General features: G+C 38.1%; 1 protein-coding gene across 1 annotated transcript; it reads right to left on the reverse strand.

Annotated features, from left to right (window-relative positions):
- Positions 1-1,650: 1,650 nt before the first annotated feature.
- SLC1A3 (solute carrier family 1 member 3) lies at positions 1,651-67,263 on the reverse strand. Its single transcript, XM_056514283.1, has 10 exons — positions 67,160-67,263; positions 65,080-65,354; positions 47,882-48,019; positions 21,250-21,454; positions 19,803-19,845; positions 11,298-11,593; positions 9,067-9,300; positions 6,934-7,128; positions 5,407-5,541; positions 1,651-4,191 (listed from the first exon to the last, which is right to left on the reverse strand). Exons 2-10 carry the CDS (start codon positions 65,258-65,260, stop codon positions 3,987-3,989), a joined length of 1,632 nt encoding a protein of 543 aa, XP_056370258.1. The 5' UTR covers positions 65,261-65,354; positions 67,160-67,263; the 3' UTR covers positions 1,651-3,986.
- Between the last annotated feature and the right edge of the window lie 76,876 nt (positions 67,264-144,139).

The following is a 144,139-nucleotide window of genomic DNA, read 5'->3' on the forward strand; positions in this document are numbered from 1 at the left end:
GGATTAGGTGAAAAAAATGCCTTAAATTTCTTGTCAGTTGTGCCTGCATTGAAACACAAATATCATTTGTGTGAATTCAGACCTTCAGAAGAAATACTCTCCTGTGCCAGTAGTTGATTTTCCACATGCATAATCACTTTGCTTTTTACTGGCCACACACTGTTACAGAGACTGAAATTCTTGCCTAAGAATGGCAGTGCTGTTTTTTCCACAACTTCTTAATGAAAATACTTCTGAAAAATTATGAAATGCCAGAGATCTCACTTCTACATGAGGGCACAGAGGAAAAAGCCAGGCCACTGTGCCACTAATATCTCCAAGTGAGATGCTGGAGCATGTCCAGAGAAGGGCAGTGGAACTGGGGAAGGGTCTGGAGTGCAAGTCATGTAATGAGTGTTTGAGGGAGCTGGGGGTGTTTATTCAGAGAAGAGGAGGCTTAAGAGGAGTCTTATCACTCTTTACAACACCCTGAAAGGTGAGTGTAGCCAGACAGGCTTTCATCTCTCCTCCCAAGTGACAAGTGACAGGATGAGAGGAAATGGCCTCAAACTAAGCCAGGGAAAGTTCAGGTTGGACATCAGGAAGAATTTCTTCACAGATAAGGTTGTCAAGTATTGGAATACGCTGTCCTGGGAGATGTTGGAGTCATCATCCCTGGAGGTGTTCAGCAAAAGAACAGACATGGCAGTCAGTGCCATGGTCTAGTTTACAAAATGTTGATCAGATAAAGGCTGGACTCAATGATCCTGGAGGTATTTTCGAACCTAAATGATTCTGTGATACTCTAGTCCACTTTCTTTACACTCTTCCCATCATGACAGTTGTTCCAAAGATACAAAGATACTTACTGGATTGGTTGAATGAACATGTGGATAACTAGAAATAAAATTATGAAAAGTTATTCTCATGTGCTCTGTAAAACCACACTTTCTCTGAACTTTTTTCTACTCTGATTTTTCTAAAAAAATTTGTTTATACTTAAAACACCACAGACATCTTCATAGAGGTCATTGTTTGGTGTTTTCCTGATATATATTCAGGAAGGTAGGGCTTCTCCCTGCTGTCTCCATTTGCTCCAAACCACACAACTTTCCAGATCCAAGTGATTCAGCTTGTATCTTTTATACCTTTCCAGTACCTCTGATGAGATACTCACTTCCGTTAGATGATAACTGCTAGCTTAAATTTTTGTCAAATGAACCCAGCACCATAAACTGCTTTCAAGGGCATAACAATGGATTGTCTAGGAAGGTTGTTATGTTACAAAGCTGAATTTGGGGTTTGAATCATCTAATTATGCATCCAAAATCAACTGGCAACTTTGCAGTAGCTGAATCACTGAAAATGTTTCTTTTTTCCCCCTTCAGATTTTGCAGATATTAATATATATTTATACACTTGAATTTGAATAAACTTTGGTGGGGTAAACGCTGATTCCTTTAATTCTTGATGCTTCTGCCTCCCACCCTTCTTTATTTTTGATAATGGAACTAAACAAGTATTTGTAGTGAGGAAGCCCTATTCAAAGCCCTGCTGTACAAAATGGACTGTAATTCCTAAAATCCCATATTTTGAGGTCCTCATCTCTGAGTTTGTGCTAAGCTTGTATTACAGAGCCTTTGAAAGAAATCTATATCACAATAAGAGCAGTAATGTAAAACTATTTTTATTGAAAATACATCTACAAAGTAATGTTTCTCAATCCACCCTGGGTGCATACCAATGCAGAACCAGTGAGGGATGGGAAAGGAATCTTTCTATAATACCCGATTTCCATAAGAAACAAAGTTAGTATAAAAAAGATCACATTCTTTGTGACACAATTCATTTTTCTCAGCTGATGTCATAGAAAGACAGCCTTTTACATTGTCTTTGCAATGTATTTCCAAACAAAATCTTAACAAAATTTTAAAATGTTATGCCATAAATTCTACAGTTAATGTTTATACACACATTCTGAATACAGTATCTATATAAAAATATCTCTAATTATATATAAGAAAATGCCTGTCTGTACCCTAGGTTTGCATTCTGTTAGCAAAAAAAAAGACAAACCAAAAACATAAAAACAACCCATATTTTCTTTCAGTTGTTCATTTCAAAGTCATTTAGAGCTTTCTTGGTTTGACGCTCAGTAACCTATATTAAACCCTGCTCACTTCATTCACTTGAGAGTTCTTGCTCATATTTTCTGAATTACTCAACTGGAGAAGATTGACAGGAATTTTCAGTCCCAAAAAACCAATCTTGCCTGGGAAAAGGTTTGTCTTTGACCAGCATGCTGTTTTCACAAAAGTTACTTTTACACTCTTTTTATGGACTTTAAGTGACAGATGCGACATATTGAATGTTTTTTGAAAGGCAGCTGGGACAATACAAAGGGCTCCTTCATTTCTGTCATCAGAATTTTTTTGGCAAGGGGAGGAATAAAGGATAAAACTGAATATTTCAATTAAACAGAACATTGAACATTATTGTGCCTGTCCATTAATATTTTTACTTTCTCCCAACTGCATCTGCATTACAAAACTTTCTGGTTTAACCTCTCCAATAATACAAGACAAAGAGGAAAAAGTACATAATTAATATTTCTAGAAAAGGGCTTCTTCAGGGAAAAATTTTTAACAAAAAAACCAATGTATTACAAGTGCATTGTTTTTCTTTTTTTCATTCTTTCCTTATCTATTCCCTGAAAATTGGTTACAATACCTCATTTTACAATCCTTTCTAATTAAAACTTCAACATATATTATAGTTTTACTATTTTTCAATTGGCATATCTTTTCCTAATAAAAATGCAAAACACCTATTAATTTTATTTTCTAAAGGCTTTTATCTTCTTTTTCAGGTGCTACTGGTAAACTATCTAGGAATTAAAAATTTCACATTAAGATAGGGAGCCTTCTCCAGATGGCAAAATGTAAATCCAGTTTATACCTTTATAATTTATCAGTGGATCAAGAATTTGGGAGGTTTCCAATCAGAAAACCTTTGCTGGTCTCAGGAATTCAGATTCAGAATGCCACCCATTTAGGATCTGAACATCTCACCCTCTGCACCTTCTGTAGAAGGCTGGCATCGCCTGCTTATAATTGCTTATTTAGTAGCTCATTAGTGCATCCAGAGCGTGCAAATTTTTTTATCCAAACAGAGATGAAGACACATTTTCTGTCTCAGACCAGGGCTTTGCTCCTACAAACACATACACAGATTAACTGGGTTGTGATGTTGAAATTAAGGGAGCAAATCCAGATTGGAAGTACATACATGCATATGTAAATGTTTGGAGTCAGTAGGAGCCAACTAGGCTAAATTTTTATAAAGGTCAACTGAATCTAATTTGAAAAACTGTCTAGATAAAATAACTTTCTCAGAAATATTTCATCTCAGCTGGTAAAAGTGCTGATTTGGGGGTATATTCTTTTCTTTATTTATATATCTTCCCCCTTTTATCCCCTCAATTAATCTCCTGCTTTTTATTGTCTTGCTAGTATTTGAACAATAATATAACACTAGAGAAAAAAAAAATCAGATAAAATAGCAAAAGTCCTGTTAATTTACTTAGCTGGATGCAGTTATCAAGTTAGAAGTGTTGATTGTGTGTTTATAGATGTTAGGAATTTCTCAGCAGGTATTTAAAAAAATAAAACCATTTTCTCAGGCTCTGTTATCTGTTTTTACTTTCCAGTTCATAAAAAAAAAGATTCACAGGACTGAGTAACATATACACAATCTCTTTTTTTTATCCCCAGTTAGCATATGTCTAGCAGGACCAGTGTTGTTGCCTGTTAATTTTTTTTTAGGTGGGAAGCCAACATATACCATGATCGCTGCTAGTTTGGAATATATTTTCATTAATTCTTTCCAGTGCGAGCATAAAGGGAGAAATCAAGGAGTAGATGAAGTTGGTGAATTCAAGATATAAATCGCCGGAAAAAGTGTGTGTTTTCCCACACTTGCAGTGTTGAACTCACGCTTTCTCTAGCCTACATCTTGGTTTCACTATCTATTGGTTTCTCATTCTCATTTTCTTGTGAGATCAGTTGGTATGGTTTCTTCATTTCATTCTCCTCTATCACAGAATTGCCCATCTCAGCATCCCTGTTCTTCAGCTCATGCCGTGATAAATGTTCAACAATTCCTGCTCCGATGGAGTCTCCCAAGACGTTGGTAGTGGTACGGAGACGATCCCTAGGGAAAAAATAGTGAGTGATTTCATCCCTTGCTCAGGGAAGCAAGCTGACTAACTGCTAAAACAGCCCTCAAATAGCTGCTAGATGAGTTGTCTGCTTTATATACATTTGCTTATCTGAACTGCTAATGCCATGTTCTCTTCTACAGAAATTAACAAATATAATGGGATATGGAGTCTCAAAATGTGTTAATACTCTTAGCAACTTCACAGCAAGAAATGATCATGTGATGAGGATGGCAAAGGGAGCACATGGCTTCTTGGAGGCATTTTGATATTCCTGGGTATCAAGAGTTTGGGTTTATATCTCTAAATGTGTAAGCAAGAATTTACCTTATTGGGTTTGTTTGTCTCCTGACCATAAGATACATTTTGTAATTTAGGGTGGAACTGTGCAGGAATGACTCAAATTGAACTACAAAAATTCATCCCTCTCAGAGGGCTCTGCCCTGCAGATGCAGAAGGCAGCTTGACAAGGAGTGACTGAGAGTGTCAGGTAAGCATCCACCTACATCGGTGGTTAAATAATCTTTTGAAGACTTTATGTTCTAATAACAACACAGGCAACTAATTTCAGGGATCACTTGAGAAGATTGAAGGGTAAAGGCCCCTGGAAAAGCTAAATAATAGATGTTAGTTGAAATAGAGATTGAAAAAAACTTCCTCTCATTTATATCCTGGACTAGGGGAATATATATCTAAAGGTGTCTATCATCTTCTACAGATACATGAACAGAAAAACTGAGGAGGAATACTTTTTGGTGGGAGTTACAAAATTATTTTTCATTTCTGTGTTCATGGGGTGGACAGATGAACATTTCCTAGATTAGATAGTCAGCAAGGCTACAATGAATTTGTTGGATCTTATCCAGTTCCGAGTCTGATTGACTGAAAAGTTTTCATTGTCATTCTACAAAAAATAAAACACTGAAGAAATTCTTTTCTTATTTAATTACAGTGTATCTGAGTTTTCCTAGTATCTTAACAATGCAGGTTTCTATGTAATCTTTTGCATGCAAAAGGAACCATAATTAAGGAACACCCCTCACCATCTGCTCTAAGAAAATACCTTACTGGCAAGAAATAGTGATTCTTTTTAACACTTGTTTCCAGCTGCCTTCCAGAGCAAAACGTTGTAGTACAGCCCCAATGTCCCTGGCTATATCCCTTCTAAATATGGTCTAAGCCTTTAACAACTCCATAAAAATACTTACAAGAACCAGTCCACTGCAATGATAAGAGTGATATCATCTGTGGGCAAACCTACTGATGTGAGCACAATGACCATGGTGACCAGCCCAGCCTGAGGAATGCCTGCAGCCCCAATACTGGCAGCTGTAGCAGTGATGCTGTGCAAAGAGATGGCAAGAGCAATTAATTGATTTCTTTAATTAAATTGTAATAAAAACTCTCCTTATGTGTCAAACTTTAAAACCAGATATAAAGCAAAAAGGCATTTGGTCAGCAGTAAATAAAAAGATGAGCCTAGTCCCTTATCTGAGCATCCTATAGCTGCAGGGGACTATGACCCTTGATCCAAAGTGTCTCACTAAACCTCTATCCAGAAACCTTGAAACATGATTTTGTTAGGTGATAAATTCCCTGCTAGATGCCAAGGGTCAGAAAAAAACATTATAATTACATGTCCCCACCCATTGAAAAAAGCTCTCTCCACAAGCTCAAACACGTTAAAAGAAAAGCTGAGACAGTTCTGTCCTGGCAGATCTAACACAAGAACTTTTGCTCTCTGTCCACCTCACTACAGCTCTGTGCCAGGTGAAGTCTCTGTCCTCCAGCAGTTGGTGTTCTGCCATCAGAAAACTGAAAGCTGCCAGAAACCCTGAGTCATGCAGTCTAGTGACTTTGCAGAAATACATTTGTTCACACCTGGCTTGGGGAGAATTTGTTTTCTCAGGTGGTTTTCCAGGGGGCAGCTCTAATACTAATGAATGTGAAACAGTTGCCTTGGAGGGTGAAGGCAGAGTTTTGCCTTAGGTTAATATTGAATATTGAAATAAACTGGTGGGTTTTTTGGAGCACTATATCTGAACTTCCAGCGTTCCTGTGGGATAAATATGTGTCTTTGTCCCATAGTGCCCACCTATCCCCTTGCTGACATTCCTTTCTTCTGCACAAGTACCCATCACCCTTTTTCCTCAAACTGTGGTAAACATAATGAAATTAAAGCAGATTAGTTATCGTTGAATGTTAACTAGTGGGTTGTTTGCTGCTGTATTTCAAACAAGAAAGGTTGTGCGCTTGAAAACATAACCTGTGTGCTCCACTTCTGTCACCTGATGTAATAAAATTGTATTACTACTCCTTACACAGCTAGCCCGGATTGTATCCTGAAATCAGGAAAACGCTACCTCTTCTGGAAATAACATTGTGATGACTTTATTCTTCAGCTTTGTACATGCAGTATCAACTACCTGGTACTCATTATAAATCTGTAGGTCCCAACAGCTGCATGAGTTCTTAAGAAAGAAAAATTTGAAACTAATTAAATCTTGTCCTTGTCTTTATTAAGTGCAGTAATGAGTGTGTCTTGTTACAGTTCTGTTAAAAGTTTATCTAAATGAGAATATGGGCTGGGGATCCTTTTGTGAGAAGAAGATATATATTACAGATAATCTGATGCTGTAGCAGTTCTTGTTTTTAGCTCTAGGTGCTTTTGTTTTATTCCACTTAGTCATCACAAAGGTGCTTTTATTAAATGTAGGTAACTGTGGTTTTCATACCTGATTGTGATAATCTGCCCAAAGTTCAGATCAAAGTTGTTGACCTGTGCAATGAAAATTGCAGCCAAAGCCTCATACAAAGCAGTTCCATCCATATTAATTGTAGCACCAACTGGCAGTACAAATCTTGTAACTCTTTTGTCCACTCCATTTATTTCTTCTAGACACTTAAATGTAACAGGTAGTGTTGCAGAACTGAAACAAAAAGAAAAAAGGTAATATATTATATGAATTCTGCAAAGAGGAAAAGAGTGTCACCTTATAATGACAAGAGAGATGATTCTATCTTAGTTTTTATGTGATCTACCAGAATAGTTTTGGGCTTTTTTATGCAAATGCTGAATTTAAGCATTTCTAACGGTGAAGGTTCTCCTAATGCTCTTGGAAACTTTTCCCAACCATTAATTACTGCCATTCTCTATGTAATCCTTAGTCTATAAGTGTTTAAGTTCAGTGTTTTGTCACAAGGTTCTTCTGCCAGGCACAGGAATTATTCAAAATTCCTGCTTCTCAGTTTGAAGCCATGGAGCTGTGATTGAATCATCCCTAAGCATTGTTTTCTTGAAGGCAAACCAGTTGGACTATTCAAACCTTCAGTAAAAGCTTGTTTTCTCTGATTTTTTGTGCACTCCCCTGCAAAGGGCATTTTGATTGATGGTTGCATTATTTTCCCACCTATGGGCTAACGCCAGTAGGCAGCTGAGCATCACACAGCCACTCATTGCCTCCACACCTCGAAGGGACAGGCAAAACTGAAAGAAGCAGTAACAAGAAAATGGAGGGGCTGAGAAAAAAAATGTTTGACAAACGTGGGAGAAGTTTGAAAGAAGAGCAGAAGAAAACACAACAACACAGGTGATGCTTAGGCACCACCCTGCAGATGGACCAGTGCCCAGCAAGTCCTGGAGTAATGCAAGGCCAGCCTTCCTAAAGTCCTTTTTCCCCTTTTGTTGCTGAGCATGATGTATGTGGCATGGAATATCTCTTCACTTACTTTGGTTCATCTGTCTGACTGTGTGCCCTCCCAACCCACTGTGAACCCCTCATCTCACTGTGGTGAGAGTCAGAAAAGGCCTTGATGCCGTGCAAATACTTAACAACAGCTAAAAGATCAGAACGTGGTCATTGCTGTTTGGCAAAAATCTAAAATATGGCGCTGTATGAGCTGCTATGAAGAAAGTTAACTCTGTCCAAGCCAGGCCTATACATCTACATCTGATCACACCCAAGTAATGAGGTTTTCCAAGACACAGCAATTCAGGTTACTTGATCCCAGCGAAATCTTCATTGCTAAATACTTAAGAGGCTTTCCAGTCTTTGAAAACTTTATCAATGTTGACAAAATACTGACCAAAAATAAAGAGGAGCTGTGGAAGATTTTGTTAAAAAAACATCTTTGCTGACAGCCATCTTACAGTTGAATTTTAAATGTTTTTTAAATCCACTTCCAGTACAGTATGCTGTCTTGCATCAGACTAGGTTTTTACTTCAAAATAATCTCAAACACCAAGGACTTGAATTTAGCATCCCAGAATATCTGACTGAAACCTCCTGTCTTTAGGACACATTTTTAAAATCTATTAAAATGGCAGCTGTTTTATGGAAGGTCAAATGGATAGAAAAGTACATTTTATTGTAATGTTTCCTTCTGTCATGCATGCGAACAGTTTTTTTAAACTCACATGGCATAACTGTGACCACCTGCAAAGAGCAGAAATGGCTTCTGTTGCACGTTCTGTATCCATAACTGGCTATCATGACTTTGGGCACAAAATATCAGCTGCCAAAAGGAATCCTCTCAGGGCTTTTCTGTTTGCTGCTCCATTTTGCAATGCATATTCTTTGCTAGCTCTATCCTTCATTATCAAACCATCACAAACTACTTAGAATAGCGAACTTCAAGACTAACCCAACTAACAAGGGTCCTGGCCATAGAGTCTGTGTCACCAAACAGATTAATTTCATCTTAGTTCAGGATTTCTTATAGCAAACAGAATTCAAATCAGTATTGGAGAGCAGCAGGACTGAAATGCAATGCCCAAGTGAATATGGAGTTCAACAAATATTAAGCAAAATTGTTTCTTAAACCAATAATACTAAAAGAAGATATGGCTTCAAAATACTGTGTTATACCTGGAAGATGTTCCCAAAGCTGTGACTAATGCCTGGATTAAGCCTCCAATAAATACCCATGGGTTCTTACGAGTGATCACGAAGTAGAGAAGAGGTAGGACAATGACAGCATGAATTAGCAAACCAATGATAACTGTTACGGTGTACATGGCAAGCTGACCACCAATCACACCCATATCTTCCATCTCAACAATTTTCCCAGCAATCAAGAAGAGAATTCCAAGTGGAGCGTACCTGCCAATAAGAAATGAAAACAGCATCACAAAACAAAGCAGAGATTCAGCTCTAAATGCAGAATTTCACTGTTAGGATGCTCCTATTCAGGAGTAGTTCAAAAATTTAACTCTTCAACTCTTAACAATTCAAGCTGGATTGAATCACAGCAGTGAATGTTTTTGTGGGATTCAGTGGATTCAGCATCTGGTAAGGATTTCAAGATGTGTAGCATGCCTTTTGGACAGGTAGGGAAATGAATTCTCCTTGGAATTCAAGTGTAATTTAAATGCTGGTTTAGCCAATCCTGTTATAATTCTGCCTGTGTGAATGAAGGCTGAACCAACATATGTGTACACTATGCCAAGTTTCATTCCAGTGCTGTTTCCCATGTTGTCGGGGAAGAAACCCACACAGAAGTCAGATAACTTCTGAAGATTTCAAGATGCTTCTGATGTCAAAGATTTTTGGCTTTTTATATTTTTCATGTATTTGTAGCTTTGTAACTTTGCTATAGCTTCTAGTATTTTTCCTGTCTTCCCTACACTTAGGAACAATGAGCTAACCTTATAAACGCATTCCTAAATATTGTTTAGCTTTTTTCCAAGAAGAGTACCAGCTACAAGGATGTTCTGTTTTCTAACCAGAATCTGGACCAGACATATCAGAAATGGGGCAAAAGAAACCTCTGGACTGTTTACAGTGGGCCAGAACCCCAGGAATTATTACCTAACCAACTAACCTTTTAATTGGACAGTGTGTGATAAGTATAATAATAGAATAACCATATAAAACCTGTAGAATTAATAACCCACATGTGATTTTTGTTGTATTTTGCACCTGAAATGTTTCAAGTATAGCTTTGCTTTCATATTCACTTTAATGTTTTTGGGAAGATCTGCTCCACTTTCCAGGCATCACTTCTGGCTATGTTTCATTTCATCCAATGGAGAACTGAATAAAAATATTCACCAGCATGAAGGAATCTGTATGACAGAAGTTGGCTGCATTGTGGAGCAGCAGCACAGCTAGAGGTGAGGGAAGAGCTGGTTCTGAGCATAAAACTCGAACATAATTCTGCTGCAACAGTTCTTTAGCTACAGCCCTACTCCTATAAATGTCCACTTGTCTTCTCACAGTAAGATACCACAGAACAGAATCTATCCATTCTATCTCAACTGCCCTTTATGCCATCAAGTCCATGTGGAAATTTATCTGAATCCTCTGGTTTAACATTTTAAATGTGCTTGTGAAGGAGGAAATATTTTAGTTATTGGAGCAAATATACTTATTTTTGAGTTTGTATCTAGTATGGCAATATAAACCTGTGCTCCTGGATAGAATTTTGGAGTTGATTCAGTTTTTTCCTATAGTAAAGCTTAAAGAAGGGAACAAGATATAATTTCTTTTAACAGTTAACCTTCTACCTGAAAAATAATGAATCTTAACTTTTGAAAAGATTTTATACCTTGAGGGAGAAGGTATTTCTTTTATTTACCTAATGAACATGATAAAGAAAGCAGGAAAATTATGTGTATGTGTGAGCAGTGCAGCTACAATGCAAGGACATACATATAAACCCCACAACTACAGGAACCAGCTGTGTTGGAAAATTATGATAACAAGGTCTTTCTGTGTAGAAGTAAGATTATGGGAGAGGTTTGTCGGTTTCCTTTAATGAATTCAGATTAGGATGTAAGGCAACTTCCATAGCTTACTGCTGTTATTGCTATTTTTATGGAGACATAGAATGGCTCCGTATAACGGCAACAACTTCTGCCACAGACCCTGATTATTCCCATGTCAAAAGTGAAACCCACTGAGAGAGTTTGTAAATTTGGGCAGGTTATTGTCACAGAGAGTTACAGCTCTTGAGTTCACTCATGAAAAACATTCCAAGGTAGATACAATCTCATTGTCTGACTTTCTGCCAAATAGATTCTTGCTACTCAGTGCTTGACTATGATGAAAAAATATTGTTAGTAGCTTAAAAAGGAATTTATCGAAGAGGCACTTACCACATGATTAGAGCTACCAATCTCATGATAGCCTCATTAAGGCTATCAAAGAAGTCTTTCAATGCCTGACCTTGCTCCCTCATGCTCCCAATCACCAGGCCAAAGCTTATTGAGAACACCACCAAACCAAGGGCATTCACTCCATTCACAGAGCCTGGAACAGGAACTATTTCCTCTCTCATTCGGGTGAGAGCTTCCATAGCTTCTGACACGTTGCTTATTATGGAAGTCACAGTGGATGTGCCATTGGATGGAATAGCTACTTTAAACTTTCTCTTTTCATAGTTGGTTTTGAACTGTTAAGACGAAAATAAAAGAAAGAGAGAAATTTGGTGAATCATAGCAAATGAAGGCTAAATTCACAAGTTAAATTGTTATTTACTATTGAATTTTTTTATTTACTACTGAATTTTTTGCTTAATATTTCTAGGTAAAATACACTGTGATGAAAACTTGGTTTTCCTGAAAGCACCAAAAATGCATATTAATTTCAAAAGCTAAATCTTCAGGCTTTAACTTCTAGGAATCATTTTTCCATAGATAGGCTGAAGTCAAAGATGGAGATTTGTCATATTCCTATATTCTGTAACAGATCGATTCTTAGTTTGCATTTTATATAAATTGCTATTTTTCCTAAAAACACAGTTTCAAATATCTACAGCCTTTTTTTGGGGGTGGTGAGGATATTTTCTCATGCTCTGGGCTTTCTTTGTTTCTTTTTGTAGTAAAAAAATAAGTCTGAACCTAACTTAAATTAACATACCTCTTTTTTCTTTGGTTATGGCAAAACTTTAGTTTACTCTGTAGTACAAGTCACCACATATCTTAATTAAGGAAAGTGTTATACTTTAAATGGTTCCTTTATGGAATGGACAAATAAATTTTTTAATCTAAATATGGTCCTAAATGTTTGCTTTGAAAGCCAGTCCTTCACCCCCTAATGTTTTTCCAAAGGGAAATTTACACCCTGAATATTTCTATCTGGGCTCAAAAAGCCTGCAGCTCAGTCTTGGTTAAATTCTGTTGAAATAGTGTCATTAGGATAATGTTTCTTATGTATGTAAGGATGTTAATTAGTCCATTAGAGCAGTAGAATGCTTGTGTCAAGGTTATTCAGCAACTTTGGACTTTTATTCTTTTGGAGCTACCAGGAAAAGTTTTAGTATCCTTACTGGTATCTGGAGACCTGTTGAACATTTCAGAAGTACTTGAGCCAAATGAAGGAATTTTGACCAAGATGGAAAACCCAAGTATCATCGTCTATCAATACCAGCCTGATTTATTGTTACTTTCTGTACCAGAATAGCTTTATGCTTTCCCTCTCCCTTTGAGATATCCCTCTAAAGAATGTCAAATAAAGCCTGCTTGCTGGACATTTATGGAAGATTTCTGAATAATATGTAGCAGAACCAAGATCCATGAAGGTCAGATACTCCTGAGTTTTGAATACCATTTGCTAAAATCTTTTCAGATTTGGGCTGTACAGAAGTCAGCTGGAAGCTGCATGAGCGGTTGACTGACGTGAGCCCAGTTCCACTGCCTCACCCACTCACATCCAACCTGTGATAATTCTTGTTTGATTTCTTAGTGAGACAATTTTACTTTTTAAAATGGCAGAAATCTCACCAAGCAAAAAATGTCACCATTTTTTTTGGTAAAGTCTGGGCAAGTAAATCAGGTCTCACTGACTGTTGAAATGTCAGGGAGGGAAGAAAACAGAGACTGGAACTGCACAAACAGGGAAAAAGGGATGGGGTTGTCTCTAGGTAACAGAGTGGTTTAAAGTGTAAATGGAGAAGTAATATAAGTGCTCATTGACGTGTTTTTTATTCTGTCAGGAATGCTAAAAGACTACCTAACACTTCACATCAAACGATCTTTTTCTTTTTCTTTTTCTTTTTCTTTTTCTTTTTCTTTTTCTTTTTCTTTTTCTTTTTCTTTTTCTTTTTCTTTTTCTTTTTCTTTTTCTTTTTCTTTTTCTTTTTCTTTTTCTTTTTCTTTTTCTTTTTCTTTTTCTTTTTCTTTTTCTTTTTCTTTTTCTTTTTCTTTTTCTTTTTCTTTTTCTTTTTCTTTTTCTTTTTCTTTTTCTTTTTTTCTTTTTCTTTTTTCTTTTTTCCTATTCCTCTTCCTCTTCCTCTTCCCTATCCTTTTCTCCATCTTTTTCCCTTTCCTTGTCTCCAGATGTGGTCATTGTGTTACATTTATATTTTTATTGCTGTTTTTCAATAGGAAAAAACCTTCGGTGCAAATTCTTTATTGCAAATGTCTGAAGGATGTAACTATATTGCATTTGCAGGCACACAGAGTAGATGAAAATAGAAAAGAAAGCAGTTTAGTGAGTTCTGAAACAATGAGATCTGGAATTAAAGCCTTATCTCTTATCAAGTTTCCTATTCACTTCCCACTTTCTCTAGCACGTCATAACTTACCTGGTTCTGAATGTCCTCCGTTACCTCAGGCTCTTCTCTCATTCCTACCTGACTAGCTCCAAAGTGTGATACAACTGCTGGACAGATCTGGATGTGTGCTGCCTGCCTGTTGGAACAGGCCATGAACTAAGTCACAGATCACTTTTCCATCAGACACAGCATGATCTTTATTTCTCTGAGAATTTTCCCCATGTCAGATTAGATCAGAGTTGCCCATGCAGCTACAAAATTATGATGGTGGACTGACAATCACACAAAGGTTCTTGCCTCCAAAATCTTGTGTTAGAAAGAATTTTAGATGGTAATAAGAATATCCCTTCAATATACGCTCCTTCTGGAGGTCAGTTGTAGAAGGAACAGGCTTTTAATTCGTTAGTTAAGTGTCTTTAGAAGTGTAATATGATTTCTAGGAACTCAGCAAAGTCTTTTTCCATTTCAGCTACTAGACTGGCCCACAGAGATGTAGTCTTATCTGTTTGTTTACCTTATTAATCAGACTTAAGAATTCAGAAATATTACTGGGGAGAATAACCTCTCCCGAAGGAGAAACAGCATAGAATGAGATTCAAAATGTTAATCTAAGCAACAGAAACCAGAGCAACTTTATTTCCACTGGAATATTTACTTGAGCTTCTCCTTCTTTCATTATAGCTGACTGAGCCCCAGGAGATCCCTGTGGATATGCCTTCTCTGGATCTGTCTTATGCCCAAAGTTGTCTATCAAAATTCATGAGAAGTTTCTTGGTAAAGCAAAAGAAATCAAGGGAAACCAGATGCAGGCAACACAATGGATATAGCTACTGAGGAAAAAAAAAATTGCAGGGTGTTAGTTGAAGTTTTATTCTTACTATTGCTTCTTCAAATGACATTAAAGGCAAAACAAAAGATTTCTTGACCTCCACAAAACATATTTTCTGTGTATGAAGTGGTGAAAAAGCCAACTGCTTATAGAAAGTGGCTGGATGAAGGACAATCTTCAAAATGTTAGAAGCTGTTTTGAAGCAAATTAATTAATAGCAGGGCTAACTATTACTGCTTTGCAGAGTAATTGGTGGTAAGAGATAATTTTTGAGCTTTTATGACATTCCTATTTTCAGCAGATTTCTATCTCAGTGGCAATCACAGTTATCAACTTTCAATGTAGCTCAAACTGGCAGTTTTATTTCACATTGTGATTCTGCTGGTTCCTTTGCAACTTTCAGAAATAGAAGGAATTAGGCAAAATAAAACCACTCATTGTAGGCTTAAGAAGAGAAACCAGAGGTCCATGAACAAGCACATCTGCAAGTAAAATGCAAAAAATAATTCATTTGTGGACATTTTTCACAAGACATAGTGGTAGTGAGCAACTGGAAAATTATTTTTAATTAACTTAGCTCACTATGAAAAAGACAACATAGGTTTTGTATTGAATAATGCAATGAATCAGTTGTTTACACTTTATTATTTTGGTTTTATTAGTGATACAAGATATCCAGTCATCTGACTTGGATATATTGAAGTACTTCTGAAGAGGCAACATTATAACCTGGCAACTGCACATCCCAGTGGTTTAACTTGCAGAAAAGGTAATTGCAATGGTAACTACTCTGAAAATTCATAATTCACTGTCATAATTTACTCTGAGATAGTCATTAGTACTGTCTGTGCTAAGTCTGTAGGATGATGCAGCATTTGGTGAATAATGATTTTAAAAGCAAGAAGCTTGCTTAAATGAAATTCTGAAAGATTAAAAGAAGACAGAGATGTTCCATCTTCTTAGTGTTTTTTTCTTTGCTTTCCTTATGGGTATGTGTGAAAGCATTCTAAATTTTCTGTGTAAGAGTTGATGACACAAGTCATAATATATCTTTACTAGGCCAAATTCTCATGAGGAATAGGCACCATAGATAGTATTCATTTCTGGATGTGTGATTAACACTTACAATTCCCTTGATAATGACAAGCTCAGGAAAAAATATGTAATTAAAAGTATCTCAGAAGAAATGCAGTTATCAGATGCAGTTCTTTAAGCTTCAGCTGGCATCAAATTCTACCTATTCACAAGAGAATGACCCTCCCAAAATTTTTAGATTGATTCTGTTTCTCTTGATTTTTTGAATTTGCTTGTGTTGCTTCTACCCTTTGATAGACCTCCAGATCACAGCAGGAAGGACAAGCAGCTAAGAAGCAGTATCTGCTTAACAAGCAGATTACTCACTACTATTCAGTCCCAGGCTAGACAGAATTTTTTAATTTAGCAATGAAAGAGAAATAAAGAGATAGCGGCCAGAGCTGAAAGATAAACCAAAATATTTCTTCAGATGTCCCTAAACTGGGTGTGTATGCAGGGACATAGAGAAAATTTTGAACAAAGTAATCTAATTTTAGGTAAGTGTGAAATATTTACCTGCAGTCAATCTTTTCAGATTCTTTTTACTCATAAAAATAACAAAAGCCTCATGTGATCTGTGCACAGTGAATGTCTTGACATGTTTTATGAAAACAACCATCATCAGAAAAGATGTTATTTAGATTAATAACCTGCTGTTTAGCAATCACCCAGAAAAGGCTGAGGTACTCATTGAGTTCTTTGTCTCAGTTCCCATTGTCTGGCTTATCTCTCAAATCCCTGAATCTCCAGGTGGAATTTGGAGGAGCATAGTCCCTCCCACTTTAAGCAAAAGTTTGGAATCACCTAATGAACCTGAATGGAGGTCTATGAGACATGTAAAAATGCATCCCAGGATCCTGAGGGATCCAAACCACTCTCCATCATCTTTGAAAATTCATGTCAGTCAAGTGGAAAAGGGAAATATCTGGGAAAGCAAACTTGCAAAGAAGGAGGATGATGGGAAGTAAAAGAAAGGGGAGGCAGTTTTGCCTCACAGTCTTGTTGAGAAGAAAAAGGAAAGGGAATCCAAAGGCCCAAACAACTGAAAGAACAGTAGAAAATTTAGGAAGATACTTTCTAGATAAGTCCTAAGGCTCTAGTCTGCCTCCAGGATTCTGTCTCCCAGCAGCAACCATATAAAAGCATTGCCAACTCCACTTGAAATCTCTCCCACGTTGGCTAATCTCTCTATTTCATTTCACACCTTCCAATAGTTTCCATACAAACTAGGAAAGAAACCTGCCTAAGGATGCTGTAAGACATGATGTGCACATCTGATCTACCCAAAGAAGTAATTTAAATGTGCAGTGCATATTCCAGTGATGACTTCCAGGTGTGTAAAGCTGTGGGTTGGTGTTACACAGTTGATTGTGGACAGCCATGAGAAATTTCTGTGTTTTGTATTTAGACCATCAAACATGGTGTTACAGAAACAGATTTGTGCCAGATGGATCATTCCTCTTCATAAATCTTCTGAGAAACATACAAATTAATGGATGGAAACTTTTGCAAAGAAAATTGTGGGTTCAGATGTACAAAACCATCTGGATACCTAAGAATACTACACATACTTGTAAGCGAAGACCTTTTTTTAACTAATCCGCTACACTAAAATAAATTGATGTAAAAATCTAAGGTTTGGTACCAGGTTCAAGAAGTAATGATATGACAAATTTAAAATCCTGTTACTTCAGTAAATTCTGGTATTTTCATTTACTGCTGAAAGTCAGTAAAAACTTTCACTAAATATGTCCTTTTTTTCTAGGTTGTTTTTTAGAAATCCCCTTAAGCTTAAAAGCACATGAGAAATACAAGATGCTTAAAGGCTAACATGATCTACAGGACATCTTTAATTAAGAACATAGGTTTAGAATTACTAGTTACTGAGCCAAGTTTTCTTTTTTTTGCAGTAGAATACTATCAAAATAATTTATTAAACCATGTTGGAAAACTCCTGAAGTGTTGCTATAACTCCTAAATGAAGACATTTTTAGGAATTCAACTTTTAAGTATTGTAGGGTTAAAAATATTACTAATTTCCAATTTAAATTCAGTAATAGTGATTTCCATTTCCTTTTGTATGTTTTTATGTTATTTAGCTCTGTTCCCCCTTTTTGGGGTTGAATAGTTTCTCAGTCAGTATTTTATTGCTTTACATGTTGTGTTCTTTTGATAATTCCAACAACTCCTCTCTTCACTGTGTTTATTTTTCATGAATCTATGAATGAAGAAAACTGAATATGCTCACATATTCTCTGGCTTTAGTTCATGTCTTGGTGTTCTGTCACTTAATATATATCCTAGAGGTGAATTGAACATTTTTGATCTTTTTGACCATAATTTGCTATGTCAAAGCAGAAATTACTGTTAACTCGTAAATGTTTACTTCACATATGTCGAAGAGCTGCAGGAAGGTAAACAAACATGCAAATATGTGCAGAGATGAGTCGTTTTTTTGCTGTGACTTTACAGAATTGTGTTGTGCCAGGTCTTATCAACTTCCTAAGCATTTTGTTTTGATATCTCAACACAAAGTGCTTGGACTTTCTTGTCATCTGTAAATTTAACTGCGTGCATCTTTATGGCATGTCATTCATAAAAATATCAACTGAGGTACTCCCAGTCCTTCAGCAGCTTCCATTGCTATCTCCACAAATTTTAAAATTCTTACAGTCCCCTGCTCAACTATTTCACTTTTGCCATCTTAAAAACTCTATTCTTTCTCGGAAATCAACCTCTTCCCCAAGAAACCAAAGTAAAAAACCCCAAACAAAACAAACAAACAACAACAAGAAATTTTAAAAAAGAAAGAGGAAATGAGCAATATTATGGAAGAAAAATGGTACAACTTATGTTTCAGAAGCCTTTGTGTTTTTCTAGTTTGTTTCTTTTATATATTTTTCATTTTTGTTTATTATGGAGTCTCTACTTTTTCCTTTAAGGCATTTATATCCTTCACTATAACTGAGAACAAACTAATGGCCTGCAATCTGCTTAAATAATTTCCCAAATGTTTTTGAAACTGCAATCTGGAAGACACTTTGATTGCTTTCAAGAGCTCTAGATAATAACTTCCAAACTCGAGAGATTTATGAAAAATACTTGCTGCTACATCCATAACTTTATGCCCTAATTATTTCAGTATTTTGAGATAAAGATCATATCATTCCTGTACTTTATTACATTACATTCTTTGAATTTATTTCTGGTTTAGATATAGAACATTTTAATTTCTATACTGTTCTTTTGCATCACTGTACTGAGTTCATCCTCGCTGCAGAGAGAGGCATGGCATTTGGATGAGGGTCTAGTTGGCTTTTTAGTCTTTAATGTAGAAAGTGACTCCTTTTTATTGGTATCTGTTTATACAACTAAAGATAGTGTTACAATTTCCTTTCAATTCTTCTGCAAGATGTAACTCAGCTGGATTTTGGAAAGTTTATACTTTATGCTCTTCTTGACCTCCACATTTCAGCTTTCTTTTATTGCTACAGCAGTAAATGGTAAATGATATCAGTTCAAGATTGTCTTTGAGGTCAATATGAAGCAATTAGATTGTGGCAAAACACATTCTGGGTTTCACTGAATCACTAATGTCCTCCTTTTAAAAAAACCAATGTAAATAGTAATTATGATTTTCTCCAAAGAACAGCTAAGATTAAGACCAAGTTAATGACAGAAGATTTTGAGAAGCAACGTAAAAAAAAAGCACTCCTAAGGACTTCTACTGCAGGTGACAGGAAGTTCTTAATTTGCTTTTTTTGTTAAAGTCCACAGATTTTTCCCCATGTTTCAAATGTATGCAATTTGTCACGACTTCCTTGAAAATCATTCAGTCTTTGCACAGATGGTATCTCCCACTTTAACATAACACTGTTGTAGAAAAGCAGATCCTGAGTTCACCTTAATGAACCCTGTTGTCAACTTATGAATTTGACATCTTGAAAAGAGTAATTTTTTGATTTTCCAGGCTGTGTGAGTTTTCTTCACTTCTTATAGCAAATACTGCTGTCTCAGTGTGATTGAAAACAAAGCATAGATTTGGTTTGTTTAATTCAGGGGTTTTTTTTTGAAATCTGGCAGGAAATGTAAGTTATGTTTTTGCTATAAGTACAAGAACATGATATACTTCAGGCAAATGTGGTTACATTCAGTTTCTTACTTCTTCATGCTTTATTTGGAATTTTAAAAAATAATTTTTACCTGTTTAAAGCAAGCTTCCACCAGATTTGGAGGGAACATATTTCTGTGAAAGAGAAAGAAAAAAACATGAGCAGTAATATGCTAATAATTCCTTTAGTAAGGACACAACCCAAAAAAGAATTGAACAGCTAATTTTTGAGGAATCCTAAGATTAATATGTGGTTACATATACCGTGAGTAGAGCTTTACATGTAGCATTGGCCTGGTTAGCTTTACCAGGGTGAAATGTAGGGTTGGATAGTTCCTTACTGTTGGAATCTCTGTATTCAGTATTGTATAGTAGGTCTGGTTATGGAGAAGTATATTAGATAAATTACTAAATGAACAAAGCTCTATGGGCTTACTTTTAATTTTGTACTTATTAATGCCTTATGAATGCAGACTAATAAATAATTTAATAATATTTAATGTATTTTGAGTTCTCAAAGAAATCTTTGCATGTTTGTGGCCTAGTTTTCAGTGATATTTATAATTTGATTTAGTCCTGCTGCGGTTACACCCCAAATCTTTCTGAAGTTTGAATATTCTATAATAATACATACATGTGTGTGTACATTTGTTGCAGATGGGGGGTTGTTTATTCCTTCCTTTTTTTCTGCATTTCTGAGGGATTTAGAAGCAGCCTAACTGAATAAATCTTGAGGAATCTGAGTGCAAACCTCTTCATGGAGGTTTCTGTAGTCCCCCTTTCTGGCAGCGTGATCCTTGGAAGCCTTTCTCCATGTCTCCGGATTCTTCAAATGGGTTAGTGGAACACAAAATTTTGGTGGTTTTACCTGTGGAAAAGCTCCTGAGTTCAAAACCTCAGCTTCCCTACTTCCTGGAATATATCTGTGACATATTAGCTCTGTAAAAGAGGTACTGCAGAGTCTCTGAGCAAGGAAAAAAACAAGATTTTATGTCTGCACCTTCTGTTTCAAGCATTTTACCTGCCTGTTCCTGGAAGTTATTTCCTATTCATGTAATTGAATAAATTGAGTAAATGAACCCATATTGGTGGCTACAATTCAAAATTAAAACCTATAACTAAATCAGGTATTCAAGTGAAGTGAGAAAACTGTTGCAATTTCGAAGGAAAGGGGAGGAAGGAAGGAAGGAAGGAAGGAAGGAAGGAAGGAAGGAAGGAAGGAAGGAAGGAAGGAAGGAAGGAAGGAAGGAAGGAAGGAAGGAAGGAAGGAAGGAAGGAAGGAAGGAAGGAAGGAAGGAAGGAAGAATCTTCCTTTTAGCACTAAAAGCAGTTTCTTCCTCTGCAACAGCTTGATTTGGAAACAAATCCATGCATCCTTTTTTAGCTTTGTAAGGGTTAGAGACATTGATATCACACAGTTGAAAGAAATTTGGCAACTTTATGAGGTCACTCTTTGAAATTCTCTACTTTTGTTCTCTGTGAATCTAAGATTACTCTCATAGCTATTGGTACAGAAAATGTGCAATATCATAGCCATACCTGATTAAATCAAGGAAGGCATCTGCTGCTGTCACTTGCACAATTTTGCCTTCTCTGTGCATGTTTTCCTTCGTACCTTTCCCGGGATGGATGATGACCACAATGATTATGCCAATCAGTACAGCAATGATTGTAGTGCTCATGTAGTAGACTACAGCTCGGACTCCCATCTTCCCTGAGGCTTTACTATCCAGGGCAGCAATTCCTAGTAAATTTAAGCACAGTGACATTCATACAGTTTTGAATAAAGAGGATGAACTAAGCATGATGAAAATAGTTCTTTGGGAACAGTTTTGATGACCATACTTAGAGCTACCAAAGGCAAGACATCCCTCTTTTGAAGCTCACACTGCTGGTGTCTTTCTATCCCACCCCTAGCTATATAATTTTCTACTAAAAGAGTTACAGCTTTCTGTGCATTCTTAACACTTCACTAAAAGTAAAGATCATTGGTCTGATGCAGCATGGCACTCCCTATATTCCAGTGAGACATGGTTTCTGATTAATGTAGTTACTATAATCTGAAAATGTGCTGCACATAATTCGTAATTGTAAGATAGAAAAAGAGAGTACTCTGAAGTAATGTTGATAATGTTTGCAACAATTAATGTGTATGAAGAATTTTCTTTAATCCCCAATAGGAAACACCATGAGAGTTTAAAACAGATTAAATACTGCTAGCCTGCTCCAGAAAACCCTTACTATTGCATGAATAAGCCTTTATAGCCTTTCTTAAACTTTGCAGAACTTGCAACATTAATCCTAATTCCTGGCTCTGTTTGGATCCACTGTGAACATAAGGGTGCTCCCTATGGCATTTTCTATAGTGTTTTTTTTCATCCGATTGCACTGATGAATGGCTGCTATGTGTTTTTTTAATAGAAGGTGCAGTTCTGCCAGGGAGAGTTCTGAATCTCTGAGAAGGAATGTCTCATGAGGGCTGTCAGAAATGGAAATGTTCTTTCTCTTTCCAGCAGATGCAGCAAAGTCTGATAATTCTCCTTAAAATGACCCGCTGCTCCTTCTCCTTGATATTTGCCCATGTTCCACCTGGAAGGCTGTGCCATCTGCCTCAAAGCAGTGCTCATGCTTCTCATTGCAATCAAATTTTCAAAGTGCAGAATGAAAAAAGGGGTTAGAAAAGGATCTCTTAGCTGTATTATCTCCTCCTACATGAAATTGCCTAATCCATACTTCCAAAGACTGCCTACACATTTATATGAATGCTACTTTTGAACATATAAAATGTAAAAAAAGTTGACCAACTTCTACTCACAGGAGAAAGTATTTAAAATAAGGCAAGAGGATTACAAGAATATAAATAATATGGAAATATGAATAATGACCTGGAAAAAATTATGTTTTTTAAATTACTGTATTATATATAAGGCTTCTGTCTGTCTTCTAAAGGAGGAGATACATATTTTTGGAGCTACAGTGAAAGCACTCTAGTCCCTGATGTAGCTGAGATCAAGAATGTGTCCCAGGCTCTGATCAAATCTTCAAAGTATAAAACCAATCACATGTTTCATACCTGCCCTTTCAGTTCAGCTTTTTTCATTTTCTGCCCTTTTGGCCGAAACCATTAGAGCCAGGAAGATTTGAACCCACAAAAGGAATTGCAAAGGGACATCACTGGATTCACACACTAAATTGCTTGGTTTATGTGTGTGACATTGTAGAAGAAGAGCAAAGTGTTAATGGTACAGCAAGAAACTGAACATGGAAATCCAACATTTGAAGCATTTGATCCTTCATTTCTCTACTCCGCTTTTCCATCTACAAACTGGATTATGTTAAGTTGGTAAATTTACATTTATGACTTAAAATGCTGCGAGGAAAATGGTTAACACTAGCAACTTATAAAATAACTTATAAAATAGCTTTTTTAGCTTTACAAATGGGAAGTCCTGTAACCCTCTTATTTGTGGATGGAAGATAAGATTATTTTTTTTAGAGTCCTAGAGTAATGTAAATACGAAATAATGCAAATACTGTTAGCCAATAAAAGAAATAAAGTTAATAATTTTTTGAGAATTTCAGATTTGCTATTGAACTACACAGCATTTATATCAGACAACATTTGTTACAAATTTTGTTTTTAAAGTATTAGTATGAAACTTAAAGCATAACTTACAAAGTGAAAAATGAATGTTTACATACTAGTCCAGTCAATTTCATTTAAAAAATATTTTAATTGGGTTTTTTTCTGTTCTTACTTTTTCATTCCAAAAAAGCAACACTGGTTTATCTATTTTTCATTTCGGACAAGACCATTTTTAAACTTGTTTTACAACCTAAACACAAAAAGTTAACCTGTGCAGTTTAATAGGAGTGTTTGGAAATGCAGAGATTTCGGATCAGTCAATTCCCAGTATTCTGCCCTTTACAGACAATAGATTTAGAAACAGAGGCTGAGCACTGTCATTCTTAGAGGATCTGCAGGCACACCTACCTGTGCTTTAACCAAGCCTTATTTTTCTTTTTTTGGAACTTAACCCTTTATAGTAGGTTGAGCCTCCTACACACCAAAAATCACTAGGAATCAGTGTAAGGCATACCTCACCAGTAAAGATTGCTGTTTTCAAGGATTAGATCTTTGATCCTACTTTTTACTTGGGCTGATTCTGGGATAGAGTGGTGAGCCATGTGAAAGAGTGGTGAAAGTGTATCAGGGAGCAAGAGCCACACTCTTGTCTTTGTGAGCTGCTTTCCAGCCTGGTTTCCTGGGGTGCACTCTGGCTGGGATTATTGGGCTCCTTATTTTAGGTTGCTTAGTCTCATTCCTGCTCTTGCTATCACATAATTTATTTCTCAGCTCGGATATAGGGAACAGCAATTCCTCTCTTGCTGGGCTGTAACTGCTGGTGGCAGGTATAGCAGAAAGCATTCAAGGCAGAGGGGTGACAGGCCTGAGTATGAACTTTATGAGGAGGAAGCAAGTGCTCACCTCTGAGAGCCCTTTTTGAGGACCCACTGGGCAGCCTCCCCTCCCGCTGCAATTAATGGGAACTCAGCAAACTGCAGAAGTTTCCAGCATACCAACAACAATTGTCTAAAATAATATTTAAAATCTGTTTTTTAAAACACAAAGAAAATGAAAGGGGTTGTTTTCTTTGCATTTTAAGATGTTGACAAGGGTTCTTGGAGCTGAGTGGGGCTCTGGAAAGGTCCCCAGAGCTTTCATGTGTCACAAAGCATTGTGTCCTCAGTGTGTCTTTTCACAGGCAGCCAGCAAAGCCCCCATTGTCCCGCGGGAGATGTATGTGCCCCTTTCATCCCGCTGCTGCTCCCTGCTCCACACGCTGCTGGCTCCAGCACCTCTGCCTCCTCTCTTCCTCTCCCTTCCTTCCCCAGGGGGCCTGGGAAACTCTGCCGTGCCACCAGTCCCCAGCGCAGGGATGCCTTGGGGTTGTCAAGGCAATCTGGAGCAGAGCCCCTGTAATTTCTCCCAGCGTGTGCGCTCACACAACATGAATGGGAATGGTTTTTTAAGTACTGATGGGGAGGGAGAGAAGGAGGCTGGGGAGAAGGAAGGGAAGAAAAGAAAGAAGGGGGTCAGCATAAGCCTGTAAAGCTGAAAAAACCCCCAGCATTTACGCCTGTCTTCTTCCTTCACCTACCCCTTCCCTCTCTTGAGAAGTAACTCTGTGTATGAAATAAAGACACGAGAAGGAATTCTCCAGAGTGTCACAAAGCAAGGCACTGTTTTGTTCTTTAACAAAGATGTTTGAGAAGAAATGAGAATATTCTAGAATATAGGAAAGGCAAGGAGAACATTGATAAATAATTACAAGAAGAGAAAGAGAGAGGAAAGATGCAGGGAAAAGTAAAAAAGATCTACTTAGGATGACTTTAACAATTCTGAATTGTTAATCTGATAGCTCTGATTGTTCACCTGACTTGATCACTGTTCTGTAAATTCGCATAAGCTATTGATTCTATGAGTCATCATGAATAGCTACTATATTATGAATAGTTACAATATTATGAACATTTGTTTATATTGTATTCATGATTTTATATGATAAAGAATTCTAGAATTTACCAAATCCAGAGTTGCTGCTATTTTTAGTTTTCTAGATATTGAAAGCATGCTGAACATAATGTATGTGTAATCTTGGATTATAGCAAGGTACATTAATGCAGAGGGATGGTACTGTACTCCTGGAAGATCAAGCATAAAATACACTGAGCATGTTTTCTTTAGATAATTTTTAAACCTAATAGCTTTGAATCTGCTTTTTCAAGAATAAATTCCAATGAATTGTTTTAAAAGCTGAAATGCAGAACCTATGCTAAAAGTCCTTCAGCTTCAGTGTACTTTCTCCCTTTAATTAGCACAATAGAATCAATGGAATAAACTGATTTTTGAAGAATAGTCCAATGTCCTCAATGAGCTATTTCAGTCTGAGATTTGAGTTTATGCCTAATTTTCCCTATTAAGCTACTTGAAAGTTTCTACCTGTAGTGGGTATAGTTTTTTTTTCTGTTTTGCTTTCATTTTGTTTTTGTTTTTGTTTTGGTTTTGGGTTTTGTTTTTGTGCGTGTATTTTTTGTTTATTTTTTAAGAAAGAAGAAATGTACTCTTTAAACAATTAGGTGCAAAATGCTTTTTTCCCACAACAGTAGCTGGTCAGCAGCTGGTATGCCTGAAGCCCTGTTTCTGTGTGTAAACTCCTAGTCAGCAAAGCATCCTTGGGTTTATATTTGGCTCCAGAATTAATCACTAACTAACAAACAAGAGCCCATAAATAGTAGCTTTTAAACAGGATCTCTTTTCTTACACTCCAAAGTAACTAGCAACCCTCTGAGGAAAAATAGTCATTATGTAGGATTGATTCTAGTACCTTGGGTGATTTTATCTTTCCTCAGAGCAAGCAAGACTGCCACTGGGAGTAGAAGTGTGCATGTGAGCATATACATTTATGCATGCCTATTGTTTCAGATTGAAAACAGTTAAAATGCTCAGCCACTGCTTATCATATTGAAAGTCCCCATTTCTCAATATTTTTGCTGCCCTTTAAAAACTTCTGAAAAAACCAAATGGTTTATGTTTGCTTTCCTACACTAAAATTCTTGTGGTTTTAAGTTTTTCCTCCAGTGTTTTAAATTTTTTGTTTCTTTAAAATCCCTTTTGATGCAAAATGGCAAGTATCTCATTTATAGCACATTTCAGCTGGGGTTGAAATAACCATCTAGGCCAAATAGACCTCAGGACTGACCAAAAATTAAAGTTATTAGTGGCATTGATTTCTTCAACACTGACAGGTAGGGGTTATTGGCCACCACCCTGGGAAGCTTGATTCAGTGTGCTACCTCCCTCTCTGGAAAGAAATGTTTCTGAAGGTCCAGTCTGAACATCCCCTGGTGCAGTTTGAGCGTTTCCCGTTAATCCAGGGAGCGATCGGCTTTACCCTCTCCCCTTCCCCTCTCAGGAAGCTGCAGAGAGCAGAGAGGTCACTCCTCAGCCTCCTTTTCTCCAAAGTGGACAAGCCCAAAGCCCTCAGTGGCTCCTCACAGGACAGAGGTCACTCTGCTCAGCAGGGCAGAGACTCTGTGCTCAGGTGTGAGCTCTTGGCTGAGCAGCCACTGCCACGAGGCTCCCATCTCTGGGCACAGGACTGAACACCTCCAGGTCAGGATTCTGACAACATGCAGCAGTATGCTGATGAAAGTGCACAAAATAATGAAGCAGTTCTGAATGAGTATGCAGAACAAACTATCCATTCTGATACTTACACATACTGACTTCTTGAAAAAAAAAAAAAAAAAAAAAAAAAAAAGATTTCAATGACTGTGATTAATTCTTTCCTTATTCTGCATATCAGATCTGAATTGATGGCACTTCCTTGCCAATGGGAGATTTTTATATAAATTCCCTTTAGATGTTTTGAGCTAAGTATTTATGCACAAAACATTATGAACAGAGCATCTTTTTATTCTTAATTATTTTCCTGTTTACTTTTTATGGTCTCTTCATTAGGAAACTGCAGTTGCTTGTTAAGGACTCCTATGGTGGAGCAGCAATAATGGCAACTGTTGACTCAGGAGTGTTGCCCTAATTTTGTTTCTTTAAGGTTGTCTTTCACTCTCCTAATGAAGCAGTCTCAAATGGGCTACTCCCACCCCCTACATCCACTAAGTACTGTGTGATGAGTAAACTCTCAGTGTGAGACCATGAGAACAATCCCTTTTGTGTATGTTGATGAGGATTTGTGGAAATGAATAGCACTGTGCAAGGTCACGGTAAAATATGCTGACAGAAAATTTGTAAGGAAAAGCAATAGTTAGGTAAAGACAGTGGAGGTAGTGACCAAGTTTAATTAACATGATTAAGCACTAGAGCTTTATTGTAAAAGCAGCTGAACATGTCCTCCATGGTGCTGAACATTCCCAGAAAACAAAAGCTAAATTGAGGCTTTGACAGTTGGGCCATTCACAAGATCAGGTACAAATTTGACCAGTCTCTAGATTACAGTTTTAAATAATAGTAACACTAAAATAATAATATTGCCAAGAAAAAAGACAATAACATTTTCAAAGAACTGTATGTATATGAAGTTAACTGATATTAAATCAATACAGCTAATGAAGCCACTTAAAACATGTCTGAAATATAGCTCTGTATGCCTTTTTACATGAGCTGATGAGACAAGCTGCTCCCAAATGGTGATTTAACTTATCTTTGTTTAGATAAGAATTTTAGATAATGAAATTAGATATTGTATTTTTTCCAGCTCTTTTAAGAGCAGTGGGCAAATAGAGGAAAATTAGCAGTTGTATTTGATCCAAAATTATGTGATTGTGATTAAGCCAAGCTGACTAATGAAACCCATGGCTGGGATATAGTAATGCAATTCAAAGAGCCAATTAAATGGCTAAGAGAGGTTCTTAAATTACTAGCCTTGCCCCACATCTTTGCAGTCCTGCCTCATCCTTGGTAGAAAACTATCAACTTTGTGTTTTGCAGGGTTAGTTTTTTCTGCCAGTTTGTCATTTTGAATCACCCCAGATTGTGTCATGTGCACACCAGAATTTTTACAAGGTAAGCAGAAGGAAGGAGTGTCTGGGTCAGACAAACTAGCAAACACCTGCTCTTTCAGCCACAATTTGTTCCTTACAAGGAAAATGTTTGTGAAACCATGGCACAATATTGTCTGAACATCATTGGGTGATGCAAGTAGAAGAGGCCCAAATAATACAAGTGGGTTTTACCTTTCAGTTAACCACCAATAATAAAAGACTGTTTTGTTGTGGTTCATCACTGACTAACTCTCTTTTGGTAATATAGCTTCACTTTATGAAACTTACTCTTTGGTGTCACTGCATTTTAATTGTTATAAAACATATGACAGTAATCCATGATTGAAAGCATTTCTTGGACTGTCAAGTTTAGCCTTCTGATACAGCAGGAAAGCATGTTCTACAGTACTGGTTAAAAACTTACTGAGCTTGAGGTTCAAACCAATAGTGATTCTTATCCCAACAATTTCCATGTTTGTGTATTGCACAGCCTTACTCTCTCTTTGGTTTTCTTATTTCAGGGTAAAAACAATTTGATGGGTCAATGGTTCAATGTTCATATGGACACCCATGATGATGGTGTCCTTCAGGAGTCTGTGCTGTATCAACACTGGTTGATATTTTCACCAAGACACAGATGGTGGGATTGAGTGCAACCTCAGTAGGATTGCAGATGACACCAAAGAAAGAAGTGTTTGACACTTCTGAGGAGCAACATGTCATCCAGAGGGACCTGGACAAGCTCAAGAAGTGGGCCCAGATGAAAGTCATGAGGTTTAAAAAGACCATGTGCAAGGTGCTGCACCTGCGTCAGACCAGCCCCTGGTATCAGCAGGGCAAGGACAGACCCAGAGCAGCCCTGCCCAGAAGGACTTGGGGGTGAGAGGCTACACATGAGCCAGCAAAAGAAGTGTAACCAGCAGGTGAAAAGAGGTGATTCTTCCATCTCTACTCTGCCCTCATGAGACTCCACCTGCATGGAGGGTTGAGCACTGCATCCACCTCTCAGATCCTCAGCACAAGAAAGATGTGGACCTGTCAGAGCAGTTCAGGGGCCACAAAGATATCAGAGGGATAGAGCACCTCTTATTTGAGGACAAGCTGAGAGAGCTGGGGTTGAGCAGAAGAGTAGAAGGCTCTGGGGAGACCTTTCAGCACCTTCTAGTGCTTTAAGGAAGCCTGTGAGAAAGATGGGGTCAGATTTTTTAGTGAAGTCTGTTATTACAGGAAAAGGGGTCGCAGTTTTAAAAAGGATAGATTGAGGTAGGACATAAAGAACAACTACTTTACAACAAGGGAGTTGAAACACTCTCAGCCAGAGATATGGTATCTCTCCCATCCATGGAAACTGTCAGGGTCAGGCTGGAGAGGGCTTTGAGTACCCTGACCTAGCTGAAGCTGTCACAGCTAATTGCAAGGGGTTGGACTAGATGACCTTAAAGGCCCCTTCCAACACAAACTGTTCTATGTTTCTTCCCTTAAACTTCTTCTGTCTGTCAGTATGAGTCACTGAGGACAGGGAAGAATTTCATAAACTTCTCCAGACTCTACTTGTTGTTGCTAAAATATTTATAAACAACAAAGTATAACACCTCCTGGTAAAATGAAATGTTAATATGGAGCACTTGGATGCATCTGCTAAGTGTCAATGATGCTTACATTACTACATGAAAACTCCTGCAGGATTATGCTCTTCTGTTCTGAAAAGTGTAGCTGGCTTGCTTTTCAGGCTTGCAATATAACAGGATACATTTGAGGAACCAGTAGGAAAGTACATTTCCTGAAACACATCTGCCTGAGAAGGACCCTGCTGTGGGGCTGTTGAGATACTCATTTAACTCTTCGCATTATTCCGTCTTTTGCTCACAGTATTGGAATGTGACAAACAATATGCTTTTTGAAGGGAAACTAGGGAGTAATTTATCTTCTTTATGTGTGCTAAGCAGAGCAGGAGGGAGATGCAAGCAGGGATTCACAGCAAGCCATGGAGCAGTGATTAGTAACAGCTGACAGTCTCAAACCAAGACTCTCTTTCTTTGGCTACCTCATTGTAATAACAGAGTACAAAGAACTGACTGTCTTCAAGCCAAGAATCAGAGACCCAGGAACACAGAAAATAGCAGCTCAAAATTTTTTTTGGTAACAAAACACTATTGCTACCTGCACAGTGCGATTCTAAAAAGACATCCTTTTATGTCCAGACACTTGGACTAAGCTTTCCTGGAAAAGGGACTCTTATGTTGGACATAAAGCTGATTATTTTCTGTGTAAGGAGTGAAAAAAAAGATATATTTGTTTATGAAAAAGCATAATGTAACATGGCAAATTATTTCAGTTTAATCAAGAAACAAGTTTATTTTGGTAGCTAATAAGCCAAAGCACATTAAATTAGTTTAAATCCTAAAGTGCATGTTGTTATAAGACTGAAATAAATATGATAGTAGTTGTAAGACTTTCATCCTATTCCCACAGGATGCAATATTGGTTTTCATTTATTCTAAATGTACTGCCAGAAATACCTGCTTAAAGCATGAAATGCCTGCATCCATTGAACTGATACAAGTGATAAAATTACCTTTGCCTCTGGATGGTATTGAGCACACTACTCAGTGCTCCATAAAGATCCATAATCTAATTTCTCAAAATACATGCGCAAACTATTAATTTGCTAAAATGCTGGTCTTAGTTTTGGTAAACTGTGCCAGGGGTTCTTCACAGAATGTTTCTATATGTGCAGCACTTACTAAACAACATTTCAAAAATGTACAGTGCTTCTTGTATCTGCCTGGCTCTGTACAGTGTGATGAAGCTGCAAACTATTTCTTATACCAAATCACTCCTGATGTACTTTAGTTGCCACTGAAAAAATAATGAGAGATTAGAGGTGTCCATAACGGAGCAGTAGCTAATGGTGCAGTCTAGTGTAAAGAATAATTTGCTTTTACATCTTGGGTATATAATAAGTGCCTGAAGAGACACTTATATGAATTGCTAGAAAAATAATTCTAATCTGGGTGGTGTAAGATTGACAGAATGGGAAATTAAGGTTCCCCCCCAAAAAAAGAGAGATTGAGGTCTCCATCTGTGTGTAAAACTTAATAGGTTTTGGGGTGTGGGATTGTTCTGATCTGCAGCTTGTCAGAGCTCTACGCAGAAGATGTCAACTTCTCACTCAAAATATGATTCACTACTGTGGGCGAACCTGCTCCTGGCTTCTTCAATGAAAATTCCAAAAATAGACTCTACTGGAATCCTAGTGTCTTATTTGGATGTTTGTCCACTGGGATCTGATATTAGTTAAGTTAATTTTATAGAGTTCAGCCACCATTTGGAAGGAAGCTTTGCCCATTTGGATGTGACTTGATGAAGATTTGAATCAATGGTAGTATGTGACATGCATCAGGTAACAACCTGGCCTTTGGACTTCTGCTTGGATTTTTGATTTTAGCACAATTTTAAAAACATGCAGAGCATGGTTTGTTAATGCTAATCTTACTAAAATAATTTGGAAACAAATCGTTGATGTTGCCTTTAGGTATGTGTGTAACTTGGCTTTTTTGAATAATCTGAAGATCCACTAGTAATTGTTCACTCACTAAAGAACCTTTCACAGATTTTGTTATTGCAGTACTGACTATCTATTCTTGCAACAGTTTATTATTAATAAAAGTAGCTCTGCTTTGTTGTTTTGCTTTTTTAAAAATAACTCTTGTCAGTGATACAACACTTCTTTGTGCATCTGTGTACAGCCTAAAAGTTCTAAGTGTTCATCATTTTGCTTTCAAGCTAGCAGTTCATTCATCTGCTGCTGTTTTACCCACTGATATTCCATGAGCTGCTCATGGAGCTAGTGCTTTCCTTTCGTCTGTGTTGCACACACTCTGCTAGTGTTTACATCTCCTTGTAATTCTTTCAGTTTATTTCATTCCTCCCCATGTGCCCTGCATTTTTCCAGTCTGTACTATTGTGCAGCACTGTGTGCTTCCATGGACTGTTCTTGATGGATTCACAGTTTGCTGACGTTTCTCCCTACATGCTCCAAGTACACTTTTAACTCCCACCAAGTTTGGTTGCTGTCTGCACTGTGGCAACATAAATCCCTTCCAGTGAAACTCCATGGTACCACTGCTATTCTGCTCCCCATAATGGTAAAAGTTAGTTCAGTTATCTCTCCATGACAGTGATCTTGGCAGAGCAGCTTCTCAGTCTGGGGAGGTTTATTCTGAAAGACATTATGCCAAGCCTGTGCTGACATTTGTGCAGGACATGATGTAGTGATGTCTCAGTTTCTCTGAGAGTTCAGGCACCAAGAAGATGCACAACTACACAATATCTATCCATGTCAAAAGGAAATACACTGACCTCTAAGTCATTATTTGAACTAGAAACTGCAGAGCAATAACTAATTAAACAATACAGACAAATTTAGGGTTCTTATTTTTAAAGAACTGTAAGAACTTGCATTTAACAAAATACATAATGCACATGAAGTTTTTTATAAAAAAATTAGTCTCATGATGTTAAAGAATCTAGAAACAATCTGAGACTTCCTTTATAATATACAATCAAATCTATTTAAAGAGAATGGGATCTGATACAGAATTTATTTGAAAAAAATTGTATAGACATTATTATGTTTATGAACTTGTAGCATTTAAAACCCCCACTTATAATCCATTAGTTAATATGTTAATAAATGAGAACATCCTAATGCATACCATGATAGCATTTTTCCTTTTTTTTATAGGAGTAAATCAGAACCTAATTACATTTGAAGTTCCCCCCAGGAATTTAATTAATAACACTCAAATCAAGTTTAAGAAGAAAATAGTTTCTATGTGTGAATTTAAGGTCCTCTGGTAATATGCCATATGAATACTAAGGAGTCATTACTTTTGCTGCAATTAGTCTCTTATGTTTTAAATTGTCATTATAATTTGGAGGGTTTTTTCACAATTCAGTAATGATGTTAAGGCTCTTCTGAGAACTCATTAAGAAAGTGTGGAATTGGAGTTTCATGTGAACAGGCTTTTGTTTTCCTTCTTTTCTCTCTTTTGTTTCAATGACCTCTTGAACTTTGGGTCACTGATTCAGTTACAGCCTTGCAACATCAAAGACGTACATTTTTTTCTTTGTATTTCTTCATCTTGCAGACTTGTAGGAGGGAATGGAAAGAAGTTAATACTTACTCTGGAATGCCTGACAGTAGCAATCAGTACTTTTTAATAATATTATTACGCTCTTTTCAGGATGTTAGAGCACTAAGTACAGATGAAAAAGAGGGATTGGCACCCACAATTCAAGGGCTATACAGTTGCCATCTGGGCATTATCTGCTTGGCAGGATTCAGAATATGAATCTCTATGACAGGACAGGGAAAGAAAATATCAGCTGATTTCAAACTAAATGCATAAAAGAGAAGAGAGGTTTTTTTTGGTTACTCTTATTACTGGACTATGATGTTCTGCAGAACAAAAAACTAGCCTATTTTTTTTTTCTTAACAAATTAGTAATCATCCTATCTTGAATCTGAAAGATTTATTTTCTTAATGGATGGTGGTCCTATGCACAGACTCATTGCCCATGAGACAGACACTTGCCAGGCTTGGTAAGGATATGTTCTGTATCTTGGTTTTTAGAGTTTGGGGAATTAAGACACACTGAAATTGTAAAATCTGGACAAAGCTGATTTTCAGTGCAAGAATGAATTAGTGCATTAATGAAATAGCCATTCATTAGGTGAACTCTTGACCAAAACCTACTTACCCTCTAGCTCTGAAAAGAAACTATATTCACTGGAGAAGTTCTGATATTATCTAAGTATTCAGAAGTAAGTTAGAAGTGGGTGGTGAAACATCAGAATAAAGCATGTGAGTAAAGAGAAAATGAGAAAGCTGTTTATGGAGGAAAGAATCAGAACCATTATGTTAACTGTGGTGCAAATAGTGTATTTCTAGTGTTAGGCTGTACTTTTGTTCTTCTTATCTACCACCAGTAAGGAGCTACTTGTAACATTTTCTGAAGATGAAAAAATTCATTTATCTGAAAAAGAGTTAATCCTATTTAAGTATTCAATTATAACAAATCAAGGTCTGAAAATGTGATGAATTGAGGCATGTAAAAAATATTTGTGTTAATGTACATAGTCCAAAAACCTCTTCACAAAGCACTTCAAGATCTTCAGTGAAGTAGAGAAGGTGAATATTGCTGGAAGATTAATGCCAGATCTGATAAATCAGAAACTTGAAGTCATATTCTCCCAATACTGGAATACTGGTTTTGGGTAAATCCCAAGATTTTTTCAAACAAGTCCTCTCTATTATGTGACTCTTGAGTTTTCAGAATATATTCAGGATCTATTTGTGAGCTTCTTTTTACAACCAGAGGCCCAGAATTTACTTTGCTTTGATTTTTGACTTCCGGAGATGATGGTTCTTTAAGAATAGCATTAAGATCTGAAAGCTTCTGTTGGCACAAATGTTGAGTTTCCTTTATTTGCATGTTAATTCCTCAGTCTTAGAATTGAATTGCTATTCAACTGTGTGAAGCTGTAAAGAATTTTGTCTTTTCCTTTCTACATGATAATACTTTTTTCTTTTTTCTTTTTTGCACAAGTCTCTCTGTAGTTTTTACTTGTCTTTGTAGATCATCATTAGTATATCTTCCTTTGATAGACTCCTACAGAGAATAGGGTCTTTTCAAAATGCTATTAATAGAAGGAATACAGAGAGCTTCTGTATCTGGTAACCCAATAAGCCAAAATTTTAGAACTTGTCATTCCAGATGCCTTTCTTGCTAGTCTGCTATAGATATAAATATATGGATATATGGATATATAGATATATAGGTATATAGATATATAGATATATAGATATATAGATATATAGGTATATAGATATATAAGTGTGCCCACACTAGCAAGAACTGAAAGTTTGGGGTTTACTAAACTGCCTTTTTTTTACTGAGTGTGCAAGCCTCTGAGGAATTAGTGTTTGTATTGATTGGACATGTCCCTCTTTCCTTTGGAAATGGTATGTTTTGCAATGATGTACAGCTGTCCAAAATCAAAACCACTAAAAATACAAGCTCTGTTGATCTGAAGAACACTCAGACAATTCAAGAAAGGACTACCTTGAGTACAGGTTGAGGCCTGTAAATTTCTTTTTGGCCTTTTCTGGAATTCAAATGGCGCTTTCTACCTTTCTGAGGCTGATAGATGTGATTTTAGGTAAACTGGTGTAGCTTTGCTGCAGTGTGTATCCATGGCATCATTCAAAACCTGGGAAGAACAAGTCCCAGGAAGAATCAAAGGAGAAAGGCTTGTGAAATGGAGAAATGTGCCATCAGGTGCGGGAGTCTCCGGGACTCTTTGTATCGGGGTAGAAGGCATGGGACAAACCTCAAGCGCTCTGTTGAAGCTAAAGGTTACAGTTGCAGTTTATTATAAAAGACGCTGCTAGGGGCTGCCTGGCACAGCCCCAAAGCAGGACAAAAGAGATAAAAGGGGGGAGAGAGAGAGAGAGAGAAGAGGGAGGGCAAAGAGAGAGAGTAAGGAGAGGAGTAAGGGAGAGATTTCCCGTTTAGAATACAATAAATCTTCTTCCATGATGAATATTCTGATTTCCATTAACCAACGTAATACAATATACAAATTCTATAGCATTTACATACTGCCTATAGAAATCCTTATATCAGCATAGTGTGTTACATTTTAAACTCTAAGAACTAATCTTTGGGCCCTGGCAATTCTTTCTGTGACCTTTGGTCTTGCTCTCTGGCCAAGGGCATTGTTTAATCAAGAGGGGATTACCTTCAGGGCCCATCCTATTGTTTCATGGTTATTTAGTAACTAAGGCTTGGCATCTCAAATTTTGTTCATGGTTTCTATATTCCCAGAATCTGAGCATTCATATTTGCAAGATTGCTCTGTTTCATCTTTTCCAACAATCAGTGAGATCTGATGCAGTGCATGAAGTGGCAGAGTATGCCCAGACTTAGCCCAAACTGATGCTTTCTTTCTGGGATAAGCTACATCACAAAACTCCAGTCATTTCTGGGGTCACAAACTTCAGCAGTGTAACATCTGAACCCTAGACTCACCAGATCTGACTCTGTGAGTCCGAAAGTCCAAGAGACTTTCTACCCAATTAAAGAAGACTGGCAATTCTATGAAGAGATTCTAGGCTGCAGAAAATACTTTGCAATGTTCATGAGTGTCTCAAGCATTCATCTGGGGACAGCATTGCAACAAAAAAATAAGGAGAAGGTATTCTATAACTTCTCTGCAAAAAGCTAAGAACTAGGGAAAGGAACTATGATACAGCTGGAAAATGATTCCTATCAATGAGGTCAGCTCTTACATATTTGCAATTACTATCTTTTGAGATATTCACCACATCGTATACAACAGCATCACTTATATTTTGTTGCATTCATTTCTCAAGATCTGAACTGGATGATATAGAATATATTCAGAAACAGCCTGCAAGTAAAGAAAAAAATATGCACTACCAGGAGTGTCTGGATGAAAAGAATTCTAGCACATGCAGGAACTGCTTTTTCACTCCCTGACATACAACTAAAATCCAGATATTGCTGGTCCTCAGTTATATATGTAGCCTCAACAAATTATTAGAGATTTTTGTTCTATGTGTTTCTGTTTTCTCCTTCTGAGTGGGCTGTGACATGTGACTACAATACTAGGATGAGCAATTATCTGGGAAGCCTTCATCCTCTTCCAGACAACCCAACATCTTACTGGGATCCAGACCCAAGGCTTGAGTCCTGAAACTCTTGTAGTCCGCAGTGGCTCTCCTCATTTTCCATTGCTCAGAATTCAGGTGGAATTTCCACCAAGACTCTGGCTTTCAGTACGTCTGCCTCCAGTGATGGTGATGATGATGGATATACCTTATAGAAGTTCATAATCCAGCTACATGTCTGAAGGACACTATGTAGTAAATCCAACAATTAGGTTTGAGAATTAAATGGAAATAATATGTTATAGGTCAAAAACTGTCCATTATCAACAAGTGAAAAAAAACAGAGTGAAAACAAGGCTAGAGGAACTAATGAAAGTATCACAGAACTATGTTTCTGAAAGTGACAATGTTCTCCATGTTCTACAATGATCCACGTAGCTGATGCAGTTGTTCAGAAAGTACTTTGTGTCTTATTGCATTTCACAATGCTGATGAAATAATGTGTGAAATAATGTTAATGAAATATGTGTTACTTCTCCTGGTGTGCAAGTACTTCCAGTAACATTCTTGGTGTGCCCAAAATTCAGCCTCAGGAATTTTCTTCCTTGGATTCTTCCAATTTTCACATGCAGTTACAGAAAGGCAGACTGACAGAAAGGCAGGAAGGAAATACAACGAAATTGTGCTATATTCAAATGTAGGAATGATAATCATTGTGTTCAAGGAAGAGAGAAGCAGGTGAAAGGAGTAGGGAAGTGAAAGCTGACAAAGCCTAAAAGAAGTCTGTGTGTACCTAACTATGCCATGTTTTCTAGCTGTATCTTGTTATATTTTGATATTTTGATAATGGCCCTCACACTGTTGCTATTTGCAAATTTCTCAAATGTGGGGTAATTAAGAGCTACCAATACTGTTGTGCATATTTCCTTCCCCCTTCTTGACAGATGGCTTGCTTTAGCTCTTTTATTTTTAAGTCCAATTTCAGGCCAATGGAGTGAGCTATTCTCTGGTTAAGGTGAGATGATTCTTAAATCCTGGAATTGTTTTTCTCAGGTTTTGAATTGGTTCTTGAAAAGCTGAGTGTGTCATGAAGCTGAAATTGTATACAGTAGTCAATGCCTCTGAGTAATTGCTGGGTGAAATCTTTGCCAGTGAAAACAGAGGTACTTTCCTCTGTTAAGAAATTCTCTGGAGTGCAAAACCGACATAAAACTATGGGAAATAAATTAATCCAATGGTTGTCCAACCCATTTGTCTTCACATTTATCTGACAACAAGTTCTTACTGAAAGACTATGAAGAGCAGAAAAAGACAGAGTTAATTGCCCTTGTTTGCTCTCCCTGGAACAAGGGAGCAGTGGGACCTAGGGCCTTGCTACATTGCTAGTTTCACAAATTTATTAGCCAGTGGTGACTGTATCTGTGAACTCTCTTTTAATTTAATTTAATTTTAATTTTTAAACTATTTAATTAAATAAATTTAATTTTAATTTTAGACTACTGACATAATTGAAATGAATTGCGTCATGTGAAAAAGTACTTCCTTTAATATAAATGCAAGCTCTTGTTATTTCTTAGAACACCCTATTTTTCCTTTATTATGAAATATAGAGAGAGATAGTAATAAATAGCTACTCCATTTTAGCTTCTGCAAGGAATTAATGATTTCTGTGGACTTTTACAGCAACTTCTGTGGTTGTATCTTTTTCCAGCCAAAAAAAAATGAAGTGTGTTTAATTCCTGCTTGTGCTTTACTATAACTTCCTTCCAGCCCTGTCCCCCTCTCTGGACTGCACACAGTGAGTCTGAGAACTCTTGCCTGTGCTAATGCCCATTTGAGAACTCGAGATTAGGTGTAGCACATTCCCCTTTCCCAGGTGTATTACCTTGCACTTGCCACCATTCTAGTTCACCTGTCAGGTTATCACAGACTCATTCATTATTGAAAACACCATTCTTTACAGTTTCAGTCTTCAGTCTCCTGAGCAAAATGCTTGCTCTCAGTGTCCTAATTCTCAAAATGCTGAGAATTGGGTTTGCATTTTGGATATTTTAGTATACAAAATGTAAAAACAAATATTTTCCGTTTATAAACTAATGTAACTGACTTTACAGCTGATTTTTAATATTTTTGACATTTTTTAAGTTTCAGGTCTGCTGGTTTTCTGTAATCAAGATATGCTTGTATTATTTCCCTAATAAATTTTCAGCCCTTCTGCCCTTGACTGAAATGTTAAGAAAGAGACAGTGTGGTTTTACAATGGTCCACCAGTGCTCAGGCAGGATGCTTTAATTCTTATGTGTTCTTTCAAACAGCTTTTGCTTTTTGCTTTGTCAGCAAGCAAAGTATTGATGCTATGCATTTGAACTAAGACATAAAAGTAAAATGAGGTCTCTGTGGGTGGGAGGTTGCTCCCTATTGTTAATTCAGCTAGAATCTAATGCAGAATGCAAACTGAATAAGAGTATAACAACCTGTTATTTAATACTTTGGTCAGGAACTAAAGTTATATTTTGCAATGAAGTTTAAATCAGCCTTCAATTAAGGACCACTAGTAAAATTGAATTATTTTAGAGGAGCTCTTATGAGTTACTATCTTTAGACATTGTAGACTTTGTCCTTGAGCACCCCTGCTGTTTCTGTCAGAGACTAAGACTTCAAAAACCACACTGCTCTGTACTTTCTGCTTTTGGATGCTCTATATCCTGCTTAGGTTTTCTCTTTTATGGTGTAATCAAATCTTATCTTACACAGACTGTTATTTTATGCAGGAATTTAATCTCTGCTGCTATTGTATTTTAATTCTTAGTCAAATCTGACTAAGAATTCACTTAGATTCATTCTCTTAAGCTCTTGTAAAGATAGATTTCTGTGTATTCCATATTGCCAAATTGTTTCAGAAATGGCTCAGAAATAATGAATTATAATTTAATTTTATAGACCTTTCTGAAGTCCTTACTTTTAGTATTTGCATAGATTGAGATGTATGGCCGTTTTTGAGGGACCCAAAGGTGTATTTATTGTACAAATACTTATGAAATTTCATTATGATTTTCTGACTTCCTTGCCTTATAAAATGCTGGATGTATTTTATTTCTTAACTGGCTACCAGCACATTCAGAACCTGCACATCATTTTTTTTGTTTTTTCACATGAATGTTGATGTTTCTAGGTGCTGAATGCTTCCTAAGCTACATTTTTTCCTTCTTACATTTTTTTTAATGTAGCTACCTGCTATTTAAACTCAGTTTTTAAACTTCAAAAATATATTTCTCAAGATTTAGATGGCATTATTGTGAACCCTATATTGCCCACATTGCCTTAAAACTGTGTAGTGTAACAATATAAAAAGGTTCAAGTTTAAGCACCTTTGTGTGCCTATATAAATAATGATTATTAAAGAATAAATGCCAGACTAAATGGAAATCTGTTTTTTACAGAAATATGGCTACTGAAGGGAAGGTCTTGAAAATAGTTATATTTATAGATTAATTTTTGTACATTTTTTAGCTGCTGTTGCCTGAATCTACCATAAAGATGCTTGTCTGAGATGAATCTGCTTCTGAACATGGATCAATATTTCTAATGTTTCTACAACTGTTTTTTTAACCTGACAGGATATTTTGTTTACAAGATGATGGGATCTCTACTAATTTAGCAATTTATATGTCTACACTTTGAGACAGTCTCTACTTCGGACACACACAAATCAAAACATGAGTTTTCCTTTATTTTCTTAAAGTATGTGAGTGTTCAAATTAAATAACTGTGTCATCCAGTTATGTAAATTGAATATGCAAATACCTACATGAATGCATGAACTCATGTGTGAATGAAATGTACAAGTGCATAAAATTAAAGCTGCCATGTAATTCAGCTTTTACAACATTGACATGCTTATAAGGCAGAGAAGGTGGCAGAGAAAGAGGGAAGAGCTGCCTAAAAAGAAGGTAAGTTACTTTTAAAATAATATTTTTATGCATTGAAAGAAAGCCATAAATGAAAAAAAATAATACAAGCCTAGGGTGTTCATGAATTTTTTACTCATAGCAGGCTTCATACTACAGGAGATGTCTCAAGATTCCTCTGTAGACACATCCCAATACAAATACATAGGTAGCTCAATTTCACTGACAATCCAAGAAGTGCTTTACTCTGAGAGAATTTGTTCATTCTTTTCCCTATAAATCGAGTCAACTAAGATGAATGTAGAACTTTTTAGTGATTTGGTGGGTATTTATTATTCTGACTTCTATAACTCTTTCTTTAGACCTCACGAAAATTAGAATTTTTGGAAAATCAGAGAATGTGCCAAATTCTGGAATTTGGAAAATTGATCCATTGCTTTGGTGACCAGCTAAACTGAGCGAACAGTGCTTAACTGCGTCTTGGTTTCTGCATATGAACTACATGAACTGAATCAGGAAAGCTGTGCTTCTTAAACTTTTCTTAAACACAGAAGTGTAAGACTGGCTTTTATTAAGGTTTTTACCTTCCAGCTTAACTGTGAGTACTAAGATGTTTCACAGGCACTCGTTATGTCTCTGTTCTGCCAGAATGAATTAAACAGAATTACTGCTAGATCTTTTTTATTTTTTACTGGGAAAGCAGTAACTGGCTCACAGGTCTGCTCTGCCTGAATGAGAGACTTTCCATCTGTTGAAATTACCATAAATGTTGCAGCTGATATGAGACAGCACCTGGGGCCTTGTAGTAGGTGACAGCTTTTTTCCACAATACTCTTGTCAGCCAGCAGACAGGAGAGCACAGGAACTGCTTAGACACATCTTGCTTTCACATCCTCTTTTCTGAAGAGATGATACTCAGGTCCCTTTATGAGACCTCCTTATTGTGTGCTCTGATGTGAAAGGTTAAGATGAGCAACTGTGAAATTCTGGCCCTTTATGTTTTCTGCTATTAATTTGTTATGATAATAAAGGAGATTGCTATTGTTAAAAAAATAATAAATGATTAATAGAGGATAGGGGTTTGATATGATTGATATAATTTGCATCTAGTTTTTCTTCAGGGATCATTTACTCTCTCATTCTAATGTTCAAAAACGAAATAATTAAAGCATAATTTCTTAAGTTTGATAACATTAGACTATTTTCTAGAATTACGTCTGTACAGAAGGCAGTGTTGTCTGGTGTCTAGATGCCAAGCCATTCTGCCACAGTCCCCTGCCATACAAACTAATTAAAGTCCATCACTATAACTAAAAAAGCTATGTGGATCTCCTAAGCTATGACAACTTAACCTACATGCTTTCACTAAAATTTCTATCACACATAGCCATCTTCTTTTCTGCCTAGTAGCTATGAAAAGCCCAAACAACACTTCAGCCACACTTCATCTGAAGGGAGAAAGAAAGCAGAGATGCAGAAGGGAAACATGGTTTGCCTAAGGTTACACAACTTGTCACAGCACTGACTTTCCACATTTTACATCCACAAGTAGCATTGGGAAAAAATTGGCTTTTCTGCAGTAGAATATGCTCACATCCAGGTGCTGCATTTTTCCTGACTTAGGTAAGGGAGTGACTTGGAGACTATGTCAAGTTCAGTTGTTTGAACATTACCCTTGCTCATTGTAGGCAATTTTAAGCAAATGCAGCTATAACTTGTCTGTTAGTTGTGAACCCTGAGAATGCTTTGTTTTATGACTTAAATAATTGTGTGTGCTGGAGTTTTACCTCTTTGAGGGGAGAGATCTTGCTCCTTACTGGATGTTTTGAACAGGCACCACTCACTGCATTCCTTTGATGGCGAAACTCAAAGGCATCTTTTACACTTCTGAGGTTACTTAGGAAGATTCCATTCATGGAAATTCCAGCTTTCTGCTCTTTGTCAACACTTTCTATAGTTTTTGTAGCAATAACTACTATGAACATTTTCATAAAGTTTCAGGAAAAAACCCTTGTTTTTCTGAGTCTGCCCCAAACAAAATCATGTCTCCTGCAGTACTCAGTGCTGTTGACTGTAATTGAAACTCTACAGAGGCAAGGAAGTTTCTGTGTCTTCCAGAACCCACTAACAGTAGTTACATCATTATTTGAATTAGAAAAGGGGGTGAATATAAATGAAGATATTACACAAACTGCATATTAAAATGCTTTTCCTCTTTGAAGTAAATTTTCCATACTCATTCTTTTAAACTGTTTTTTCCACATGGCCTTCTTTTTTTGGCAGGAGATTCATGGTCTGTGTTTGTACAGAACCTTGCACATAAAATCCTGGAAAGTGGTTAAGACTCATTTGCACCACATTAGTGTTACTCCCATAAACAGTTTGGACAATCAGTGTTGTCTAGTGCACAGTGTACTGTACTGATATTCACAAATGGGGTCCTTGCTTGATTCTGTAGTTTCTGTATAATCTTTGGTGAGCCAGCAGACCTCTGTTTTACTATTCCTATACTCCTGTTGTCCTTTCCTATCTTGATGTATGTAATTAAATAAACAGATTTATGTTTCTGCAATGTGCAGCAAAAATTAGTGTCAGGCTTTGAATGGGCTTTTTATGCTTTGCTATGATTTACTAGACAAAGGCACTTGAAAGAATTGCACAGAATTTAATACCAGTTCACTTGCACTTAAAAGTAGTTGTTCCTGTAAAGGTAAATTCCAAGCTCTCAAAATTTTGTAGAAAGATAAGCAATCAGACTATTAAACTGTACTATGACTAGAACTGTGCAAAATATTTGCAAATTTATAAAATTTCTCTAGCTTTAATGTTTCTCACTAATATTATGTTAAAACTATGCTTTTTGTAAAAACTTGTTGTGAATCATTTTCATGGAAGGGATTTCAGGAAATAAATGTTTTTATTAAGAAAAGATAACTCATTCTGATGGCATTATATTCAGTGAGTACTGAAACATGCAGAAAAATAATTTGTGGGCCATTTTTAAGGAATGGACTTTCAATTTCATTATCTTCTTGCTGTAACAGCTCCGAAAATGTTAATGCATAGTGCTTTTATTGCTGGCAAAATTTTCTCTGGCTTTGGCTATTTTGTAATATGTTGAATTGTTATCATATGCACCTATATTGCTTTATATACCTTTTAGGGACAATGCATATTTCAGAATAATTGTGTCAAGCAATTTTCATGTCAGATGCTTCAAGCTGTAATGGAATGAGAAAGCATGCAATACTTTTTTTTCTTATAACTGCTGCAAATCCAACACAGAAACAAACCAAAACTGTCAGCCCTCTGTTTGTATAGGAATTCATATTTAAATTAATATTAAAGACTTGGCCATAATACAATCCAAATGGGAATGTATTTATTTGGTTATTTACATTTCCTCTCATATACCATTTTTAATTTTGCCTTTGACTTTATATGAAATCCCAGTTGTGAATTAGGAGCTCTCTTATTTTAAAGACTATAGGCAATAAAGCCCAACATATAGTATGCAGCTGAATTTTTGTCTAGACCACAAAAATAAATACTATAGACATGCATATAATCATATTTTCCTATAAACATGAAAAGATGGTGAATGGTATGCAACCAATCTCCATTTTCTCCCAAGCAGATGTTACTACATGCCTGGTAAAACACACGTCAGAAGATAGAATCTCATGGAGAAAGCTGCACACCTGCTTGAACCATGGGCAGTGGTGGCAAGTCATAAGGCAAATGTGATTAAAAAACTCTGAATTTGATCCTGCATTTCTTCTTTCATGAAGGGGTAAAGAAATGGGACTGGATTGACTTCATCTTGCATAGTTTATTTTCCTGAAGTCTGTGAATAGCTGTCAGAACTGTTTACCTGAATTCTACAGTTTCTCAATTTATCTTTTATTTATATAACAGAGCATTAGCTCTTAGTTGGATCTTATTGTTCTAATTTATTTGACATTCACAAATTTTCAAGGGAATGTAATTTCCCAGCGTATTTCTAATAACACAGTTTATGGTTTTGCCAAAGTTAAATCCATCACATGAGCATAAATACAAAGAGAAACCCAGAATATCATATCTAGGGGACACTGTCATTCCTGAAAACAGAAAAATATTTATTAAAATGATTAACAATTGGAAGAAAAAAAAGTATGTTATCAACATGAAGACCTGGAGGAGTCACTTTAAGATTAGGTAAGGAGCATTAATTTTGTTTGCCAAAAAAATAAGGAAATAAGAGATTTGCCTTCAATATCCTGAGTGGTATTAAGACTAACTTGAGTAGCATAAGACTTGTATTCAATGAATTATCCTATAACATGTAAAAAAATAATCCAAGCACACATAAAATTGCACAGTAGTACACCTACAAAGGTTGTATCTAATTATTATTTTGATATTCACTAATGCCTGCATGTTCATTTGTGTATGAGAGTTCTGCAGCAAATATGTAAAATATCCTTTTTACAAAAAAAATTTGTATGCTAAATGAGATATTGTTCAGTGTAGAAAGCAGAGTTTTTTCCACAATTTTTAGAATAATTCAGGAATGTATTTTATTCCCATGAAAGAGGATATAGTCCTGATGTATTGAAGGGCTTTTAAAAAGAAATTAAATCTGCCATTTGTTAATTGCATTGAGTTTTCTCTGATTATTCCCTACCCAACTAAAGAAGTTTGAAATGCTCTTATTCACCTTGAAAATTTCTGCCTCTACTTCAAAGGGAACTCAGTATAATCCACTTAATATTACAAGGCACTTGTATGATAATAGAGCAAATCTTACAAATAGAGAAGATTTCTCTTTGCCAAAAGCTTTTCTATAATAAAGGAAATGATTGTTATGGAAAAAAAAAGATAAAGGGCTTTAAAACAGAAGAAAAACAGATAAAAAAGAAGGGTGTTGATGGAATCCAGAGAAGGAAGATTCTTTTCAGAATAGAATTACTTGCAAACTCATTTTTCTGATATTTCACAAAAATCTCTACTGAGACCTGGCGACACAGCAAATGAGCTTCTTTTATCAGAAGTCCAGCTCCTTGTGATGCTTGTGACTTTCTAAGATGGATTTGCTGATCTTTACCTGAGCGAAGTTCTTCTACTTAAATTATTGAAAATCATTCAAATCCTTGTATAGGATGATCTACTTGATTTTATGATTTACCTGAGCTCTCTCAGAGAACCAGTATGATTGCAGAGTTATAAGGAATTGAGAAATAATCAGATAAATTCTCCTGAAATAATTCATCCTGCAAAATTGGGCAGCAGTGCCAGTTGACACTGAAAAATCGTAATTATCTCTCCTTTTCTATATTTAATGGTTCTTCTATCAGTGTCCTGACAACTCAGGGAGCTCTGGAGGTGAAAGGGAAAAGAAGATGGGAGAAAATTACATGTAACAGAATTATATAGGGGGTGGGAATCAAATCTACCATTATTTTTCCTACAAAACTTTTACTCCCTAGTTTCAGTGTTCATTTAACTTTCAGTATCCATATAATGTATGTGCATAGAAACAAACTTCACTTTTTTTCTTGAAATATGAGAAGGCAAACAATTTTGTAATTGAGAATACCCTAGTTTTCTGCTATTGCATTAACAGGTTATACTCATACATACTATCTTTGGTTTCTGTGAAGATGTGTCTTTGCTCATTTGCATTTTTAAGATATATTAATATTAACATATTTGACACTCAGTTAAATAGACAACAACTTATAGTCTCTGGATCTTCTGTCAATCAAGTTAGTGTATTTGTGTTTTAGATCCTAGGACTGCACAGTGGGTAATTTTAATTAAGTCCTCCAAGCTGATTTGTTGGTAGACTAAAATCCATACCTTCTTTTCTTCAGATAATTGATAGAATGAATACATCTCAAGTACATCCTAAATATTCATAACTGAGAGGTCTTCCAAGAAACTTGGGTGGAATGCCAAGGCATACATCACCAAAAGAAATAAAATATTATTTCACTAGTTAGAGGAACAACTTGGTAAAAAGCATTCAAAGCTTATTAGAGCTGCTGACCAGAAGACAACAAAACAGAACAGATGGAATTAAGTTTCTTCCAGACTTTCCATACAATCCCATCTATCCGCTATGGACATGGAAGTGTCCATATTGGAGTGGGTCCAGAGGAAGTAATGAAAATGATCAGAGGGCTGAAGTCATGAGGACAGGCTGAGAGCATTGGGTTTGCTCAGCCTGGAGAAGGGAAGGTTCCAGGGAGACCTTAGAACACCTTCCAGTACCTGAAGGGCTATAAGAGGGCTTGTAGTGATAGAGGAGGAGATGGCTTAAATTAAAAGAAGGTAGGTTTATATTCTATATCAGGAATGAATGCTTTACTGTAAGTGTGATGGAGCACTAGCACAGGTTGCCCCGAGAAGTTGTGGATGATCCATCCCTGGGAGTGCTGGAGAATATGTTGGATGGGGCAATCTGCTCTAGTGGAAGTGTCTCTGCCCATGGCAGGAGGATTGGTACCAGATTTTTAAGGTCCCTCCAACACATACAATTCTATCACAGGATTTCACTTTTTCTAATCTATTGACAGAAGACTAGGAGGTAGAAAGATATTTTGCATATCTGTAGTTACAGGTGTGTGTTATTGCCCACAATCAATAGTTTCAACTTTCTTGGGGTTTGTTGTTATCTTTGATAACAACAGGACACTGTGGAGGAAATACCTGTTCTGAAAGTAAAAGGAGAGGAGTATCGAGTCAGCTTCATAGCAACTACATAGAGTAGTTTTGTATTGTTAGATTATCTATGAATTTGGAAAAGCATCTTTCAGTTTCTCTGAATATTAATTTAAACCTCTTATTATAATGTCTCTAAAGCAGCAATAGCAATAAACTGACTTTCTGTAGTTTATAATACTTCTAGGACATAGTGTGCCCGCTTTTTTGCTTTTGGTGTGTGCATCTACAAAATTATTTAAAAGAGGGTGTGCAGAGGTGTGTTTTGTTTTGTCTGTTTTTGTTTACCTGTGACTAAACTGGATACAATTAGAGGCAGGACCAGCATCTGCAGCATTCTCATGAGTAGCTCTCCTGGAAACGAAAAGTACTTCACTTCCCGATAACTCATCTTATATGATCGAAGAGAAAATCCCAGGATTACACCTGAAGGAAGGGAAAAAAGATCATTACTCAGTCTTGTAAAGAAGTAGTAACATCTGAACATGAACAGCTATGAAGTACTTACCAGACATATCTAATTGTAACCTGCAGATTTTTTACACTGATTTACTTTCTCTGGAGTCACCTACTGCTGTGAGTAGCCTACCCGAAAATGTTAAGTGATTGTCATGATTTAGGAATTGTTCCCAATTTAGTGTTCCCAGTCAAATTCTGCAAGCCATATCTCACTTGCTCAGCCCCCTGCTCCCCTGCTCCATCCCCCTGTGGTGGGAGAACTGCAGGCACAAACATGTAGCCAACATGCATCAAAAACAAAAACAAATTGCTGAAGACAGCAATTAAGACAAAGTACAATAGTAATTTTAATAATGAAGTATACAAGAGGTGAATGATTCACACACAAGTGCTCACCATTCAGAAATCCCCAACACACTCCAAGAATCAGAAGGGGCCCCTTCCCCCGACCCCAAAAATGACACCAGGTTGTATAGAATAACCTCTGGGTCCTGGCCAAGCCCTCTCCTGGCTACAGCAAAAATCAACCCTCTCCTGACCACAATCAGGACAGTTATTCAGAAGGATTTTTGTGCTGCTATTTTAAAAAATCTGGATTACTGTCAAAGGTATATCTTGAGTGCTAATGAAAAGGAAACAATCCCTGCTACTGCAGCCAAGAGTCTTGAATTCTGGGATTTTGAGTGTAATCATATATGCAATGCATATACATACTAGCTACCAGTCTTCACAAGTCTTGTCCATGCCTGTTTACTCTGTATCCTACAGATGTGCTTCAGATTGAATGAGATAAGCAGGACAGACCTGTTAGAGAATCCCCTTGTTGTTTAGTCTTCTCACAGTCAAAAAGAAGCAAGAGGTAAGTGTCATTAGACATGCCTACCTTCAGGAATACTGACACTTGCAAAGAAGCAGATAATCAGTGTTGAAAGGCCTTACTGAGTGATTAAGTTGTGGGTTTCAATGCCTGAGGGACAGGAGCAAGGGAATGTCTGGATCCATTTATCTTGCTGGGAACAGACAAATGATCCTTGAGATACAAATGGAAGCCCTAGATGGACTCACCTGTGGAAAACTAAGCTTCCCAGCTAAAACTTTGAAGATTTTGTCCTGAATTTGCCACCAATTGCTTTGTTTGCATATTTATTTAGTTATTTGTTTAGCTGACACAACCAGTTGCAATTTGTCACTATTAAATGTCTTGGTGCCTATCTGATGTAGGATTTCTATACCCAGCCAAGTAACACATGGCTTTTTCTGGAGCACATTAACCATACAGATGGTGAAACTCAACTATTTCTCCTTTCCATTCTTGACTCCATGTTCTTCCCCACTGCCTAGTACTGGCACTTGGGTTAACTGTGTGCAGAAAGCTGGATCAGAGCATTGATCCTGCTGCAAACCACAGTGGGTTTGCAGCAAAATAATTTGTTTTACTGGGTTAATTTTCAGCCAGGTCAATTCCCTGATGGAATCATTTTGTATGGCTGCACAGGTGTTGGTTCCTTCACTGATAGATAGGTGCCTTAGAGAAGAGTGGGATTGCTCTTTGTGAAAGGTAGGCAGACTCAGGTTTCATAAAATGTTTTATGAAACTGCTCCTCAGTGATGTTAGGCAGCAGAGCATTCCAGCTCCATTCTAGATCGTTTTAGAACTTGAGTACATCCAGAAAATTCTGTAACATTGAACAATTTTGGCAACTGCTAGTTTCAATTCTTGGTCACTTTGTGGTTTTGCTTTTATTTAAAGACAGATTTTTGATTGGCACTTCATAGAGCAGATAATATCTTCATGCCAAATATTGCTAGCTAAAATATCTGTCATGCCTCATACACCAGATTATGGACATCTGCTGGTGAAAGGAAACATCTGTAACTCTCAATTTAGTGACTTCTGTTTGATCATGATTTAGGGACTTCAGCAGGTTGGTTAAGCTAGAGGAGTCCAGAAATGTCTTGTGTAGAACAGAAAATAGAATGGTGTTCTGGAGAATAGTGCTACAGGATGGAAAGAAAAGTAATTAGAGTGCAAATGACACCAAGTGTGGAGTTCTTGTTATGGAAGAGAGTGGTAGGGCTGAAGGCATTTGGTTTAGTCTCATTCATGTTCTATAGTCTCAGGTAACTAAAGTGCATTTTGCATAAACTGCCTTCTTTTTGGATAAAATTACATTATAAAATGCATAGAAGAAGGGCCCCTCAGTTATTCTTGTTTAAAAGACCTGCCTAAGAGTTCCCTTCTTTTCAACAAAGTTTTAAATTCTGCTGCTATGTTACTCATTACTTTGTTTTTATATGAGAAACACATTTCTCAGATATAAAGAATCCATCTGGACCTTTTGTTTCTGCACTTAATGAGCACTACATTTTGACAACTGGGTAACAAGCAAATAGAGCTAGACTGGTTTCTTGCTTAGGCCACAGTTCTGCAATTAGTTCCACATGAATTAATCCCTGCACTAGTACAAAGCCTCACTGAGGCTGGTAAGGGTTTCTGAGGCTGCTATAAGAACTAGTCCTCATGCTATGCTTTAAGGGCTTGATTATGTGTTCCACTACCATCCAAGCAGTACAAAGTGACCTAAGATGCTTTTTTGAATGAATATTATTGGTAGTGAGAAGTAGTGAGAGTGAGTTTCTGAAGTTCCATGTAAACCTGTTGAGCCAAAAATTATCTTTTTTTTTTTTTTTTTTTTTTTTTTTTTTTTTTTTGTCCTAACGTGCTGTGTGAATAATTACAGGGTTTCCCAGCACTGCAGTTTACAGAAGGAATTTCTGCAATGTGAAAAAAAATGTGCCCTGGTAGTCTATTATGTTGAAATGGGTCAACACACAACAGCTACTAATTCTTCAGCTTTAATCTTAGCACTGCTATTGATCTGTATGCAGTCATGCCCAAGACATGAGAACCTGCCTCTGAACTCAGTTTTGCTGCTTGAAATATAGATATACTAGTAGTTGTTTCACAGATACTACTGAAAATTGATTAAGTTCACACAGAACAAGAAGAAATTTAGACAAATTGTAGGGTTTGATAATGAATGCAGGATGGTATGATTTTACCAGTCCCTCTTGACTTTAGAATAAATTAAGATTGAACTTTATTTTCTGCTCTGAGTAAGAATAAATAGATAGTGGGTATAATATCCCATTTGACAAAGTTTAATTAACAAAATTCTTGAAACAGAAAGCTTAAATTTGGCAAGGTAACTTTTCTTCTTTGAATTAGCTTCTTAGAGCCAACATTCACAGGCTTGAAACAATGAGACAGCAGCATACAATGATGATGTAAAAATATGCACAATGACAAAGCATCAAAATAAAGTGCTGGACCAAGACCTGGTAGGAGGTACTTAACCTTGGAAGGTGTGAAGTGTTCCAAAAACCATCCACTCCTTTGTGTGTGGCAGGAGTTTTAGTGCTTCCCAAGACTGGAAAGATCACATACTGGAACTGGCCTTTCTCAGTAAAAGTTTCAAGTTTCAGGTTAATTCTGAAAATTGTAATGAGAAAAAGCCTCTTGTGAAACAAGCTCCCACAACCTGTTGTGCAGGTTTCTGTGTACCCTTTGTAACAGAAAAGAGCAACTAATCAACACTATCAGAGCCTGACTTCTCAGATGGTTAATAGTGTACCATTTCTTCACTGCAGGAAAGAGTAGATTTAGCAAGAATTTGGGCTTTTTCTGGTCAAAAAAAGCAGTAGCACCTGTCTAAGTTATCAAGCTGAATTCTATACATGTGTTTGATGTATAACAGAGCCACATTGCTGAATAGTTTATACAGCTCACAATGAAAAAGCAAATCAGCTTAGAGTTATAAAATGATTTTTGAGGTGTTCTTGTCAGTGATATAAAAAAATTTGTTTGTAGATAATCATGATGATAATCAGAACAATCTAACAAGCTAAACCATTTTATTGCATTGATTTTGTACCTATGCAGATGTACAAAATTAAACTCAGTATGTATGAATACAGTGAAAAGGGATTTAAAACTTGCAAGGAGCAGAAGGTGAAAATAATTCTGGCAGCTAGGACAATGGGATGGAAATGGAAAAATGGTAGTTATGATTTGGAATTATTTATTCCAAAAATAGGAACATATTGATGAATGGCCTAAGGTCTTCACTACTAGGTGTTGGGCACCAGAGATGAAACAATAAAGCCTTCATGTCAGATATTAAAAAATATACTTGTATGGCTAAAAAAGCCATAGAACCTTCTATAGTGTCTTAAGTGGATTAAAATCAAAGTGTGACGAAGTAAGCAATAAAAACAGGGTCTAAAGTAGCAAGACAAAAATACTTTTGTAATACAAATTTTTTTGGAGCAGATATGTTATGGAGATGGCTTGTTTTTAAAAAATAAAAATAAAAAAACCATACAATTTCCTTAATTGTATTTGAAAACGACCTTCAAAATGCTCATTGTAGAAAATGAAGTTCTTAATTATGTCCCAAAGATACTCTGGTCTCACAATAGTGGAGGGCTGTTTCACACGACTCTTTGTGTTGCACATGAAATGGGTGGCACACCTACACATGAGTTTAAAACACGTCAATTAAAAAAATCCTAAACCATAACTCTTAGAAAATGTGGGCTTTATGCACATCTAAACATTCATGCAAGAATTCTAGGGAAGCTTCCATCTATCCTTCTGGCCCACTTAGAAGAATTATATATAAATTTAATAAAAAGTGAAGATTGCTTTATTCATTACTTCAAATAATTAATTATTTTAAGTCTAAGTTATGGAAATGAATTCTTATGAGCTCTGGTCTCTATCTTATTTCAGAATCCCACAGGAATTAAGATCATGCAATTATTTCAAGCTTACATTTGTTTACAATGCCCCGGTTCTCTGCCACATTTTCTAGCAAGAAGTGCAGAATTCTGACAGTTGTACTTCTCAATTGACCTAACACCATTTAAATATATTTCAAGAGGAAATCACTATGTGTTATATCAATGATGCAAGAGCTGCTTTGTCTTTATCAGTGCTTGCCAGTTCAATCAGAACACACTGCTGAGAGCTATATACACTTCTGCTTTTTGCTGTAAATCTCAGAACACTCTTAAATGAGGTCCATCAATATACTTTCCTTTAATATATGAGGAACAGAATTATTTTTTCTTTTCAGGCAGGAAATAGAAAACTTCAAAAATAACTGGAAAAAACCCCAAAACCTTACACTGAGTAGAATGCTAACAGCTGTTAATAGTTCAGTTCCAGAAAACCTTGTAACCGGAAGCAAATAACATTTTGTTCTATAACAGCAATTGGGCAAGAGCCATGAAGGGAATCAGGCTTCTCCCAGTTTAATGGGACATTGTATATTTTTGTTAGCTGCACATTTCATTCCTACATTCCTGCAGAGCTCTGGAATGACTGCTTTTGTTCTTTGGGTCATTTGTTATTGCTTAATTTGCCATTTTGTTCTGACACCTTTTCTTCTAAGAGCCAGTTTCAGATAAGTCCACAACTGTATTTACTTGAGACAAACAGGTAAATTACTTCTCCATGATAAGAAATACTTCAAGCTGCCGGCAAAATCCCTTTCTTAATTTCTTTCCTTGCTTGCCATCAGAGTGACACAATTTGCTCAGCACAACTTTGATTTTCATGACTTTTGTTCCATAATTTCATATTGAATCTTCACCCCCTGGTACAGCTGGTGTATCACCCCCCCTGCCCTTCCTTGCTTTCTGGTTTTCCTTATGTAGGTAGGAAGATACATTCCCTTTTAAACCATTTTATTGAACATAAATGCCAGGTTATAACTGCATGATGACACTGCAGCAGAGAGATTTGGGACGTGCTCCAAGTTGCCCTGTTAGAATCTATATTAAAGTGGAATGTATGTTGACTTGGACACAAGCAGCTACCCCTCCTTTGTCTGAGACATACTGTGAGTGGAGTCATGGGAGAAATAATGTGGAAGAGCTACATATCCTAGACATGACTGGGATCCAGAAAAGATCTGGGATCTGCAAAAAGGGAAATGTCCAGAGAAAAGCAAGTGCATAGCAAACTAAGAGTGATGTTGATGTCAGAGAGCTGTCCACTGCATCAAAAGAGAGGTCAGTGTGCTACCTTTGCTCAGGACCACAGGAGTGTCCTGGTGCTCTCAGCTGTGCTGGGGAGACACAGAGACACAGTCCTACAGCCACAGTGCCTCAGGAGCAGCTGCCCCTGAGCCTGAGCCTGAAGGTTTGCTTTATTCTGTAGGAGAGATTATTTTCCCCAAAAACCCCTCACCAGTGTTCAGTTACAATTTGCAAAGATGCAGAGATGTTTTACAGTAAACATGTATTGTTGACCTTTAGAGTTAGATTGGCAGAGCACTTAATTCCCAGCTCAGATTTAGTCAAACACTGCCTGACACATCCTGCCCAGCTCTGGAGGAGCCTGAATTCCTGAAACCCTTTATGGCTACAGCTATAAAGCACTTGCATTCTCCCTTTAGTTGCACACATGGCATCTCCTCTTGGATTTCGTGGGCAGAAAACATGCAGGTGCAAAGGGGAGTTTGAAGATGTAGGAGCTGATGTAACAAAGCAATGAGCAAAAGCACCATTTGACCAGATGCTGCCTAAACTGGACACCAAATTTGAGTGTATAAAAGCTTCTGAGTGCTGTTAAAAAGACTTTTTAGAAACCATTGAAATTTGTCCTTTGCTATTTATTTGCTGTAGTGTTAGACTCATACACTTTTTCCCTTTTGTCTCTTGTTGTTTGGCTCATTTGCCTGTCTTCCCCAATTAGGAGGCAATTTTGTTCCTTTGAGAACTTGCCCAAAAAATTGTTCTCTTTTTATCCAACTTCAACTTCTCTGCTTGCCTTTAAATATTTTTTAATTTTTTTTGCTTGTTTTCCTTGATCTGTTTCTGTATTTATCTTTTGTTTGTAATCTTTGATTTCTCACTTTTTTTTAAAAAAATTTTTAAAATATTATTTTCAAGACATACAATTGCAGGGCATTAGTGGAGGGTTTGGAACTAAGAGTTTTCACTGCTGGCACTGAAGCAGACTGTTCTTAATGGAATAGGGACATTATTCATTATTTCATCCTCAGACAAGAGTCTTCATTGAAAGACAAACTATGCCTAGTTTATGTACTCTTGTTAGTCTCTGAGCTATGTTTTAAAAATTACTTTTGATCCAAAAAACAGCAAATAATTCCACTAACATGCAGGAATAATATCTTATTTACACATACAAAAGCTCAGACATTCACAATATGTATCAGATTATATTTTATATAGTATCACTTAGAATTAAGGTACTACTCAGTGCTTCACAAAATTAATGTAATAACTGTTCCTTTCATGCCTGGCTTTGCTGCTTCACGTTCATGACTAAAGTTGATGTCTTTATTTCAATAAAATATAGATCAAAACAGAAAGCTGCTCTCTCAAAGTTTACAGGGTACCTTTCCTGCTTCACATTTCTTTCTTTCCTCTTTTTCTTTGGCTGGAAGCTGACATACTCCTTACCAGCACTGAATTCTAGTCCTCCCTACTGTGGTTTCAGCTGCCCATTATTTTGTCTTTTTGACAGGATTGTTGCACAAAGGAATTGCAGACAGTGAGACTGAGATCACTCAGGTCCAAGAACTCTGTGCAAACATGTACAGAAAACAGAGCTCAACTCTGGGGAAATTTTTGTGTAGTTTGACAGAGATCTTGAAGTTGGATATGGACAGTTGCTTTTATTTTTTAAATTCCAGCTTAGACACACTATAAAGAGTTCATTTTAGGCTGGACTGTCTTCATATGAAGTTTAACACCATCATCAGTAGGACATTCAAATTATGCACACAGATCTTTATGGAGTTAGTCCAACTTTCAATTCCTGCAAAACCACCTGCTAATTTAGCTTAGGGTTGATAGTCTAAATCTGTAAATGACTTGTTTGACACTGAGGTTTAAATATTTTGTTGAATCAAGATATGCCCAGGCCAGAACTACTTGGATCATAGAACATACCCCATGGCAGACGTGCTTAATGGATTTCTTTTTTGTCCAGTATTTTGCTGAGACATGCAAACAACCTGGATAGACTCAGAGAGAGCATTTCCTCTTCTAGAATACAAAATTTTCACCAGATCAGGGGTAAGCCTTACTACAACACATTTTTTTTTAATGTTTGATTTGTTTGGTGAATTATTTCCATAAGAAAAATCAGTCTCATGGCTGAAATTCATGGAATTATATTACCATTTTCTTAAAAAGATAGCTAGGATGCTTTCAGTCCCTAGCTGTTTGATTATGAGCCCCTTCATCCCTAAAATCCTCAGTATGAGTGTGAAGCTATTGGCAAATAGAACCTCCCATCTATTTATTTTACTTGCCAACAGCCTCTTCCAATATATGGATTTCCAGAAGTCTTTCATTTCAGTTGATTAAAAAAAGGTATCCTGCTTTACTTCTTGTGAGTTAACTCATCTGAAAAATACATTGTAGCACAGATAATTAATTTTGACATAGCCTCCCTACAGGCAGTGACACCTCTCCTCTCAGTGTTAGGTGTTATTCCCAATGGCAGAATTTTCCTGTCTGAAAGCTCACCAAAATGGCACAGGGAAACTTGCACCTGGAATAATACTTAATTACACAGTAAGTGACCTTTCAAGTCCCTCCAGACCATTAAAAAAAAAAAAAAAAAAAAAAAAAAAGCTTAATTCTGGAAATCTATAAAGTTAATGGGCACTGCTCCATTTGCTTTGGAAGACTCCTCAGTTCTCAACCTTCTGCTTGTGTTTTTCTCTGAACTGCCATGACCTAAACACCTATTTGCCTAATTCCAGGCTAAGTCCTGAGGAACTAGCAACTGAACACAGCTGTCACACAGCATGCACAGAATCATCTGGGCTTGGGATTCCCTGTATCCCTGTTCTTGCCAAAGGATCACTTTGCAGCCTGGGGCTCCCTGTTATAGGTGAGCATTTTAGTCATTAGGTTAAATACAATGCTGGCTTTTGGTCTCTTGGAGTATGTATTTGTCCTTAGACATTTGTCCTTACATTTCCCTCTGCCTAATAACATGGCTTTGAAAGGAATGGTGGAATTGCCTCCTCCTGTAACTTGCCTTTTGAGAGGAAAGGATAACCTAGCTCCTCAACAGCTGCTGACACCATTCCCAAGCTGAGGACTCTTGGGTTTCTGCATCTCCACTGGATGAAAATGTCTGGCATGGTCCTGACTCAGAAAGGAGTGGGAGTAGGAATGCAAACCTGATTGGTTTTTTGTTATTTGTTTGTTTGTTTGGCTGCCTGTGCTCCTGCTGGAAGGTGTTAGGTGGTTACATCTTTGGTCATGCAGTTACCCCATTGAGTCTCCCTGCTCCAGCTCATGCACTAAAAAGACACACAGCTCTGAGATTTAGATTCCATGGGCAGCTTCCTTTGCTTGCATCATTCCCTCATTATTGGTCCTGTAGAATTGCCCAAAGGCAATTTTACTCTTTTTCTTTGATTTAGCCCTTGTGCATGGCAAAACCAAAGCATTTACTAGAACCAGTTTGAGGGGCCAGATTATGTTGCAGTGTAAATAATGCTTAAAAATTAAGCCCCATCTTTTATAGACTTTGTTTTGAATAAATCAATTTTCAATTATACCAAGTCACAGTAAAAGGTGTAAAACAAGCACACACTTTATAACTCTCAAGCTCATTTCTGTTTATTATCTTCTATCCATGACAGTAGAATATATATACTCATGCTAAATTTCAAGCAAGATATTGCATTTTTTAAATGTTGAGATTTCAAAAGGTGAATATAACTCATGCTAAGAGGAAGGACATAGGAGAATAACCAGGGAATATGAGGAGCAGTATCATTTTGTTACTGTCCTGATTCTCCTGTGACTCTTCTTGCATTCTTTGCCTCTTTTCTAGAATTTAATTATTTTCCTTTTCACTGTTGTACCGCTTATCAAACCTATTATTTCACAAAATAAGTTTCTCTTGAATGGATTTTAAAGGATTACATACCCTGTGGTTTCATTGTGTTGATTGAAAGTGCCAACACTGGCTATACAACTTCAAGTCTGATGGGTTGACATAAATGTAATCATCCAGCTTTTACTAAAATTCTTCTGAAATAACTACCATCTATTCTTTGACTATTTTCCATAGTTTCTTCCCTAATCCATATATATATATATATTTTTTTTTTTTTTTTTTTTTGTAACCATGAATAATTTATGACTTCTTTGTGAGGAGCCTAGTTGCTCTCTAACATCCATTGTAGACACCATAGAATACTCTGAGAAAAACAGAGATGGATAAATTGGTACTGGAGTCAGAAATTTCTTATTGCTCCTTTCTGAGTACTTTTTTATCATCACTTGCATTGCCTTATTGCTCCAAAACTCCAGTTAAACTGAATTGTAATACTCTGTGAAAAAAATATATTTTGATATATGCTAGATCTCATTGAAAAAAAAGAACCACTGAGGCTAGAAAAGACCTCTGAGTTCACCAAGTTCAACTCTTGACCCAGCACTGCCAAGTCCACCACTAAACCACATCCCAAAGTGCCACATCTATACAACTTTTAAATATCTCCAGGGATGGTGGCTCCCATGCCTCCCAGGGCAGACTGTTTCAGTGTTTGACAACCTCAATGAAGGAATTTTTCCTAATATCCAAACTAAGCCTCCTCTGACACATCTTCAGACCTTTTCCTCTTGTCCTGTTATCTGTAAGAGGCTGATCCCCAGCTGGCTATACTCTCCTGTCAGGGAGCTGTAGAGAGTGACAGGTCCCCTCTGAGCCTCCTTTTCTGCAGGATGAACACCCCCAGCTCCCTCAGCTGCTCCTCACAGGACCTGTGCTCCAGACCCTGCCCCAGCTCCATGGTCTGTCTCTGGACTCACTCCAGCCCCTCAATGTCTGCCTTGTAAGTTTACTTAACATTAGATTACTGGGTTGTGATTGAAAATGAAATTAAATACAAAATCCTGAGGAAATGCACAGCAAACAGAAGGAATTGTGAGGATTGTCAGAGGATAAAGACAACTAATGTGACTACATGGATTATTTTCTGAAGGTAGTGATTACAAAACACCTGATTTTCCTTCAACAAGGCATGAAAAATAAAAAAAAAAATTAGAATGTGTCAGCTACTGATCTAGAAGTCTATGCTACAGTACAGTACAAATTATCCCAATGCCTGCATTTATATCATGCTTTTTTTTAGCAGCCTTTTCAACATCTAGAGTGTCTAGCAACTTTGTTTATTTTTCTCTAATATTGGATTTATTTGTATAACTTTTTAAATGCACTTAAAGTTGAGCAGTTTATAAAAACATTTTTTCTATGATATCATACAATCTCTTGAAACTTTCAGATGCCTGTCTATTTCAAGAAATTTTGTCATAATTTTAAGCTAAATGAATGAAATTTTCAGGACTCCTTGAACAGCTGAACATACCATCTTCAGCCACACCTTCATTGGGGCCAACTCAAAAGCATTTCATCTCCAATGACATCTTGTTCTAGCTTTACAAGTGCTAGTAAGGATCTAACAATGTCAAATATTTACTCAGCATACAAATATCTGGCATCTTGCTCATGGTTTTGTGCTGCCTTGAGCCACCACAGCAATTATAGTTCCTGTCTACTGAAAAATGGAAAGGATTGGCAAGCCCTTGTTCTGGTTATTTCATGTTGATATCTTTTTTCACTCCCCTTTCAGGATCAATATGAAAGTTTTCTTGTGAATCCTTGGATATCCACTGTTTCAGTTGTAAAATATCTTTGGATAGCATGATGACCATTCTCCAATGGCATTCAGAGAATTTTTTTGTAAAATCTCTGAGAAACTACATCCTACATGTCCCACAGAGTGATTGCCATGCACTTTGCCTAGGATAGCCTTGAATTTTGATTTGTAAGAAGCAGAATTATATAAACACATTTGTTCTTAACTTCTAGATAGAATTTTGGGGATCTCAGCAGCCTTTTTTCAATCTATATGAAGAGTGGAGTGGACTTCTCTGGACTGTTTTATGACCATTCAGACTTACTGCTTTTGAGCACCACTTTGCAAGTCCACTAATTTGACAATTTAGAGTGTTAGGATAGAAATAAGTTGATTTTTGGCAGATTTTGCATATTTATCGTGCATTTATGCACAGCTGCTCTCTCCAGAACGTTTTATTGTTATTCAGAAGGTACCCAAGTTTATTGTTGCTACTCTGTGCCATGTATGGCAGTTCAACAATCGTTGTTTCATTTCTGTAACACCAGAAAGAATGGCAAGAAATGTGGAATGTGATAATATATTAACTTTATTTTATTTTGCAAGTGACTGTCAAGCTAGAGTACTGTTCATATTTCACAGTCTGACTTTTACTGCTAGCTTCTTAATGGCAGAGTTAAAGTTCTTTGCATTTCTATACTTTTTCTTCTTTTGGAAAAGAATAGTGTCTTTTGGAGTTTTAAGTGTCACCCTGAGTTTTATGGTACCTGTTTATGCTTTTTTTTCCTCCCATAATTGTAGCTATTTTATACTTAAAAGAATAGTTTTGATTAGCAAATTTTTCAGAATATTAGTTAGGAAGATTTTGCCACTCAGTGAGAAATCAATTGTGTTAGGCAGGTTCTTCAGGAGAGCCTTGAGACAGAGTCAGCCTCTGAGTTCAGCATAAAAATAATTTTTCTTTAACTATAAACTACAGTAAACCATTTTGATATTCTTCCATATATATATATATATATATATTTATTTATTTTTCTCTCTGTGTTCTAACATATTCTTTCACCTAAAACTCAGGTGCCAGAGCTGTTTCTCCATCAGTGATGGAGCTTCACTTTGTCCTTGTGCAAATTTTACCAATGCTGCCTTAGGAATTGTCACACAATATATAGTGAGGTCAAATGCCCTTCTCTGGGTATGTCAGCCTCACTCTTAAGTGGATTCAGAGGTCTCCCAATAGCAGAAAACAGGTTTCTTCAACACACAAGGCTGCTGTTTTTGTGGGCATCATCCTGGGTTTTTTTGCCTGCATATCACAGATTTGTACCTCATAGGCCTTTAAAGTATTGTTCAGACAGGGAGGCTCCCCAAGATCGGAGAATCTGCCCCTTTGCACAACTTTTCACTGTTGAGATATTGTAAAGGTTTTGTGGGGTTTTTTTGCCTTCTGTGTCATGAAGCATCCTCTCAAACCTTTATTTATCTCTTTGCATTTTTTCTTTGGGGACAAAGGGCAAGGCCTTTATCTCACTTTCTGTACTTTTAACTAGGCTTTTTTGGTAAACATCCCAGAAAAGTTTTGGAGTCTGCCCCATGGTGCATGCTGTTGCAGAACAGAGGTTGTATGGATTTATCTGTATTTCACACCTATTGTGAGATTGCTGGCAATTTCAGAAGTCTGGCTTCAATGACACAGCCAGTCCTGCATTCCCTCTTCCCTTTGGGGAAACAGGGAGCCAGAGAACAGGGCTGGATTCATCCCCCTCCCCGTTGAATATCCCAGCAGACAACTGCAACATATACCTCTGGCAAAAAGATTTTAGCTGGCTATTTGGAGTTAATAACTGTGCAAAAACTGCTTTCCACAGTGCTTGCTTCACAACCTGCCTCTGTTCTGTGAGCCCCTCAATTAAAGCAGCTTTTCTCTACAGAGAGCTTCTGAGGATCTCTGCTCAGCAGTACTCTGTGTCTCAGTCTTCCCTTCAGTTCAAGTTCAGAACCCACAGGGGATTCTTTGGTGTTTAGAGTCCTGTCAGAGCCTGGCAATGTCTGTGCCACTTTTCAGAAAATACGATGTGAGAATGAAGGCAGGCTGACACAGGGTGTATCTGAAAGGAAGGAGATTTTGGGGACAGGATGATGATTCTGAGTAGCATGGGAGAGCCTGAGATTTTGCTAGTAATTTGGCTAGCACTTCAAAGTTTGTGAGATTTCTTGCAGACCTTCCATGAGCCACCATGATCCCTACACTACCTTAAAGTGCTCCTGGTCATCATGATATTCTTGACTTACCAGTGGTCAACCTCCCAAATTTGTCTCACATGATTGCTTTCATCTATTGGGTCTTGACATGATTGACTACAGAAAACTAATTAATCATATCTTTATGTGAACAAGGAGAATGAGAAAAATTACATCATAATTAACTTATTGACTATACTTTTCTCCAAGTTTCTTGGAGGGCTTGAGCAAAGTTTTAATTTCGCTAAAAATTTTAACAATGATTATGACAATGTGCTAGACAGACCCTATATATGCAGAAGGTGTAGTCTGAAGGACATTCCATGCATTTTTTTAGGGAATGGAGTATAGTTCTAAGTATCTTTCAACATGAATTAAAGCTTCTTGCATCTTCATCACTACATTTTCAATGAATAATTGGGTTAGCATGGTAACAGGCAGTGAATTTAGTTTAGAATTCAGTTTAGAATCACAGTAACAGCAGAATGCTATATGAATGTCTCTCTTTCTCCTTGTCATGTGAATACCAGAAAAACCTCACTCTATTTGCAAAACATCTGTATACAATTGGGAAAATTGCATATTGTAGTTGCCCACTTCATAGCAAAGTAAAAGTTTCCCACTTCAACACAAGCTCAAGTCCCCACTATAAACTAGGAACTAAGGTAAGCCCCTATGTCCTTTACCAAAATCAAGCCTGCTTAGCAAAGAAATAGGAAATGCTCTATTAAAAAAGACTTTTTCGTTTTTATCCTTTGCTAAAAGAGAAGTGAAAAAATGTCTCTGAAGAAATTCTCTCTCTAAATAAAATCTTTTCCTCAGTATGGTCTCTATGAAAACTTCTGGACTGACAGCAGTAAGAACTGTCACCTGCCTGTTAGATTACAGAGCATTAAGCATTATTTCTTGTAAACTATTCAACCCTGGCCTGAGTATAATTTGGATTCCACCTAGACTCACATCCAAGCATCTCAAAGGGGAGAGCCAGTAGTTCTAATTGGTGGGCTAATTCTGCAACATTGATTACCATCTGCTAGGAAGGGGATCAAGCCCACCATCTAATTTTCCACAGATCACCAAACAACTGAGTGATGATAACAACTTAGTCCTTGCCAAACTAGACAGATGGAGTTCAACCACTGAGTGTTTTCCAAACTCTTTAGCCATCTGTTCCCTACTTCTGAGTATTTCCACAACAGCAAAAAACTCTCAAAACCCCCAAATATTACCTTTCATAATCTATAAACCATGAAATTACTGCCCCGATCATATACAGGTACTGCAAAACTACAACAAAAATAACAAATGTAAGAAAAATTTTGAACTTTTTGTGATAATAACAAGAAGACTTTTTCTTCCAGATTTTACACTAGATACATCTGCAGGTTCATGAGCAGAATTGGAGCAGCCTGCTCATGCTAGGCTACGCATTTTCATCAGTTCTTCAGCTTGTGTTCCAGTGCCTATTGATCCTCTGATGTAGGTGGTAGTGGAGTAGTGGGCAGAGTGTCAGTAATTACCTAACATTAATTGGAACCAGCAATAACAGCAAAAACACTTGTCCAGTCTACATTTCATTTACACATTAGCAAATTTGTGAGAGCCCTACTGGATGTAGATGGCAGAGAAAAAGCTGCAAAAAACCAATTTTCCCATGCTGCATAGAAAAGTAACAATCAAAGAATTATATTCTTTGCATTTGGACAGTGTTTCCAAACTTTGTTGACTTGCTCTGCTTTTTCTGATCCTCGTAGATAAAACACCTATTTTTTTTACACCTGAGATATTAATTTCATATTAATGGGCATTTTACACCAATAAAATTCTTAGTAATTAAAAATGCTTGCTATCAAATACTGTTCATAAGTATCAGAAACTGAAATTTCTGCTCTAGCAAAAATGTACTTTATTTTACCAATAGGCAAATTAATATATATTTCTCCCAGAAAAAGACAACCATACTGGAAATTAATTTGGAATAACAGTGCTGATGTGGTGTCAAGCAATAATAATGGTAAAACCCTAAAATTTCAATTCCTGGAAGAGTTGTAGAAACTCTGCAGACCTCTGCAGAACAGCATTGTGAAGTCCTTTAGGGCCTACATAGGCAAAGGATATAGACCATAGGAGCTTACATATGGTTTTTCATCACCATCATGATCAGATTCACAATTTTATATTTCAGACTAATGAGAAAAGTGAAAGCCATAGAGTAAAGCCATTAAGTTCTTGCTCACCCTGTAAAGAGTGGTTATTTCATGAAATATGGTGCCACTTTGAAAATATCTAGTTAAAGAAAAATTGTCATAAGTGATAATTTAAAGGAAAATTAGTTTTAAAAATTGCATGTTTTTTCTCAGCAGATTCTCTTTCTAATGGTAATTTAAAGTATGTGGCAATATTATGAATTTACATTTTTGGTGCATTCCAAATCTAAAGGCTGTTTGATGTACTGGATTCCTCTCAGTACACTCTTAAAAGGCATTTAATCAGGTGCTATCTTTCAGTCCTTTGAATAAGTAACATTGCCATTGTTGTCCAAATTGCATCCGAAAGATGCATGTGTAAGATTGTGAGTGGCTGAGGGAGAATAAAGATAGGTTTGCATTTATCAAGTAAAACTGAAAAGATAGAGGCTGTATTTATTATATGCCTTTGCTTAGAAATGTCTCTTCATTGATTGAGAGTTCCTGTTCATCATTCAAAGTGTTAAATTTTTTATAGTTTAGGTGAATAAGTAACTTCCTGAGCATTTTGCTTCAACTGGCTTTGGGAGGAAAAGATAAAATTGAAAACGCTCAATTAGTTCAGTCATTGTATCTGATTCTTTGAGAGAAGAATTTGTAAAACAGCTATTCTGTTTGGTTTTTCTCATGAAAATTCTTCTTAGGAATTACTAGAATAATTTAATGGCTCTTCCTTAGACTTCATGCAGCTGTCAAAGCCAAAACTCTCCAAGCCAGAACATTCTTATCAGTGCAGAAGAATTTGGAAACTCATTTGTAATGCAAATCACCCAGTCACATCGTCATTGTCAAATGCACTGGAGAACAGAATATTCCTATTGAACAAATTACTCACCAAGAATCACAGCAACAACGGTGAAGAGCACAAAGGCATTCCTCATTAAATAACTTTTAACATCGTCCTTTGTTATGCTCTGCACTTTTTTTTTTGCCAAAAGTGTACGTTTCCGGACTCCTTGTTGAATTCGTTCCATCCTACTTCCAGGTTTTGGATCTTCTCCGTTACCTTTAGTCATTTATCTTGCTGAAAGTTTTCTTTTATAATTAACTTCTGTGAGTATCCCTTCAGAAAAGTGGAGGACCCTTTTCAGTGGGAGGTATTGGAGAAACCTGCAAGACAAGAAATATCAAACATTGCAGTAAGATTTTAGGGGAGTTATAAGATATATATTTACATAGAAGAAACATACTTCATGTCTCAGTAAAACTTATATTGTTCTTAGTATCTAAGCATTTTTTGATGCAAAACCTGAATGACTTTGAAAGAAGGATTATAAGGGCTGATCAGATAAGTGTGCCATATCTTCAGAGATTAATCTGAGCTGCTGTCATGCTGTAAAACCCAGGAGTAACATTTTTTTTTGTATTTGTTATTGATACATAAAAGTAAAATCAGTACAAATCATAGCAACTTATGGTATTATAATGTTTAAAATTATCTCTCAGGCTTGCTTTTGTACTTTTTATCAGGCAATTATTATTTGAAGAACAATCTAGCTAACCTTCACATTAACCACTGAAGAAAAATATTTTGCTCAAACTGGTAAATTTAAATTGTTCTACATATCAGATGTTTTTAATGTTTGAATGCATTGGCTCAATTCCTTCTTTTCACATGGAAAAAGGCAACAGCAATAGTTTATTTATCCCTCAACCAGTATTTAGAAGATATGCCTTTGACAGCTTTATGTTGATAACATTCATCTTTTAGCTGTATAAACTACTCTAAGCACATCTGTGAAACATCAGAAGTAATATCCCACTTAACTTGTTGCTTCAGACTGTAACACCAGCTCACATTGCAGAGTGATGCTTGGCTTGTCCTGATAGCAATTATGAGCATCTATCACAGAATCACAAACTAACTAAGGTGGAAGGGAAAATCCTGGACCTGTGCAGGACAACCCAAGAACCAACCACATCACATCTGACTTCAAGAAATCACATTCTGAATCGACCTTAAAATGTTTCAATATTAAAAGTTTTTCATTAAGGTATTACTTTTTATTTTAGGTGGTAGAGCTTTGTTTTGATGGCTGGTTAATAAGGGAGACTTCTCAAAAGTATTTTCCAGACTGAGAATCCCATTTTCTGAAGTCTTAGTTAATATTCACTTGCATGCTTTTTAAAAAGAAATTAGTAATGAATAAATGGATAAACTTAAGTGCTTGTGCTGAAATCTGTCTCTGTTTATATGCAGTTCAGTTCAACGCTAACATTTCATTTTTATAGGTTTAGTGCCAAAACACCTTTTTTTTTTTTTTTTTTTTTAGGAAACACGTAAAATGTAAAATGCACAGGATTTCAGCCAGCAAGCTTTAAACAAAGTTGCATGTTGTAACAAGTTTATTCTGGTGGATTTTGATCGCTGCTTTCACCATATGTTTCAAGACCGGCACTTTAGTGCAATGTCCTCCCTGCATTTTAACAGGACGCTATAAAATTTTGCTGCTTTAAGGAGTGGAAACATTCTGAGACCGAGCTAAATACTGTAAATAGTGAGCGTTCTTCCGTTCTTCCGTGGACAAGACTGCTGTGTGGAAGGAGAGTTTGATTTTTTTTTTTTTTTTTTTTTTTCCCACCGACCGATTAGTGGAAAGATTTTGGTGTTAATAATGAAATGAAATGAAATGAAATGAAATGAAATGAAATGAAATGAAATGAAATGAAATGAAATAATTAGGGAAAAAAAAAAAAAAAAAAAAAAAAAAAAAGAGAGAGAGAGAGAGAGATCGTTCACAGTGCCTTTTCTTTCCAGGATGTTTAACGCAGCTAATCTGTCCTGTACAATTTACATCAAGATCAAGAAAGAACGCGGGCGCAGCCAGAGGGACGGCTGCATTAATTGGGATGGGAAGGGCGGACGGGAGGCGATTCCCGGCGCTGGGAGCCGCGGAGGGGCAGGACGGGCTCACCTGCGGGAGCTGCCGAGCTGGGGAGCGCGGAGCGGGGCCGGGCGGGCGGCAGCGCCAAAGCTGACATCTGCATGTGCTCCGGAACACGGCAGCCTGCTATCACTGGGACTTAAGGAAAGGGGAGGAGACTGCCAGCCCGGCAGCGCCGCGGAAAAAAAAAAAAAAAAAAAAAAAAAAAAAAAGGACAAAACCAGCCCGCCCCGAGCCACACATCAGCAGAGAGGGGAAAGCGGGGCTTCTGGAATATTGATTAGTCTTGGCGCACTGAAAGCAGGGTCACTTTCTTTGTCTTTCCTTTTAGACTACTTTCACGCTTTGTCAGTTCAGCTTCGTTAGAAATGCAAAATCAGGATCCGGGAAGAATTGAAGGATCGCACACACACACGGAGCAGGGGAGGCTGGAGCGCTTCTTCATTAGGCATTCCAGCCCGGACGTCCGAAAATCCTAAACATCATTATATAACACTATCCCTGCGCTTTTTAAAACAAATGATAAAATATCTGAGCATGCTCCTTTGTTCTGAAAACGGGCATGGTGTGAAAGCTATCACGTATTTTCTAATTCTTAAAGACTGCTATCCAAGATCTAGTCTTCCCAGGGTGGGGAACCAGACATACCTTTCAGAAGCAACTGGAGCGTTATCAAGGAAAGAGAAAAACATGATCAGTTATAATTCTTTGTGTGTTTCTTGTAGATATTTAAAATACATAGTAAGACTCGCCTCTTGTTTGGCAATTTAAACTCACTGATAGCAAGCCCCATTCAGCCTGTTTCAATAGCAGAGAATGAACGAATGAAAGGAAAGGTATAAAATATCCACTTCTGAGAAATAAATGGCCTTCAGTTCTTCCTGCATTTCAAAGTATGCATTGTTGAGAAGGTATTTGTTTATTGGAGTCAGGGGAATTACCAAAAAAACTTTTCTTTTTAGAAAAACACTTTCATTTGAAGCATTGGTGAAGTCAGGATAAAATATTCCATAATTATATTTCAGTGCATCTTTCACAGCATTTAAAGTGTTTTCTTATAAATTTAAATTTATATAATTTTATTTTATATATATGTAATTCATCTATATATATATTCATCTTTAAAGACTTGTTTATAAATGATGTTGACTTATTTTCCTGAGAAGTCATTTTACATATACAGGAAAAAAACTGATGTATGATACACACAAAGAATAGATAGGTACAAAATAAAATTGAGAGCAGATTTACTTCCACACAGTCTGAGTAATGGTTTTGCTAAAATATTTTCCAATTTAAATGTGATTCAAATAATGATGTATAATGTAAAGAAAAATAATCTAACAATCATTTCATATTTGCTTATTATTAATGTAAGTTTGAGATTGATTTGTGTACCATGAAATCTTGATCTTTGGTGTCTAATGTAAGACAGATCTAAATTAACTTATTAACTTACTTTAAAAATTAAGAAAAACCAGCTTGTATTGCAAAGACAGAAACACATGCTGTATTTTCTTGCACCTGGCAACTTAAATGTCTATCTCATTTTTATTTTTTGTGGTGCAGTTTTTAAATACTTTCACTATGTTTTCTGTAGATGTGGACTGACCTTTTAAGTAACCTTTGCCCTCTAGCAATCTGCTTGTTAGATCTTTCTTTTTGGAGTATGGCTTGCTTTCTGCAAAACCTCCCAGATAGTTCTGCCCTCTGCTCATATGAATAGTAATGATCCACTTGACTTAATGGAACAGGGTCAGGCCCCAAGTGAGGTGATCCAAAAGTATGTCATCATTTAATTCTTTCATTAATACTGGAGCCTATGAGAAATGAGGATAATCCTGTGAGAGAATTAACTATTCAGTGAGACAAAAATGAAAATAAACAATAATCAATCGGATGGCTCAGCTTAACTTAACAGTGATACTTTTATTCTCTCTCACAGAACAACAGATACCATTACACACTTCTTAGAGAAACAGAATATTAAGAGCTTTTATGGCAATATACTAGAAATTTTCTGTCTTTTTTCCTCTCTCCTTCATCTTCTGACATTCATTTACTTATTGATTTTAACTTCCAAGAGTATTATCTTTATATTACAAAACCCCATGTGTTTTAGTTATCCCTCGGTAGTAAAAAAAACAGAGTCAAGTAAGTTCATAGCATGGTGTCACTCTGCAACACATGTAATCAAAATGCACTGGAGTTTTCCTTTATAGATACAAAAGATTTAACAGATTTAGTATGCAGTATTTAATACTAGGACTAGGACAAATTTAAATGTTTTTTTTATCTGTAGTGTTTTCGGCAGTGTTAGTTTCTAGAAAGAGTAATTTAGAAGTTAGACACATTGCAGATTTTAGATTGGCTCAGCCAAGGCAAAGAATATACAAAAACATTGTTAAGTTTTGTAGAGTAACAGAGTGGCAGCCATTGGTGCAAGCACCAAGTTCACATTGATGAAATTACCACTACTGCTTCAGGGTGGTGTTTTTTTTCCATGAAAAGTGGCAAGGAATGACCTGAGCCTGGGTGAGCCTGTCTGTGTTAATGACTAGCCCAGCACTCCAGCTTCAGCCCTCCTTTGATAGTGCTCAGGTGGCTTGCAAAAGCTGTGAGGTGCAAGCACAGGGCAAGGACTGGCTCTGACTTGGACCTGTTCCTCCCAAGCAGGGTGGATTCAGCTGAAATCCTGTGCTATGGCAAACCCCAGTGCTGCTTGGCTGTGCCTGACAAAGTCTGTCAGTAAATGTACTTTGCACAGGATCCAAGGGCCTTTGTAAAATAAGTAAAGGTATTAGAGAGAAAGCTGCTGTTCCAACACAAAGTATTGTTATTTTCAGCTGACTAGAGCTATCAAACAAAAACCCAGGGAAGCCAGCTGTAGCAAATGCAAATAGTGGAAATGAAGCAACAAGTTGTACAATCTTTTAATTTAAATAGCAATAAATGTGGCATGAGACTGCATGGATCCCAGCTGAAATAAACTTTCAGATTAGAAGTTACACAGGTTTCACATTAATAAATCAGCACTATAAATTAATACTGGCTGAATATCTGAAGTGCTGGAGTTTTGTTTAGAAGCTTAGTGAAATACTTTTGATAACATAATGGTAAAACTGGAGTAAAATTCTTGTGAAAGAATATATTTGTTCTTGGTAAATGGCATGACAGTATGGCCCAGACTTCAATTAAGTTGGACAAAATAAAAAAATATATTACTCCCTTTCAAGCTGCAATCCAGCTTAGAACTGTTTATTACCATTACACACTGTTGTATCAGAGAAGAAGCTCAGTCTCTAAGAGGTCGAATTTTATCTACACAAGTTAGCAAATATTTGGCAGAACTAAGCCTTAGGCTCCTGAATATTTCCACAGGGTGATGGCATGGTTTTCTTTCTGAGCCATCCAAGGATGGCTCCTGCTCTTTTGAGCATGCTAAGATGAGTAGGAGAAATTGAGGTTTAGTGTTTATTTCTTTTCAAATATCAAAGGGGAATTTGATTAATACCTCCATTTTGCCCAGCCAAATGTGAAGCAGCCAAATTTGGCCAGCATGTGCACTACAATAATCAAAAAAAAAACATATGCTATGTTTTGTTAGCAATTATGAAGTGCTGCAGGAAAAGATCTGCAGATCCATAGCTAGTTCAGAGTACAAGGTTTGCAGAATCTCCACATTGGAAATGTTACACTGAATTGCTTCTAACCTCATTTGGTGCCCCAAACACCTTCTAGTGTTTAATCGGTATGACCTGGTTTTGTTTCTCCTAAGGGAATCAAGTTCAGACCTTCTAAGACCACTCCATAAAATGAATCCAGCATGTCTTGGTCACTTCTAGAGGAAAGTTCCTCTACTGGTTATGCTGAATTTAGTTTGTCTTTGATACGTTGTAAACCATTGGTCAAGTTCTCTTATTAAAAAAAAACCCTCAAAATCAGTGTCAAATGTTCTGTTAATGCTAAGAATTGAATTATTTTAGAAAATGCTACCATTCTTTTGAAAAGCATTTCAAAAATAAAAAGTAAAGTTTTTTGCCTAAGATTAGGATGAACAACCTGCAATACAGGCAAATCTAATAATCAGGACTTTGATTTTTCAGTGATCTGTGTTTCAATTTAGTGTCCCATTACAGTCTTAACATCGCTCCCCCAAGTAGCCAACAAATCCTCTAGGTCATTTTTATTCCTGTACTTCGAGGTCTTGTGCCACGAGAATAAATACGATTTTAGTCTTTTGAGCTCTGTCAGTAGTCAGTCGGAAGTTGCACACAGAAAAGGCAGCATTCCTTTTCTGCTCTGTGAAAACTCCCAGCAGAGAAACACGAACCTTTAGTATCTCCACTCAGCATCATGGGCTGTCTGGGCCTCAACACACACTGTATGTCTGACTGCAGCTGAATAGACAACCTTGTTTCCTTTCAGCACGGGGCGTCAGATCAGCGCTCACTCTTGGGAGCAGGGGGAAGGGAAATGAAGTTATACCAGCAGAGGATGTGGCTCGTGAACTTTTCCCCTGACTGTCTTATCAAGGATGTGAATGTCTGTATGCACAATGGGGTGATTCTCACCGAAGAATAAGCAAGGTTGTCTAGGAAGGACTGGGGTAGGATGGGACTGTGGCATTGTAAGAAGTCGATGGGATCTCTCGGTAGCTGATAGCGTTTCAGATGCAAACAGCCCTGCACTATGTCTTCACTGGCTTTCCCACAGCCAGTGGCAACCTTTTAAACGGGTGCCGAGGGAGAGACAGGTTCATTTGAAAAGTTAATACAGCACTGTGGCTGGTTACAAAAGAGCATGGCATTGGAGCCAGAAATCTGCTACCCCCTGTTGCTCAGGTCCCTCTTGGTTTCCTCTTCCTGATTTCCTTTTTTTAAAAACCTTTTCTCCAATCAGCTGCTAAACTTCAGTAGCTTGTGAATTAGCAGAGTGACTGAGAGTGCCCTGGGGATGCTCCAGCAGAGGATACACACTGCCATGGGTGCTGTAAATCGTGACCTCCAATGCCTGCCTGTCACGGGGGCAAAAAAGCAAAGGTCCCACACGGGTCCTGATTTGGGATAATAGCATCATTTTTGGGTGTCCCACTGCCTGAACTGCTTTCTGTCTTAATTCCCAGATTTGCTGTTGAAGAAGCCCATTTCTTGAATCTTGTGCTTTTGTTTACATTGGATATTCTTTAAACAAGGTGCAAGCATTTCACTAGCACCTGTGCTAGCCTATACAAGAGATTGGTCTCACTTTTTTTTTTCCTTTTTCATTGCTTTTTTTTTTTTTTTTTTCTTGACATGTCTCAAGAAAAGGCAGATAGGTGAGAAACAAGACTAAAGAGAAATGGACATTCCCGGATTAGAGTATGGTATTATCTGCATGAAGCACTTTTCATGAAAAACATTGCTTTTCATTTGACATCTTTATCCATAGTTATTTTTAAAATGAAGCAGTAATGTATCAACTGTTTGATCCTAGTTTGTTGTTAGCATAGCATGTAAGATAAATACAGAGAAAACCACCCATATGTATGAAGTTCATTTAAGGAAACTAATTTATCTGGAGCAGTAAGCTAACGTGACTTTTTAAATAGACATTTTCTACTATGGAATAATAATTACTACAATCAAGACACACAAAAATCTTTTGTAAAAATAATTATAATTTAAAAGCACGCAGCTCAGAGTTGCTGCTATAATAATGACTATAATAGCAACTGTTTAGCATTTGGACATTTTTTTGGCAGGAGGGCTTTGCATTGTTTATTGTGAGAAAGAAACAGGCTCTGAGAAAACATGCAAATTTTCAGCAAAGGAAAAAGCAGCATCAGGTTTGCAAAACATAGTGGTAGAAAGTCTGTTTTGCTTCTATGTCTTTAGTTCACATAGGCTAGGATGATTTATAGTAATTGGGTTCTTTTGAACGATCTCAGTTTAATAGACAGAAGATCTCAAAATATCAGTTTCACAGTATCCCTGGCATCCAGACACTCAGGCTGTGTGGTGGTCAGCATTTATTTTCTTGCTGTGTTTTTCATTCTTGAATTCCATTCTCTGTTGGGATCCAGAGTTCACAGAACACATCAGTAATCAGCAATTCGCTTAAACTGGGAACTGCTTTAATATTTATTACTTATAGTTTTTCTTGAAATGTGATCAAATGGCTGTCATCATATATATAGAAAAATTAAGGATTAGATACTGTGAACAAGTATGTTTCAAAGAAAGGATGGGGTATCACTGGTGTGATATATTATGTAAATTTGTTCTGTCATCACTTATCTCTTCACTCAGCTTCTGAGAGGATATGAATATTATTGCTGTACAGACAAATTCAGATAATTGCAAATAAATATTAATTATAATCACAAAAAAGATACATTGAATCCATGTTTTAATGCTGCCTTTCTGTAATTAGACAAAGGATTAATACACTGTACATTGTTTTTATTTAGATTTCTGTAACCTACAATGAAAGCTTTTATGACATGTATTATAAATGCATCTATAGAAAGAAAATAAACAGTAGTCTTTTCATTTGGATCAGAAATCGTTTAAAGAAAGATGTAAATCAAGTATCTCTCCTATAATATAGTATCCTATCCCTCATTTACAGATCAGTGCATATTACACATCAGATTTGTTTTCATGCTGTCTGTTACTCCTTCCATTCTGCTCCATTGTGAACTTCTACCCCATGACAAGTTAATTTAATGTCCTTGTCACCCCCTTGCCCTCTTTTCCTTGGTAAAGCAACTACTTCCCATGTTTTTGCAGGTTCACTGCTCTCCTTTTCCCTTTAGTTCCATTAATTCTATTTCCATTTTAACTCCTTAGCCCACCACTCCTTCAAGTCAGAGAAAAATGGCTCAGAACAGGTCTTGTTTTATTTGAATCAATGAATCCAATTTTTGAGGTAAAGTTAGACCTTGGCCCTATTTGATTCTTAGATGCCTATTCCAAACCATTCCTTATTTTATGAGTTTTCTTTGGGTAGCTTGTAATACTCTCTTTCCCTCTGTTCACTCATGTTATTTTCACTCTCTTTTCGTCCAGCCATGTTGTTTTTGTTCTTTAGTTCACTGTATCTTCTTTTTCACCTTTAGCCTTTACTGGTGTTCCTCTTGTACCAGCTCTCAGTGGTTTGGGGGGCAGCTTGAAGGTCTCTCACATCCTGACGTGGGTCCATGGAGGGGTTTGCACCATAATAAATAATGTAATATTGAATAATAAAGGGGTTTGTGGTCTGGGGTGTCTCTGTAGACAGTGGATATCCTCTTGCATAGCTCCATGTTGAAACTGGCTAGCTAGAAACCAGTGGAACAGATTTCCTTTTTAAACTGCAAGGATGTCAACTCTTCCCTTCCAAACAGAGGTGTCTCTTCCACCTACAGACTGCATGCAGAAAGGAAATTATTTTAATTAGTTTGTTAAACCAAAGGGAAGAGCAAACAGCCAGATGCCTTTCAAAACAAAAACATTTAGTCCAAAATAAGGGGAAATAAGAGACAATGCATTTGAAAATGCTGCTTTATGCAAGCCTTTCACATGGCTCCAAAAATGCCTGCACTTCTTCCAGTTATGTCTACCACCTAGTGCTAACTTGGGGATGCACTGGGTGCTTTGCTTAGCCACACTCTGAATGGTCCCCATTCACCAGAAGTCTCAGCTCACTCCATATGCAGGCAAAACTCCCGGCGAAGACAATGCAAGTCCAGGTCCCCTGACTCACATTTTGCTCAGGCAAAACCCCCATTGTCCAGTGATTGCTTTGCTCAATGAGCAGTGATTCAGAAGTGCTGAATAGGACCCAGTCAGCTGTGCTTTGATATTATTTTCCTGATGATTCATTAATTCTCTAAAATCATTATAAATATCTTTTTAGAATTACCCAGTAATTTTTATTAGACTAAACGTTAAGAACATATCACCTATGAGAAGAGGGTATTTTGGGAAAAATATCATTAAAACAGTATTTTTTTCTGTGATCTGAATACTTCTTACAAAGTATTTGTTACTCCTGACTTCCTCTAGGCCAAGGAATATGAGAGCATTTAATTCTTTGATCAGGTTCCTGATAAATTATTAAAGAGTGAGTTTCAGTGATTCAGTGACACAAAACAGGAGAATTAAATGAGAGATGAGTGAAATGAGATGATCACATTCAGTTGCTTTTGTCACACTGTATTCAAACAGTTTAAAACAGGTTATGAGAACTTTTTAAGATCACAAGCTATTCAAGTATACAGTGGTTCAGTAACAAATGAAACTCAAAACTCCTATTTGCACAAAAACCATAAACAGTTGAAATTTTATTTGTTAGGAATAACATTTTACTTTGATGGACCTACGTGAATACCATGAAAATCAAGTGTTCTTTGTCTCACATCCCAAATACTGGTTTCCTCAAATTTCTTCAAGAAAACACAAACTAAACACACAAATTTTCATACAAGTTTGAAAGGTAAAAATAAACTCAGAATTTTTTTCTGCTGTGTCAGACTGTTTTCTGAACTTTTTCCTCTGAAGCCACATTGGTACACATAGAAGGACATATCCCACCTCTTTTCATAAATTATCTGTGTATTGCAGCCCTTAAGCTAATCTCTTTTGCTACTGTGATTATGTAGATTACAGTAAAAAACTGTCTGAAGAGGAGCACAAGAAATCTTTTAGCTTTCTCTTGAATTTTAAATTTTTAAAAAATTTACTACTAAACAGCTTTTTGGAGGGAGGTTTCAGCCCTGGATTCCTAAGCACTGTTAGAGCAATTTACAGTCCTGTGCATTCTGTGGGAGCTTCACATAAGGGTCCTGAAGAAGGAACACATCCAGTTTCTGCTGTAGGGCATCAGGTTGTGATAATACCCCTCCCAGATTCATCACTTCAGAGCTATTCTGTTCAGTCTGGGACTTTTAACACAGTACAATATAATAGGGTACTCATACATCATGTCTAGGTGAGATCTTAGCACCCAGAATAAATACCAATCTTCAAGCAGCAAGATAATTTCTGCCTCTCTTTTTTCTTTTGCTTTTCTCTCTCCTTTCTTTTTTTAATAGCAAAATAAACATAATATTTCAGTTATTTTTAAATATTTAATTTTGAATTCCATCAGTTGCCAAATTACCTCTGAGTCAGAAGATTCAGAGGTAATTTTTAATCATCATCAAAAATAGAACTAGTTGTCCATTCTTCTAGTACAGATGAATCAACATATTTCTGCACTCTAATGTTAAGATCACTTACAGATAAAAGCTTATGATTTTACTTGGCAGTAGTATAAATCAGCATCTGTGAACTGTGTTAAGGACTAGATGTTTTTTAGCTCCACAGCTATTACTGTGGAGGATCCTGTGAAAATTCTGCTAAGTAGATTATTTCAGTCTTGTTCACAAGACATCTTCAATCTGAGAAAACCTATTAAGGTATCCACCGATTGCTTTGGGCTTTCTTAAGGAAAGATATTTCAAAAATACTTTTATCCTCATGAATATTCTGTAGGTGGCCATTTGATCACATTACTTTCCAGAAAAGGTCCACAGAAAACAGAACTTTCCTGACGTCTCTATTTGCCTTTCATGAGCCTTCAAAATTTGCAAATTTGTTTCAAGAGCTGTAAGTGGCTTTTGAATGAATCTTTGAAAAGCCAGTGAGATTACAGGAATATAACCTGGGCTGCAAGGTCATCTACAAACTGTTAAGAACGTTCCTATTTCAGAACTCCTTGTTGCCTTGTAACTTCGACCAGATCACAAAAGGATCCAACAAGCATCAGAGACGGGTGACAATGAAAGAGAGGAAGGTGTAGCTAGTGGTAGAAATGGACTCAGAGCTGAGAGATCACCCTTCACAAGAGCTGTGGTCTCTGCCTGTCTCAACCAGCACCTCAACATAACTGGCACAGGAAACAGAAATATTTCCAGAGAAGCAAAGGATGGCTCTGCATGTTTTCATTTCCCTTCTTCCCACTGTCAACAGATCAAAAAGATCCTGAATGCAACATCAGTGAAATCTGGATGCTGCCATAGAGTGAGCCCAATGCTGTGATTCTAAACCCTGACTTCAATATTCAAATAATCTTATATGTGCTAAACCTAAAACTATTCTTCTCATGCTAAGATCTTTGAAGCCTTTCACTCTCTGGACAGGAATGTTAGTTCTACCACAGGGCAGAGAAAGCAGACACAGTTTTACTTGGAATTAATGACAGCAGCCAGACCTGAGGAGCTTATGTCCTGCCAGCATTGCAATACTAATAATATCCTTCTATTCCTGAATTTGTTCCAAAACAAACAATCAAAAAAGAGCCTTGTCCCTACTAACACTTCTTCCTTTTCTAACAATATATGTAAGATCATTCCCTGATGTTTTTTCTATACTCAAGCATGCGAAAGTCAGTACTTGCCCTCATTTCTGAATCACAGGAGAACAGTGTAAACCACAAAACTGCGCAGTGATTACACAAATAGAAAGTTCTGAACTGATGGATTTGTAGCAGAAAAATCTTAAAAGGGATCCAAAGAATAAGTGCACTAGTATCACATTTATATACTATTTCTCTGATTTTGCTGACACTAGTTTACTGACTTCAATCATGACATTTGGAAAATGTTTTTTACAGTATTTTGAAGCTCTCAGTACAGCATTCTGTAGTATATTTGAACAAGTGTCTTGCAGACAGGAAAACGTTAACTTCTCCCTGTAGGTACTCCTGCATTTTAACACTGTAAATTCTAAGAAGAGTGAAACAAAATTGTTACTAGAAAACTTTAACATTGCAATACTTTTGCTGTAGATACTCCCGTAACATTTTTGGAGAGACTGTTTAGAATAGGTACAGCACCACTTTTAAACTAGACATTCTTCTGAGTTCAGAAAACTTCCAAACCTCTCACTTCCAGTATGTTAATCCATCACTGATTATATTACACACATGTGAAACTTGAGGGAGAAATCTCTCAGCTGCATTTTTGCAACCTCATTAATGTCATTCTGCCTTTCCTTTTTATGCTTGCCTCTCTCTTTTGTTCACAAATGTGGTAATGAGTGAAATCTTCTTGGTATGAATCTACAATGACTTTGCATAGGTAAAGTGGTTTTGTTTTCCCAGTCTCCATTGTTTTCTTGATAAATCCTCACTTTGATCTTGAAGCTGCCTTACCCCTGGCACAGCTCTCATTCCGGTGGTGCCTGTGGATTCTTTGTGAATGAGGAGTAAAAAGTTCAGTTTCTAAGCACATGAAAATGTGAGAGTTGCGATTCAGATGAAGTACAGAAATTTGCTGTTCTGTTTTCAGAAAGATGTGCATCCTCTGAGCAAACTCAGAGAAAAAATATTACATATCACAAAGCATACAGTAAGAGCTATGAATTTCTTCTATTGTGAAGAAATTTAGTATGAAACTTAGGTGCAAGTTGGCTGAAAGAGTGAAACTGAATTGAAACAGCTATCTCAGTATTTCTCAACATTATGATACCTTCTATCAAAATTTAAAAACAGGATAATCAAAATTACTTTCAAAAAATATCTATTTTCCTCAGAGCAGTTTCAAATTGAAGTTCTAATTACATTACAATAGACAATTAACATTATTAGACTTGCCCCACAGGTTTTATGTGAAATTCTATTCCTACAGAATGCAGCCTGCTCAGTGGCAAGGAGCTGGTGACTGAGGGGTCAGGAAGAGCTGTTTTCCTTGAACACTTCCTTACAAGGGTACACTTCAGATACACTTTGATAGCTGGCAATGATTTGACATACACCACAATGTATGAAAATAAAAACTGAAAAGACAAAAAGAAAAAAAAAATTGACTTTTTTAAAATTAGATTTCTCTTTCTGTGGTCTTTCTTCAAGTTAAGAAAAAATATTCCCATCAGCTGTTGTGGGTTTAGAAATGCCTTATTTTTGAGGGAAAAGGCAATGGAACCCCCATAAAAATCTTTTCCACAGCATTTGCACTGGAATAATAAATAAAGCACTTACCTATGACACGATATGGTTGTGCTGCTTCTTATTTTTCATTCCATATTTGCATTTACAAAAGTTGATATGTTGGTTCAGCAGGAGTCTTAAGTTTGCCCTCTAGTCATATACACCCCTGGGTCATGCAGGCAACCACACTAGGAGCTCCCTGGCACCCTGCCAAAAACCTCAATCCTGCAATCAAAAGCAATATTTTCTTCATGGACAAGAGGTAATTCACTCTCTGTGCGTGTTTGGTTTGGTCCTAGTGTGATGAGCAGTTTAGAAAACTCTCTGTACTTGCACGGTGATTTCATAACTCCACATGGGCAGAACCCTCACAGGGATTTGTGTTCCAGGTAATTATCGCCATGGCCACGGCATCTGCAGATTCTGTGTGTTCAAAAATTCACATTTGACTGTGTATATCGGGAGGTTTGGCTTCCATGAGGCTAGCTTATTATATTGGGCTGCAAACAACTACAGGATCCTGTGTGTGCTAAATTGTGCCCAGATTTGGAGATGGCTTCATCGTGCTGAGACTGACATAATGGGAGACTAAGGACAAGGAGTTATTTTAAAAGAAATAGAAGGAATGCACCTTCATTTTCATATAGATTTAGCATCTGATGACATTTGTTGAAGAGCCTGAGCAGACTAAGCCCAGCCCGATGATATCTTGCTGGGATGGTCTGATAATGCAGGGAGATAAAGCACCTCAGAGAACCCAGATAGCACCCAGGTCCCCAGGGCAGGTTGGGCCTTTTGTGTCCTTCAACCACAGGAAAGAGACAGACTGTGCCCTCAAGTGCTTTCTGTCTGAAGACATGGAATAGAGTAGGTTGTACCAAACAAATCGATTTGCTAGGGAGTTGGCTCTGTTGTAACATTTGCATGGAATGCACTCTCTGTCTCTTCTTCTGAGTCGAGACTGGGGAGGAAGCACCTTTAAAAGGAATACAAGGATGGGAAACAGCAACAAAATCTTTATAGCTGGAAATTTGCCAGGAGGCTGAGGCCTTACAGGGGGATTTTGTGGAAGATAAAAATATGTCTGGCTGTTTATTGCAATTTTAAGGCTTTTGAAACCACAACTAGTGGTAGATGAAGTTTTAATTGTGTTTAGGACTTCGGTGATAAAAGGAAAAAAGAAGAGATATAAGGTTCTTACAGCAATAGGTATTATTTATGGTGTCATTACTTATCTACTTCAATTACTGAAAATTAGCTTGGACCTATGCTTTGAATTGTTAGGATTTATTATTTGAACTAGACATGCATGCAAATTTCCCACTGAATCCTATGAATTTGACTCAATTTTCCTGAAATGTGTTAAAAGGTGCTTGCAGGAAAGCTCTGCTGGCAGGAGAGAAAGTGTGGCAAGCACTTCAGGGGGTTCACCAGTGAGCAGCCAAGGACAAATAGGAGCTGCAGCAGTGTGAGCTGGCACAGCTGCAGCCAGAAAGGACACACAGCCCCTGTGTGCTCTAAAATATATTCTAGTACAAGCAGGTATCTCTAGTGGAGCATGCCAGCTCGGCAGGGAACGTGGAAAAAGCAACAGCAAAAGAGCAGAGCAATCTAGCTGCCTGCCCAGTGGTACAGATGACATAGTTTGGCTCAGAGGTAACCTGTACATCTTCCAGACAGGGTTCAATATCTTCATATAGTCACACTGACTAAAAAGCTGGGGAGATATGGCTGGCATTTGTACTGTGCAGGAATTTAAGATCATATAGCCATTCTGCTAGGGTTCAAAATTTATTTGTTTTTTGTATCCTGCTATGTTAAACAAATAGAACAGAGAACACTTCCCTACTGTTCGGAGAGACATATTTCAAGTGAAGTTTAAGAGTGAAGTGTATTTCAAGTGAAGTGTAAGAGACTGAGGGTGGGAAAAAAATGGAGTGCTAATAATTTTTTTTTCAGTTTTTTGGATTTTGATGTCTTTGCTGTGCTATGAAAAAAAGTACTTTTCTTCAGTACTTGTGATATCATCATTCTTTTGTAGTAGTAAAGATAATTTAATTTCCTTTTGGTTGGTTTCTGCTATGCAAACACAGTAACTTCCACTTAACTGTTTATGATAGTGACTCTAATAAATAAATGCAGTCTGTCCTCATCTTTGTTAAGCTGTTATAGTTGATTGTCACCATTCTTTTTTCTCTTTGCACACTGCTGTGAGTTTGGGTCAGCTGCTGAGCATTTTTGGGTTACATTGATTTGGGTTTGCACACCATCTCCACCTGCATTAGCCTCCAGGGCTTGCCGTAAAATGCTTATAAAAGGCAATTAAGCAGACTGGGCATGTGAAAGCTTCAACAATAAACTCTGCTGACCTTTCTGGATGGTGCATCTTTGATCATTTTATCTTGATTTTCTCAACAGCTCTTTTTCTCAGAGTTGTTTTCTCTTGGCTCTTCTCTTGGCAGAACAGCTGCTTCTCTCTGGCCACTGGGTATGGCCTTATTTTATTTATTCTTGCCTTCAACTTTTGTAAAGCAGCCAGATACATGGGGATGGGTGTTATATAACAAATACAATAAATAAATAAAGCCCAATTTGCAACGTTTTTGCTGTCCACAGTGAAAGCTGTGGTCATGGAGAAAGGAGTTCATTACACAAAAATTCCCTGTTTGATCCTGTTGGGGCAAATGGCTAAAAAAATGGGAGGGTAGTTTGAATATAAAGCTCAAAAGCTGAAAAGCAAAATTAACAGAAACTCAACTGGTTTGAGGAACAACTTCTGGACTTGTTGAATGATTTTGTAAAAAAAATAAATTTGAGACATAGAATGTCTCTTTAGACTAAAAAAGTCACTGAATTTAGATTTTAGTTCCTAATCCTTCCAAATTTAAAATGGTTGAAACTCAGGTTGCTGCTGGCACTGGTCACTGAGAAGCAATGCCAGAGCCTTAGTGTACTGTGGAAAGTTGATTATGCAGAGCCAAAAGACTGATCAAGGATTCACGCACTGCAAGCAGTCACTGAGTTTATTTGAAACACTAGGAAAGATTTTATAGTGTTTAGAACATTAAAAGGGTTTGAAAGAGGAGGTCAGCAGGGTCTGTTTTTGCAGTAGGCTCTGGGGCTTGAGAAGAGGCCTTTGCTAGTGTTGCCAGACTTTCCAGATGCTTTCAAAGACTAAAGACTACTTCTTCCCAGCTTTCACCTCTACTATAATTCCCTTGCCCTTTCCCCTACCATTTCCCATTTTGCCCTTTCATTAGTCCCTCTTTCTTTCTTCCCATGTAATTTCTTTTCCCTGCTCCTTCTCATTGCATCTCTTCCCTTGAGCCAGTTCTTCCTATTCATTGGGATAAAATACTATTTTGTATTATTTTTCCCTTAGGGAGTAAGAGCTAAGTTGCCATCTTGAGTGGACAATGTCTCCTAAGGTGGATGGTAAAAAATAACAGATTCATGATTGTTTTGTTCAAGATCAGAGTAAGAGAGGCCTGATGATAAAATTGAAGTTCACAGCCCAAACAGAAGCTTTGCTGTTGCTGGCCTTGTAACTCATAGTATCATAGGAACTCTATCTCTGTTAGGAGCAGCATATTTTCACAAGATACTTAAGTGTGCCCTTGCAGAAGGCCAGCCACATTAAAGATGACTTTTAGAGTGTAACCAGCAGGTCAAAGGAGCCTATTATTCCCCTTTACTTGGCACTGGTTATACCTCAGCCAGACCACAGTGTCAGGCTTTGCACTCCCAAGTGTGAGACAGGCATCGACAGGCTGGGGAAGTCCAGCAGGGAGCTGTGGAGCTCATCATGGGGCTGGAACACACCTGACATATGAGGAGAGAGCTGGGGCAGTTCTGCCTTCAAAAGAGGAAAAAGGGGCAGATCTTACTGCTATCTTGAAATATTTCCCCTGTGCAGGGGGTGTAGAGAAGACTGATGCATTCACTTCCCGGGGTGCTCAGTGGAAGGATAGAGAGCAATGGATACAAGGGACTTCATATGAGATTTTTTTAAAAAATGTGATGATGACAGACTTTGAGGTAGGGACAAGAGAGGTTATGGAGTCCCTGTCAGTGGAGATATTCAAAATTTCACTGGACAAGGCCTTGCACAGCAAGGCCTTAAATCACATTGATTTGTCATTGTGTTGACATATGGTTGAGTTGTTGTGTTGAGAGCCTTGAAAGATATAACAGGATGTTATTTGGTCAGCAGCATACCACAGATGAAAACCATAAACCAGCTGATAGTAAGTGGGAATCAAAACTCCCCTATCTTCTGCTACCAAACTTATTTATATTTTGCTGAAGTGAAAGCAATGTTCTTTAAAGAAGGGAATGGCCTGAGATGTGCATCATCACAGCATAGACTCAAGTCTGCTTCCAGGCTCTGTCTTGAAATACAGCAGGGCAGTCTTGGGCATGAGAATGTGGACCACAGGGGATGCATTTGTGCTGGAATTGAATTTCGCACACAGCCACAGAGTGACTTTTCTTTTTAAAAGTGTAAAATGGCACATATAAAGAGTACTGAGGCAAAGATGTTGCTGGCACAGGGAAAAAAATACTCAGATCTTGCAGGGCAGTGGTGCATTAATTCTTGCACTCCACATATCAATGTTACCATGATTCAATCACTATTAAAAATATCTCTTCACCCTGTTAGTAAATTAAAAAAAACACAAGTGTTTGATGAAGGAAAACAGTGAGTCAATTTAGATCTGAAGTCATAAAAGATGAGGCTCAGAGTAGTACATGCAATTCATAAATGTCAGAATTAGGCTTGCATAGTTAAAAAATTTTAAAGAGACAAATCTTAAGTATATACAAAATTGATGCTCTGAACAGAACTAGTTTCTACAGGATTCAATTAAAAGATTTTGGTTACCTTATTTTCTCTATGGTTCCTGTAGAGTATTTAGATTCAGGAGATAGAATTAGAAAGAGTGCTCTATTCTGTTTTTGTAATTGTGTAAACTTGTAATTTGTAAGGGAACAACTTATGAAGAGTCTGGTCTGGTGAATAAAAACGTCTAGGAAACTAGTTATGCCAGCTACAGGAATAATTTGGTATTAAGATATCCTAATTCAGTGGCCTAGAAGGAATTCAAATTACTGGGCAAATTTGGAGAAGATAAGAATGAGATCATTTACACCCACTTCTGTGCTGCATAAACCCCCAGGACAAATTCTTCACTTAGAATTTGCATCTCTGAATAAATATTAACTTCACTTTCTCTACTGCAGAGCACACCTTTCCCCCCCCACCCTCCCTCCCTTTTCTCCTTTCTTTTATTTCTTTCTTTTCTTCTAAGAACTTAGGCATGGGGATGTCTTGTTGTGGGTTCCAGGTGGCCTCAGGTGAGAGCTGCATAGCTGAAAGTGCATCTGGAATGCAGAGCATGTCAAGTTTGGACAGGTAAATAATTTTGGTTTAAAACATTTGATACTGCAGATGTTGCTTAAAACAAATACAAGCATTCAATTTCTACAAAAATTACAGTTTGAGCAACTGAATTCTTCTTTTGATTTTGCCAAAGATGGGGACTAAGAGCAAAAGAAGTTTTAATAAGTTTTATTTAGGCTTCCCAAACTTTGGAAGGGGTATGATTCTTGTCCTGCAACCACACTTTGAGACATGAGAGGTGCAAAAAAGAAAACAGGGCTTATTAAATTAATATTTGAAATTTATTTCTACTCTGCTTCATCTTCTGAACAGGTAAAATGAAAAATTGTAGAATTTGTGACTTCAGTATCTGCATAACAAGCATAATAAGCACTAGTGATGACTACACACTGTCATTTTATTTACACACTAATTGTTTCATCTGAGGGATGTGTGTGAGACTGCAGGAAATACCATTACTAGAACTCATTTACTAGAAATCACATTCTCAGTGACATTTAGAGAATCTTGAACAAATATTTCTTTTAATGCTTTTCCTTTGGTCTGAAGTTTTCCTCTGGCAACATGAAAAACAGGTTCTTTTATTTTGCATTTGTTAGCACTTGGATGTCTATAAAGACTCCTAACAATAAGTAGGCAATGGACTGAATGCCTTAAAACCTGGAGAAACTTTTTAGGGCTAACTAATGTTGCATATTAAGTTCTGAAACTGAGGAAAAGCAAAGAAAGAGATGCTATTTAGTACTCACTATTCAGAGATTTGTGTACCCAGACTAAAGTAAGAGTCCAAAGAAGAGGAAGATAAGGTCATAGCTGTACTCCATGGAGTGGACAGAGGAAAAAAATCTGAACAATACCATGTGAAATAATTTTATAGAAAGAGGGTTTATATCTACAGAATTAACTGCATATATGTATTTTTAAAATCTCATTTCTGTTTACCACCTGATTTTGTAATTACCTCATTTACCCTCTGATGAAAAACAGAATGCTTTCTATAGACACCTTTATTGGCTACAAAAAACAAAGTACTCCAAACATGTTTCACAATTGTCTTTCCTATGTGATGTAAAACCAAAATAGCCCCCTCCCAGAAAATAGAATACAACCAGCATTTTCCAATGACAAGGAAAGTGTTCAAATCACTAGATTGCTGTGCCAAGGATAAAACTACCAGTCCTTACTCACATCATTCTGCACTTTTAGGAGAAAACAATGATCTGTGTTTCAGTGAAATTATCGACTTTGGTTTTCGGTGTTAACAGCTGTTGTGATTTAAGCTATACCTCAAACAATTCTGACATTCCAGCAACAAGTCCAGCCTGTGTCCTCTTTGCTCCCTGTGTTGTCCTGCCCTTGTCTCACTCCTCCGACTCCCGGTGCCCTCCTCAGTGTTTTGCACTTTATGTAGGCAGAGACAGTGGGATGATCTGGTGGGAATGTAGTTTTTCTCTCCCTATAATGTTGGTTTAAGTCAATTCGTCTTCCTGGTCAGTGTGACTGCAGTGCCAAGGAAGAACCATTGCTAATGCAAGGGAAGGAGCAAACAGCCACAGGCCAAGAGGAGAGCTGTTCTGCCTGTCAGCAGCATGCAGCTCTAGCTGCCCTTAGCTGTACCATTATATATCCTTAATCTGCAGTTCCTTGATTTCTGTAAGCCTTTGCTCAGATTGCTGTCCAAAGCCTTATTTGCCAGAACGAATTCTAGCCAAGCTAAACAGTTGGCCAGTTTGAGGGACTGATCTGGCTGAGAATTAACTTGTGGCATCAGTGACAAAACTGCAAATTGTCAGCTCAGTCACCTCCATGCTAAGGAAGTGTCTCCCCAAGTAAATGTGTCAGCATCACATGCGTCCTAGGACTCTTAGTTCTGAAGTTTGATAACTGCAGCTTTCAGGCAGGAAGGCACAGAATTCTGGGATTTCTTTTTCCTTAGCATTTCCTGCCCCCTGGATTTAGTGCCTTCTTCCCAGACTGGCTGCTACTTAGAATTGTAATTCCCTCTCAGTCACTGCATAGGGAATTTATCAGAACCTTGGATTTTCACTTTTAAGCACTGAAGCATTAAGCATTGCAATACCAAACTAATTTTTTGGATTTCACCTGATGAATGAGATTAACAAACATCTTAGGAAAGATTTAGAAGGTATCTCAATGCTTTATTCGCTTATTTTATTGCAGTGATAGGGGTGCAGGAAAGGAATGAAGCATTTTCATGTGATTACATCTGTCTGTAAAGAAATCCAGGTAATTTGTCAGCTCAGACCTAAAATTACTTAAAGATGTTTTTCAGAGAATAGTTTTTAAATTAAGCCTGTGTTTTCGAACAGTGCTAGCTCATACCAGAATGTGGTACTTTTATTTTCTCATAAAATACAGTCTTTATATATAACGTATAAAAAAGAAAATTATCTGATTCCCTTGCTGAATATAATGCTTTCTCAACAAGGTTTTCATTGGTTTATTTGGGTGTTAAAAGCATATTATAAATCTGTGTGGAATAAATGGCTTCCTTGTGTATTAGACATAAATTTAGAGTTTAGACTCCTGTTTACATATATACTAATGTAAAAATTATCTTCTTGGTCACAGTGCTCTGAAAAAAAATGTAAATTTGGTATGATTATCTTGAATCTGCATTGTGTGCAAATCAAGCATTCTGCAAAACTGGGTATTTGCTAGCAATTCTGTTTTTTTATAATTCCATTGCTAAATATTATTAATTGTGATTGTGAGTAGTTAAATTGCTTACTTTCTTTACTTTGTAGTGGTTTTATTTTTCCATGGCTGATGACTAAGATCTACTGAATTACTGTGTGAGTTTTGACTGGGTGAAAGTTAATTTCTACTGTAGTGTCTTATATGGCTCTGTGGTTGAGATTTGGGCTGAAATAAATATTGATAATTCAGGGATGTTTTTGTTATTGCTCAGCAGTGCTTGCACAAGGTCAAGGCCTTTTCTGACTTTCCCCACCAGTGAGCCAGCTGAGGGTACACATGAAATTTGGTTTTTGGGGAGATGCAGCCGGGACAGCTGACCACAAACTGATCACTTTGGAAAGGACACATGACATACGTGGTGTCATGTTCAGAATACAAGCTGGGGGAAGAAGAAGGAAAGGGAGGAACACTTGGGATTTTTCTTCCCAAGTCACCATTACATGTGATGGAACCCAGTGCTCCTGGAGTTGGCTGAACATCTGCCTGCCCATGGAAAGCAGTGAATTAATTCCTTACTTTGCTTTGCTTGCATGCACAGCTTTTGCATCTAAGTAAGAAAGTTTTCTTACTTTCACCCTAAACATTTTCTTCACCATCCTGCTGGGGGGAGAGAGTGAGTGGCTGTGTGGGGCTGGTTGGGGTTGGACCATGGAAATAAACTCACAAAATAGGTACTTTTAATTTTTGCATACATTATTTCTAGAAACAGAGTTGTAATACTTCTAGGCTGCTTATTCTGCAGGCCACATAGAAACACCTTGAAAATGGTTATGACAAGAAAAAAAGTTGCCATTTCTTGTTTTTTGTTTTGGCAGGTCTTAGTTGTTGGTTTGGCAGATTAAAAACCCCACTCTGTTTGTGTCCAAGGGAGATCATACATTGCTAACTCTCCTCAGACTTTTTATACTTTCCCTTGTCACACTAATATCTAAGAACCTCCACTCTACTCCTTTCATGTCTTACAGCCTATTTTTGAGCATTACAAAGGCTTGCCCATGCCACAGCTGAAATATTCCATTACTTCATGGACACCCTTAAGATGTTCACAGAGATACCATGTGCTCTCAGAAGGGCCTCACCTTCCAGTTTTCATGTGCTGCTTTGTCCTCAAACTGTCTTTTTACTCAGGCTCAATCTGAACCCTTCTCTTCTGCAGTTAGGATTTCTGTTAACATAACTTAATAAGGATGGTGACATTTTTGGGGGAGCTTTATCACTTCTACACCATTTATACAAAACTTAAAGGCAGAAATGCCTAGGTTGAAAAGTGTTCAGGCCAAGGAACAGACACAACCTGCTGAGAGCTATCAATTTTTTAAATGAGTAGAATACTATTTTCCACCCTGTGACCTGGAATCTAATTTGAAGCTTAAAGCCTAAATTGAAACTTAGAATATTTACAAATATGACCATGCTGGTAACTATTTATTATATAAACAAAAATAACATAATTCAGGTTATTTTGAGCCTCCTGAGACTTAACACAGTAGTAATGAAATATTCCTGTAACAGATTTGGGTTGCATGGCTCTTACCTTAGGATTTAAGATAACTTGATATCCCTCTTAGAACATTTCTGAATTATAAGACAATGATTTTTTTTTTTCACATTTGCCATGGCTAGGACCAAGCATAAGATGCTATCACGCCTATGCTGTCAACTGCAATTCATGACACTATATGCACTAAGTGTCTATTTCCAAGTGAAGCTTCTGTATCTAAGTCTTCCCTCTGCAAAACTCTGATGAGTTTGCTCAGCTCATTAGATTGTCTGTACAGAAGTTTTTTGAAAGAATTATCTGGTACTTATAACTTGAATGATCCATTTTACTTGTAAAAACAGTGATGGTAACTGATTTTAAATTAAGGTCTATTTGAAAGGAATTGTTTTTTTTGTCAGCAGTATAGTGAGAATTAAAAAGAGCTCTGTGGAAGTGGGAAACTTAACCTCATGGGGTAAATTAGGTTAGTCTGATTCATTCTGCTAGCTTTTTTTCTCCTTAATCAGGCCTGAGCCTTAACTTATTGAGTGAGAAAGGGGAGTGGAATCTGGTCCTGCAACAAGTGAGCTGAAGCAAAAATGTTTTATCTTCCTGCAATTTAGTGCAAGATGTGTTTTCTTTTATTCTTTTTCTCTTTTCTTTTATATTTTCTTTTCTAGTGTCAGTTTACTAAATGTTGCCATAGCACTCAGCGTTGCCATAGTAATTGTAAACAAGTGAATTATATGACCAAAAGTTGGAAGAGGTAGGACACATAAACAGCAGCCCTGTAGGCAGTTCCTGTCACAACCAGGGAGTAAAGGGAGCATTTAAAAAAACCAAAAACCATGAGTTCTCACCATCTATAAGTAGCACATATAAATAAAATAAAATAAATATAAATAGAGGTTTCCATTGACCAGAACTGAATTACAAGCAATGGATCTCATTTTATTGCAGTCAAAGCTGCAGTCATTTTACAAACCTCCCATGCTTTCTGTTGTTGCCTTTCTCTGGAATTACATTCAGGCCTGTTTGTAATGAATAGGTACACAGAGGAAAATAATAGTTATTAGAACTTGCTTCATTATTTTGTTCTTAATTTTTGCTGTGTGACAGGACAGCATAACTTCACATGCTTCCACAAGTGATTTTTCCATATTTTTCCTTTCCCTGAGAATTCTGAAGCTCGCATTCAGAAGTTGCAATTTTTATCCACACAAAAACCAGCTTAAAAGGTCTAGCATTTTCTTGGTAATTTAGCTGGATTTCATGCCCAGGGTTTAATTATATCAAAGATGTAACCTGATATAATAACTGTATGAAACAAGTAGTGTTTAGTTGAAAGGAAAAGGAAAAGAGAAAGAGAAAAAGAAAGAGAAAGAAAAAAAGAGAAAGAAAAAGAAAAAGAAAAAGAAAAAGAAAAAGAAAAAGAAAAAGAAAAAGAAAAAGAAAAAGAAAAAGAAAAAGAAAAAGAAAAAAAAGAAAAAGAAAAAGAAAAAGAAAAGAAAAAGAAAAAGAAAAAGAAAAAGAAAAAGAAAAAAGAAAAAGAAAAAGAAAGAAAAAGAAAAAGGAAAAAGAAAAAAAATCAGACACAGTGCATCCTCCCTCAGCTTTTTGACTTGCTGGGGCTGGAAGGGAGCTGTGGAACTGCTCCGTTTGGATGGCCTCTGTGGAATGGAAGGGATGTGTGAACCAGGCACCTTAATTCCTCCTTGTGGATTCTTGTGCTTGCTTTACCAGCAAAAATGCAAAGTATGTCTGCATGGAAGTGTGTTTTAAAAGAAACCACAAACCATTGTAACTATGCCAGGAACAAAAGCTATGATTCTCAAAAGTAAATACCATTGATAAAGTGATCCTATCCTTTCCACTGATCTGAATATTATTTCATGTGCTAGTGCTACATATGGAGATTGTACAGTCAGTTTTTCTCTTGCTATTTAAATTAAAATGCTAAATACTAAATTATTGAAGAAATCAGACATAAGGTTGATGTTGCATGGGAATTTGAAGAATACTGCAATGAAGTTACAGTCAAAAAAGTCAGGTAATAAATGGGAGGCATGCTCTGACTTGCCAGTACTAATACTTTTATAAAGAGAAATTTGGAGAATTTGAACACAGGCAAAACTTTCCACCACCAGTTCTATCTGAGATACTTTTTCAACCATAATGAATTTAATTTTGAAACTTAGATATCACAAAAACCCCGTTATTTAAAAGGGAAACAACAAGGAGAAAATAATGACATTTAATAGGCTGAAACACATATAGTTCTATAAAAATAATTTAAAAATAAATTAATGCAAGTATAACACTTGCCTGTTTTTTCCAAATTTATTAGTTGGTCTAATAAAGACCAGTTTCCTCTTTCTATAGACCTTACTTGAACCTTGTTTCATCCATTTATATCCAAGGTTTCAAGGCCTTCTACAAAGATATAAAATTCCATAAAACTTCTCCATCAGGGAGGTGCCCAAAACTGACATGTGTGATTTACACTTAATATAACACCTTTAGTATAATCTTTGACTACTAAGATGACTAGCAGCCAGTAGGTGTAAATTATTGATTATGTACTGCTGGAGGACACAAGGTCTGCTGACACTTGTCACTGTTGTTCATTTATTAAAATGTTGGAGCAGCAAAGTTTACTGGAGGACATTCCCACCCTTCTGTTGGTATTTGTTGTAGTTCAGAGTATAAAGGGAAGATGCATACCTTTCTCATTTTCCTCTTTAATTCTGTCTGCCTTTTATGGTTTTGCAGTTGAGTTTAGAAGCTGCAGGCAACCCAGCTCCATTGACTGAATTCCTGAAGTAATTTTATATAATAAGTGTTGGTTTGCCATAGGGCAGCTTTGGACAGCATGTTGCTGCTTTCTGTTTAGGTTTGTTCCCAAGCTTTACTAGCACAATATACTAGTAAAATAGGTGGCAGGGAAATGCTGTATCTCTAAGCAGGTTTGCATGACCCAAATATCACCAAATATGCAGCAGATAGTATAAGGAAGGTCATTTTTACATTTGCCATGAAGTACTGTTTGCTTGGACAGAACAGGAAATACGTTCTTCCTTTGTTGATCAGAAACATTTTTTTAAAACCCCACTAATTAGAAGATTCATATCAGTCTAAATTTTCTCCATTATATCTCAGAACATTCATGAAGCTTCCTAAAAGCATTTTTGTAGAAGAGATATCCATCCAGAAATGAGTCAGTATTTTATCTACCAACCAGTCATAAAAATTATTCTAGCGAAGAGATACTACAAGGAGGTAGAATAACAATGAAATCTGTAATTTTATAAGCAATCAAGCAGTCAATATCAGAAATCACAAAAAATTTGTAACTATCCTATCATTAACAGGTAATTATTGCAGGTAATGGTTGAGCTTCATTTTTTTTGAATGGTTGAACTTCATGTTTTTTGCTGTTGGTTCTTCACCTATATAGTCAGAAATATTGCCTTCTCAAATAGGAAAAAAATCTTGATTTTTCAGAAAGAACAAAGTATGAATCAGCTAATCAAAAACTTAATGAAATAAATCTAAGTTTAACTGTAATCTGAATGTGCAATTGAATCTGAAACTCAGATGAGATTTAATTTTATAGTTTCTCATTTGATTTAGAGAGAATAGTTTATGCACATTCAGACAAAAGTATGTTCAATAAATTTATAGAATGACAAAAAAAGAAAAAGGCAAGGCTAATGGTTTTGACACCTTTAAAGAGATGGAATGGATGAAACTTTGTGAATGAATTAAAATGTTTTGATTTATATTTTGTTTTCAGATGTGACCCTGAGGGAGCATACTTGCACAGTAGCCAACTACTTGAAACTTGCAACAAACCCACAGCTGAGTCTTCATGGAATTTATAGCTTTCAGTACCAGTAAATGGTATGAATTTTTTCTTGTTTATTCACTGATTTCATAGGCCACTTTTTTTTGTGGCACTATTCATGGATTAATGTCAATCTGGTGTAAAGAATTAGGGAAAAGAATGGACCCTGAATTACCTACAACCCAAGTGATGCTTAATTTCTTTTGTGCAAATAAATAGAATCAACATACCAAAGAAAAATACCAACACGCCTAAGAAAATCTGTTAGATGTTCACAACCTGAAGAACAATGTTATGTTGATATTAATAAATATTCATAAATCAAGATTATTACAAAGAGATATTAAAGCATTGTTTTATACTCTGCTGTAGAGGTTAATATTACTCACTCCATTACCACAGCAAAGCAGCATTTTATTCTGTAGGTCAGACATGAAAGGAGAGATTACTTCTAATAAAAGGTAGGCTGAACTAAATAAAGAGTTTTGATATTGGAACAAAGGAAAAGACAATGTTTTGGGTTAATGCTGGCCAGATGCCAGGCCCCCATCCAAGCCATTCACTGACTCCTTTCCGCAGCAGGACAGGGGAGAGAAAATTTAATGAAGGGTTCATTGGTTGAGATAAGGACTGTGAGAAATCACTCATCAAGTACCATCACAGGCGAAACAGGCTCAACTGAAGTGATATGAGGTGAATTTATCCTAACAAAATCAGAGCAGGATAATGAGAAGTAAAATAAATCCTTAGAAACACCTTTCCCACCCCTCCCTCCTCCCCAGCTCGACTCCTACCCCAGCAGTGCAAGGAGACAGGGAATGGGGGCTGTGGTCAGTTCATCACCCGGGGCTTCTCTCACTGCTGGGGGAGAGGAGTCATTGCCCTGCTGCACCCTGGGGTCCCTCCCATGGGAGACAGCTCTCCATGAACTTCTCCAGCAGGAGTGCATCTCACAGGCAGCAGCTCCTGCAAGCTGCTGCCATGAGTCCATCCATGGGCAGCAGCAGTGGGTCATTATTCCATGGGGTGCAATCCTTCAAGGACAGGCTGCTTCTCCTGGAGCGGGGCCCTCTTCCCACAGGTCTCCCACAGGCTCCCAGGCTCCCCTCAGGCACCCCCTGCTCTGGTGTGGCTCCTCCAGGGGCTGCAGTGGATCTCTGCATCCCTGGGACCTCCCTGGGCTGCAGGGGTACAGCTGCCTCACCATGGGCTGCACCAGGGGCAGGGGAATCTCAGTTCCAGTGCCTGGAGCTCCTCCTGCCCCTCCTCCTTCACTGACCTTGGTGTCTGCAGGACTGTTCCTCTCACATGGTCTCACCCCATTCTTCTCTTACATTTGAACAATAACTTTTTTGTTCTTTTTTCTAAAATATGTTATCTCAGAGACATTGCCACCATCTCTAGTTGGCCCAGCCTTGGCCCAGCCTTGGCCAGCAGCAGCTTCATCTTTGGGTGGCTCTGCTGGACATGGAAGAAGCTTCTGACAGCTTCTCAAAGAACCATCCCTGTAGCCCCCACCCCCACCAAAACCAGGCCATGCAAAAGCAATACACATGAAAAGAGTTTTCCTGGAATGTTTTAGGTACAGTTAAACCCATGTCTATTGGAAGGCAACATTATATATTGAAATCTGGAAACTTTTATTAGGCCCTCATTTCCAGCTATAAAGGCCAAGGATGATGTCAGACGGCATGTGTAGAGTAAGAAAGTATATACTGGTTGCATGCATTATCCAGATTATCATGACCATTTTCCTAAGGCTTCAAATTTTCAGGCATATCTTTTCAGACTGTCTAATGTGATCACCACACACCCAGAACGCTGTCTCCTATTACAGTCTAAAAGGAAAGGACTGTAAAATGAGTTTGTCAACATTCACATGCTGTACAGCTGCTTGGAATAACTATGAAAAGAAATATAAGTGTGTATTTACATTTAATCTGCATCTCAATAAGAGTGTCTAAATTAGCAAAAGTTTTGTGTAAGCTAGTTTCCCAAAATGTAGATTTTACTCAATATTGTTAACTTCACTTATAATAAAAAATAACTGGGTCTCATGCAGAGATTTCCATATCCAGATCTGAAAATATTTCACAAAGTAACTAATTATCTTTTCTTTATTTTTCAGATGGAGAAACCACAGTGAGAAGAAAAAACAAGACTTTGGGTTGAACGTTTCTTAATATTTCTGTACGTTCTTTACCATAGGTGGTTTCCATTATTTTATATCATAAGTATTGTTTTTGCTGTGTAAGAGGAAGAGCAAGTTTCAAGTTATCAAAAATAGCATTTATACAGAGGGAAGAATTATGGAAAAAAGACATTCCTCTTCTAATATGCAGTAAACAGAGAGTAAGAAGGTGTATATGCTTGTGGTGATGGGTTTTTTCAAGGTGAGGTTTTTTTTGAAAAATGAACCATCCACAGCTAGTGGGAATGTTTCAATAACACCTGTGTCTTGTCATTTAACCGAATAGAAGTGAAATTTCTTCACCTTTGCTCACAATTCTTCAAACAGCTCTTAGTTCTCCTTCAATGGGAAGTGATAAATAAATGTGTATCATTTTAGAATAAAAAGACAGAAATTTCTTTTATGTGACTTAGATGATTGAACTATTAGCAAATAATCCAAACACGCTATTTGAGTTACCCCAAAGGTTTTCAAACTGAAGCTAAGGAACACTGAACAGGAATATTGACAACACCATTTAAATGTAAATATTTATACATAAATCTGTCCAAGTCATAATCCAACCTTCTTTTTCTCAAATCTGTCGAACAGGCTGACAGTGGGCAAAATTCTTGACATACAATGTTCAGACATGATGCATAAAAATGACCTTTGAAATTAAGCACTCACAATCTTTCAGTCGTTCAGCTTACTATATTTCAATCAGGTTGAATAACTCTATCCCTGTTCCAGGCTTATTTCCTCATTTTTAATTGCACACAATATACATTAAGCATAATGGAAAATACCATAGGTCATTATTTACAACTCAATTCAACTCTAGATATGTGCACAAAGTAGAGCTCTGCTAAGCCTCTGGCCCGTGGCAGTATCACATTTCTAACAATAAATAATCAAGAATCTTGAAAACTTAAAACTGCAGTAAAGTTTCTTTTAACTTTTGTCAGAATTTATAAATAATGAAGATTTAATTATTTGTGGAAAGCAGAGTAGCAGAAAGTAGGATTAAGAACTTTTTTCAAGCCTAACACTGATTTTCCAGTAAGACACTTGGCTTACAGCTGCTTAGACCATTGTAATCAGAGAATATGCTGTGGGTGTTGGTAGACTAATGTCAGTCTGCAATCTAAACAGGTCCCTCAAGTTATTCTAATAGGTTCAGTAGCTGGATGTCATAGCCTGGAAAAAGGGTTTGCTGCTGCCACATTAGCATTTCAGCTCACAGCAATTTCTCTGAGCTGATCTCCCACACAATCTCAGTGATGCTAATTGAATGAAATATGACATCCAGCCCTTGTCCTCATCTGAACAGTGAAAATATTTACAGCATTATTCTTAAAATTGGGTTATTACCACTGTGTCTTTGCCTAGGTTAAAAGTGAAAAGAATGAAAAGACCATCCAGCCTGGTTACCATCTTTGCACTCTTCAGCAAGTCATGAAATGACTGTGCCCTCTCCACAGGCCATGAGGCTGAGGGTCAGGTCTGCACTTCTGCAGTGGGAGCAATCATTCAAGGAAGCTACAAAGATTTCAGTGTGTTCTGGGAGTTAAAAAGCAGAGAGAACTTCTGCTTTCTATATCTTCCACAGAAATTTTAAATATACTGCTTCTCATATATTAAAACCCATCAAATGTTTGAAGATTTCAACCCAGGCTTAATGTTTTTAAGAATTTCATTAAAATATCCTTCTAAAATATTTTGCCATTAATTCTTTAATTTAAAAGTGACTCTTGCAACTAGGATTTTACTTTCATTATCTGAATTTGAGAAAAAAATCTGGTTTTATTTTGGGGCTTTTGTGGGTTTTTTATTTTGGTTTGGCTTCTTTCTGAGCATTATACTTTATGTCTTTGTTTTGATTTTGTTCATCCATTTATTTCAAGCACTTTAAACTACTTCACTGCTGTTGGAAGCATCACAGGGTATTCCACAGCTGACAACATGAGGATTGTACTCCATGGGATGAAAATACAACTGTTTAATGTTCTGGGAGTAGAAGGGCTTAAGCTTGGCAATATGGAATACAGAGCAGACCAAATAACTCCTCACACATAACTTAGACTTTATTGTATAGCTGCCATAGTTATCACAGTTTTTCTGCCTCACAGTCCCATAACATTAGGAATTTTACTTTTATCATTGGCAACTGCACATCTGGTAAATATTGAAATAGAAGTATTCCATCATCTCTGCCTGAACATTATTTTGAAGTGGAAAAATAAAGCCAGATTCTGGAAGAGTAGGTAGGTGTGCAATCCTGTGATCTGTAGAGTGAATCTCGTTTCTGAGCTCTGTGACAATTCCTGTATTTTGCATGGATCGAAATTACCCTCAATTTTCACTGAAAAATTACTGGTTTGTTATTGGACCACAGAGTGGAAGTGACAGATACAGTGACTGCTGCCAGCTTTGCAAGGGGGGCTTAGTGTGACCTAAACCTTTCAATCTGAGGGCCTCTTCATCTACAAATTTGGTCTAAGCAGAGAGATCTTTCCTAGATCTGTAAAACGCTCTGAGATCCAGGAACAGTTAGCTACTATTATTTCACAGTGCATTTCAGCAAGACAGATCCCAAAATAATTAGCAAGCCATATAGTTTAAATTAGTTTTCTCCAAGAGGAAATTACTTTTTAGAAGATACAGGCTAGGCTTCACCAGGGGAATATCCACATCTGCAGCTCTGCAGTCAGGCAAGGTGAACTCCATATTCCCTGCCAGCCCTCAGCTCTGCTCCACAGGCATCATAACAAGATATACTTCAAAATACAAACTGAAGCCATGTGCTGGCTTTTGATAAATAAGACAGATTTTCCAAAATTAAATTTGTCAGAATACCTAGTCCTTTTTTGCCAGAAGTGCTAAAAGAGGAAATTCTCAAATGCTGAGGGCAATGACAGACACATACCTATGACTAGATTCTGGAAACCTTTGAAGATGCTTTCTTACACCATCATCCCATTTACAGTACATCTTAAAAAGAAAGAAAGAAATTAAAAAAAGTCTTAAGACATTAACATAACTAAAACACCAAAAGGCAATTTTCTCTGAGAAAGCCTTACTTCTCTGAGCATAAATCTAATTCTTTGATAAAATAAACAGTTTTGAAAAATAACTGCACTTCATGAAAGTGCGTGTTTAGAGTCCCAAGTACTGTTTGATTTTGTACAAGCAATTTAAAGTACAATTAGCAGTAAAATAGCCAGTTGTTAAGGCCACCAATAAATTAAAGCCAGAATACAATGGTGACTTGTGCTTAGTATGCAGATCATATAAACCCCAACTGCAGAGGCCAGCATTAGGATTCTGGACACCTGGTCTGCTCTGGCAGAATAAAGAGCAGGGCTGAATGTTGGGCTTCAGTTGTACCCTTCTAGTGTTTAATCCCCTTTGTAATGGTCCATTTACATGTTAGAAGATCTAAAAGACAGGAAGTACAGTGTCTGGCTTTGAGTCTTGGTTCAAGAGATTTCTGTTCATCTTCCTATGGCAGGAATTGCAATTTATTACCCACTATTTTGCAGCTTGCTTTGAAAATTTTTCATATGTTACACAGTGATTTAGCAATCAACAATCACGAATACAGTTCAGATTGTACACTGTGTTTCTTACAGCTGAAAATAAGGCTGTTCATGATACATATGAGAAACTAAATATTGTCTATGTATTGTAACAGCACCATTTATATGATTCAAATATGGAAAAAATATTCAGGCGAGTCTCAAGCAACTTCATCCATAATACATAATATGTTCATGCTTGAATGGAGTTATTCTGTTTTTCAAAATTTTGAATATATTACTAAGCCAGTTATAAACCTGCTTGAAGTTCAGCATGGATCACACATTTGGCAATAATTTTTTAAGGTAACCGAAAAACATGAAGGTGCCCTCCACATTTTAGAGGGTCCACACTCCTTAAATGAAGCCTTTGAGCAGAAGAAGTACAAATCTCAGTGCCCCATCATCACCAAACTGCCCCCCTGCGACCTGTGTGCTGTTCTGACTGGGCTTTACAGCAGATCCCTTTCAACACAAACCATTCTATGATGTCTGAGTCTGTGACTTCTCTTCTGATCAAACTGTGCCCTGATGAAGGACAGGGAAGTCACAAGAAACCATCATGCTGTCCAGCCCAGCTGCTCTCCTGGGCTGTGCCATGGCTTCTGTGCAAGGTGCAGCTGAGAACATTCAACATCTGTATGGCTGAACACGCTGTGGTTTCTGAGCCCATTTAGTCTTCATTAAGTCACTTCAGTCTCAAAAGTCACTTTGGACTCAGACTGACTCAGACTGCTGCTTCTTTTTCAATGGTCACCCATTTTCTCCCCACTATTTGTGCTCCTCCAGGTCTCTCTGTCTCACAATGAGTTCTTTTGGCCAACACTTTAATTACTTACATCAGCCTGAGTCTGTACTTCTGTCAGGTATTTCCTGTGACTCTTACCTTTTCCAGCACAGCCAAATACACACATGAGATTTTGTTTGCAGCTCATTAGTGGCAAAATATGGCATGTTATGCTAGATGCTGAATGACTGCTAGTGAATGCATTTTTGCTCTAAGAAGTCTTGAGTCTGCACTCAAGCTGATAGGTATGTTAGCTGCTGCCCACTCAGTCAAAATGTGGAAACAAGTGCACTTATTGTTCTTTGACTGATGGCTGAAACAGTGACACATCATCCAAACACAAAAACCTGGAGAGTGATTTGGACTCATCTGTGAGCAAGGCCACACTGGTTTTCCCAATTAGGAAGGAAATGTTTGCCAGAAATTTTTGAAGCACAAATGCTGCTAACATATGATACTGACTCCAGCTTCCCTCACTGTTTCTGAGTGATCTCAAGCTTTGCAATGTGAGCAGATGAAGGATGATGACAGACTACATTTTCAGCATCTGAAGACCCAGATGTTTGTAGATCAGTCTCTGAGATTTTGTGTTCTTGCTCTGTCTTGTATAAAAGGGAAGATGAGGACATAGGTGTGTGTATGTATTAAAAATATTTAAAAAGCAGAGGAATAGTAGAAACATTCACCTACTGTGATACAAGCAAATAGAGAGGGTAAGAGACTTATTTTCTGTGTGCTGTCTGGAAAGACAACTTTGGGCTTGTGAGCAAGGAATTCCTTGAACTAATCTGATCTTAACACAGTCAATGAAAAGAGAGTTCGTATCAGTTCTGTTTTAAAAAAAGGAAAGACTACTTAAAAAGCAAGCAAACCAGCATAATTCGATTTCTTTTTCCTTTTTTCTTTTTTTCTTTTTTTCTTTTTTTTTTTTTTTTTTATTAATTGGAATTCAAGAGAATCTGGTCTGTGTTTATATTCTGGTCACAATGGATAACAGTATTTTTCTGTGTTAATGAAGTGTAGTGCCCATGAATACTTCCGTAATTTTCAGAGGAAAAGGGTTGAACTAGCTTATAAGTGCTTGTTTTCTGACCAACTTCTTGGCCAACTGTAGTACTACAAAGATATGGGTTTTGGTTTAATCACAAAAATAAAATTTAGTTCAGCCATATAGTGCTGGCTACTTTTCAGAATGAATGCCTGTTACTATTGATCTTTGCTAGCTTTCTTCATTCTTAATTATAGAGAGATATGAAGAACTCAGGTGATCAATATAATAAAAATATTTACAGTAATTTGGTATTTTTGGGAATTTTTAAATTTTCTTTTGGTGTTTTGCACTGCATCTGCTACATTTATCACAAGTTAACAAAATTCATAAAACTGCAAAAGAAGTTACTGTTTAGCATTTTCCTAAATATAGTTAATTTAAATAATTTCAAATAATCGCAATCAATCATTTAATCAAACAAAAAAAGAAGAGAACAAATGGATAGAGGTGGCAAAAATTAGAAAATGAAGTGTCAAGTGAAAAATTTTTCATAGTGGAAACTTGTCCAACTCAATAAATAATTTCAGAGGTTTTGAAAACAAAATAGAGATTTTTAAAACTGTGTTTTTAATATTTTGTTATTACTTTGAAGTCAGTTTTTTACATTTAACTGAAAAGAGGCAAAACACATAAAAGCAAGGGATAGCATCTTACTTTAGGCAAAATACTACCTAGCTCTTTGTTAGGTGAACTGGAGGATCAGTTGCTCCCTCAGTCCCACAGACTGATTCATGCCATGCTGATGTACAGCTCCATCACAGTGGTAAGAAAAAAAAATCAGAAATTAAAACAATTTCGTAAAGATTTTCAAAATTAGTTAATATTTGCGTTACCTTATTTTGCTTTCAATTATGTCATCCAAACCTTTAGAGACCTGTAAGAGGAATTATCCTTTCATTCATGCCTATCCAAAAAATATCATCATTGGTATTTAGTTTGCATTAACTCAATCTTTAAATATGAACAAACTTATATTAACAAGAGGTTCAAAAGTGAAGTAACATTTCTATTTAAAAAAAAAAAATTAAAATTAAAAATTGGAGGAAGGTCTAATTTTAAGGAAGTTAAATGTATGCTGTACATTCAACTCTAATGTGTGTTACAATGTAAACTATAAAGTTTTTAAGCTAGATTTCTTTAGCAGAAAATGAGACTTTTGAGTAAATACACTCTAGACCCTTACAGTTTTCAAAGCAATTAATAAAATATTTTTAGTGTACCATCGGACTGCATTGTTTACTTTGTGGAATGACATCATAAACTAATTTCTGTCCCTGATCTACAGTTCTTATTCCTGCATTTCAAGACTTTGATAATTTCATAATCTCAAAAATTTCCTGTTTGTCCAGACACTTCTGTTATACAGCCCCATTAAAAGTGCTGATAATTTGACTTCTACTGTGAATTTGAAAACGTTTTAAAACATCATGGCTGTTGTTGGGGGTTTTTCAGTGGTTTTTGTTTGTTTGTTCATTGTTTTTGTTGTTGCTGCTTTTTTCTAATTTGTCTCAATGTACTGCCTAAACTAATTCCTGTGAAATTATTTTCTCCTATCTGATAATTCCACAAGACCCACTTCCCTGAACTTGCAAGAAATAAGCTGTAACTTGTATAAACCAGGAGGAGAACACATAGATCTGTAGCTGTAATGTATACAACAGTAATTATAGGTTAGGCTGGTAGAAGTTTTTTATGAAAGCTAACTGGCATTTTTGTTACGAATCTATCATTGGTTGCTTATAACTTTTTCAGGCTTTTACTCACATTTCAGACTGAATGTCTGTCTCGACTGAATGTGTTTTTTGTATGTAATTCTTCCATCCAGGTAGAAGAAAATTTTTCTCTTTCAAGTTAGGAAAGATATCCATCAACTTCTTCTTTGAACAGCCCTGCCGTCTCTTTACTATGGTATTTGCAGCTTGGCAAAGTGCCTATAGCTATTCCCATGGAGCTCCACCCACACATAGCCAAGTTACACTTTGAATTACTTCACTTGGAATATGCTGCAAGACTTCAGAAGGGGTCAGCACCTTAATCTCGAGCCTGGTGGGGACGGGCTCTCTCGCTGGCCAGCCTGTGCACGTCACTCTGAAAACACAGCTGTGCTCGCTGCGCAGTAGCCAAGGCACAAAACCTCTCTCAGCAGTCACTCCATCTGCTTGTGGGCCAGCTCTGCTCCAGGCAAGCAGCTGCTGGGAGCAGCGGGTCTATCCTGCACCCCAGCTGTGCAGGCAGGAGATGCACCTGGCAGGAATGCAGTGGAGTCAAGGGCTGCCCCAGGGAAGGTACTGGGGACTGAAGTGTGGACTTGCAGGGGATGGATGGGCAGGGGAATGGAGCACTGAACTGGGGGATCAACAAACGACAAGAAATGGGGATGGAAAATGCTTAGCAAGACAGACAAAGAGAAGATTTAGGCTGCAGTTCCTTGTGAAAGTAAGGAAACCAAGATGTGCCATATTCCTTAATCCCCACATTCTTCCTTCCCACCCCTCTTCTCCCATTCTGTACATTGTCCCGTTCCTTGCTGTGACACTAAGTGACACTTGGCTGCCTCAATGCACCATACCCAGAAGAAAGTATCCAGCCTTTTCCACGTGGTTTGTCTCAAGCAACCTTAGGAGACTAAAGTGGCCATTCAAGGGCTCCAAAAGGCACCAATTCCAACGCAACGTGCATTGGAGGAGGATGCAGCTCACGGCACAGAAGGCAGTAAGGGGAAATGCCATCACTGAAGCCTCCTTTTTTGAGGAACTTTGTTTAGTGTTATTTGTGGAACCAGGTTCCAAGAGGGAATTGATGGATGTCAAAAATGGCAGGTAATGATGGGGCCATGGGCTGAAAGTCAAGGAAGAAAAATCTGACAAGATTCACTATAGAAGCAAGATGAATTTTAATGAAACAAAAGAGTAGTGATAAGGTCTGAAAATGGGTTTGACTTATACAAAGGAATGTTGCTGGTAATGGTGAAGTGAATGGTAAACCAGCAGAGTGAATTTATTTCCTTTTAGTTTTTATCTCTTTATGCTTATGGACTGCAAGTCTAAACATGGATAAAAGGGAAAGAGGAGAAGTAAAGATATCCCCTTCTGTTCTGTAGTAGACTGAGTAGGTAAGGGGAATGGGACTGAAATTAAGATAACCTAGGTCTTTAGAACTGTAGCCTCCCACAGAGGGTGTAAACAATATAGACTGATGTTTGGAAGACCTGTGAGTGTCAATGCATGCCAATGCACTGTCAGCACCATTTAGCACAACTAAGTATGGAGAAAGGAGGAGATGTGGAAAAGAGTACATGAAAGAATACTTATGCCCCAGATTTCTGCATTCCACTGCTTCTCTCTGAGCTAGTATCTCTAGCTCAGATACTAGGCACTATTTGGCTCAGTGTCTGGCCAAATAGCAAGTTATTCTGCCTCTCAGGCCTTACTAAAGACAGTGACTGTCACTGATGGCTTACTCCTTTAGCACAGTTGTTAGATTCAAATTCTTCTTCTCCTGGTTTACAACATTTAAAAGAACAAACCTTAAAAAAGCTGACTTCATTTAAAAAAGGATAATGGAGATAATAAAAAGGGCAAACCTCAAGATGAAATCTGGGGACTTTGTTTTGATTGGTTGGCTGCTGTTCCTCATTTGCTTTTCAGGGAAAGCCTAGAAAATAATGCAAACTTCAGAGAAATTGCCTAGAATATGTAAGTTCATACTCAACAATTCTATTGTATCTGTAAGGTGATAGATATGTCCCCATCATTCCACATGAGAGTCATAAACCATAAATTCTTGAAGTCAGACTGTAGTTTAATAGTATGAAGCAAATTTCTAGAACTAATTCTAAGGCAGCAACACTGCCAATATAATTCAAATGAGCATAAAAATTTGTTTGATATGTAAACAATGCGATATCAAGGTTGTGTGGTGACAAATGTTTATTGCAAATGAAGTTGTTACAATTGATATTGTTAAGAGGAAGGAAAAATGCCAAAGTTGGCATATCAGTGATGGTGTTGGGGACTCATTGGCTTAGCATTATTCCCACACAGAAAGCAATGTTTTACAGTTTAGGCATTAGGTGAAGCCCTGCTGATCAGGGGTCAAGTCCTGGCTAAGTTATAGATGTTGTATGAGACTATAGTTAACTCATATAGACTCACTGGCCTCAGCTCTTACCTGATTTCTCATCTAATTTTTTTTTCTCTTATACATAATAATTTCAGACCGTAAACTCAAGACAAAACTTCCTATGATGCCCATATACACTGCCATAGGACTGGGAGGCACCTGGTGTTTATTGTGGTCATAGTGAAAGATTTGAACGGTCTTGAGACTGGAGTAACAGAATGTTAGTATGAAGTGTAATTGAAAATATTCCTAGGAGCTGAACAGTTTGAAAAGCTGTTTCCAGCAGATGAAAAACAATTTAATATGCTACTCTTAACAGATGTGGTGAGTCCAGAATTGCAGGCATGGTTGAAATAGAACTGTACAAAATACAGACAGGTTTTTTGCTTGATATCTGCTTATTTGTGTATATGCAATGCAAAATATATTGGATTTTAGTCATAGTTCTTTGCACACTTACATGTTATTTCTTATGTGCTAGTGGCTGTGATGCCGAAAATGTTATTGGCACACTTATCAGTGTTTCCACTCATTCCTCTTTTAAGTCTACACTGCATTTGCCTGTACATGACTATGTTTACATGTGTTTGTATAGAAGGTATGTAGCAATGTATGCATGTGAGATGCTGATTAATTTCCATAGTGGATTAGATTTTACTTTCCACAAGCAGATCCTGTTTTGCTGTTTCATGTTTATACTTATGTTTCCTCGGTGTCCCTGTCCTTTGTTTGCCCGACAACTTTCAAATTTTAATTTCTTGCAAAATGCAGTACCCCAGTTGGTTCACTTCCTCTGTAGCTTACTAAAGTTTGGTGAGGGGAACTTTGCTCTCCTCTTTACAGATTACATGGGGAATTCTGATTTCTAAGTATTAGTTTTATAGCTCAAGAATTGCTTTCTATTCTACCTTTGGACACAAATAATACACTGTCATTGTTCATTAAAAACACTAATAAAGAAATGTTTTAGAAGGTAATGGAGCAATTACATTGCAGAGGAAAATGCAGAAATAATGAGATACTAGTCAGTCATTTTTAACAAATGTACAAATCAAATAGGCAGAACTGTCTAGGTAAAGGGGTTATTTTGGTTATTTTAGTTCAGTTTCATATTAATGTTAAATAGAAAGGAAGTAAAGTCCTTGGTATGTCTACTACATATTTAGTCAACCCTTCCTCAGTAATAATCTTAAAACTCTGCTGTTTAGTCTTCATGTTTTCTATCCCTGTTTTTCACTTTGCAATGTTGTTAGAGACACTTTGTTGTTAAAGGTACTTTCATTACCATAGCAGCCACAGAAACGTGACACTGTAGGTATGACACATCTTTCAAAGTACACAGAGCCATGGGAACTGGAGTCTTCAGGGGCAGCAAATGTTTGCAGTTGAAGCAATTCAAATACATCATTCAAACAAATGGTGGAAGTCTCACACTAAGGGATGCAAGACAAAGACTGAGGGTCTGTGCTGCTGCAGGATCCTTCAGATATTTCCTCTTATTGCTTGTGGCCTGGAGATTTTAGGTGTGCTAGTCAGGAGAAGGAACACTGTGATCCCTTTGCTATGGAAAAGATTTTTCGAAACCCACCAGTAATCCAGGCCTTGTGACTATATTCTTTTAACAATATTTACCTTTCTGAAATTCCCCATAATCTTCTGCTTCCAACTGTTATGCTCCTTAATTTACTTTTATTAAGCATCTCTGATTTGGAAATTGTGTTGTGTGTTATGGCAGATAACTTTGAATGTTTACAGATGCATCTCAACTCTATTCCAATGATTATGTAGATGAAGAAAGCGAATATCTTAGAAGATCCTGCAGAAAAAAAAAGTCACTATGTAAGCCATGTGTTTGGGAACTTTAACTAAGAATTAACTTAGAAATTCTTCCCCTTTAATTACAGCTGTTTTTCTATTTTATGCTCAGTTTGTAAACACTTAGAAGTTAAGGGGTATCAAACACTGATTACCACATAGCTTTGGAGACAGCTAAGGTTTGTTGGTAATTCCAAAAATAGCAAGGATTGTGGAATAGAACATGCTGTGAGAATGAACAGGATGTTGATGGATATCCACAGCAAGGGCAGCACTCTCTGGGACAAACCTCCTTGTTCCTGGTGATAGGCACAGCACAGCACAGCAGGAGTGAGGCCAGGAAGTGGGCATGGACTCTATGGGGGGGTCGAGACAACCCAAATCCCCACAGCCTCTGACCCATTTCTAGAAAGATCTGAAAAAATGAACTGCACATGAGAACTGATTTGCATAAGAAAGGGAGAAATTTACCTCCAAGGTGGGGAAAACTTATCTGTATAATTGTGCCAATCCCGGTTACAGGGCACCCCATCAGCTGGATTGAGGCTGGAACCAGGACTGTGATCTCTTTTTCTTTCTTCCTTTTCCTCTCTCTCACTGACTAATTCACCCCTCTCTTTCTCTCTTTCCTTTTGCCATTCTATGCCTGTTGGGTGTTGAGTGTTTTCCTATTACTGTGTCAATTTAAAGAATTTTTCCCATTGTCATGCCAACGGAGCTGCCGGTTACACCCCGGATCTTTGCTGGCTCTGGACAAAAGGGGTAGGTGGGATCGGCTTGGGGAGGGGCTCTCGTGCTTCCAGAAGGGACTCGTGTTTCCGACAAGCTGGGAGGAGGATCCTCTCGGTCTTGGAGCCACGCGGCCGAAGGCAGGAGAGCCAGACCCTCTGCCATCACCTGCCCTGCATCTGCCCCGCTGCAGCCTCCAGCCTCTGCGGACACAGCGAATCACCCGGACACCAACGGTGAGCGAGGAGCTGCCCGCTCCAGCCGCTCCCCCTGAGACAGTTGGATATATTAGTAAAAGAGCTGTTATTCCTACCCCCTTATCTCTGCCTCAGAGTCCTTGATTCAAACGTTTATAATATTTGGGGGGAGGAGTGGAATTCAGGTCTCTGCTTCAAAGGAAAACTTCTGCCTTTCTTGGCAGACACCTGTCCTTCAAACCAGGACAGATTTTGGCACCCAACGTGGGGCTTGAGGGCATTAAGAGGAGAGTTAAGACAGGAGTAACAGCTCTCTTGAGGGGCAACATGTTGTCCAGTTTAATCTGGTTTGGGTTCCATGTGGCCACAGATACCTCTCTCCCATTTGTAAGCCCTTTTTTGAATATGGGCCCTCTCACCAAAGTTACTGTACCTATTATTCGATTAGTTTGGTGGATTGATTATGTCAGGAATTCATGGTTTTTTAATTTTCTCTGGGAAGTGGCCACATGGATCCAGAGCTATCATACTCTAACTGCGTGTTTCTGGGGTTATTTCAATAACGGTACTTAGTGTGAAGTATTGAATGCAAGGGAAATTTTCTCCCAACCCATCACCCAATTTTTTGAGGCTACTCCACCAGTTTTCAAGGATTTCAGATCTGTTTTAATTGCTAGTGTTATTATACAGTGGCTGGCGTTGCTGATAGGCCTGCTCTACTTTGCATTCAGAAACAAGGGAATATTGGCTTGGTTAACAACCCTGATACCTACCCCAGGGACTAGGGATGTTGCCCCAGAGTCTTCCCCTGCCCCAGGGATTAGGGATATTGCCCCAGAGTCTTCCCCTGCCCAAGGGACCAGGGATGTTGCCCCAGAGTGTGCCCCTGCCCCAGGGACCAGGGATGTTGCCCCAGAACATGACTCTGCTCCGGGGACTCGGGATGCTGCCCCAGAGCCTGATGCTGCCCCACAGCCCACTGCAGAAATGAACCACCCAGAGTGGGTGGGAGCTCTAGTGAAGGATATTGGCCAGATGTTGAAGGAGCAAAGCCAGATCTTGAAGGAGCACAGCCAGATGTTGAAGGAGCACTTTTCTTCAGCTGGTGAGAAACCCTCCCCCTGCCCTAAAGAGGGAGAGTCAGATGGTGCTGCAGTGGAACCCGTAGATGTTGTATCTGTCCAGGCTCCAGCCGGATCACAGGGGCAGCCACAGCCAGCAGCAGTTGCCCCTGTGGAAACTAGAAAATCTAAGATTAAAACGAGGCACCGAGATAATGGGGATCAGCCAGGAGGATCCTCACAACCAGCAAGGGAGCCAGAGATTGAGATTGTCACAGAGTCCCTCTCATATGACAGTCTCCGTAACCTGCGTAAAGACATTGCACGGCGAGGCCGTGAGCCTTTTACAACTTGGTTACTCTGGGTCTGGACCTTACGGGAACAGGTGTGCAACTGGATGGAACTGAGGCCAGGAATTTGGGATCCTTGGCCCAGGATTCAGTTGTGGACCAGATATTTGTAAGGGAGCAAGGCCTCCTTTCCCTCTGGGACTGGCTTTTAATGAGTGTGAGGGAAAAGTTTGTCCACAAAGAGAGAATGCAGGAGTACCACCATAGAATGCGCTGGAAAACTCTTGAGGAAGGGATGCAGCAGCTGAGAGAAGTGGCAGTATTAGAGGTACTCTTTGGGAGGGATGGACAGCATGACAATGACCCTGACAAGGTCAGGTGCACAGGGCAGATGCTGTGGAACCTGGCAAACCTGGGGCCATCTCAGTATACCACCTTCATTGCAATGATCAACGCTGATGACCACCAAGAGACAGTGGGTTCTGTTGCCAACAGACTCAGAAATTTTGAGAGTATGATGAATGGCCCAATGCAGGCCAATGTCTCTGCCGTGGCCAGGGACCTCCAAGAGGTCCAAAACAGGATGGAGGAGATGAGGGAGGAGATGAGGGAGGAGATAAGGGAGGAGATAAGAAAGATCAGTGCAGCACCAGTGCGAGTCATAGGCCCCAAATCTAGAACCCAATGCCCCCCAGCTAGGGAGAGAGGGTATACCCCATGAGCTGACCTGTGGTTTTTCCTGTGAGACCATGGAGAAGACATGGGAAAATGGGATGGGAAACCCACTTCTGTCCTGGCAGCATGGGTGCGTCAGCTCAGGGAGGGAAATGCTAACCGAGGGAACCGTGCTAAGATGAAGGTAGCCTCAACCTCCCATGGTAAAGGTGCAGAGTATCACAGAAGGGAGGATGATCTGTCAGATCCCCTGGAAGGAACCTCCACTATGTATGCCCAGGAAAGAAATAATAACCAGGGCTAGAGGGGCCCTGCCTCTAGCCAGGGAGAGGCATGGGATGACAGAGAGTATTGGACAGTGTGGGTGCGATGGCCTGGCACATCAAAGCCACAGGAACATAGAGTACTAGTTGATACTGGTTCACAGTGCACCCTGATACCATCAGAACATGTGGGGAAGGTACCTGTTTCCATTGTTGGGGTGACAGGGGGATCACAGGAATACACTTTGCTGGAAGCTGAGATTAGCCTGACAGGGAAGGGGTGGCAGAAACATCCTATTGTAACTGGCCCAGGGGCACCACGTATTCTAGGCATAGACTTCCTCAGGAATGGCTACTACAAAGACCCAAAGGGGTTCAGGTGGGCTTTTGGAATAGCTGCTGTAGCAACAGAGAGCATTAAGCAGTTGAACACTTTGCCTGGACTATCAGAAAACCCATCTGCAGTGGGGCTCCTGAAAGTAACAGAGCAACAGGTACCAATTGCCACCATGACAGTGCACCGCCGGCAGTATCGGACTAATCGAGATGCTGTGATCCCCATCCACAAGATGATCCGTGAGCTGGAGAGCCAAGGGGTGGTGAGCAAAACCCACTCACCCTTCAACAGCCCCATCTGGCCTGTGTGCAAATCTGATGGAGAATGGAGACTGACTGTGGACTATCGTGCCTTGAATGAAGTGACTCCACCGCTGAGCGCTGCCGTGCCGGACATGCTGGAGCTGCAGTACGAGCTGGAGTCCAAGGCAGCAAGGTGGTATGCCACCATTGACATTGCCAATGCGTTTTTCTCCATTCCTTTGGCAGCAGAGTGCAGGCCTCAGTTTGCTTTCACCTGGAGGGGCGTGCAGTACACCTGGAACCGACTGCCCCAGGGGTGGAAACACAGTCCCACCATCTGCCACGGACTGATCCAGGCTGCACTGGGAAAGGGTGAGGCTCCAGAACATTTGCAGTACATCGATGACATCATTGTGTGGGGGAACACGGCAGTGGAGGTATTTGAGAAGGGAGAGAAGATCATCCAGATTTTGCTGGGAGCCGGTTTTGCCATTAAAAAGAGCAAAGTCAAAAGACCTGCCCAAGAGATCCCGTTCCTGGGAGTGAAGTGGCAAGATGGACGGCACCAGATCCCCTCTGAGGTCATCAATAAGATCACTGCAATGTCTCCACCAACAAGCAAGAAGGAAACACAAGCTTTCCTAGGTGCCATAGGCTTTTGGAGAATGCACATCCCTGAGTACAGCCAGATTGTGAGCCCTCTCTACCTGGTGACCTGCAAGAACGATTTCCACTGGGGCCCTGAGCAGCAGCAAGCCTTCGCTCAGATCAAGCAGGAGATCGCTCATGCAGTGGCCCTTGGCCCAGTCAGGACGGGACCAGAGGTAAAGAATGTGCTCTACTCTGCAGCCGGGAACCATGGTCTGTCCTGGAGCCTGTGGCAGAAGGTGCCTGGTGAGACCCGAGGCCGACCCCTGGGATTCTGGAGCAGAAGTTACAAAGGATCTGAAGCCAATTACACTCCCACAGAGAAGGAAATCCTGGCTGCCTATGAAGGAGTTCAAGCTGCCTCAGAGGTGATTGGCACGGAAGCACAGCTTCTCCTGGCACCCCGACTGCCAGTGCTGGGGTGGATGTTCAAAGGAAAGGTTCCCTCTACCCACCACGCCACCGACGCCACATGGAGCAAGTGGATTGCCCTCATCACGCAGCGCGCCCATATTGGCAACCTGAATCGCCCTGGGATTTTGGAGATAATTACAAACTGGCCAGAAGGTGAAGATTTTGGTCTCGCTGACGAAGAGGAGCAGAAACAAGTGACCCGAGCTGAAGAAGCCCCACCATACAACCAACTGCCAGCAGATGAAAAATGCTACGCCCTTTTCACCGACGGTTCCTGTCGCATTGTGGAGATGAACCGGAAGTGGAAAGCAGCCGTATGGAGCCTCACACGACAGGTTGCACAAGCTACTGAAGGAGAAGGTGGATCAAGTCAACTTGCTGAGCTCAAAGCTGTTCAGCTGGCCTTGGACATTGCTGAGAGAGAGAAATGGCCAAAGCTCTACCTTTACACTGACTCCTGGATGGTAGCCAATGCTCTGTGGGGGTGGCTGGAGAGGTGGAAAAAGGCTGACTGGCAACGTAGAGGAAAACCAATCTGGGCTGCTGATGAGTGGAAAGACATTGCCACTCGGGTAGAGAAGCTACCCGTGAAAGTCCGTCATGTGGATGCCCATGTTCCCAAGAGTCGGGCTAATGAAGAACACCGGCATAACGAGCAGGTAGATCAGGCTGCACAGATAGAGGTCTCAAAGATAGACTTAGATTGGGAACACAAGGGAGAATTGTTCCTAGCTCGATGGGCCCATGATGCCTCAGGTCATCAGGGCAGAGATGCCACCTAAAAGTGGGCACGAGACCGAGGGGTGGATCTAACCATGGACAGCATCTCCCAGGTTATCCACGACTGTGACACCTGCGCTGCCATCAAGCAAGCCAAGCGGGTAAAGCCCCTGTGGTATGGGGGGCAGTGGTCCAAGTACAAGTACGGAGAGGCCTGGCAGATTGACTACATCACACTGCCTCAGACCCGCCAAGGCAAGCGCTATGTGCTGACCATGGTGGAAGCCACCACCGGGTGGTTGGAGACCTACCCTGTGCCTCATGCCACTGCTCGGAACACCATCCTGGGCCTGGAAAAACAAGTCCTCTGGAGGCATGGTACCCCTGAGAGAATTGAATCAGACAATGGGACTCATTTCAAAAATAGCCTTATAAGCACCTGGGCTAGAGAACATGGCATTGAGTGGGTGTATCATATTCCCTACCATGCACCAGCAGCTGGGAAAGTCAAACGGTGCAATGGCCTGCTTAAAACCACCTTAAAGGCACTCGGTGGGGGGACTTTCAAAAACTGGGAGATCAATCTACCAAAGGCCACATGGTTAGTGAATACCCAAGGTTCCACTAACCGAGCAGGCCCTGCCCAATCTGAGCCCTTGGGAATACCAGATGGAGATAAGGTCCCAGTGGTACACCTGAGAGGCATGTTAGGAAAAACTGTTTGGGTGAACTCTCCCTCCAGCAAAGACAATCCTGTTCATGGGGTGGTTTTCGCTCAAGGACCAGGTTTCACTTGGTGGGTGATGCAAAAGAATGGACAGACCCGATGCATACCCCAAGGAGACCTTGTTCTAGGGTAAGCTATCTATGATACTGTGCCTGTAACTGCATGTATGTATATGATATAAAAGATCTACTTTGCTGTAGCATGTTGGCATGGAAAAAAATCGGGGTGGATAATGTTGGGGGTTGAGTGTTTTCCTATTACTGTGTCAATTTAAAGAATTTTTCCCATTGTCATGCCAACGGAGCTGCCGGTTACACCCCGGATCTTTGCTGGCTCTGGACAAAAGGGGTGGGTGGGATCGGCTTGGAGAGGGGCTCTCGTGCTTCCAGAGGGGACTCGTGTTTCTGGCGAGCTGGGAGGAGGATCCCCCGGTCTTGGAGCCACGCGGCCAAAGGCAGGAGAGCCAGACCCTCTGCCATCACCTGCCCTGCATCTGCCCCGCTGCAGCCTCCAGCCTCTGCGGACACAGCGAATCACCCGGACACCAACGGTGAGCGAGGAGCTGCCCGCTCCAGCCGCTCCCCCTGAGACCGGCGCGGCCGCGGCCGCCCCTTCCCGCCTCCGCTCCCGCCGAGAGAGAGCGTGCTCACAGCTAAAGAAAGGACTGGAACCGAGTAATCTGTTCTGTTTTGTTAGTAATTTTAACAACTGCTGTTGTTTCTGCTGGTACAGTTAGATATATTAGTAAAAGAGCTGTTATTCCTACCCCCTTATCTCTGCCTCAGAGTCCTTGATTCAAACGTTTATAATATTTGGTGGGGAGTGGAATTCGGGTCTCTGCTTCAAAGGAAAATTTCTGCCTTTCTTGGCAGACACCTGTCCTTCAAACTAGGATAATGCCATACCAAAATTGTCTGTCAAACTCTCCTGCAGCAATGGTCCTAAATGAAACCCAAGAGAATGGAAAGAGCAGGCAAAGGTTACCTGTACTGTCACTCAGTTCTTTTCATCTCACACTTGATGTATTTTATTGATAAACAAAGTGGGTTTTTTCATCAGAAGTGTGTCCAGTGCGTAAATTAAGACCTGTGGTCTAAAGGAGTGGCACATGTGTTCATTCACCAAAACATGGAAAAAATTCTAAATAATAAATTATGAGCTTCAATTGTACTTATTCAATCAGTAAATGCATACTAGAGTTATCTTTACAAACAACTAAAGCTACCTTACCTGAGTGAATAGCTGGTCTCACTGAATCAATTGATTTCACAGCAACTGTGATCCACCCTCAAAAAAACTATTTCCTTCCTTTATAGACAAATTGCTTAAACTGCCTCCTTTCATTGCCAGCCTTATCGTCTGCTGTTTTCCAAGACCTTTTGAACCATGTGGCATAGAAATGTAACACTGCAGCATCCCAGTTACCTGTAAATAAATCTTACATCTATTATTTAATCCTTCTAACCTCCTGAAGGTGGGTTGGGGAATGTCCATCCTCTGGGGACTGCCTGTGTTGATGTTGAGATGGGGAACAGGAGCCTGCAGGGTCAGTCTGAGGACAGAAACATGACCAGCACACTGGAACTAGTGCTGCTACTGTGATCCTCCTGAATTAAACTTCAAATGAGCCCTGCTATTCTCTTCAATTGCTGTTGACTAGAAATAGCTACTGCTTGTTCTCATGTCTGAAACAGAACATGATCTTTTTATCAGGACCTGCTTGATTGCAGATATGTATTTTACCCTTTCTTAGGCAATTAATAAATGTGTCCTTAAAAAAATTGGTTGAGCATACAGTAACTGCCTTCACATTTAAACCAAATGCAAATTAGAGACCACCCAAATTAGAGACCACCAAAATAAAGGAGAAGGCATAAGCCCTCAGTTATTTGCAAGATGCAGCATTGCTAGGGACTTCCGAGTGGCTCACCATGAAAGAGAGAGCAGTACCCTGAGAAAGGAAGCACTTTGAAATGAAGAAGAAAAGACAGTACAATCCCTCACAAAAAAAAAAAGTGAACACTGCATTGTGCGAATTGGTGCATGATAAAAGTCTCACTGGTCCAAACTGAAAAAAAAAATCATTATACTCTATCCAAAAGAATTTAAGTGTCACCACTAAAATCAAGTTGTCTGGATGTTACCTACAGCACAAATTTATGTTACAAATGTTTCACTTTTTTTAAAATTGCAAATTACACCTTTGCTTATTTTAATAGTATTGTAACTGCTAGAATGGCACAAACTTTTTATAATATTTTTGCCAGTCATGACCGGCTGTGTATATACATCTGTGCCTGCAGCTGTATATTGCATATTTGTTACTAATAAATTTAACTCCCATTTCTATTAAAACTTTATGAAATCTTATTTTCCAACATCAGTGAAGTTTTTATGGCTGTTTCCTAAATACAAAACCATCTAACCAATTGGATTGTTGTTTAGGTATTTTTTCTAAGTACTTAAAGCCTCTTGCCCTACAGAATACAGAAAATGCTCTCAAGGAAAAAAAGAGAGCTCTATCATGGTCTTGTACCTGCAGAATTGCCATCATGTGTCTGCCCTTATATGTGCTCTTGCACCTACATGATGTGAGAAAATAAATTTTTACTGTCTGCTGGTGACAGCAGAAAGAGTCGCAGTTTATATAGTATTTGGAATCTCAAAATTCTTCCATAGCACCTGATTGGATGTTTTGTAACCAAGCTTCAAAATGTGGGAACAGTGGATATCTGACAACTTGGTTTCTTACCAGGACAATAAATGAAGGACAGTTTAAAAAATAAAAATTTCATCTAAACAGTTTGCAAATCCATCTCAGTTTCTAGGATTGGCATTTTAAAGAGGAATGAATTTAGTCTGAGTGGGCAAAACAGTTTTATTTCTGTACTAATTTCTTTGCTGACTTCATGAAATATTCTGACCATAGAATTTCAAAGCAGTAATTAATATGTTTCTTTTCACTAATTCTTTCCATTCATCCAGTGCATAATGTATCAACCAATGCCTGTGTCACTGTCAGCCCAGCAGTTTAGTAAATCAAAGTAATTCAGCTGTCATGATACAGATTTCTCTCATTTCCTTGTGGGGAAAACAGTAGCTGACACTAAGAATTATTCCTAACAAGAGATGCAGTGTGATTTGCACTCTGAGATACAAAAGGGTTTTCAAACTGAAGATGTGTTCTGCATTGCACAGGTGATCTACTGGGCTAGCTGTTTTGTTGGAGCTGTTTTAGTATCACAAATTTTCCCCATTTTTCACTTCTGTTTTAGTTGCTCAGGCTTAAATGTGAAATCAGATCTTGGGCAGTCATCAGGAAAGCAGAACTCTTATTTTTTTTTCAGGGATATTTCACGAGAGTTTTCTGTGGGTGCTAGAGAGAGGTTATTTAAGCTATCTAGCTGGAATTTTTTGGTCATTATTGCATAGGAGAAAGGGATATAAAGAAAAGGAAGCTAGAAAGAACATGTTTTGTTTTGGGTGATGTGCTGCCTTAAAAGGAAAATGAAGAAGCATTACTTAAAGACAATTTGGGAACACTGTATATGTATACTACATTTTGTTTGTGCTGGAGTTGATTATGAAGGTGTGAGTGGTATATAGCATGATATACAATATTAGAGTAATGAAAGTTTAAAAACAATTTCTCTTCCCCAATGTTTTTTAAAATTACTGATTGGAACCATAGGATTGTGCCTAAGATTTGGGAATTTTAGTGAATAGGTACATAAAAAAATCATTCTATCAGATAGCAATCACATGCAGGTACAGAAAAAACCAATCTCTTTCTTCTTATGTTTTTGACTATTATGCTTGTTTTTTATTCATAGTCTATCTAGGTTGTGTTTTTAAGATGTCTGAAAATCCTGTGGTTCCATTAGAGTTTCCATTAGAGTGGATCTAAGTCTCTCTTGAGGGGCAGTGCCTCACACTGGTTGCCTTATCCTGCACACCCTGTGGTTTTATCAGGGCTGATCTGACTAGACAGATTGCACCACTTGTTCTGTGGTATACATTCTGTTTATATAACCCAGTCTGAGTCTTTGCTTCTTTGGTAAGAGCAAGCCTGCCTTGGCAGCATGTGATTTACCCCTAGGTCCTCCTTAGCCAGCTGTTCTGTCTATGGTATTTGTATAGTTAGTTATAGGTAGATTACCCCTGCTTTCTATAGCACTTTTATGCATGAGCTTCATTCAGGTCATGGCATCACTCAGTACTGCAATTTTGACAGCTTAATCTAAATAAAGCCACTATGAGTATGGATTTCCACAAATTGTGCACCCTTTCTATGTTAAGAGCATCAAACTTCTGTAAGCTGTTGAGGATGTCTTATGGGACAGTTGTTGAAAGCTTCTATAGTGTCTGGAAACACTATAGAACACATTGGATTATCTGCTGCATCCTCAGCTGCAAGCCCTGTTACTTTCTAGAAAAATCTTGGTACGATTTTATAGAATGATAGAATATCTTGAGTTGCAGGGGACCCATAAGAGTCATTGTTAGTGGGATTTTCTCAGTCATTGAACACTTCATCCCTCTTTCCATCTCTCCAAACAAAGTTACGCATTGTATTTTCCCTCTGTGTAGGCTTATCTCTGTTTTCTTTAACAAGTACTGAGAGGACTGCTTATGCCCTGAGATTGTATGAGGCATTTTGCTGAATGAATTTTGATGGTGGGTCAAACAGACATGAAAGTTACTTTGAGTTGTTTTCACATGAAGCATATTTAAAAATTGCCTAGCTTGCTCTTCCTCTATAAATTCAGTTTGTATTTTAGCACTCAATGAAGTGTGTTGGCTACATGCTCTCAAGTGATCTGTTTAGTGGTTTCTGAAGCCCTGAAACTTTGCCTCTCTCCCGTTATTCTTGTTGTATTATTCTTGCTGAACTATTCTTGCTTTTCTTATTGTTACTAATGTAATTATTACTTATATACTTCTTTCTTCTTCCTCTTTGTCTTCCTTGCTAATTACAGCTCTTTGTGCCTTGGCCTGAGTTTTGTGTCTACTGAAAAATACTTGTCCCCAGCAGTCTAACCTAATTTCCACTTTCTCTGTGCTCTCTTCCTGTGTTTGGGGCTAATAACAAGCTCATGACTTAGCCAGGCTGGTCTCTTTCTGAGCTTTCCATCCTTCCTCTGCATTGGGCCAGTTTGTACTTGTGCCTCAATACCATCTCTTTGAGGAATTGCCAAGTCTCTTTAAATCCTTTTCCCCATGAACTTGCCTGCCATAAATTCTTAACTAATGTCTCCCTGAGCTTACAGGAATCTACCTTCCTGAAGTTTATTGTTTTTATTTTGCCTTCCTCTCCTTGGTTTCACCACTCTTCACTGCTATTCTCATTACAGATTTCTCTGTGGTGAGTAGGCCTGGTTTCTGAAGCTTTAGAAGTACACAAAAATCACATTCAGATTTATCCAAGAACCCTTCCCATGCTCTTACAGTACTGCATGGTCCCTTCAACTTTATCTGCTGAGTCCATGTATGGCTAAGTTTTTAACACATCTTTGTAGTGTCTTTTATTTCTGTTTACAAGGTTACAGCCAGCACCGTGTGACAAGCCAGCTCTCCATGGATGACTGCAAACAATAGTTTGAAAACTACTGATTTAGAGTGCTGGAGTTGCTCTATTGGAGCTGGTCCTTGATCCATGCAAAACAACATAGAAAAAAACCCTTAATGATTTAGAATGCAGAGCATGAATGTGAAGATTACTCAGGATAAAGTTCAAGAAAGAATTACAGGGAGACCATAATTGCAGAGAGTATTCAAGGATTGACTCAGTCCTTAAAATTCAAGCACTTCATTTTCCAGTCTAATCCAAGTTTTATAACCAAAAGAAAATTGACATTCCCACTGAGCACTTAATGTTATTAGAATAGGCAGGGGTTTTTTTCTCAGCTTTCAAACTTTTTTTTGAATTAGCCTTGTTTCATTTTCTCCTCAAGCATGTGAATTCTCTGAAAATCCTTTCCTCCTCAAAGAAGTCTTCTGCATCAATCCATCTGTGTTTAAAAAGTTAATCCATTTTGTCTGAACTCAAGTTATTACTTCAGGAAAACTTTTGATTGTGTCTATCCTGGTTAACCAATCGTCCTCTCTTTTAATTCCACATTCATCTTTCTTACCTCTGAAGAAAACACCACATGTATTAGGTGAGAGAATTGATCTATTTCTTCAATATGCAGTGCTTTTAAATAGTAAGTATTTTGTACAAGATGATGCACACAAAACAGTAACTTTTAAAAGAAACCTTTGAATATACATGACATGATGCATGTCACCAGGGTTCCTTAAGTCTTGATCTTTTTCTTAGAGATTCATTTCCTATGACAACCTCTTCTCAAAAACTCTTTTATTAGTTTACATGCAGGAAAAATGCCTGATCAAATTTCTTCTCGGTATACTGTAAATTTCCACTGCACTAGGATCAAGTGTTTGACATGCATGTTGCTGAAGTTGGTGATGATTTCTTTAAAACATGAACTTAGTATTGTAGCAGTAACTCTTCAACTTGTTCTATGACAATAATAAGTAGTGAAGTGCTTAATCACAAGGATTGTGTTAATATATGTGGAGTGCTTAAAGATGAAAAGGAAATTTAAGAGTACTGGACAAAAATAATGTTACTAGATATTAAAAGTCAGTCAAAAATATAGGAACACCATTCAAACATTCAAAGTGGCTGTTTGACAAACAATTGTTCAGCATAGGATAGTCCTCTAGACTTCATGCTACTACTGCATGGATGTTTAGAACTATCAAACCTCTTGTGAGTACTGATGAAATAATCCTGCAAAAACTTCACAGGATAAAAAAAAAAAAAGTGCTTTAATCCAGTTTTTCTAATGAGGGGATAGAAAAGTCCTTACTTTGTAAAATACTGCATTTTTTTTAAGGGCAAGGTTGTGATTTTGGGTTTGGTGAGCAGCCTGTGCGTACTCTTGTGAAAATCAAGATCTGTGGTTCAGCCTTTTCTTTAGAAAAGACCCCGGTTTGCCTCCACATATAAGGCAGCAAGCCTCAGCTCTGTGTGGGCTGAGTAACTCCACATCCAGTGTAGACATGTCTGTGCTCTTCTTGTGTGGAACAATTCTGCAGAAACTGTCCTGCAGTGCCTTACACCAACCTCCAGGACAGAGTTTGGCTGGCTGAGGTGTGCTCAGCAGAAGTTCCTCTTAGAAACTTGGAATAAAAACTGTATTTCTGCCAGCTAAAGTTTTTAAAGAGGAACAAATGCTTCAATCCTGTTGTTGATAGACTAAGCAGCTGTGAGGGCAGTGACCACATAGGCCACACTTCATGGGAAACTGGGAAAGAAATACCTACAGTGCAGTTATTGAAGGAGTTTGAAGGTTATTGAAGGGGGATGAGAGGCAGAGTGACATCCCTGTCAGGGATACTGGACTGACTCCTTGGAATAGGAAGTGATTCAGTGAGTGCTGGGCTGAGTGAAGCCTGGTCTCCTGCATGCACTGGTTGAGTAAAACTGTTTGACCAAAACATGCTGAGGTGATGATTTCAGCCCAACCCTTAACATAGCTCTGAAAAATGAGAAAAAAATACCAGGAATGTCTGCTTTATAGGACAAGGCTCAACTGAAATTCATAATGTGTGAGGTTCAAGAGAACCAAAGCAGAAGGGAATCCTTGGGCCACAAGGACTTATATAAAGAGATCTCATCAGAGCCTTTTTTTTTTTCATAAAATTGAGCAGAAAAGTTTGGAGCAGATGTTGACTGAGTACTTCTGTAGGGAGCCTCATATTCTTCATCTGAGGAGAGCAAAAACACTTTGCAGCTGCAACTGTGCAAGACACCACGTTTCTGAGCTCCACAGAGAAGAGGTAAGAGAGAGAGAGAAAAGAACCTTCTAAAAAGGAAGGAGTAAAGTCCAGATAGATTTAATTCAAGCTTTAAGTCATTTAAGCTCTACCAAATGAGATAGTTACAGGAAACAAACAAAAACTGAGGACAGCTCTGCTAAATGCAATTCCTTCCTCAGCATATTCCTTTTGTTCTTCAACCTCCTATCTAGCCAGATTTGAAAATAACTCCTTTAATTTCTCATATATGTACAGCAAATAAGGATCAATGCCTACTCAGCTGGTCAAAAAGCAGTGGGGGTAAGAAGCAGAACAGTGCTGATTGTTGTTTTCTGCTCCCCTGCCATAGATTATGAAAGGACATATGAGGTGTTTGATGACATTTTCCTTATCTTATTTTTTCTGGTAAAGGACAAAACAGGGATGACATCTGCTTTCCCTTTGCCCTAGGGCAGGGCTTAGTGTTTCTGTCTGTCACCTTCAGCAGCAAGTCAAAGTAACCTTCAATGGTAAAACTTTCAAAAAGTCATAGAAGGGAAGCAAAATAATTGGATATTTGAATCTGAGAAGAGAGCTTGAGGTTTTTGAAGATGATACTTGTCAGGGTAATGGATTGGGTAGTTTTTAAGTTAAGAATCTGCCTACAGCTGGTTACAGTATCTGCAAGAGAACAGAAAATCAGTCTGGGGTTTTTTTTGGAAGTCTGGAGATGCCTGACTCAGATTCCCCATTCTTGATTCTAATGGAGATAACCCACCAGGGCCATGAATTTTGGCTAACTTTAACTCAGTAGTGTGAATACATAATGGTATGAAGTTGACAAGGCTCTGTCAAGAAAGCAGATAGTGTAATGAACATCCAAATTTGTTTACTGAAATTAACCAGCTGTTTTCCTTTGAGTGCAATTCTGATTTGGTTTTTGTTTTGTTTTGTTTTCCTTTTGATTTTGGGTTTTTTGTTTTGTTGTTGTTGTTGTTTATTTTTTTAACCATTGGATTATTTCAGGTTCACAAAAGAATTGTCATAGCATAGAGCTAAGAGCACAGGCAGAACAACCCTACCAAGATGCTCCAGTCAGGTATCTGCCTGACTCAACACAGTTACCAACCAGCCTATAAATTCATCTAAATGGCTTTATCCAATAGGGAACCTGAGCAAGACACAGACCTGCAATGAAGGCCACATATTTATTAGCAAAACCCAGATCACACAACCAGGAAAAGCTTTGGTGACTTCAGCACTTCAAAATTTTAGGTATCAGAATAGTTTGTATTTCTGGGGAGATGCTGTGCTCTGGGTCAGCACTGACTCTGTGGAGGTACTCTACAGAAGTAACACAAGAGCAGCTCCTGGTCCCCTGTGCCTTCAGTCCCTGTGAGAAACCAGTGAGTAAAACGTCTGTGTAGCCTAAGCTGAGTTTCAGACTGGGACAAGTTTTCAAGTACTTACAAACAGCTAATAACAGAAATAGAGGATACAATCCTCACCTCTCCAAACTAGTTTTTGAAATAGAACTTATGAAATTCTAGATGTTATATACCAAAGCCTCTAAAATAATTCCTGTGTTCCTGTTGAGTGAAAAATATTGCATAAATGAAAATATTGTTTTTAAAAAAATTAGTGAGTTCATAAATTCTTTTAACACCCAGGTACTTCTCATTTTAATTCCAAAGAAACCCTTTAGAGCTTATTTTTGTTAATATATTTTTATCTTCACTTTCTGGTTTTAAAAAACATCTTCATAATCTGAAGCAGAAAAACCAATAAAGAAATTGCAGCAAGACAGTAAAAATCTGCAAAAACTATCAAAACTGCAGGTTCTTGCCAGGAATATGTTAGTACAAAATTAAATAATCAATACTTAAAAGACTTACATGTTTTTGTCTTGTAAATAAAAAAAAATATAAATGATTTCTCATTGTTTTGGACATGGACTAATACTCACCACCAGTAAAAACTTATGTTACTTCCAGTGCATGTAAAATGAGATGAGAACACGTTTCAGAAAACTTGGAAAAGTAATTTCTGTGGAAGAAAGATACCAGTTTTTATCTTGACAATTCGGTCAGTCTTTTCAAATGAAGCAGTGAAGTCAGGAACGATTGTTTATTTTATGCTCTATCAAGTGAGAAACTTGCCTGAAGTTGCAGGACTGCATCATGGTTTTCATTTAGTGGCACATAAGCACCACCTTCTGGGGAAAGCCAGAATTTCCCAATGGTTTATAGGGGCAGAGCAGATCCCATTTGTTTATTACTGAAAGGATGTATTTAAATTTTATTGCTAGACAATATTGTCAGTTTTTGCACTACAGCAGGATAAAAAGCTTAAATGAACATATTGATATTGTTAATAATAATCGTCATAATTACTATTCTTACCCAATTACTATTGTTACTATTGTTATTCACATTTCCCCACAGAATAATAACATCATTACTTTAATGCAAATAAATCTGATTCATGGGCCAGAAGTTCACAGAATGATTTTTTTCAAGTCAAAAAGTAGAAAACAAGTGACATTAGCTATCATCAGCTAAGCCCAAGGGATGTTAAGATACCATTGGTCTGTATGATGAGCAAACCACAAACTGAATTATCATCCCCTTATTGGCAGTCTACTGAAGAGTCACTGAGAGTGCTGTTTATAAGCAATCAGGATATATCAGGAGGAGGTAGTTGATGGAAACCAGAAGTTGATGTCTCAGTGAAAATGGGAAATAGTACATGGGGTTGTGGGCCAAAAAGTCTTTTAAATGGGGAAAGAGGACAGTGGCTTGTATTTTTTAGAGAATAAGAACATAGTGTCAGTGAATAACTGCCTCGAAGATTGTACAAGGAATAAAAAAACAACTAGAAAAATGTTTTCTACTTCATACATGTGAGCAGAAGAACATACCATGTGTCCAAGGCAGAAGAGCTGAAATAGAAATGTGAAAATAAAGCTTGCAGAGTTTTCTTTGCAAGTGAAAAGTGATCTCAGCATCTTGGAAGAAAAAATATATCAGTGGCAGTTAAGCACAACCTCAAAGTGAGACTGAAACCTCGAACAAAGTGAGAATTCAGGGCAATGCCCAGGTTACAAATAATTCTGGTGCTCTGAACTTGCCACACACAGGGGCAAGAGGGGAAGGAATGAATGGACTTTTTGACCCCTTTTATTGTTCCACCCCAGGGAAGGGGCAAAATCGCTGTTTGTTATATTGCTCCCTCTGTAGCTCTCTGTGCAGATGGCAATTCCTTATGGGAGAAAGCTGTGCTGATCCTGAGTTTTCTATGTGATAAAGGAAGTGTTTTAATGCTCTTTCTGTGCTACCCAACAGAGCAAAAAGGAAATGGGCCATATTGGACATGAGGCCTATCAGTGCAATAAAGGCAGGCCCATGTGTTTCTGGGATACACTTCCTGAGAAATATCTGGCTCGCTCAGGGCAAGATAAAATAATAAACAATATTAATCACTAATGTCATAAAAGTGCTGTGCTTTGCATGGTGTGTCTTTGAACTAGGAGCAAGGAGAGAAACACTGGCGAGACAAAACAGACTTCAGGAACTTCAGCAAAGAACTGCACAACAGGGAGTAGTTTTTAAAGGCACCAGACACTAAAGAACTGGGCAACTTGTCAGACTGCTTCAAGATTATATTGTTAGACAGCATTTTTATTACAAAGCCTTTAGTTTGTTTTTTTAAACTTGCTCACAAAAGGCAGATGTTTTAAATTATTTGGTGTTGTTTATTCAGTTAATATTTTGCAGGTGGTAATAATTCTTCAGCCTGTGAAAACCAGCATATCAGAAGAAGAAGAAAACCCTTCTTTTCCAAGTGTCCCACTAGGAAACCACAAGAGAAAGCCTCTAGATCAATTCAGATGTCATTGGCTCAGTCTTTGGAATTCTTTTTAGATTGTCATGTTGTGCTCTATTAACACACAAGATAGGAGGGTCCCAGTTTAGAGGGGTGAATTAAATGGTAGAACTGTTGAAGAGTGGTGGTTGGGAGGGACCTCCAGAGAATGCCCAGTCCAACCTGGTTGGTCAGAGCAGGGTCAGTGAGGGCAGGCAACCCAGGACTGGTCCCTTGATGTTTTGAATATAGCCATGGATGGAGACCCTATAACTTCTCTGGTCAACCTGGTTTTGTGTTCAATCACTTATGCATTAAAAAAAAAAAAAAAAAGTTTCTGCTGTTTAAATAGTGTTTCCTGTATGTCAGTCACTGGGCACCAACTGAGCAGATCTGGCTCCATCTTCTTTAGGCTGGCAGCCCCATGCCCCTGGTATTTGTACACACTGATAACAACCCCCTGAGCTTTCTCCTCTCCAGGCTGAACAGTCCCCGCTCTCTCAGCACCTCCTTGCATTCAGACAGTCCAATCACTCAATTGTCTCAGTGGATTCCCTCCAGTGTTGATGCCAGTCCTGACCCTAAAGTCAAGTGACTGGCTGCCAGTTGGATTTATGCCACTTAAGACACTATTTTGAGACTGAAGTCCAGCCAGCTTTCCAGCCACCTCTCTGTCTGCTTACCTGGTCTGTACTTCATCAGTTTGTCTATAAGGATGTCTCAAGAGACTGTGTCAAAAGCCTTACTGAAATGGAAATAAACACCACCCACTACTTCCTTGTCATTACCAAGACACCCAGTTTAGTGAACAGGAAATATGCAAAGTATGCAAACCTATAAGGGATTGCTGTAGCCACAGCATACATTAATTTGACTAAAAGACCACACTATTCAACTGTCATTCTCTTCTAGAAATACGTAAAACATGTAATTGGAAGATGTGTGATCATATCAAAAGTTAAGAACATCAGTGCTACTGAAACAAACCTTGAATAATCACCATGGTGAAGACACAGTCAGATTCTAAGGGATCTAAGCACCTTTTGCAATTGTTTCTGGTAAATCAGATAGGTACTTGCATACTTTTAAAAACTGGTGAGTCTGAGGTATAAGTTTTAACAGGATTTTTGTAATAACTGAGTTTAATTCTCTAGAAGATTCAAAAAGTCTTATCCAAAGTAGTTGTAGTTGTTATCTTCAAATATATCCAGTGGGTATTAGTCTTTCTCATTACCACAAGTAGTATAGCGTTTCTAATATGTCCTAGCCTTAGATATGCTGTTGGTTCTGGCCTTTTGATAAACAGGTCAGCATGAACTAGAATCTTTAACTGCACATCTATTAAGAATTGCTTTTTAAAAATAATTTAAATTTTTGTTTCGAAGAGGAATTCCTTTTTTTTTTTTTTCTGATTGTTAGCTTCATCTTTTCTTACAAGTATTTTCCATTATCTTAGTTGAATTTATTATAGTAGGAGATGTTTCCAAAAAACTTCAGGTCAGAGGACGATATTATGAAGGATTTAATGCCTCACAATCAAGGTGAAAAGAGCAATGTGTCTGAAGTTCCCAGACACCAGCAAGTCATAACAAAATTCTTTGTTCTTGTCTCAATTCCCAGAACACTGAAATGACACTTTTAGCAAATGTAACTGATATCAACATGTTGCTTTTCAAAATAATTTTGTGTCTTTTCTTCTGACATCAGAAATATGTGACATCTAATATTGTCTTCTGACCTGTCATCAGTTCAGAAAAGTTTTTATGATTCACCAGTCGCATTCACCAATAAAACATATTTTTTATCTCTTGCTGCATTTCTGCCAGAATTTTTTTAAACTAACTAATACCTAAGTGACAGGACGAGAGGTTGAAACCTCTGTAGAGGCAGAAGGCTTAACATGTAACTTTAGGAAAAGTTTACCAAATTCTAGGAAATCTGACGGAAACTGCTGTGTCTGAGCAGAAACCAGCCCAGCTGGCAGAGCAGTGCAGTGTGGCACCGTAGGGTGCAGCAGCTCCAAGGAGCACGGAGAAGCAGCACTTGGGAGCTTCCCTTCACCTCCTGCTGTATTTCTTCACTGTGACAATTTGGTCCTTGCCATATGGCTAACTAAGATTGTGACCAATTCCGTTAGAGAAATATGCTCCCCTATTTTATCCCATTAAAAGAAATCAGGCTGAGCAGATTTACCTCCTTTCCAAGTGGGATATTCTGGCTAATTTCCTTGGAAATTTGCCTGCAGCAGAGAGATCATTTGGTGTGTTTCTATCTATATGTCTGACTGTGTGTCTTGGGTGTGATTGCTGCATATTTTCAATTTCTTACAGGCTAAATTGTGGGCGCACTGTGTCTTAAATTCCCTTCTTCACATATGGATGGGAGTCATATGGAAAGACAAGTCACATCAGGGACACATGACACCACATATGAAAAATGACCTTATCACCTGTGATCACTTTAATTTCAACCCCAGAAGTATGATTATTTGTTCATTGAGTGATGGCAGCTTCATGATTCCATATTTTGTTGGGATTTTGTATATTTTTTCTTTTAAACCCCACTTCAATTATAGTAAGTTTTCAAATGTTTTGCCTTCCTTTAAACTGTGAGGTGGCATTTCCTTAGTACTGTCCCTGATTTAACAATACTAAGAGTAGGTAAGGGTCAGACTTTTCATCCTCAGTGAGTTGTTCATTTATCATTTTAACATTGTTTTCAGTAGCAATCAGCGGCTTCAATACTTCCACTTCAAAGAAACTGAAAGTAATTTGGATTTAATTTAGTAGAGGTTGTTTAAATTCACACCTGTGAAACTTTTGTTAGATACAGGACATAAGATATGTGTCAAAAGTATCTGTCTTTTCAATCCAGTTTAGGCTTGTCTTGATCCAAGTAGCCAGTTCTTTTAGCACTAGACTATGTTTTTCTGCTTAGCTTGGCTTGTATTCTGGTGTGTCGATCAAAACTTCATAAGTTGTTGCTAGTGACACAAATCTGGTTTAAAAAATTTCTCACCATTCCACTAGATTTGATTAAAAATGAAATTTATAGCTCCTCTTAACGTATTTGGCACCTTTGTGCAACAATGCTGCCTACAAATATATTCCACAGAGGAATGACATCACTCCCTCAAACACATACTTGGAGTTTTATCCACTCAGTATTATCTGACATCCTGAATTATTGCTTCAGTTATCACAGTCCACGTTTCTTCTATGACCAAACTGGATTTTTGTCGAGAGGATACTATGCAGCTGTAGACTTGGCTTCTCTGCATTTTTGCAGAATAATGAATTCTCTCTAGTTTGCAACAGCAGTGATGGTTTGGCCTGTGCTCCCCACCTCACTTCAGCCCAGGTGGGAGGATTGTGCTGGAAGATGAAAGCTCTGTGGCAAAGTAGATTTGAAACCTGCGAATCCTCTCTTGAATCACTATTCTAAGACTACCAGCTGCTTTAAAGTATTGTTATGCCTGCAGTTATTTTTTCCATTAAAAAGGTGTCTGGAAGATCTGCCACTCTTGGCCTGACCTCTGGCAATTGGAAGAATTAATTTGACAAGTTTGACAGCTTATTTCATCTGTCTGTAAGGATACAGGGTGAATTTTGGTTTCAAAAATCTCTACTGGGAATATTTTTGCATAATTAAGTTTTTAAAGGTAGATGTAAAATTAGTTACAATGCATTTGGGCCAGATTCAAATTTTCCTGTGAAACACAGTTTTTGAGTTCTGTATGGCTTCAGAAAGAAGACCACTACATTCCATAAAGACAAAAACTTCACGAAACAGCAAGACAAATCAAGGAAGGAAGTGGCTGAAACAGTAGTGAAACTTTACATTACTTTTCTTTGTATAATCACAAAAATTCTTGATGACCATAAAGAGGAATGAATAATTCACACAGTGCATAGTAAAGTATACAGAAATAATTACCTTGCTATTGTCCTGGGTCAGTCCAAAAGCCCATCTAGCTGAGAATCCTGTCCTTGCCAATGGCCAAAAGCAGCTGCCCAGGGGAAGAGTTTGCAAGCAATACAAGAACATATGGGTGTTTCCTTTGATGTGCCCCTTCTAGCCTGAAGCAATATGTGGCTTGTGAATGGAATTTATAAATGTGGAGGTTTTGTTTAGAAGCTTTTACTTATGGCTTTTTTTCGTCCATTATTTTGCCCAATTTATTTTTAGTTTACATTTATCATGCGTATAGTCAGAGAACCTGTGACAGTCTCATCATTTAATTATTTGCTGTGTGGAATACAGTCCTGTCTAAACCACCCCTGGCACAGCTCTGAATCATTCCCATGCATTCTGTCACTGGGTAACAAGGAGAAGAGCTCAGCATGTCCCTGTCCCCTTCCTCGGGAAGATGCAAAGAGCAACGAGGGCATCCCTCAGCCTCCTTTCCTTCAACCTGGCAACCCGAAGTCCTCACCTGCTCCTCTCAGGACGATCCTTTCAGGCTTTCTCTCCAGCTTATTGCCCTCCTCAGGTTGCATTCAAGGACTTCCCTCAGCACTTCACACAGTGCTGAAGGTGAGGCTGCCCAAGGCTGAGCCCAGCAGGAGCATCCCCTCCATGGGCTGTGCTGTGCTCGGTGCTCTGGGATGGGGTTTGTCCTCGGGCTCTGCTGACCCACACTGAGCCCAGCACCGGCCAGCCCCAGCTCCCTCTGCAGGGTGAGCAGCCACCAGCCAGACGAGCCTTTGGTGTGGCCCCAGTCCCTGCAGCACTTTGAGCCCTGTTGCTCATCCACTTTCGTTACAAAGATTCGTTTTACAGGTTTTACATGTTGGTGTCAGGTTATTGTTAAACGTGGTGCTGTGTGTTTAATGTCAGAAACACGTATTTGTCATGCTAGGACATCCCTAAGTTTTGCCTCATCTCAGAATTTTTCTTCAAGTATGGTTCCACTGCAGGTCCTTGTGGAAGGCTCGATTACAGAAAGACAACACTCTGCTTGAGCATCCCTTGCCTAAGCATTTCCTGAGTGAAAAGCTGCAGAGCTTCACCACTGCTCACGAGATTCACTGCATTTTGTCTCTTTTCGTGTGAATTCCTTAAAATACTGACTACCGCAACACCTTACATCAAGAAATGCCTGTGTTACATTTAAAAACAATTTTACCTGAAGGCAACCAGTTCTTCTGATGGGCAATTTCATTGATGCCCTCTAGTGTTCAGAGGGAGATGATAAACATTTAATAAACATTTTCTTAGCCCTGCCAGAGAGGGTGCCTTGCTGGACCTGCCAGCCTCCAGCCCCAGAGAGTTAGTCAGGAACATGACTGGAGGCAGTGTGGGCTGCAGTGATCACACACTGCTGAAATTCACAGCCCTGAAGGACATGAGTCAGGAGAAGAGTGAAGTCTGGACACTAAATTTTAAGAAAGCAAAATTCAAGCTGTTCAAGCACTTTGCCTGTGGTGCCCCTTGGGAAACTGCCTTCAGAGACAAGGGGGGTGGAACAGAGTTGGCAGATTTTTGAGGGTGTGCTCCATGGAGCACCAGAGCTTTTGTTCCCCATGAGTATGAAATGGAAATGGGAAAGGGAATAACGTGGCTATTTAAAGGGCAAGAAAGAAATGCAGAAGCAATGGAAATGGGGTTGAGTATCCTGGGAAGAGTATGGGGCCATTACCCAGTTTTGTAGGGATAGGGTCAGGATGGAAAAGAATTGACTGTACCTGAACTTTGCAAAGGACACAAAGAATCAAAGGAAAGGTTAAAGAAAATGTACCCCCCCATGAAAACAACTGGCATATGGGAACAGCAGATAAGAAGGCTGAGATATTCAACAACAGTTTCCCTAAGTCTTCACTGGCAACCTCTCTTCCCACACCTCTTGGCTGGATGGAGCTCCATCCAGGAACTCGGAGAGCAAAGTCCCTTCCCATGTGAGAGAAGATCAGGTTCAAGGCTCCTAAAGAACTTGGACATTTGTGAGTCCACAGGACCTGACATGCATCCCAGAGTCCTGAGGGTGTTGACTGATGTAGTTCCCAGGGTGCTCTCCACCACTTTTGAAAAGTCATGGCAGTAAGGTAAAGCTCCAGGTGAGTGGAAAAGAGGAAAAATTGTACCCATCTTTAAAAAGGGATGAAAGGAGGGCCCCTGGAAATTATATACCAGCCTCACCTCTTTGCCTGAGAAGATCTGGAACAGAGTCTTCTAGAGATTGTGCTTAGGCACTTGGAAGACAAGGAGATGATTTGGGACAACCAGCACAGGTTCACCAAACCAGTGACCTTCTGCCATGGAATGACCACATCAGCAGACAAGGGAAGGACTATAAATGTCATCTGTCTGGACTTCTGTAAAGTCTTTTACATGATCCCCCACAACATCCTTCTCTCTAAATTGGAGAGAGATGGATTTGATGGGTGGACTGTTCAGTGGACAAGGAATCAATTGCATGGTCATATCCAGAGGTTAGTGGTGAATGACTCAGGAAGGATATCTCTGGCAAGTGGTGTCCCTCAGAGGTCTGTATTGGGACCAGAGTGATTTAATATTTACCTTAATGACAGAGATGAAGTACTGAGTGCACCCTCAGCAAGTTTGCAGATGACACCAAGCTGAGGTGTCACTTGAAAGACAGGATACCATCCAGAGGGATCCAGATAAGCTGGAGAAGTGGCCCAGGGGAATCTGATGAGGTTTAACAAAGCCAAGTTCTGGTGCTGCACCTGGGTCAGATCAACCCCAGTATCAGCACAGGCTGGGCATGAACAGCCCCAGCCCAGCCCTGCCCAGAAGGACTTGGGGGTGCTGTGGGTGAGAGGCTGGACATGCCCCAGCCATGGCACTCACAGCCCAGAGAGCCAAACGTGTCCTGGGCTGCATCCAGAGCCCCGTGGGCAGCAGGGCAGGGAGGGGATTCTGCCCCTCTGCTCTGCTCTGTGAGACCCACCTGGAGCACTGCAGCCAGAGCTGGGGTCCCTGCACAGGAGGGACAGGGACCTGCTGGAGCCAGCCCAGGAAGGCACCAAGATGATCAGAGCATCTCTCCTATGAGGAAAGACTAAAAGAGTTGGTGTTGATCAGTCTTAACAAGGGAAGGCTGCAGGCACACCCTGTTGGGGCCTTCTAGTTTTTTAAAGAGGCCTGTAAGAAAGATGGGAACAGATCTCTTAGCAATGTTTGTTGCAATAGGACAAGGGGTAATGGCTTTAAACTAGAAGAGGATAGATTGAGACTAGATGCAAAGAAGAACTTTTTACAGCTAGGGTGGTGAGACACTGGAATACGTTTCCTGAAGGTGGTGGATGCCCCATCTCTGGAAATATTCAAGGCCAGGCTGTACTCTGATCTAATTGAAGATGTCTGTGCTCATTAAGTCATACATTAGCTGAAAATACAGTAAATCCCTCCCCATTGTCCACCAAGTCATTTGATGGGCATAAACACACCTGCACTCTTCAGATTCTCAGATCAAACCCAAAGAAATTTATATTTCTGGTCACCTGCCATTTGCTATAGACTAAATATTTTAATAATTTTGTTGGTTTTTTTTTTAAAGGTACATATTTAAATATTTGTTCCACGTGATTGAAGTGTTCCTCATGAGATCTAAAGTTTCATCTAGTCGCAGGATCACAGAATAATAGAATTGTTCAGGCTGAAAGAGATCTTTGGAGATCATCTAGATCTAACCACTCCAATATGGGCAGGGACACATTTCAGACACATCCAGATCAGGTTGCTCAAATCCCCATCCAATCTGGCCTTGAATGCTTCCAGGTTATCCACTAAGGTCCCTTCTAACACAAACCATTCTATGATTTGTGATTCTCTTTTCTATTTACTCTCAGTCAAATAATGATTTTGAGTCACCTCTGATATATTTCTTTTTTTAAGATGAGAAGACCTTCTTTGCTCAGATTCTTTTCATGTGAAAACCACATCTCTCTGTCATTCATTTCTTTATACATTTTCAGTTTCCAGCATATTCAATTTGGCACTGAGAAAGGAACTGTGATCAGAATTCAGGATTCATTAGCAAGATGGATTTATAAAGAAGCTTAACCATCTATTTTTCTTCTTTCCTTCCATCATAATTCACAGGGTTCTGATACCCACTATTCACATAGACTGAAATTTTATTACTTATGGCAAAAATTTAATTTAATTTTTAAATTGACACAGTGACTTTTTTTATTCTGTTAACCCTTTCCTATCTTGTATTTGTCCTTTTCAACCCAGAAACATTGAGTATTTTTGCAGCTCCTTTGCAGCCAGCTTTAATCTTGACTGTTAAAAATAACAACACTGCACACTCTGCTGCTTCTCTATACAAGGCCTTTTCCAAATAATTGACAAGTAAATTGAACACATTGGGTTCCAGTACTGAGCTTCTTTTGACTTTCTAGGAACTTCTCTCCAAGTATTCCTGACTTCCCTCTTGTATCCTCTAAGCAATTACTAGTTTAGAAGCACAGGAACTACTGCTTTACAGGCAGAAGAACAGGTTTTGTCTTTACACTTTCCCCCATACTCATAATTACGTGTTTACTTTACAGAATTTTAAAAAATCCAGCGTTATTCATTCAATAATAAAAATTGGCTGAGTGAAAGGGTGACAAAGATTGGAGAATACTGCAGAGAGTGCAAGGTGTCAATATGAGAAAACAGCAGAGGAGGCTGATATGATCCTGCAGTTTTTCCTCAGGAAAAAGCCCCACAGGTTTCAGTGGATCAGTGTGGACTGAGACCCCAGAAAACTCAGGAGGACCAAAACCAAAAACTGGTCAGAAAATGGGAAGGAAAATTATCATGACACAGCATTCCAAAGTGTTTATGAAGAGACCACACTCCCAGCCCCCCTTACCATGGGTAAGGCTCATTCCTCTGCCAATAAAGCATGCAGTGGAAATTTCCACTGCAAGTTACAGCACATTTCCACCCTTTAACCCTACTCACACTGAAGTTTTGCAATTCTTTATGGTAGTTGAAATGTATAACCTTGACTTTACTAAAGATAACCAATCTGCTTTTTTTCCTAACCTAACCTAATCTTTCTTCTTTAATTAAAAATAAAATAAAAAAATTTTACTGTTCTAGTGAGAAATATGAGGATGTTGTAAGTTGAATGATGAGCAAATATGTTACCAAAATTTGGTTACCAGATATTTGTTTTAAATTAAAATAATTTCGTATAGGTCAGCATTTTTGTAGATGAAATTGGTAGTTATATGTTTGCCAGATTTCAGCATTTTTGTTTTAACAGTAGATAGTTGTTAATGTGTAATAAATTATTTTTTTTAATCACGACAATTCTTTTTTTCATCCTGAACATGCTCATTAGCAGGATGCTTTGTGATCAGAAGACGTCTTTGCTGTTTGATAGGCAGACGTTTTTAATCTACATAACTCAGTATTGCCACCCAAAATGTATGCCCATAAGCCTAAATTTTCAAATCTGTGAACCACTCAATAAGGTCATGTTCTTATCCTAAAAGGATCAGTATATAAAGCAGATAGAATTAAAAGACTGTAGAGAGGGGCAGAGAAGTGGTGAGGGGAAAATAAGAATTAAAAGGGCAGAAAGCATTTCCAGGAAAACATTTTCTGAGGCGAAATTTAGAGAAAAAAAGAGAACAAAATATCTAGAAATGAGAATGGTAAGACAAATAATAATCTCTTGGATCTAAGCACAAACAAAAAAAATTATATGTGACTTAGGCATATGAGACAAGGGAAAAGAAAGACTGCTTGTTTTCCAGATACAATGGAGCCATGATAAAAATTCCCACGATTCCTTCACCTTTGTGTTTTTTCCCCAATATTCTCCTATGATGATTCCTGGACAAGCTACACACCCCTCCCACACCATCCTGAAAGGCTTTCATGTCATGGTTTTGACTCTTACTTCTGATTGTGATTCTTTGCTGCCTTCCTCCAGTGTGCTGCACAAACAAAAAACACTAAGAGAGGAAGGAAAAAGTGTCAAGGATGGTCATGCAGGGCCTTCATGTTCCCAAACAAGAGTCCTTTATCCTGGGAGTCTTAGATAGCATGATTAATTTTGTTGTGATCTTAAGTATGAAGATTTAACAAAGATTTGCAAGCTGTCCACTCCTCTGACATCACCAGCTTGTCTTCATTTTATCTGAGCACCTGTGATGCCATTATGTCTCTGCCCAGTATTATTTATGCATCCCATGCCTTTTATTTGAAAACATTTACATTTTTTGGAGTATAATCTCAGTTTTAGTTGACCTTTGTAAACTTCTTCTCTTCAGCTTTTCCATTTTGTGCAAACTGGGAGATTTATATCTCTCCTGCCTTGTCTCATGTATTTAAGCTGTTTATTTCTACTTCTTTAGCATCTCTTTTTCTTAACAGTCTCAGTTGTATATCTTGATATTAAGCCTCATTACCTGCTGCAACATCATTTGCTTGGAGAGATCCCTAAAGATGCCAACATGGAAAGCCACATTCCTGTCCCTCTATTTGACCGTGGTCTTCCCATATTGGCAAGCTTTCCACCTGCTTGATTAAAGCTTCTTGACCACAATTTCTTACAATTCTTCTTTCCTAATTTTTTTTTCTCCAGCATTAAGCAATTTTCCTATTTTCCCATGTCAAGAACAACTTTCAGGCAAAAAGAATTGACTGAACCACATATTTAAATCTCAAATCTTGCTCCCATTCTCTGCTAGCCACCCATCTGTATGTTGCTTACCACTCCTCCAAACTGTGTCATCTACAGGTTTCAGCAATGATAATTTTACCTTTCTCCCAGGTAACTGGCTGAGATAACTCTGAGTACAGAGTCAGTAGTGATACACAAGGGTGAGGAAGGGTACTCTGACCTTGGCATCATAGAAAAAAAGTCACTCATGTTGTCAGACTTTATTTTCGTAATGTTTCTTTGACAAAAATTTTTAGTACCATCTAAAAGTTCTGTATCAATTAATTCATATTATGATTGATTTAATAAGAATCAGTTTCAAGGATATAAATATGTAATTATCTAGACTGCCCACCTTTTAAATGCACATGAAGCATTAACTTTCTTTCCAGTTTTCTGGAACTTTTCCAGTTTTCCAACAGTTACTGAAAATCAACAGTTATGGTCCAGATAATGCTGAACTTTCTAGCTTGTTAAAACTTTAAATGCAAATTACATTGACCTGCTGACTTCTCCCCTGCTTGATTTGTATGATATCCTTTCTTAGTTTTTGCATGGAAGTATGTAATTATCTCCCTGTAATAAATAAATAATCTGTGGTTTTTTTCTTCTGCAAATACAGTTCAGAAATAATAACAAATGCTGCCTTTTAATAAAATCATAGTATATCTGTGTAGCTGTGATCTATATATAATATTAGAACCTACTCAGTGTTCCTAATATGTGAAAAATCTCATTACTATCCTTATCCCTGCAGACCATAGATTTCTTTGTTGGACAGTTGATTTCTTTATCACTTTTCAAAAGTTTCCAGATTTTAGTTTATTTTTACTTCTGACAGTTTCCTGCTCCTTCCATTTGAGTATATATTTTTGTATATAGAGACAGATGTGCATACAAATCACTGCTGCTGCCACATTTATAGGGGTTTTTTTCCAAATTTTTCACGCTATCCTTAAAATGCTTTCTACTACCATTCACATTTTCTCCCAAGCAGCTGATTCACTGATTTTTGGCAACATAAAATTAGTCTTTTAAAAATCCAATAGATATGCATTTTTGAAAACTTCCATTTTCTTCTGTTTGACTACATAATCTGCTCAAATTAAGAGTTCCTTGCCACTTAACTGGTGCAGTTGTCTTTGAAGTTACAAATCTTTAATTGATGATTACTGTTGTTGCTATTTCATTAGCAGTACTTAGAAATTAAAAGGTTGGAAGGATAAGCATAGATACCTTCTGTTCACACTATAGTCCACTACCTGCATTTAGATTTTGTGCCATTATTTGTTTGTTTCTCAGACTGAGTGACTTGTGATAACACAGCTTTCCAGCCTACACATGATGACCTGGTTACAGCGTTATCTCATGCTCTCTAGAGTGATAGGCACCCAGCCCCACACTGTATGTTGCTTTTTTTATCCTTTAGGACATTGATTTATACATAGATGTAGAGCATTCAAGAGCTCTATTTCTAACTTCCCAGTGACTTGTGAAAAAGCAAAGTCATTTTTTATGTAGACTGAGACTCACATACTGCCCACTCAGTTCTTCCCAAGTAGTTGAGACTGAGTGTGAAGTGGAAAGTTACAGGTATGCCTGAGAGTAAACCTTCCAAATTACTGGCTGAGGTCAGGCAAACTGTGAGCAGTATCTTAACAGTTCTTTCAAATGACAGCAAACAAAGCTTCAGACCTTGTAAAATATTTAAAGCTGTGTGAAGCTCAGCAGTTTTTGCTGGCAAGGGATCTGGCTGCAGTCTGAATAAGGTTTGCATAAACTGAGAATTGAAACAAAAATTTAAGAGGAAACTCACCTAACAGTATCATGGTTTTAATAAAAATCTAAAAGCAAATAATTCTGTACACAGATTCTTTCTACACATATTAAAACACATTTTATTGAGCCAGAATGTTAGAATGTAATCATTATCACCTTCATTATGACAGGTGTAGAAGCAATCTAGAATACCTACCCTGCCTGCTCCAGCTGGTGTTATAGAAACTTATTTTGGTGAGAGCATAGTCATAGAATCAGAGAACAGCATGGTTTGGAAGGAACTTTAAAAACCACCTTGCTCCAATCCCCTGCCATGGGCAGGGACACCTTGAGCTAGGCTGCTCAGAGCCCCATCCAACCTGGCCTTGAGCACTCCCAGGGATGGGGCATCCCCAGCTTCCCTGAGCATCCTGTTTCAGTGCCTCACCATCTCACAATCAGAAACTTCTTCCTAATATCTAAGCTAAACTTGTCCTATTTCAGTTTAAGGACATTCCCCCTTGTCCTATTACTACCTGCCCCTGCAAAAAGTTCCTCTCCATCTTTGCTGTAGCCCCCTCTGAGTACTGAAAAGCAGCTCTAAGGTCTCCTCAGAGCCTCCCTCCTCTTCTTCAGCTGAAGCACCCCAACTCTCAGCCTGTCCTTACAGCAGAGCTGCTCCAGCCTCCTGATCAGCTTTGTGGCCTGCTCTGGGGGCACTGCAAGAGGTCCATATCCTCCACCTGCTGGAAATCTCAGATCTGGACAAAGAGGTGGGGTCTCACTGAGTGCAGGAGGATAATATGCCTCTTTAAACAAAAAAATAAATTCTGGCATCTTTCAGCACACCTTTCCAATGCTCAGATGTTCTATAATGTGTTCCTCTCTCTGCAGTTGGAGCAGTTAATCACCAGATACAAAATCAACTGCTTGCATTTCTGAGTGCTATCTTCTTTCCTGTAAACCAGCAGAAGGCAAATTTTTGAGGAATTTCAGCAGTAGTTATGCAGTGATTGTGGTGTCTTTTCTTTCAGATTGAAGGTCTTTGGATGAAGGGGTATAGATACCAACCTCCTCAGGTTTTGTAAATAAGTTATTGCTTAGGCTGACTAGGAAAGCTCCAACATGGCAATATCAGAACAAAATGTCTCTTTGTGTCTAGCAGATAAATTCGCCATTATTAAAAACGTTTTCACATAAAGTAGGAAAATGAGCTTAATTTAGAGATTAAAATTAAGTTTATATGTTAAATATAAAACTAAGTTAAATGTTCCGCTTATAAGCCACTCCAATCCTCAGTTTCCTGAAGGAAAACTGAATGGGAAATCCAGAATGTTTTTCATACAAGATTGTAATACTTCTTAATGTTCAGTAAGAGACATTTGGAATCATGTTTGTCCCTTCTATAACCTATTAATATTATAAAGCCATTTTCTGTCATTAAACAGTTACAAGTACCATAATTTCCTCACTTCATTCATATTTTTTTTACCCAGTTTTCATTCTTTAATTAATCTGGACTTTGTAGATTGTAAAATATATATGAGAATGTTAGAATAACACTTGATTAAGAGAATACTGTAAAGAAAATTAACTAAGTCCAAGGAGAGGCATTTACAGTTTTCTAGCAGCTTGTAGGCTGTAGATTCTAAAGGACACAATTATTGTCAGACGAAAAAGGGAAACCAGATGGATTAAAGTATTATTATTAGAAAGGTTCTTAAGAATCTTGCAATAATTGCATAAGAGTGCAATTTTTGTAAGGGTTATAAAGGAAATATTTTGAATATGTTCTCAAAGTTTTTAATTTTTAAGCCTTTTTATTTGGTTGGTTTTGGGGTTTTTTGTTTTGTTTTAGTTTTTTGTTTTGTTTTCCTTTTTTCGTCTTTTGGGGTTTTTTGTTTGTTTGTTTGTTTGTTTTCTTTTTTGTTTGTTTGTTTGGTTTGGTTTGGTTTAATTGAAAATAATGATATTGCAAAAGCCTGGAATATAAAGGGAGAAATGTGTATATGTCAAACTGTTGGCTGGATAGCAGTGGAGACAACTAAGGATTGTTGGTAAGAGCATGCTGTAAGAAAGAACAGGATGCTGCTGGAGGAAGGGACATACTCAGCAAGGGCAGGACTTTTTGGTACAAATGTCCTTGTTCTTGCTCCTGGGAATAAGCACAGCACAGCACAGCAGGAGTGAGGCCAAGAAGTGGGCATGGATCTATGGGGAATAGAGACCACCCAGCACCCCCAAAGTCTCTGACCCATTTCCAGAAAGGTCTGAAAGAATGAACAGCACAGGAAAATGGATTTGCATAGAAAGAGAGAAATTTATCTCCAAGGCAAAGAAAACTTATCAGTAAAGAGGTGCCCCCACCAATCTGGGTAACAGGACCCCCCATCAGCTGGATCAGCTCTGGAGCCAGGATTGGCAGTCTCTCTCCTTTTCTCTATTCTTCCTTTTCTTCTCTCTCCTGCTCTTTAATCCATCTGTCTCTCTTCCTCTCTTTAATCCATGTCTCTCTCTCTTCCCTTTCACCCTACCCTTTTGTTCAAAACCCAGCTCTTTGTGCTTGGACAAGGAGATCAGGGACTGATTTATATCAATGCCCATGCCCAGGGTGTCATTTATTAATAAAACTTTGTAAGCTTTTGGAGAACCTCTGGCTGCTGCTCCTTTCTACCACCAGCATTGATGCTTCCCTTCCCCTTAAGAATGGGATGACACAGATGGATGTCACTGTATTTAAATGTATATATTAAAATTGTATAGAATTCATGGCATCATATTGGTATGTTTCTACTGAGAGACTGAAAGCCTTAGACAAAAAACTGCAAAATTGACAGAAACATAAACACAATTTTTAAATAGATAATACGAAGTTCAATGAAATAAAACTTACTTTTTGGACAGTAATTTTAAAAGGCCCTTCTCAACATGTCTAATAAAACTAGATACAAGCAAAATTTTTCTTGTGAATACTGGCCACGTTATCTGCTTTTCTCCTTTCTGAGCTTTAAAGCTCAGAAACAAAATTAACACCAAATAACTGGTACCAAATAATTGGTTCTTATATAAAGCTGTTTTGAAATTTCTCTTTTTATCATAATTACTGTGGAAAGGATCTCCCTTCCCATCTCAATAAACATGCAACTGATCTTTGCCAGGTGCTTCTTGCTTCTGGCATCATTTCCCCATGGGTGTGTGCTCAGTTGTACCTTCTTACTCCATCCACCCAGGGGTTATAGGACCCACAATCGTGTCCTGAAATATTTTGTTGCCCCTACTGTAGCTCTCTTGCTTGCTCCTTAGTGACTGAGAGTTTCCTGTACATTTTTTTTCTCTTTTCCACACTTTCCACACTTCAGTAGTCTACAATGCTTCCCCCCATGTAGAGTGTCAATTCCCTCTTTTTCACTTTTCCTGGTGTCAGTGTATGGTTTTGTATTGTTTTTGATCCCACTTCAGCTGAAATAAGCTTTATTTTAGATGCAAAGCTGACCTTCTGCTCATTTGTGTATGAGACAAGTACAGCTGTTATCTACAGCTGTAGATAAGTACAGCATCTAAGCTGTGTATTCCTCACACGGGTCTAGGAAAGAAGAAGCTGACTTTAATCTAAGCAAAGAACAAACTGATTAAATGTTCTTTTGGTCAGAGTGGGACCTTTAGTCAAAACTTCAAAAACAATTGGCTATAAAGCTGTTTCTCTAAATTGTGTAGACAAAATTACTTCACAGCTATCATTGGAGCCACTAGGGTGTTTTGAAACTTGGGGAAAGAACAAACTGCACAAAAAGAAAACCTAATGTTCATATTTCTGACAGCAGGCAGAGCTGAAGTTGAAAGTTCTGACAGTGTACTGGAAGTGGACAAACCAATTTAGGCAATGCAAGATAGAAGATAATAAGATTCCCATTATTTTAGAAGGACACAATTCACTAACAATCAAAGCCTGGGTAGTTAAGTTTTATCATATGGACTAAAACTTAGTACTAGAGAAGTGTTTTTGATAGATTTTCCTTTATGGCATATCTTGTAACTTTTGGCCTTGAAAAATTAGTCACAGTATTACTTTAACCAGAGTTGAGAATACTAAACCAGGATGCTAAAAAAGGTGCATGAAACATAGAAAAAGAGTTAAAAATAATCTCTCAAAACTGTTGTAGACTCTGCAGGTAATATATTTGAAGCTTTGTGGAAGCATTACATGATAGTACATTTGGCTAAATTATGCACATGAGGGCCAGGAGCAGGAGTCATGTTGTCCCAGAAATATCATCCAGTCAGGAGGAAAGTCCTCATGGCTGGAATCCAGCAGGGCTGAGGCTCCCAGGCAGGTTTTGACCCATTACAGGTGATTGTAAGGAATGGTACTGCCAAACTGAGCTACAGAACCACAGGCACTGGGCCCCTGCACAGCAAACACTGACTCCAAGAGTGCCATGCTTCACCATGGCAGCACAGAATGTTCACATGAATTCTTCAAAAATGTCATTTAAAACGGATCTAATTAAAGACCAGGCCCGAAATATCCAAGTAATACAACTTTTGAATTTTAAAATGTCAAATACAACAGGCTGTAGAAGACCAAAATAATCAACTTGACCATATTTTAGCACTAGATTTTTAGCAATTTGAATTTTTTTAAAAAAATTAAATTTTAAAAATAAATTTTCTATGTTAATTAGATGATGTAAATTTTCCTCAATTTTAAATTCTTCCCTGTTGTAGGATATGTAATACTGTGTTCTTGCTCCTTTGTATCTTTTACTTTCATATTCCCCCCCAAAAGAACCTAGGTGAATTGAAGCAATGGAATAAAAAGTCTTTAAAAAGTTTTGACATAAAATCACAATTCTGAAGAATCAAAGTGGAAAAAATGCCCTTATACATTTTGAAGATATACAAAATAACTATACACATGCATTATGACTTTTGAACTTTCTATATATGTGAATTTCACTGGCTATTATAATACATGAGAAGCTTAGTTTTTTAGATGGTTAAAGGGATGTTACCTCAATAATTTGTGGAAGAATTCTCCTAGCAATATGTAGAATGAGACATGAAAACTGAAAAATAAAGATGGCACAAAAAAGCCTGCAAACTATTACTATCTTGGTCATTGTAGCAGAATATAAGAAGTACAACAAAGCAACTGGAATGGAAAATTCTCAACTAATATTGGGGATTTGACAGCAAGATATTAGATTTCTATCCAGTTGCTCAGGAGGATCTCATGGCTTGTCATTTTAGGCTTCTTAATTAGTTAAAATTATTTACCTTCTATCCAAACATCATTATCCTTTAAATTGCTTTTAACAACAACCCTGTTACAACTTAGTCACAAGTGTCAGCAGAAAATTAAGTGACTCCTCAACCTCAACCCTTCCAAGGATGAACTTTGGAAGTCAAATTGATAAGGAAAGCTGAAATCATAATGTCAGTTACTTTATATCATGCTATATTTTGCCTTTACACATCAGCTGCATTTCAGCAAAGAACTTTAGCATATGTTTAGGTCTTGTTGAAATAAATGGGATTTAAGCCTGAGCTTATGCTATGTATATAGGTATATATTCATTAAAAAGCTTTGTTACATAGGAGTGATTTGTTAAACTAGAACTAAGTTAGCATTCTTTTCTTATGCTTTCCAAGACTTCATTTAAATTACACTTTTTTCTGACTTGAATTTTAAAAATTATTTTTAGGATGGTCAGTCTGCTGGCAATGAGTTAGCATCTGATAACTTTACTTGCACTGAATAATATCTCACCAGTGTTATTTATTTTATGGGCTTAAGATAAAAATTTAAAAGTTGGGCTAGACTAGAAATAAGTTCGTATGATTTAAGATTGCTGTATTTATCCAAATTAATTGTATGACTGTCTTTCAAAAAAACCCTTTATAGCCTATGCAAAATGGTATGTGGTATAAACCTGTTGCATGCAGAGTAAGAATATATATCACCCATTAGAAAAAAAAAAAAAAGAATACTTGTAAAAGTGTAAATATATGCTAAGTCATCTTCAGTAATTTAGTTATGCAGACTGCTTCCAGCTTTCATTTTTGTGATCTGCATTCAGAAGGCATTTCATTTAAACTTGTATATTTGACTGTGAGAGGGGATTAAGTCTCAAATATTTACACCTATAAGATGTCCTGTGTTTAGTATTATTTGTGTGAGAAAAATTTCTGATGCTGTAAGCACTAAACTTGGTTTTTAGAAAAGAGAATGCAGTCTCAGTAAATGAGAAATATCTTTTCATTCCCCAATGAGATTATAGCTCTAATTAGTAGTATTAGCATTGACATTTGTAACACATCAAATTACATTTTTGCATTAGCTTCTATAAATAAAATATTTTCATCAACTTTACACTTGCCTGCATGGCAGATGTGCTGATTATTCTGCATTTGTCTGGAAAACACTTAAAAACTTGATATGGAGCCAAAATATGCATGGAGACAAGTAAATTGCCAATTGTAACATTTTTTTGCCATCAGCTTCCTTAGTCAAGCAAATCAAGTACCATTCTATCAGCACTAAGATCAGACAGCTCGAGACTCTGCTACCATTTTAAAACTTTCCCTTAGCAAAGACACTGCAGTGGAAAATCCCCAGCTCAGAGGTGGGGATAGAGAAAATGTAATCATTTACTTGTCACTATGTGTGCCTGTAACCAGGACCAGCTTTCCAGGTATTCCAACCCCCAATTACAGGGCTCAAGTGTGAGGAAGGATCAGAAATACATGAAATAGATTAGAAATGAGACTGTTTTTCATAAAAGCACAGAGCCACAGCACAACTACACTGTAAGCCTCAACAAACAAGGTTTGTAAAGTTTTGTGCAAGCAGGGGGATTATGATGTTAATGCATGCTTACCTTTCACTCACCTCTCTGATGGGGCATTTGGGCCCTCTGAAACAGCTGAGACAGAAAGAAAAGGCTTTTGGAAAAACATCAAAGAGAAGGTCAGGGCATGGCTGATCTCTGAGGTGCATTATTGTGACAATATAGCCTAAATACTTGAATAACCAACAAAACAATACGTCATATAGCTACCTCTCCCCTGTTCCCAAGTATGAGCTTTCCAACTGCTGATGATCTGCTAGTCTCTATGTTCTACTAAAAATTATGATAACAGCAATCCAAAGGGGATGCTGGAGAGAAATTTTTCATTTCATGGTCCCAATGCTTCCAGAATTAAATCCCAATATGTTTTCTCTTGAGTGACATTTTGCCTCACTCAGTTTATAGAAGAGGTCATTTGACTCATAATGTGAGTGTTTTTCCTGCTTTACATCTATTCACTCAGAAGCCCCAGCTCTCCTTTCAGCTCAGGCTGGCTGTTTGCTCTGGAGTGAACAGGTCTATGGCTCAAACCAGCACAACCCACCAGCAGCTAACACAGCTTTTCTGAGGAAAAGCTACTCCATCAATTTAGCACTGCCAGGTCTTCATCAATAAAGACACCAGATATCCTCCATGGCTCTCTAGGCAGGATTGTGGTTGGTAATTTTTTATCTACGGTGACAAAAACTCGTGGGTTAGTTTTTAGCGTGGTATAATGCAGTAGTACCAGCACAGAGTAACTCAAGGTTTTTCTGACAAAAATCACAGCCAAACTCATACCTGGCAACTCAGGTGATTGGAGTTACAAGTCCAATGACTGCTCTGCTGGACCACCAGAAATCACCTTCTCAGAAGCAGGAATTTTTTGTTGCTGAAT

The sequence above is a fragment of the Oenanthe melanoleuca genome, chromosome Z, assembly GCF_029582105.1.
Source record: "Oenanthe melanoleuca isolate GR-GAL-2019-014 chromosome Z, OMel1.0, whole genome shotgun sequence".
NCBI classification, from domain to species: Eukaryota; Metazoa; Chordata; class Aves; order Passeriformes; family Muscicapidae; genus Oenanthe; species Oenanthe melanoleuca.

What these genes read in the sequence shown, in the direction of transcription:
- SLC1A3 (XM_056514283.1), bottom strand. Translation starts at nt 65,260, where the DNA reads ATGACTAAAGGTAACGGAGAAGATCCAAAACCTGGAAGTAGGATGGAA. An exon ending in TTGGTAGCTCTAATCATGTG is followed by an intron (nt 9,301 to 11,297) that starts GTAAGTGCCTCT and finishes TCTTATTGGCAG; the next exon opens with GTACGCTCCACTTGGAATTC. An exon ending in ATTGCAGTGGACTGGTTCTT is followed by an intron (nt 4,192 to 5,406) that starts GTAAGTATTTTT and finishes TTTTTTCCCTAG; the next exon opens with GGATCGTCTCCGTACCACTA.